General features: G+C 46.1%; 1 pseudogene; it reads left to right on the top strand.

Moving 5' to 3' along the window:
* Window positions 1–5,093: 5,093 nt before the first annotated feature.
* LOC144122259 (U4 spliceosomal RNA) lies at window positions 5,094–5,174 on the top strand (annotated as a pseudogene).
* The last annotated feature ends 139,005 nt before the right edge of the window (window positions 5,175–144,179 follow it).

The raw sequence follows: 144,179 nt of genomic DNA, 5'->3' as shown, positions 1-144,179 counted from the left end.
ATCGAGACCTTATTTCTGGCCATGCATCTCTACGCTCATACGTCATTGCCCCCGCCAATTTTTTTCTATCTTTTCAGATATACGAGATCTGGCCTAGGGCCACTCTTAAATAGGCTTGCTTGCCTTTGTCGCGTTTATTGTTTTGGTTTTTAATGATGTGTCCTTCTTTAATCATATCAGGACATCTGAGGTCTGTTTTACTCTTTCTTTTGGCCTTCAGCATTTAATTTTACACATATTTATAAGAATGGCTATCCCCATTCATTCAACCTATATTCCTAAAGGACTCATTTGTTCGAATTCGCCTAAATGCAAAAGTTGCATAAATAGGCAAAGTGGTCAGTTAAAGAAAGTTACATGTTTACTCACTGCTTCTCAGCCTTCATTATCTTGCCTGCTGCTGGCTTTTGAGGGTTTTGTTCCCGCATTTACTTTTCTCTTTAAGCCTCATAAATTTATCTGCAAAAAAAGGAATCCCTGATGTGTCTTGCAAAACTACGAAATTTCAACTTCGTAATGTTAATAATAATAATTGGTTTTTGGGGGGAAAGGAAATGGCGCAGTATCTGTCTCATATATCGTTGGACACCTGAACCGCGCCGTAAGGGAAGGGATAAAGGAGAGAGTGAAAGAAGAAAGGAAGAAGAGGTGCCGTAGTGGAGGGCTCCGGAAAATTTCGACCACCTGGGGATCATTAACGTGCACTGACATCGCACAGCACACGTAAAGCTTATTTTGCTGATGAAGGACGCGGCGGCTGCGTTTTTATGGAGGAGAAACGTTAAGGCGCCCGTGTGCTGTGCGATGTCAGTGCACGTTAAAGATCCCCAGGTGGTCGAAATTATTCCGGAGCCCTCCACTACGGCACCTCTTCTTCCTTTCTTCTTTCACTCCCTCCTTTATCCCTTCCCGTACGGCGCGGTTCAGGTGTCCAACGATATATGAGACAGGTACTGCGTCATTTCCTTTCCCCCATAACCAATTATTGTTATTATTATTATGAAGGACGAGAAGCTTGAATAAAGGGAAGGACAGGAGGTACAAACTAATATTTCCAAAAACTATTTCTCTCGTTACCTCTGATATATATCTTTCATTGTGCGGGTGAAAGCAAAGGGACGGGGTCCTCCCTTAATTTCTTCTGCAAGCTTGTGTGCTACCTGAGTGCTGCACCAGGCGATGCTCCTCCACGTTCTGCGAGCTTTTGGCTGTGTTCGCGGTGTTTATGTGCACTTGGGATTAGCCCTGCAGGTGGTTAACGGGCAATAGCTCCGCCTGTGCTAGTTAAAAGACTTAAAGATGTTGCAAGACTGAAAAAAAGGGTCTTCGCCCGTAAAACGGATGCCCACTGGAAACTTCAACAGTGATCTTGGCATTGCGCACCGCTCTCCCCTTGAGCCCTCAGGGATGTACAATGCAAGGTATATTGTTTGACGCACATCCCATCTCGGAGGCAGATCAGTGCCTCACACTCGTCAAAAAGTGTGAGAACAGTAGAAGGAAAAGGTGTATTCCCCCAAAACAGTGTAATTCAAGCAGAGATGGCGTGATGCTGTAAATCTCGCGCAGCAATTCCGGCGCTTAGTCTGTGCATGGTACACAAGTTAAGGATGAAGGCAGCTGTCTCTAGCGACAACCTAGTGATAGGCAAAGAAGGTGCATTGGCGAAGAGGGGTGTACCACTAGATGCCGTGTAAACTCTCGTCTTGCCCATGAAACTCGGTCACGTACATCATTGCTCTCAGTGATAATAACAACACTTTGTAATTCAGCAACCAGTGTGACTCTCGCAGGAATTCTGAGTAACTAAGGGCTGTTCATGCGTAAGCAAGGGGGGTCCATGAGCGGCAATTCGGAAGAACAATTCGATTTTCTAAACTTTGGAAGACACCTCCACTGCTGCGATCTCGACTGCTGAAGGCCTAATTGTTTGATACTGAAAAAAAGCTAATCACTTTAATTTTAGATTTCATTCCACATTTTTTTGCACCTAAAGGACAAACTAAACCTGGATCGATACCGTAAGTTTTATGTACGAATCTTTAGTGAAGTTTCTAGAGGAAATAAAACTAGCCCTGCTTCTTGTCCTGGCAGCATTCCATGTCACTTGCTTAAAATTTGTGCCTCAACTAACGAACTTTCATGTCACGCTGTTTAGCATCTCACTAGCCTCACGTATCTTCCCACATAAATGGCAAATAGCCAATCTATCCTGCCACATAAAACTGCTGCTTGGTGCCAAGTTGATAACTATAGGACAATATCTTTAACCAGTGTATGCTGTAAAACATTAGACATTATTTTTCCACTTTTGTATTTAGTCATTCGCAAAAGCACCAATTTTTTCCCAGGTTTTAAATGGCATCAAGTCCATTTGTCCTGCGCTACCTTACCAGTTCAATCTTGACTCAATATTTTTTTTTTCTTTGTGAAAAATACGTTGACTGCCTAATGCTTGAATTGGAAATACCTTTCGACACGAATTTTGTAAAACGCCAGTACCACTTTTGGAAAATTCCGCTCTATTCAATGATTCAAATGTATATAGGCTGCAGGTAAATCATGCCGATTGCTTGTGCGTTACCATTTGAAATAGTGACGTAATCGACGACTAAATTTTAGTCTTCTCACAGAACTAAATCACTGAGGATGAATGGAGGGATGGAAAAACTTAAATGGCATCAAATTCGAAATGTTCGTGACCTTTACGTACACTAGGCGCCGCGGACGATCCTCGGTCTAGGATGCCACACTTGGCAGCTGCCAGCGTGGCTCGGCGTACGAGGAATCGTTGCGCTTCTTCGTCCTGGCTGGCCAGCAATTGCACCACTTGCGTCACACTCGGGTGGTCTATTTTGGCTTTAAGTCTGCCTTAGGGCAGGTCCAGGTGACATGCTCTAGTGCAGGCTTTCCCTGGCACCACGGACAATCGTCTGCATATTGTGTACGGAAAAGCTTGTGTAGTTTGTGCAGGTGCGGGTAGGTACCGGTTTGTAGTCTGCGCCAGTCTACCGCCTCCTCTTTGGATAGCCTTTTGTGTGGAGCTGGGTAGCGTTTCCGCTGGCCCCTGTAATGATCGAGTATGTCTGAGTACGTGGGGGTAACCGTGCCAAAGGTGCCCGTGGTGCAAAGTGTTGAGTCTCCTCGGTTGACGCGCCCTCGAGCTAACTCGTCTGCTGTCACGTTGCCCCTCATCGCCTCATGTCCCGGAACCCATACTATGTTATGTTTACTGTTTGTGTGTCTTTCGTAGTGTGTAGAATATGATTGGCGATGCTGTCGATCAAGCCTCTTGTGTAGTTTCTGCATGCTTGTTTAGTGCCCGTCACTATAGTGAGGTTTTGTGCTATTGCGTTGCCGTGCGATATTGCCAGAGCAATGGCGGCGTCTTCAGCTGCTTCTATGCTTCCGTTGTTTATTGTCGCACTGGTTATTTCTTTCCCTCCTTCGTCTGTTATAACTGCGATCGTTTTGCGTTGGTATCGGAACTTTGCTGCGTCCGTGCAGACTACGCTGGGATTGTCGCTGAATTCCCTGCTGAGTGCTCGGACTCTGGCTTGTCGTCTTTCATGGTGTATATTGGGGTCCATGCGTCTGGGTATCGGTCTTACCCGGATACTGTTTCTGTCTTCATTATTAACCTGCTCCTTGTCTTTTTGTGTGCCCAGGGGTAGCCATAACTTCTCCATTAGGTGTCTTCCTGTTCTGGTTTGAGTGAGTCTGCATAATTGTGCACTGCGCTGCGCTTCTCGTAGTTCGTCGAAGGTGTTCGGTAGTCCCAGTGCCATTAGCATTTCGGATAGTGTTGACATTGGAAGCTTGAGTGCTGTTTTTTATGCTTTGCGTAGTATTGTGTCGATTTGTAGAGTCTCTTGCTTGTTTAGTTCGTGGTAGGGGAGACTGTACGTTACCCTGCTCATGACGAGACTGTCTATGACTCTTAGGGTATCCTGATCTCTCACCCCCTTTTTTTACTGCTGGCTCTTCGCACGATTCTGGCGACTTGCTCTGTTGTATTCTTAAGAGAGGCGATGGTTTTGCTGCATCGTCCTGTGCTTTGCAGCCACATTCCAAGCACTCTGACTTCCGTTTTCTCACGTATTGTCTCGTTTCTGACTTTCAGGGTGATTTGGGAGTCGTATTTTTGTGTGCCTTTTTTATTCTTATGTATTCTGATTTTTCCGTCGCTGAGCACGATAGTCCTCTGACCCTGGCGTATTGTTCAGTAAGGGCGGTCGCTGCTTGTAGCTGCTCTTCCTTTGCTTGCAGAGAGCCTGTGGTTGTCCATATTGTTATATGAGGAGAAGCTCGGTGTGACGTCACGGAAATTGAAATTGGTTGTTGGGGAAAGTAAGCAGCGCAGTATCTCTCTCACATCTCGGCGGACACCTGAACTGCACCTTAAGAGAAGGGATAAAGGAGTGACTGAGAGAAGAATGGAAGAAAGAGGTGCCGTAGTGGAGGGCTTCGGAATAATTTCGACCACCTGGGGATCTTTAACGTGCACTGACAGCGTGCAGCACATGGGCGCATTTGCGTTGCGCCTCCAACAAAACGCTGACTCCGTGGTTTGGTTCGAACTGGGGTACTCCGGCTCAGTAGCCGAGCGTCCTAACCACTCAGCCACTGCGGCGGGTCACGGAAGGTAAGATTTCGATTTTCCGCTGCCGCCAACCACATCCTGCCGCCGCGCCTAGTTGTATGCTGCCAAACAAAGCTCGGGTGTCTTTGCCTGCGGCGGCGTTTGAAAGCAACCGTTTACGCGTTGGAAATGTAATGGTACCATCGATGACGTCATAATGTACCCTCCACTTGGAGTTGTGCGCTTCGGAGAAGCTTGATTGATGGCTGTCCCGATTTCAATCGGCGATTACGTCACCATCTAAATGCTAGTCCGAAAGGTCTTCGCATGTTTTACATGCAAATTTCACACATTCGAACCCTTCAACCTCGTCGATTTATAAACCTGTGAAGTCGCTCTTTAAGTTTCGTCCGGAAGTTTTCCGGGGGAAAAATCAAAATTTGTTTTTTGGTGCGCAATTTGGTTTTTGAGGAAAGGAAACGGCACAGTAAAATCTCACATATATCAGTAAATATTTGCGAAGTTGCAGTGTCGTACTGAATGAAGTGTAAACTGAGGGACGACTATTGCTAGTTGAAAACGTTTCCCGGAAGAGTCCTCCTCTAGACAAAAGGCTACCTTCACTAGCGCGCTAGAAAAGTCGCCATCAACAGCGCACAGTCCGAATACGTTTCAGTCCCATCTGGCGTGTCAGAGCGATACTACTAGGACCACTTCTCATCTTCATCACTAAAAAAATTATGCAATGTGCCCCGTGATCTCAGAAAAGTTCTGCATATCTCAAATTCACGTTCAATTGTGGCATACGACACTGACTTGTGGGATCCGGCCGTTAAAACTTTTATTCAGAAACGTGAAACAACATAAATTCATTGAACCCTTTTGGTTATATGCTTATATGATCGCTGCGTAATTGTCAGTGAGTTGAAGAAGAACTTTGGCAGGGATTGCGCACAGCTCCGTTGTACTTTCAGAACAAGTTATTTAAACGACAATCTACATAAAGAAATTACCATTGGCTAAGACGATCACCTAAAAGTTCACACATACATTTCACGAAAAAGAGAACATACCCGTAAAATGCAAGATATTTTCTGCCGGTCATCTGTATCTGCGTCAGGTATTTTTCCATGCGCAATAAGTTAGTCGAAGATCGTCCGAAACGCAATATTTACATAAAACGACAGCAGCTTTGCGGCCGCTCCTAACTGCATCACCGTACACAAAATTACCTAATTTTATCATATATCAAGACTGTTTCCTTCTTTCTTCCCATAATTTATTACGAGCAGTTTATCGTGTCGACATTGATGACCTTTGCCACAATCGAGTGAAAGAAAACTGCACGATGTTCGAAGACGCCTTTCTAACAGCATGCGATGTTCTCTTTATCTGGGATAGGTCGGCTGGTCGACACTATCTTACGTGCCTGGATCAAATTTCAGGTGCGTCTTTGACCCTGTCCATTCTTGGGCACGCCCATTGACGCAACTCTGCGAGTGGTCATGCCAGGTGATTCTGACCTCTCATCAACTTGGGTGCCCGCAGCTGGTCGCACTCGTGCCTGCGATTCCAACAGGCCAAAGTTCGCCACCAACCCTTCCAACCTCTAAAGCGACGTAGACCTTCTTGTGCCGCTTCCTCCTACTGAGGACGTTCCGTACCAGTTAGCCTGCATCGGCAGGTTCACAAGGTGGCCTGAAGCCATGCTGCTCTTGGAGATCACTGCAGAATCAGCCGCACTGTGGCGAATTCGTCTGTAAATTGGCCGTTGCAGTGTCCCATAAAACATTACAAATGCCCGCAGATGTCCGCTCGACTGGGCCCAGTTAAAAGACCTATAAAGCATCCACGGCGCCAAACACATCAAAACGACCACTTACTATAATAGAGCGCTTTCATCGCTGCTGGGGACTTCTCGAATAAATCAGCTTTTCCCACTAAATGGACGGACTTCATTCAGAAGCTCTTGTTGGAGCTTTACAGTGGTTCACCCTCTTGAGCCGCAGAATTTACGTTCTCCACCGCCCTTCGCGTTCCAGGAAATTATTCAATACTCCCTACGATAGTCATGCTCACACAGTCGACCGCGCCAGCCGTATATATACGCACTGCAAAGAGCGTTGTTTCAAATCCTTAAGGACAGAATATTTGTCGCGTTTGCCTCAACCTGCATCGTTTCATGATAATCTTCATGCAGCCTGATGCTTTGCTCCCTCCCTTGCAATCTTTATACAATGGTCTTCTGTCGAATGCGCTCAAGCTGTTTAACGTCTGCATGAACGGCCGCCAGGAAGGCCTAGGTTGGTGGTCTCAAGCCCGTGCATCTGACGTCATTCGGCGGTACGATCGCATCACTTGCCGACGGGAATTCACGTGCACGCCGCGTACGGACCGCCGCTCTACCTGCGCACATCTGTTTCTTCCCATTTGGCCATCCAGCTTGCCCGTCTTCCTAACAGCTTCCTGCTAAAAAAATGGCGTGTGCGGGTAGGGGGAGAGGAGGAGACATTGGCGTGTTGTTAGCGACAAAAGAAAAGCGCCGCCGTGCGGCATGTGTGGCACGCGCATCCCCTGCACCACAGGCCGGAAATCGGTGTCCGGACTGAGATGCTCTTCCGTCAGCGGCGCCGTTTTTGCTTGAGAGCGACGCCGGTATGTTGCCGATCGTACGTACTTTAAACATATTTCCAAAGCCAGCTCTTACGCGTTCTCCCGGATTTGAGAACAATAGCAACCACACACATGAACGGTTTCTTGCGCCATAAATGTTCTCCAGTTGGGGTATCACTTCACTAAACTGTTCTTTAGGGCAAAACACAGGTTCGGCATTGGGGTAGAACGTATGCGCTTTCCTGAAGCTATGCAGTAAAACCACCAAATCATGTCAGAGTATTCGCGACCATGTTGAGCAACCATCACGTATTGGAGAGTACGAGAATATCAAGCGGATTTCTTCTTTAGCGTGCACAGTAAGACGCGCGTTCATAAATAGCATTGTTGATGTTGATAGTGGTTGATAGTTTTGGTAATGGTTGATAATGCAGTGGTTGATAGTTTTCAGCACGTAGGAAGGACAGAAGATCAAATATACTTCTCTCGGAGCCACGATTTATAAGGTAGAACGTCGGTTGATGTTTATAAGATGAGCAGTTTTTTGGCAGAAGAAATAAGCATTCGACGCCCCGGTGATAACACTTTATGCTCCTTGGACCAATCTAGAAGGAGAGGTAAAAACAAAACATGCCATTCTCGCTACATGTAACAGTGTAAAGGACACTACAATCAACCTTACTGAAGACTTCTCAGCTGCAAAAATAGTCGCTCGTAAAAAGCTTCCTGAATTTGCCAAAAGCAAACGTGGTGCCTCAAAACACAAATTGCGCTTCAATGAGTTGCATATTAGTGACAGCTGCTACATGTATGACTCGGCCACGGACGCTATCGTGAACATTCCGACACGCAGGACAGGCTCTGGTTCTCCCGCAGCCGATTGCGATCCCAGCACATCCCAGGCACACGTAAGGGGTAGTGGTCAGGGATCTAAAGACATTGTAATAGTTATTCTCATAGCTCGTTATCATCAGCTATCGACACGTGTTCAGCAAAAACTATTCATCTAACAGAAACCGGGCTAACAGCGCATGTTCGTGATGCTGATATCTTTCTTACCGCTCATCGTTTTGCATTCTTTCTTTGCGATCGTGGAACACAGAAAGGCGGAGGCGTGCTGCTGGCGATTTCAAGCGATATCACTTCATCTTGTGTATGTTCAGATTGACTTAGAGATAATATGGGTAGCAATAACGCTTAATTACAAAAAAAGCTATAACAGGAGTCAGCTATCGCCCACCATCTTCCTCCCCCACCTTCTGCAATGAACTTCACTATGTCATTAATTCGGTTACTACACGTTTTCCCGCATCTCCGACTTTTCTAGTAGGTGATTTTAATTTTGCTAACATTACACACAGCTCGGATATTGACAATCTGTCGCATTCTCGTCTCTAGCTAGTGAATTTTTGGATGTATGCTCAATTTTCTCACTACAGCAAATGCGCATGCAAGCGACAAGACTAACAGCCAACGTTGCCATTACACTAGACCTAATCTTAAGTAGTCGACCCGCGATAGTTTCTCCTATAACTTATCTGCCTGGCCTTAGCGAGCCGAGACTTGGATCCTGCGCACCGATCTCTCGTTCGGGCTCACGGTAACCAAGGCCTCCACGGAAACGAAGCAGCCGACGCTGCCGCCCGTGAGCTTTCTCTCTGCGGGCATTTCCCACGGGACCCGACGCTGACCAGAACTCTGATTCAAATGCGGTTTACACTATTAGGGAAATAGACGCTCACCAGAGCTCTGTTTTAAATCCGGTTTACGCTATTAGGGAAATATGCGATTATTACAAATTCACGCACCAAACTCTTCCCACCCCGTGCAAAGGGCTTGGGAAGGCCAACGAGCGGGTACTCCTGCGCCTGCTCACTAACACGATGCTGTGGTCGTCACCTCTAAAGCATTTCGATCCTCAATTCGACGGGCGGTGCTCACGCTATGGGGAGGTGCCTGACACCTACCGCATGGTGTGGGCCGGCGGCAGAACCCATCCCTACCCTTTACCCAAAACCCCATTCGAGAGGACTGGGAGGCGATCCTGTCCGGCTGCTGCACCCTCAAGGCCCAAAGGGCCTTAAAGCAGCGGGCCCGGGCTGCGGCAACCGCCAATGAGGTGCCTGACTAGGCATCCCACCTAGTTGTTGTAAGGACGTGACCCTTCAGGTCACGACCCCCAACACCTCTCTTTATAATTAATAAACGTTTCCATTATGTTAAGAAAAATTTTTCAACAATCTTATGACCAATCCGAAAGAGTGGAAAATTGGGAAGGTTATTCCAGTCTACAAGTCGGGTAGCAGAACAACACCCCTAAACTATCGTCTCATCTCTCTAACTAGCACATCATGCTCTCCTAAACTTTTTCATTAAGTTAACTTGTCCAGAATCTAACAAAAAGGTAACAGTAATACGCGATTATAAACAAGCCAATTTTCAGGCAATAAACTTTGAACCCTCTTCTTTTAATTACATTTTTCTTGATGGCTTCGACAATAGTACTGTTGAAACTAACTGGAACATGTTTTTGGCCCAAGTAAACCAGCTCACTGCACGGTTCATTTCTCAACGCACCATCATCAACTCCCTGGTTAGCAAGGATATCAAGCGCTTATCTAATAAAAATAAGCGACTTTATCGCATCGCTAAGCTTTCGCCCACTTGAGAACGCTGGGCTTCGTACTCGGCTGCATCCGTTCGCATTCATGCAGGCAATTAAAGACGCAAAGAAACACTTCCGCTCACAGATTCTCCCATCTATGCTCACAACAAATAGTAGAAAATTTTGGCGCGTGATTAATCCCCCGACTGCTGAAAGTATCGTCCTAACCAACTCCTCTGGTGACCCTATTCCTTCATACTTCATTGCCACAATCTTAACCATTCATTTGCTGAGAACTTTTTTGTCATATCTGCTGCACGCACACTTACAACTCGTAATCACGACTATGTAACTATGTAGCCAATATTATTTGATACTTTTGGTGTCATTAAGCCCCCGCGGTGGCTCACTAGTTATGGCTCTGGGCAGCTGACTCGAAAGAGGCGGATTCGATCCAGACCGCAGTGGTCGAATTTTGATGGAGGCGAAATTCTAGAGGCCCGTGTACTGTGCGATGCCAGTGCACGATAGAGAACCCCAGGTGGTTGACATTTCCGCAGCCCATCACTACGGCGTCCCTCATAGCCAGAGTAGCTTTGGGACGTTAAACCCCTCTAAACCAAATCAATGTTGTGCGTCATTAAACTTAATAATAACAGGAATCTTGATTCCGCTCTAGGTAGTGGTCTTATTATTGCCAAGTTTTTGAAAAACACTTCAGCCCACGTTTCCCTTATGATAACAAAAAATTTTCAACAATCTTATGACCAATTTATCCTACCGAAAGAGTGGAAAATTGGGAAGGTGATTTCAGTCTACAAGTTGGGTAGCAGAACAAATCCCCTCAACTATCGTCCCATCTCTCTAACTAGCACATGTTGCAAAATGTTTGAACATGTAGTAATTAAAATCTTGTTAATTTTCTTGAGTAAAACGCTTTCTTCTCATTGGCGCAACATGGTTTTCGAAAATTTTATTATGTGAAACTGAACTAATATGATTTACACATGCATTACACCGTATCCTTGACCAATCATCACTAGCTAACGGTATATTCCTAGATTTTAGTAAAGCTTTGATAAGGTATGTCACGGACTCCCCTTATTGAAACTAAATACTCTTAATAATGACCCTAATCTACTGAAATGGATTGAGTGTTTTCTCATTAATCGCTCACAGTTTGGTACTGCTAATGGTTTTAATTCTGGTTTTACTGAAGTGCATTCAGGCGTTCCCCCAGGCTCAGTCCTTGGGCCTCTTTTGTTTTTAATCTACATCAGTGATCTTCCGTCTCTTGTTAACTCTCATATTGCGGATGATTGCGTTATATTTTTGCGGATGATTGCGTTATTTTTAGAGAAATAATCGATACTAACGAGAGCTGTCTACTTCAGTGTGACCTTACCACTGTAGCTAACTGGTGCAAGAAATGATCAATGCAACTTAATATAAACAAATGCAAAGTCATGCTTGTTTGAAGAAAATCTACCGCCCGCTTCCGTAATACATTGATAACATTTCTTTAGAGTCTGTAACATCATATAAATTCCTTGGCGTTTACATCACTGACAACCTAAGCTGGTCTCTTCATATCGAGCATGTAATCAACAAAGCTAATCGCATGCTAGGATAATTAAGTCGCAATTTTTTCAACGTCCCATCTTTGAAACTTGTTCTATATAAAATAATTATTCGCTCCAAACTGGAGCATGCAAAATCTGTCTGGGATCCTACTTATGACAGTCATATTACTGCTCTTGAGATGGTTCAAAATAACACTGTGCGTTTCATTCTCACCAATTACAACCGCACTGCAAGCATAACTACAATGGAATCTGGTCTTTCTCCTCTATTGCTGTCACTTCGTTGCGGATTGTCTCGTATCCCTTTGTTTCACAAATTAAACCATAACCCCATACTGAGCCGATTGCCTTTTCCCACAGCCTTTTGATGCATCCCATCGTACTGATCATCTCCATAAAGTTGGATTGGATTGCTGTTATACCAAATTTTTTTCTCATTCATTCTTGCCGCGCAGCTCACGCAACTGGAATCACCTTCGTGCAGATATTGCCGACCGTAATATTTAAGAGATGTTCCGCAAAGCCATAGTTAGCATTGTATACTCAGCTGTAAATAAAATTGCCACTCTGCTGTATTTTTCGAATTTTATCTTTGTTTTTTCCACTCCCCCTCTGTAATGCCGGTGGCCTTGAGGGGTACGATTAATAAATAAATAAGTAAATTCGCACGCTTATAACCATGCGCTCAGTGAGCTCACCATGGTCCTTCTGCCTGCCTGTCTCGCCATTTCCCGGTTTCACCCTCCGCCTTGTTTTTCTGATTCCAATTTTCGCTCCGTGGTCACGTGGTCCAGTGATGTCATCACCCTCGAACTAATTAGCGACTTTGTGACTAACGCAGGAGGCGAAGTCACATGATCTGAAGTCTTATTCTGCCGCTTTAAAAGCAAGATCTTCGACCTATATGCACCCTTTCAGGTCGCTAGACCAGAGCGGGAAATTGGGAATGTCTTGGCAAGGCAGCTCTGTTCTAAGGGCAAAAAGTAGCTGGGTCACCTGGCAGACTTGCTTCACAGAAGAGCAGGCGCTTAAAGCGTTGTCTTACTGGCGGATTATTGGAACTTCTATAAGTGTGTCTTTCAAACCCTCGCCGCTAGTCGCAGCAGCCTTATAGCTTAGAAAATCATCACTCAAAGCCTCCAGGCATCTGCAATTCTACCAGAGTCTCACCAGACAAAAGCTGCCTCAAGATATCATGCAGTAGAGGTAAACAAAAACACCATACAGCGCCTAGTAAAGCACTATACCGTGGTGCTCAAAACTATCGGCAGTACTTGCAAGGCCACCGCGCTCCAGGCAAGGACAAGAGGTAATTAGATTCCACATTATCTTTCAAGAAGCTAATTTAATAGCGATCATCTCGCATGCATATCCTCTAAGAGGATGGTGAGAAAAGAAAACAAAATAACCGGTACACATTTATCGGTACCCTGATTTGAAGAATCGATAATAGCCGCTTCATCTTTGTGTTGTCAGATCATGCCTGCTCGGAGAGTTAAAAGCGGTGTAGTTTGGTTTTAATCTCATTCTATCAGGAACGTGTATAGCGATAAAAAAAAATAAATAATTCAGTGAATTCAGTATGTTCATGCACCTGCATAAGATGCGACATGCTCTGCTGTATTACTGCGGCTTCGTTCGTACTCGAAATGTAACGCAGAAGTTGAGATATTATAGCACTAATATGGCAGTATTATGAAATGTATATTATCTTGCTCGTAGGCCCGATCCATTGTTATATAACACGTGTTCAATGAGCCAGCTACGGCTTCAATCGCCTAGAGCGTGTGCACACTCGCATTCGCAGAGCGCTTTATAGCCATTCCTACGACGTGAACGACCAACAAAAAATATCAGGAAGCGGTAAATATTATTCGCGGGAATTTTGATATCCATTGGAAATCCTTGCTTTCAGATAAGCCGAAAAGCACCTAAGCGCGCTCCATCGATATTCGCGATGTGCGTCTCGCGTCATTAAACGCGCAAGGAATATAACTCTTCTCCTCAGTGCGTGCACTAGTGCTCAGCCAAATCCCGAGCCATATATTCAAGATGGCCGAAACAGCCTGTCACTTTAGCGAGAACTGGCTCGCAGAGCGGCGCCTTGGAGCGTGGGGCGAGCACGCCCATAAATTGCCTGTGTATACTTGCATTCACCACGATGGTGCGCACATTCATTTTCCACGCATTTAGGATACTATGCAAGGAAACAATGAGAGGGAATACAACAGCCCAAAACAAGAAAGATAACACAATATGTAGTGTTCTACGTATCTCATAGCGGGTGAACAGCGCAACAAAGGCGGGACAAAGGCAAGACAAGCGCTGACTGGCAACTGAGTTTATTGAAGTACGAAAAGTGCTAGTATATAGTGAACGTGAACATTCATAATCTTGGAGAGAAGTGCATCAGCAATCCTGTGACATTAAATGACAAGGAAATTCAGCATCTAGACTTGCACATGGCATAGGTTGTTTACCTCCTTTTGTAGTTTTTTCTGCCTTTTATATTTCATTGTTTACGTGCACTACGTATTACCACTTTTCGTTCTGCAATAAACTCAGTTGCTAGTCAGCGCTTGCCTTGCCTTTGTCCCGCCTTTGTTGCGCTGTTCACCCATCATGAATGCTTACCAACTCGCCCAAATCTAAGCTCTACCTTTCTCAGCAGGGTGCATTCAAGCGTGTTATAATATTGTCCTCCTTTATCAATGTTATGCAGGCCAGATAAACATTTTTTTATTGTAAGAGCCAGGCAATAATTATATTCATATAAAAAAAACAGGTTATATCAGAAACGTTTCTTCGGTGCGACAGTTTTTTTAGGCCATAAATAGCTTTTGGGGAATTATTGAAGAAACGAAATACTTAAAACGGACGGACAGAAAACTGGTTATAGAGAGCAATCAGAAGTACCATCATACGTCATAGACTTGAGAACAAACTTTCTCGCTCTTCTAATTAATGACAACGGACAGGAACGCAAAGCCCAGAAGTAGATATTTCGAGGAAATCCATTGGGTTAACGTGCCAGAAAGAGTCCGTTAGGTAGGTGGACTTGGGCCTCTTGCAATTTTTCTAAGCTTGGCTCCCATGCAGCAGAGGGAAATGAACTGTTCACAACTCTTTCAACACCATACATGCATAAAACGCACTCCATAAAATTGGACGCGTCCGCACGTGGAATATATGGTTGCGTAGCACAAAGCGCTTTCCACAATGTACCGCACCATTAATGCAACCTTAAGCAGCACCGGTGCTGCTGAAATTTGTTTTATAAACCAAATTTTTACCTAAACTTTGGACCCGTTTCATTCAGTTTAAGCTTGCTGAGCAAGAAATTTATCAGCGAGCCTAAAACTACTGAGCCACTGCGCCAGGTTTGAGGTTTCTAATGAATCCTGTTGAGGCTTTGTTTTCTTTTCGGCATGACGTCTGTATGCCAATTAAAAATGACAAAATTTATTTTATGCGAGGTTCTTCTAATTAAGCATCTTTAATTTACTGACGGCGGCAAAAAGTATACACATCTAAGGCGAGAGCACCAAACTAAAATCAACTCAAGAATTTTGGTTGCCTTGGCATGCTCTTCGCGCATTTCAAGTTTGACCAAAAATTTTTTGTATACCTGAGTTTGCAAGGTTGCATGCTTTGTTCTACCTTCCCAAAAAAAGGCTTTGCTCAGCTGCGGTTTTTGTTAGAGTCATTAAATGTAATTTTACAGAAAATACGTAAATTGAGCAACTGTGAGATGAAAAAGCGAAATATAGAAAGCGGATTCGGGAATTTCTAGACAACTCGGGGCGGTTTTCGTGTGCTCGAAATTAAAGCCACAATGGCACCGGAGATATACGCACAGATTTCTGTGGATATAAAAGGAGAGGGGCGGTGCGGGTAATCTGCTAGGGAAACTTGCCTTTCTGCATATGCTGTGTCATGTCACCTTAAGAATATTGGAGGCATGAAAATATGTTAACATCGTACTTTTACATCACGTAGAGGGTGTAAAAGACTAAAAAAATTTCTTACCGATTACCTAAATGTCCCTTCCTTGCATGGTTGGGGCTAAGATAATCGCTAAAACAATCAAAGATACCTTCACAATCAGCCTGACCAACAGGCATGTTTAAGAGCATTAGCTTTTACTTATTACGTTTCGAGATTTAGTGGGGTCTGCTACCACCCTTGATAACAGCGCCATCTGTGGCAGCAACTACTCATCCCGTTTCGAGATTTAGGAGGTCTCCTGCGGCAACTGCGACTGCAACCAGAGAACAGCGCATCTCGCATTGACTTGTAACGCCACCTAAAATAGCACTGTAGAACCAACCAACGGCCGCGTGCCAATGATGACGCCACGGTCAAATACGGCGGATAGAGGTGTTACTAAGCGAGTATGACGTCAGGGGACGAAATGTTGGCATAGTTTTGATTTCTCGAATCCAAGATTTCAGTTAATAAAATTGGCTATGGTTTCTCATCTTTTGCAGGCCGTAGAAGTGGGGCATCTAACATTGCTAGAACATGCCTATAGAGACTGCTCAGCACGAACATAGCCCTGCACAGGACAGGCAATGATACGGTTCGTGATATCGGCGCTGCTATTAATCGCGTGTTTACGGTTATGTTGGGAAAATTTATGCATAATATTTAGCGGTGAAAAAACCAAAGTACCTCCCATTTTTTCGTACCACTATACCGTGCGAAAAACCTCAGGTAAAGAATTATAGCATATCATACATTACAACTTGGCGTAGTATAGAAAATCTAGATAAATTGCGAAAAAGAACAAGTGCGTTCTCAACAAAAAACATTAGGGGCAGCCATGCTGGTCACGACCGAGGCAATAACTTTTGACACGTACATCCGAGATTTAGTCCAGAGACTGCAGATTGCCTTGTGTGAGCACCTTGCAAAGTTCAGTATTTCCTCATTCAGCAGGCGCCAGTACATCCACCACATTCCTGAGCCCTGCCACGCTTCCGTCCACCAAATGCTGCCTTTGAGAATGAAAATATTACAGCTTATTCATGAAGGTTTTTTGGCTTAAGCATTACGTATGTCGATATTCAGTGCTTAGGGGGATCCATTTATTGCATATTTAAAGAAAGCTTGCGAGCTACGGTCATTGCTTTTAATAAAACAGTGCCACGGAAGTGTTAGCACTGCCAGTATGGCACTCAGATACATGACACATGTTCTTTTTCTTATGTATTTTGGCCTTCCCTCTTGAGACTTGTTTTGTACAAGTAAAAGGAAAAGAACGGGTATATCGCGGAGCATTGAGTTAGATAAGACACATGGTTCTGATACGTTATGAGACCAGCAGCGCAAAAACACGTGATAAAGCCACAGCACGAGCCCTGAAATATGTCGTATTGCACTAAATGCTCGTACATGCAGAACAGGAGAACAGAATTTGGCCACCTTGGTGCAGTACTGAGGCCAGAACATCCTATATGAATACGCAATAACATTCGTCCCACAGTCCACGGCAGCTGCGGTGCAACTGACCAAGGCGGTGGTCAGGCCTGTGACGAAGCGGAGGGTGCTAAGAATCTCTGGCTCCGGACAGGCCGTCATCGGAATTTGAGCTTATCAACGTTTAACGCTGGAACCTTGCAGTAGTAATTGCTGTAGGCTTAGTTGGTCATGCTATAAATTTGAACGGCGCGAAGGAGACGATCACATGTAATAAAATGAGGACAGAAAGAGCCGCTATTTCTTCCCTTGTAGTCCCTGTGTTCGTGTCTTTCGCGCCGTCCAAATATATGGCTACAACTTTATCCAGTGTCGAGAAAATAGCGGACATTTAATTGGATGCCGAACGCTTGGTGATGTTAGGAGGACAGATGAGGCGAATAAAGTACTAAGGGGCGGGCACGTACTATGCTATCGTTGATCAGCGGACCGACGAGAACTAGGTGTGGGATTTCTCATCACTCAGTACATTGGTGGCAACATAGAGGAATTCTGTAGTTCCAACGAGAGGGTGGATGCTATTGTAATTAAACTTAAGAAGAGGTACAACCGCAATGTGGTGCAGGCCTACGCCTTGATAACTAGATTGTCGAAAGCTTCTATGACAACATCGAATCGGCAATTACCAATATAAAAACGCGCCGACTTGATGCCAAGGTAGGCAAGAAGCAGGCTGGAGACCAGGCGTTGCACGACTATGGCATAGGCTGTAGGAATTAGATTATTATTATTAGTAGTAGAGTAATCATGATAGAGTTCGCAAAGAGAAATAATTCATGAATGATGAATACCTTCTTCCGCAAATGAGAAAACAGGAAGTAGACATGGAAGAGCCTCAGTGGTGAGACTAAAAATGAAACAGACTTTATGGTATCCGCTCACCCTGGTACAGTGAAGAATGCACAGGTCCTAGGAAAGGTGCGCTGTAGCGACCAAAGAATGGTAGGGTCTCGGATTAGCGTACACTTCAAGAAGGACCGGAAGAAACTGGCGAGGCGGAAACCCATCAGAGAGTTGTGGTAAGAGGAAAAGTAGAGGAATTCAGGATTTTGCTTCACAACAGTTATTTGACTTTAACCGAGGACGACGACATTAATGTTCAAACAGTGAACGATAATCTCAAAGCTATCATTACGGAGTGAGAAGTTCAAGTACACGGTAGGATGCTTTGACAGTGTACCAACAACCTATCTGATGAGGCAAAAGCTCTGATTAAGAAACGCCTATGCATGAAAGCTTCTAGCTCCACAGACAGAATATAACTGACAGAGCTATCAAGGGTAGTCAATAAGCGCAAAGGTAACCTACATATAGCAGTAAAATATGGAGAGAATCGAGCATGCCTTAAAGAACGAAGACAGCTAAATGCGGTGAAGTGGAACTTAGACATAGACAAAAACCATATATGTGCGTTCAGAGACAAAGAGGGCAATGCATTAGCAATATTGATGAGAAAGTTAAAGTAGACGAAGACTTCTACACAAATCTATATTGTAGTCAATGTAAACAGAACGTTAATGAGAGAGGCAGTAGAGCACAGGAATGGGAAATACCGCCATTAACGAAAGAGGAAGAAAAGAAAGCCTTAGGAGCACTCCAACAGAGGACAACAACAATGCAAAGGGGAAACCAGATGATGAGGACTCGGTGCCAGCAAATGTCTTGAAGGACAGAATGGAGATTGTGATAGAAAAACTAGCCAACATGTATGCGCAATACCTTATAATTTCAAGCGTACCAGAAGCTTGGAAGAATCCTAACATTATCTTAATTCTTTAAAAAAAGGAGACGAGAAAGACTTCAAAACAACAGACCGATCAGCTTACTGTCCGTTTCCTACAAGATATTTACTAAGGTAATCGCAAATAGAATCAGGACAACCTTGGACTTCGATCAACCAAAAGATCAGGCAGGCTTTCGTAAAAGATATTCGACAATAGATCGTAATCACATTACTATTAAAGTGATAGAGACATGCACAGAATAGAACAAACCCTTATATATAGCATACCTGCCAGCCTGAAGATTTCAAAATTCGTAAAACCTTCGCAAGCTGGGGAGGGGGGGGGGGGGGAGGGGCAACTTTTGTTTTAGTTTCCAAGAATTTACTTTTAGCGACGAGCTTTCTCGCTCACCAAAAAGCCAAATCCGTGTCCTGTAGAATAATGAGCGAAAATTCCATTGGGTCACAATTTAATTTTGCAATGATTTTGCGGTTGCTGACACTGCCTGCTTCAGAAACTTCTCTGTGTAAGCTTTGCTCAAAGCAGGTGCCACTCTGGTGTATTTTGACCATCAGCAGACTTTCTAGACTTTACTCAGAGACAGATGAGCGAAACTCCGTTCGAGTTTTGTTGACAGAGCTGAATATTCTCTCACATTCAGAGTTACTGTGGGGAAGGGCGACTATGCCCAGCATAACCATCGAAACGCTGTGGAATGTGGGTGATGCGTTGACATCTCGAACGCTTCCCAATTGCGTCCACTCTATGTCGCACCTTGGCTCATTCAGTATGTCTGCTGGAATCTGGTAAGCTTGCAAGTTGGAAAACTCCACTTCGAGTGCATAAATTGTTTTTTCTCATGTTTTACAAATCTGTGCGGGCAGAATAGCAGGAAACACCATAATAAAAAGAAGTACACTGCTGAATGAAGCAGATTATAGCGCCTGCACTTGGGCAACTTCAGCCATCTTCAGGTTGACGTCTTCCAGCCGGAACTTGTGGCGAATGTAATCACATGCTGCAGTAAATTAGAGACGTACAGCCGAGAACTGCTTTTTCTCATTTGAGCGCAGCGTCTCAACTACAGAGTAGGTTGTGATGCCAATGACTATGTATTTATCATCTTTTTGATTCTCTGAAGCTCCATAGGCAGGATTAGGGGCATCCCTTGAGAACACCTGGCCGCACAAATCGAGTCAAGAGATCCTCGAGCAGGCGGTTCAAGAGGCTCCTGAGCACATGAATCTGAGGAGCCTGTGACTGCAGAAGGCAGTTTGTCTTCTCAAAAAGAGGTATAAATTTTTGGAGAAAAAGACAGCATGCCCTGCTTAGCTCCGGTGACAAAAAAACAAGCACTCTTCACGGGTCACGTGGCTGGCTTCTCTAGATTCCTTGCTATGAAGTTTCAGTCTCTTTGCTTGTGGCGTAGAATGAACTCCTCTTCTTTTTAGCGAAGGTCCATAGCAGTCGGCGCTTTTTTTCTAACACCTGCAGCAGGCTTTGGAAGGTGTGCAGCAGTCTTCGGGGCCGGTGCAGGGTTCTTGGCGATTTGTAGAGAAGTCTTGGGAAACTGGTACGACTCCAAAAACAAGCTCTGCTTGTTGAACTTTTTTTTTCATCCAAAAAAGCTAAGAAGTGGTTTCCACTGGTCTAGCAGCCTCTTCAAACACTTTCCCTAAGACAACCAACGTGACGGCGAATGCTTCAACATCTTCCTGACATCGACGTCATGCAGTCTTTGAAACCCTTTCAGCAGATCTTCCCGCTTTGAGTTTTTCTCTAAGTAAAAAAAATATCAACCAAGGCCTCATCAAGCTTTAGAGGAAGACATGCAGCTCCTTTTTGGGCGGCCAAGTTGATGAGGTGACATGGGCAACAAACCCAGATCGAAGCTGGTTGGGCGTCTCTCAAAACAGTCGACAAGCTCTTTTTCTTGCCCATCATAACATGAGCATTGTCCGAAGACAATGCCAGCAGGTTTTCAAGAGGCAAACTTCGGGACTTCATTTCGTCCAGAATCAGATTTCCAATCCAATGACCCGTCGCTTCCCCTTCGAGTGTCCCGAGGCAAAGGAGGCGACTTTCAACTCTTCTGGTCTCTTTAACGAAGTATGTCACAACAATAGGCTAAAACTTCGTATCCTTATTGTTACTTCCGTCCACAGAAATCGAAAATACCTGCTTTTTTAGGGCATCCAGCAAAGAAGTCTGTGCTCTCGGCCATTTCACGAACAATTGCCGTCGTCTTCACTCGTCCACAGACGTAACGTTTGGCTTCTTCGCACTTGGGGTGCAGCGTGACCACTGACACTTAGCGGGATGTTGTGTTCAACTAAAACTCCTTGAAATGGCATTCTGCACGAATAACACTGAGGTCGCTGTCACTGCGTACAAAACTTGTCTGGCTTGGCTGGCGGTTCGCGGCTCGCACGTATCCTTGGTGCTTTTTCAAAGCGATGTGGACCTTGATCTCAGACTTGCCACCATGCGAAATCTTAACGTCACAGGCACACATGGTGCAAAATCCGAACTTCTCTCCTTTCTTAGACGGCACGAAGCATGGAAATTCTGAAGTGTACGACTTCAAAAATACTTGGAAGTACTGTCGCGGCTTTGAGCCCGCCATTGCATCGCGAAACCGCTACTGCTAAAACACCAGAATCGAACTGCGTCAGATGCGGCCGCAGGTCACACAAGAACAGAGGTCAACACCCACGTCGTCCAAACACGTGAACGAAGGTTAGCGGAGGCCGCATGGAGGCCTGACCAGCCTGACTACAGCCACTAGCCTGGCGGAGGCGGTTTCGAGTTTTGGATATGGATTCGTGTCCCCCAGAGTAGACGACAGAAGTCACTACAACGTTTGCAGCTCCTGATGATGATATCACGAATCTCGATGATCACGAATATGTGCTTACCTCTCGTGGCCGCGAAAGGTACCATAATAGTGTTAATAGATGTAAGCACTTTTTTTAAGAAAATAAAACATTTTCCGTAAAATTTCACGCAAGATCCGTAAAATCGTAAGACTGGTCAAAATTCGTACACTTTACGGAAAATTCAGAAGAGTTGGCAGGTAAGATCTAGCCTTCATTGATTGCGAGGAAGCTTTTGTCTAAGTGAAAGCCTCAGCAGTGACGCAGGTATTACGGAATCAGGACGTAGATGAGCTACCATATTGCTCGATAAAACCAGCAATAACATTCCAATAAGGCAGGGTGTCAGGCAGGGAGACGCAGTCTCGCCATTGCTATTGACCACCTGTTTACAGGATGTATCCAGTGGCCTGGATTGGGAAGAGTTAGGGATAAGAGTTAATAAGAATACCTTAGTAATCTGAGATTCGCTGATGACATTGCTTGCTATGTCACTAAGAGGATCAATTGCAAAACATGAATAATGAATTAGGCAGCCAGAGCAGAATGGTGCTCTAAAATTATTAAGCAGAAAAAAAATCTTCTACAGCCTCGGAAGAAAAAATTGCTGATGGCCTAGCTCTGCTGGGCAAGTATATATGTAGCGAAAGCACGGAGACTTCGGCATCGGAAGAGTGCATGCACTAGGGGCGCCTTTATTCATGGTTAAAGCTTGAGCCGTCGTGGCGGAGTGGCAGCGTCTCTGTCTCAAACGCCAAAGGCCCTGGTTCGATTCCGAGCCTCGGCACAGGCCTTTTTTATTTTTATTCAGTGAGTGTGCGGGGGCTTTCAGTGGCTCCCATAGATGCCGCCACAAAATACGTTGGTTAGCGAATAAGCGCAGGCTCTGCTAAGGCGCGTTTATACCCCGGCGCAACGCGCGCGCTCCACGGCGATGTCACTTCGGCCAAAGCGAGACCCTCTATACTCCATCTGCGCTTGACCGCCGACGCCTTCGGCGGCTTCGGCGCACTCTGACCGCACTGGCGGAGACTTGGAGCATGTCTATATTTCGCGCCGGGTGCGCCAGCCGCTGCCGGCCCGGGCAGACCGGTTCGGATCCGCGGCGAGGCGCGCGTTGTGACGTCATGCACCTCCTCGGAGCACCACAACGGAGAAATCGCAAGTCTGCGGCCAGTAAAGCTGTCGCTTTAAAACGCATATACGATTGGTAGCGAGGCATTGGAAGACGTAAGGGTCTACTTAGTGCAGGTAGTGAGAGCTGATCCGGATCATGAGAGGGAAATACCTTGAACAATAAGAATGGGCTGGCTTGAGCGAATTTCGCAGGTTCTCTTAGGTCATGAAAGGTAGTTTACCAAAATCCCTGGGGAAAAATTACATAACAGCCTTATCTTACCTGTACTAACCTATATGACAGAGACGTGAAGGCTGACGAAAATTATTCAACTTAAGTTAAGGACAACGCGGCGACCTAAAATGAAATAAATAACGTTAAGAGACAGGAGATGCAAAAGAGTGGGTAAAGGAACAGACGCGGGTTAACGAGATGCTAGTCGTAATCAAAAGGATGAAATGGGCTTGGTCGGGGCAGGAAATACGAAGGCAAGATAACGGATGGCACTTAAGGGTACCAGAAAATTAGGTGGGCAGAGAGAGAGAGAGGGTTTATTGATAGGAAAGGCAGAGAGGTTGGCCTGAAAAATAAATATCTGGCCTTCTACTCTGCTCTGGGGGACGGGAAGAGGAGATAAAAAGAGGTCACGATGAGGGACGATGATGATGGGAGGAGGCAGATGAAAAACTATTTAAAAAAAAACAAGGCACACTTTCTGACATCACAAACGCGAGACAAGGTCCGTGTCGCTCAAAAACAGTGAGAGCGCTCGCGTTGCCTTTACAGTTCTAAAACTATCTGGCCAAGCTCCGAGGATCAAATCCTCAGAGAGGAGCGATGTGTAGGTGGGCAGATCAGCTTAGGAACTTTCGGGGATAGTGTGGCCCCAGCTGGCACAGGACAAGGTCATTTAGAGATTTATGGCAGAGGTCTTTGTTCTTTTTCCTGTAGTGGGCGTAGTCAGGCTGACGATGATGATTAACCATATAATGCTTTCGTCTTAAAATCTGCCCAAAAGCTGTACACCCCGATACAGTGAAAAAAATCAAAGCCGGTGCCTTTTGACGCAGTACCGGCTTGCAGTGGAGATTGCACTGTTGTGCGGTCACAGGTGGCGCGTCGTTCGTATGCTGTCTGTAGCCATGATGAACAGCTGTTTGATTTTCTGCGCCGGTGAAGCCTTCACACTGCAATCGGTTGTGTTTAGTCCAGCGCGCTCACTTCGGATACGCTGGCCATCGTCCAGCTGGTGCATTCATGGGTCATATGATAATTCAGCGCTGGAACCATTAAGCACAACGTTACGTTCGCGTGCAAATCCAAAGCTAGTTCGCGGAACGCGTGCAGATACGGATAGTCTGGTCATTATTACTCTGAAAGTAGAGCCCATTCAGAGCCCTACATGAGGCAGCACCCAATTCAGTCCGGCTCAGTACTTGATTTGGGTACGTGTGAAGGCATCATGGAAGCCAAGTTTCCATGTGGAACGACATGTTGCTGCGCGTAGCCGCTGGTTTGGTCTGGATGACCTCGGCACGCTGACATGGAAATGAAGCCCAAACGTGCAATGGGCCAGGGGCTTACATACTGATTTTTTTCTTTTTACTCTTATCTCCTTCCTTCTGTCCACATGTGCCGCAATTTGCTAACAAATACGAGCTTGCCAGATCATTAAAATACAAAAATGTTCTAGCAGCCGCAGACTTACGCAACGCGTTTCACCGATGTATTATCGACCACGCGACAAATGGACCTTGTAAACAGCCCTACCTTACAAAGCACATAGCATGTCCTGTGCCTAACATCACATCCGATGGGTTGTGCTTGAGGATTTGTTTCCATCTGCCGCTCTAGGATAGGGCAGATCCTTCTTAACTTTTTTCGGTACTGAGTAGACCACGTGTTCCCTCTCTTAGTCCATTTTTTCGCGCTGGTTTATTTGAGTGTAAATCCTTTCCAAGTAGCCCTATTCGCCGTGTTGGTTGACTACAATATTATCTCACTGACAGGTCACTTCTTCAACATTCGCTCGCGTGACTCATCACATGTCATTTTGTGAGCACAGTAGGCTTACGAAGGTGGCGCCAGGCACGTGACGATGCGCCCGTTGTTACCGTTGTGGTAGCTCAGGTTGCACCAAAGTCGGCAGTCCTTACACTGCACTGTAGGCCTTCAGCATTAGCGAGAGCAGACTCACGACAACTTCCGTGTATTTCCGTTAGGTAGCCAGCGCAACATTGGGTACTTTTCCTCTACATCACGAAACTTCTGGAAGCATTGTATGGTATTTGGTTTTGTGCGCATTAACAACTCAGGCTATCATGCGCCAAAATCATGGTATAATTTATTTCAAGAACTGGGTGTCCTCAGTCAAAGTCCTTGTCAGGACAATTACTCCGAGGAGCCCAACTAATCAAATGTAGACCTAAGGCTTCTTCTCAGGCCTGAGAAAATGGATGAGGTGTATCATAAAATGCGTAAAGAATTCGTAAGATTTTTTAGAAATAATTGTTCTGTGATATAATATTTTGTTTAAAATGACTGCGTCTTTCAGAAAACTAGAAACAGATGAAGTTCTTAAAAGCGGATTGTCGCCTAAAAGTAAATTGGGGTGGAAGGGAATGCGTTCATTGTAAAATACAGTAAAATATCTTTTCCTTAGCCGTTCGAGTTGTGTGCACGAGAATAGGATGTGATTTACTGTGAGCTCATCTCCACATTTCTCACATAACGGCGTCCGTCTTGTTTTGTCATTAGAAGGTATGTGTTATGTGTGTGTGTCCAATACGGAGATGGCATAAAATAACTTCGATGAGACGAAGTGTCCCTGCTTAGGTGGCTGCACATGGCTCCATTGAAAAATCTCACCATCCGCATAAATACGTTCCTTATATCAAGACAACTGACTTCGCATCATCTGAGGAAGCTCCCGAGGCCCATGCGGCGTCTGACTGGATAGCAGTAAGCAAATGTCCTTCAGTTATCCCGGCCGCTGGACTGGGCACCGAGGCTAGGCCTAGAGCCACCGGTGACGCGCTGGGCAGAGGTGGCTTCGCCGGTATCGGTCCCTGCTCCCGGTCCATCAGCGGCAGCGCACATTCCGCCTTCTCCAAATGCACGTCAGCCCGTGAGCGATGTGCCCTTTGGGCGGAACTCGGCAATGGCGGCCCAGCCTCCACTGCTGGATGGGGCTTCAACCGTGCAGCGTGAGGAGGAGAGCTCTCTAATTGACCTGTCTTCAGCACCTCCATCTGTGCCACCGGCTTCCCGCAGTTCTCAAAAGCGCCCATAAGACGACACTGCACAGGATTCGTCTTCTGCCAACTGCAGCTCACAAGGCAAGTGTTCCTGCCCAGTGTATGTCAACCAGGTGGCTGTGCCGACATCTGGACAGGTATCGTATAAAGTGACCATTAAAGCTCTGGCAGCCAAAAGCCTGACAGACATTCCGAACAGGATTCTTCAGGCAAACCTGGACGAGTGTCTTGGGACCAAAGGTATTCGTGCCTTCACGTCTAGAATGAAATCTAATACCATCGCTGTGTGGCTCCCGCCTTTGGCTGCTGTCGAGCGTCTGCAAACGCTCAAGTGCCTATCGATTACAAACGAGATCTCGGTGCCGGTCCAGGTGTACCTAGTAGAAGGTTCGGACCTACAACGCTGTGTTGTTTACAACGTCGACGTTGCCAAAGACCAGACGACCCTCCAGCGTGAGCTGTACTATCCAACCCACCGTGCCGCTCGTGCATCGTCACACTACAGAGCCCACCAACTCTTCCAGATCGACTTTACTATTATAGCTGTATTCTGCGAGCTCGCCATTACAGGGTGGTGTCTATTGCTACAGCTGTTTCAGACCTGGCCACATGCGCCGATCATGGCCTTTTGCAACGCAAGATGAGGCTCGGCCACAGGGTACACCATCTTACAGGCGCGGACTTTGCAAGACTGACGACCACGAGATCACCTCTCCAACTTGCCCAACAAAACAAAAAGCAACTGAGAAGGTTCGGCGTGGGATCCGTAAGAAAGTGCCTCCCAATGAAAACAGAGACCCAATAAAGACACCCAACAGGTTTGCGGCTCTTCAGTGGGATGAAGACGACTGGCCGGAACTTTCTGAGCCCAATCCACCTGCATCCCCTGCCCAGCAGTCATACAGCATTAAAGTGCGCAAGGATCGCCGTCGCCTTCAAGCTACACAAAAGCACAGCATACTGGAACCTTTGCGTGAGGACATGGACGTAGTTGGCGACCAAATTGCACGCCTTTTAGCCGAGGTCTCTAAGCTACGGTAACGCCGTGAACTGCTTGCTCGCCGTAGACAATCAGCAGAATCCCACTCCACGCCAATCAATGCTGCAGCGCCTTGGACTACGTCCAGCCTTCATGCGTTTTTCGCAGACTCTACCAGGTCTTCTGCAGCACTGCATGATAACTCAACAACATACCTCCTCCGATTTATGGTAAACCAGTTATCTAACCTGACATCAGCTCTGTTGCAACGCTTGGAAGCCTAATCAAAAATGGCGAGTACACCTTGTTGTGGTGTGCTCCAGTGGAACTGCACAGGCCTATCCACAAAGCTGGGAGAGCTCAAATCTCGGCATCGCATGAACAAGCTCCAGGTGTGGGCCCTGGTACTGCAGGAGACCAATGCCTTGCCATCCATTCCGGCTTTAATGAATGCATCTCTCCTTCAATGAACGACCGTCACGTGCACACGGTTGCCCCTCCGGGAAAGGTGGCGGTGCACGTTGATGCGCGTTTTCCACAAGTTTGTCTGTATCTAGAAAATTGGTGCACCTCATTAAAGAGGTAGTCGCAGTGGCTGTGAAGCTTCTTAAGGAAACTGTTGTGGTCGTGTCATACTCTGTAAGACCTGCCGGTGGAGCTCCCTCCCGCATTAATCTGAGGTGGTTATTAACTCTACGATGACAGCACCCAGGCTGGCCGGTTTCAGTCGGTGGTGACTTTAACGTCCCTCATCCGGACTGGGGGTACTCCACTTCAAGCTCCCGTGGTAGGCGTGTGCGGGACGCATTCGGGGATGCGCTGTTTGTTTTACTCAACCATCCACATTCAGCAACGCAGACTGTGCGCAATGCTCGCAGTCCAACATATGCTCCGGACCTCACGTGGTGGTCAGGATCCGGAACTCCATCGTGGCACTTGGAGCCGGACTGCTTGGTTAGCGACCACCATCCTATCATCATCGGTCTCCATCCATCAAGGGCTCGCCGATTACGCCGTAGGTGTACTGTGGTCAATCGGGACACGTTTCGCACCACCATCGAAGATCTCTCTCTGCAATCATCTACACTACTTGTGGACTAAATACAAACTGCGCTGAATAGGGCTACTGCTGTCAGCTGGACGGACGTGAATTGCCCGGCGCCTGATGTGGGTCTGCTTAACATGTTGGCTGCTCGCCGACAAGTGGAAATGGCAGCTTCCCGAGACCCTACTTCTGCGCAAGCACGGACAAGGATGAATTTCCTTACTGCCAAGGCTCGCAGATAAGAACGGGATCTCTCGCGACGGCAGTGGCAAGCGTGGTGTGAGCAGTTCTCGACAAAGTCATCGAATGCTGCTCTCTGGCAAACGGTTCGTGCAATGGAACATGGTTCCCGTCGTTCTGATGCCGCGGCCACAGCATGCTTCGCAGCTAACTTAGCTCCGGACGATTTGGCGAGAGAGGCAGCGCGGAAGTTTTTCCCCAATTATGATGTGTTGCCTCCAAGGTTCATAGGAGCCCCCTTGGCTGCCATTCCAGCATATGTCGATGAGCTCCCATCTACAGCCGTCGCCGAGGGAATTGCAAGCCCATTTTCAATGCCCGAGTTGCTTGCAGCAATAGACGAGGCCCGCCGGAAGACTGCGCCCCGCCCGGACTCCATTCCGTACGAGGTTTACAAGAACTTCAGTTCCGCTTTAGTGCCTCAACAACTCGCCACCATTAACGAGGTATGGATAGAAAGCGTCGTACCAAAAACCTGGAAGTCGGCTATTATGATCCCCATACCAAAACCAGGGAAGCCGCCGACAGACCTCGGAAATTTCCGGCCTATATCGCTTACACCAATATTATGCATGCTTACCGAAAAAATGCTTGCCACACGACTGTCGTGGTGCCTTGAGCACCATGGTTTCTACCACCCCGCCCAAATTGGCTATCGTATGTCCATAGGTACACAAGATGGGCTGGCTGTATTGGCGCCAACAGTTCTGGCCTCAACTCGCAGCCACAATGTACGTACTGCACTGGCCATGGACGTTCAAAAGGCGTACGATAATATCAGTCATGCTGCCATCCTGGAATCGCTTGACATGCTGCATTTCCCCGTTAGAATGCGCAATTTTGTTAAGTCCTTCCTTGAAGGCCATACGCCTCAGTGGTGAGGCCGTCGGATCATTTGTGCCTCTTCGCGGCGTTCCCCAGGAATCGGTGTTATCGCCAACCTTAATATTGCTTTTATCCCCCTTGCTTGGCGCTTACATGATGTCTCTGAGATTAAGTTCTTATTGTGTGCTGATGACATAACGGTGAGGAGCCCTCACAACGACCTGATGACTCAAGCAGCAGGCCTACAATAAGCTATAGATATTACGTCGACTTTTGCTTCTTCAATTGGTCTGCAGCTTTCAGTGAGCAAAACCACGTTCGTGCCAGTCGCCAACCGCTGGGGGCGCCGTAAACTGGCTGCAACACCCATTCGTCTCCATCTATCCGGAACTCCAATTCAAAGAAGTTCGACCGTAAAAATCTTGGGCTTTACAATACACGAGTCAGGAACAGGTACTGCTTGGCTTTCTCGAGCTAAAAAGCAAGCCAATCAGGCGTAAGGTCTGATTAGACGCATTGCTTCTAAAACAGGCGGAGCCCGCTCTCATGTGGCACGACAGTTGGGGCGGGCGGTTGTGCAACCACGCCTCGTTTACCAAGCTCAATTCCAGCAATTGACGAGGGCTCTATGGGATCGTCTAGAAGCTGTTAATCGAGAAGCAATGAGGGTCATCACTTGCCTTCCCCGCATTCACCCGATCATGGCGCTCCAAGAACATGCACAGCGGAATACACTAGATGAGCTGGTGCAGCAACGATGCAATGCTCGCCGCCTAAGTAAAGCCTTACACACGCAACGTGTGCACTCAGGGCATATGCTTCATCGCACTCCATTCTACAGTCACCCCCACCAGTTCTTCCTCCCTGGCGTTTTGTGCAGCTAAGGGATAACAAGCCAACTGATCTACGTCGGCCATCATCTACGCAAGCGGCATCGTCGTTTCGCGACAGAATTACAGAGCAAGACACCAATCTGCCGCATGGCTCCATCGTTATTTATGTTGACGCAAGCATCCAGGCCTGCAAAATAACAACGGCAGTTTACTGTCTTTAAAATCCTGCTCTGAACAAAACGTCAAGGTGTCGCCTGTCAGAACCTCCTTCCTCTTTCTCTGCAGAGATGCTTGCGGTTCAAGAGGCACTTTGCTCTGTGGCCGCCGTTCCCATGCTAATCACGGCCCGCATTGTCATTCGCATCGACGCCCTTCACGTCACACGCCTACTGCGACAAGCCAGTCGCACCCCAGAAATCTGCCAAGACAGCCATCGTCTAGCGGCAGGCATCCCGCAGCAAATCCGTATTCAATGGGTCCCGCGTGACCTCCTGAGCGCACAAAGCCGCGCAGATTCTGCGACCCGCCTTTCGGCCCCAACCTCGTCTTTGCCTCGAGTCCTCACTCTGGAGTACTACACCACCCTCCTTTTAACAAGAAATGAACACCTCCGGCGCCGCACACGTGCTCTAATCCCCTCCATGTGCGGTAACCCTCTCCCCTGGTCTTACCCGTGCAGGGGGGGGGGGGTTGCGCTTCTGAGAATACGGGTCGGGGATGCCCTAACTCCAGCTGTGAAACGCAAGTGGCCGCATTTCAAAGATGTTTATCCCCGCCCCGGTTGTCCAGTCTGTAAGAACAGAGGCTGGGCTGTGAGGCGGATATCCACCGACTGTTGTGGGACTGCCCGGCACTGAAGCCGACGAGAATTCGGCACCTGGCGGCAGTGGGGCTCTCACCGGACAATCCGGATTCCTGTATCGCCTGGACACAGAATCCACATCATCGTTCACTTCTTGATTTCGTCAAATGAGTTCACCTTTTTTCATTTATTTAAGCATCTTACTCATCGAGATCTCACTTCATAGTATTTATGCTCTGAGGTAATAAACATCGCTCAAGAAAAAAATTTTGATGAAACGTCTTTGGTGTGAGCATGAGTTTTATTCGTCTATTATGGGTTTTACTAAGCGTAGCTTATTATTTCTTTCAGTGTTCTGTTGGGACTGCAATATATATCTAATTTTACACTGTACCAGCTTCATGCGAGCTTTGTATGGAATTTTCACGTTCTTTATTTCTTTCTTCCGAGCTTTTCCAGCACCTGCATCCGCCTTCTCATTGCCTGTGATTGCGATGTGGCTTGGCACCCAGCAAAATTTTATGTCATGTCCCTGTGTTGGGACTCTTCTTATGTCATGAATGATGTCACAGATTAGCGGTTGATCTGTATTTCTATGTTGAAGTGAGGTGAGTACGCTCAGAGAATCAGTGTAAATGATACTATTCACAACGTTCTCATTTATAGTTTTTTCTACAAGCACAGTGACTGCGTAACCCTCTGCCGTGAAAATGAATGCGCACTCAGGCAGCCGTACTGTTTTTTTCCAAAGATTTTGAACCACAGCACTCTCGATGTAGTGGGCAGATTTTCATCCGTCAGTATAAAATGATGCACATTCTCTGTATTTTTTGTTTAACGTTAAAAATTCTTGTAATATATGCTCATGTGGTGTTTTTTTCTGAAACCGTGTTAATGTGAAGCCGACAAAGAGAGCAGGCAGTACCAAGGAGGGAGTGGGTCAGGTTTGTGGGCAATATTAGGCAATGTGTCCATTACATCTATTTCTTGGCATTTCTCTTCAAGCGCAGAAAAAGTGGTCCGATTGCCAGAAGTTTGTTCGTAAACTGTTCTAGATGGGCACTTTGTAACTATTGAATAGCATACGTGTTTTGGCATGTAACAAATTTTAAGAAAGTATGAGCATGTGAGCATAGTTCTTCTGTCTGTGAGTGATGGTTCGTTAGTTTCAACATAAAGACTATTTATGGGCGACGTTCTTTAAGCACCAGTTGAAACACGTAAACCTAAGTTTTGCACTGGGTAGAGTGGTTTCAAGTACGATGGCTTTGCTGAGCCCTACACTATGCAACCACAGTCTAAAATGGAAGGTACTACAGAGCGATAATTCTGTAGAAGGCATACCCGATCAGAACCCCAGTGTTTGCGTGAAAGGACTTTCAGTATGTTCAAATACTGCGATGCTTTCTTTTTCAAAGCGTTTATGTGGGGCAGGAAAGTAAGTTTTTATCGAAAGTTATGCCTAGAAATTTTTGTTCATTCTTAAAAGGCAAATCGGTTTTGTTTATCTGTAGAGTGAGATCTGTGTTTACGCCCCGTTTGAGTGAACAAGTAACGCAACATTTTCTGTGGAGATAACTGGAAACCGTTCTTGTCTGCCCATGTTGCCAGTTTATTTAATGTAAGCTGTTTTTGTCTTTCGCATGTAGATATGTTGGAGGATGTGCATGGTATCTGAAGGTAGTCAACATAGACAGAATACATGCTAGACCTCGGTATTATTTTCCTAACAGAATTCATTTTTACTACAAAGAATGTTGTACATAAAATACATGCTTAAGGTACTCCATTCTCCTGAATAAAATTTTTTGAGAGGGTTAAGCCTAGGCGCACATGGAATGAACTGTTGCATAAGAATTCTTTTAAGCAATTCAAAAATCGGTCCCGGATTCGAATCTTGGCAAGATCTTGAAGTATCCCGAATCTCCAGGTCGTGTCGTAAGCCTTTTCTAAGTGAAAAAAGACTGCAAGACAGTGTTGTTTGTATATAAAAGCTTCTCTGACAGCATTTTCTGCACGAACTAAGTGATCCGTAGTGGAGCATCTCTTATAAAACCACACTGATTGGTATCAAGAAGGTCGCAAGATTGAAGGACAAAAGATAATCTGATGTTCAGGACACAAACGATTTGGCGAAGCAACTGGTAAGAGCTATGGCTCTATAACTGCTGGTGGAGGTTGATTCTTTCCCGGGTTTAAGAAATGGTACAATTTGAGCTATTTTCCAGGTAGCGGGTAGTTTGCCTGATACCCAAATTTTGTTACAGAATCATAGAAGTGCCTCTACGGCAGACTTGAAAAGATGGGCCAGCATTTCATAGTGTATCTGGTCGGGTCCTGGGGGGAAGAGTACTCTATTGACTTCCTGAAGAGTAGTTAAAGTATTGTATTGTTCATTAGCACCTCCACTCGTTGGGAGTTTTTGTTTTTCAGCCATGTTTTGTATTTTAGAAATGACTGGGTGTAATGTGCCGAGCTACAAACTGCAGCGCAGTGCTCACCTAGTACATCTGCCTGTTCCCTTATATTTGTTTGGGTACCAGGTGGTGTAAAAAGTTGAATTGTGTATGGTGAGAAGTTGCCATTTAATTTTTTACCTGCTAGCACATTTTTTATGTGATTTGACTCTTTATGGATGACATATAGCTCTGCCATGACGCTTTCTGGGCATTACGACGGACATACCGAACTTTAGCTCTTGCATATTTAAAATTTGCTAGGTTCTCGTGTGTGCGGTACCGGCGAAAAATAACACACGCTATATTTTGTCGTTTTTTGCATCTTTACAATCTTGTGTCCACCAAATTTTTTATTTCCCCGTACCATTCCTGAAGACATTGGAATAGCCAAATGTGTGACAGCTAAGATACAATCAGTGAACTTCTCATTTATTTCATCGATGTCAATATTTTCTAAAACTATTTTTTCTAACCTGGCTTCTGAACTAAAACGTTCCCAGTCAGCTAAAGAGAGCTTCCAGAGTCGCGGTTTTGTCGAGGTTATTTCAGGTGCAGATGTGAGACTGATTATTACGCGAGGTGATCACTGCCATATGGGTTATCTATGACATCCCATTTAAAATAGTTAAAAACAGACGGTGAACTAAAAGAGAGATCTAAACAGCTCATTTTCTCTGAGGCTGGAGAGCAGTAAGTGATTTTACCGGAGTTCAGCAGACAAATATTATTGCTCAGAATAAAATCCTCTATAATTTGTCCTCGGGCGTCCGTTTTTTCACTCCCCCAGAACGAGGAAGGTGCGTTAAAATCACCAACTGCCAGATACAGTTCTGGTAGCCGCTCTAAAAGATCTTTTAATTCATATATTGTTACTATGAGATGGGGGTCAAGATAAATAGAACACAATGTAAGTGTTTTGTGTGTGAGCAGAGTAGCTGCAACAGCTTCAAATTTAGTCTTTAGTTTAGCTCACGAGCCGGGACATCATTTCTCACTATGATAGCAACGCCACCTGAGAGCCGGCTTGCGTTCTCTTGGCCGTGGCGAAATACTTTGTTTCTTGAGTACATTTGTGTTTTTGGGGCCTAAGTTTGTTTCTTGAATACATAAGACCACGTGTGCGAATGTGGCTAAGATGTCTTTTAGATCGCTTAAGTTATTAAATAATCCCCTACAATTCCAGTGTATTAGGAATGCCATTTTGACTTTCTTGTGGATGTATTTTGAAAATTTAGGTCACTATTTCTTTTGGGCCAGTTATTACGATTTTTGCTTTCTTTCTGTCAAGAGAGCTCCGCCGCCGCTGCAGCAGAGGTGAGCTCGGTGCTACATCCATCACCTCGCTAGAGGTTCTGGCACACCGCGGAGAGCCCACGAGTGTACTGTTTGTAGGCCTCTCCCGACTGGGAGAAGCCTTGCGGGCGGCGGACCCAGAGGCCGGCGGGTCTTTTTTCGAGGCTGGCAGGGCAGCCTTCGCTGTGTCTGCCTGGGGCGCGGATTCCCCTGATTCCGGCTCACTGTGTGTGGCCTGGGCAAAGGCCTAAGCCTGGTGTGGTGCCCCGCCCTGTCGCACTATGTCGGTGAAATTTATTTTTGCCGTGAACAAGAAAGTTCCCTGGGTTTGTGTAATTCTTTTCTGTGCCTCCTGGAATGAAATGTTTTGTTTGCTTTTGATAGTAATAATTTACTTTTCTTTCTTCCAGGATGGGCAAGACATAGAATATGCGAGGTGGTCCCCTTCACAGTTAGCGCACTTTGGTGCCGCATTGCAGACATCAGATTCGTGTTCATTAGATGCCCATTTGGCACAGGTTTGGCGGCCACGACAACTCTGCGATCCATGGCCAGACCTTTGGCACCTAAAACACCGGCGATGATTTGGGATGTATGGTCTGACTGCTATTTTCATGTAACCTACTCCAATGGTATCAGGGAGTTGGCTGGAGGCAAAAATCAAAACTAAGTGCTTTGTTGCAATTTATTTGGCTTTTTCTGATTTTTATACGCTGTACTGCAGTGACATTCAGTCCTTGAGACCGTCTAGCATTTCAGTTTCTGTCAGAGTGAGGAAGTCTTGCTCTTAAATCACCCCTTTGACAGTGTTAAGGGATCTATGTGCACTAATGGAAACAGGTATTTCTCCAAAGGGTGCTATGTTTGAGAGCTTAGAATGCTGTGCTTTGTCTCTGATCTGAAGTAATAGGTCGCCACTGGCAGGGTTTGTCACTTTATAGCCAATGCCTAATGATTCCGTGAGAGTCTTTGAAACTAGAAAAGGGCAGATGATTCTGGCTTGTTTTTCAGGTACCTCACTGTGTAGGGCGCGGTATATGCGAAAGATGTCTTTTTTTTTTGCAGAAACTGCGTAGTGACATAGGTCCAACCTCGTTTATGAGGGCGATCATTTGCTAAGAGAAGGTTAGCTATATAGTATGTGTGTTTTTCGCCTACGATGCCAGCCACCCACCATGGAGCTCAACTTGGGGACGGGACAGGAACTTGCAAGCAAGTCCTGCCCACGACAGCTGTACCCCCGACTATAACCCAATATGACACAACTCAGGGTAGTTAGTACCACAAGGTTAACCCTCGCCGCCAGGAAGAAAGAAAAAGTAATTAAGAGAGGTGAAGACAGGAGAGTTCTCAGAAAGAGATAGGAAAGTGAAAGATGGAGGGGAGGACCGGAAAAAGCGACTGCCGATTTTCCCGGTCGGGTCAGGCCGGAGGTGCCGTCTACAGGAAGCTGGGGCCAAAGTGGCATGTAGCCTCCGCCGAGGGCCCTTAAAGGTCTAAACGCTCGGCATCGGCTCAACCACATGGAACCCTTTTCCGCGGACACGGCGATGCCACGCACGGCAAAGCGCGGGTGCTCGGGTCCGTGGTGATGCACTGTTCACCATCATCCCCCTGCGGGGATGTCCCTGCGGATGCTCGGGAACCCGTGGTGTCGCCACTCACCAACGCCTGCAAGCTGCAGATGCCCCCCCTCCCCCCTGCGGGGAACTTGTGGAAGTATGAAACAGGATGATGCCACGGAAGAGGGAAACATGTGCGGAATCGGTTAGAGGAGTAGAAATCTGAACTGAGAAAATTGTAAACAGGGCTTTCCTTAGCGTCTTGATGCGTAAAAAATTATTTCTTGAAGGGCGATCGTTCGGAACTTGTGTGCTCGTCTTTAGGGACACCATCAGAATCTTCACAGCCACGACATCGGGGGCCAGCGAACTGTGTTTTGCACAGAGTCGGTATTATCGCTTCAGAGCCCTAGGCAGCTGCAACGCGCAGCTAATATCTAACTTCTTATTTCATAGCTGAACCATCATTTGCGATGTCCTCTTACACCGACGTTATCCGTCTGGAGTCACATGTCCACCCCGAGCTCATGCCTCCCGTTTTCTTCGTAGTATTCTGGTAGGGCGCATTCATGAAGCCGCTATTGCGTGGCCTCGCGAAGCTCTTCGCAGCGATTAGTTATAATCACTGCGAACTTATAATTACAGCCTACATTCACATCTAGCGTATGATCATCCCGAACAAAATTGTTAATTCCTTGCTCGTTCATTTTATATATCACCACGCATTGATCATGTTTGCGAAGGTCATACCGTCACTTGTGCCAGCAACACTTTCTTTTTATTCATTCAGCCCAAGAAGATCAGATGACTGAAACCGGCTTCAATAAGACGCTGTGTATATTTCAGGTGATGCGATTTTTCACAACACACCATGTCGTCACTCTTTCAGGTAGGAAGCTCTACTTCACGACTAAGGTTGCAAGATCCGGGCCATCACAAAAGCCTTCACCTCGACTTTTGCCTTGTATAACTGAATAAATATTGCCGCAACTGGGATCCGAATCGATGGAGGTGCGAAAAGATTGCTTCGCTGACCACTGCACAACAGCACTATGGTATCGTCGTGGCTGATCCTGTCTTGTCTTGTATTAAATTGCGACACACTCTCACGCTGTGCATTGCACATCGTCGTCTTCACCAGCTTAAATCTTCGGCGCGAACAGGCCACATCATCTTGTCCTCGGTCATATCTTAACCTCAACCTAATACCTTCACCAGATGTGCCGACTACTCAGGAAAGCAAAACCATGAGCCAATCAGGATAAACATACGCTTTCGCACGTCTACTCGGTTAAAATACGCTAAAATCCTACCATTGTTTTGCAGCGTGCTCCGCTTTAATATTATATTTCGGATTGTATTTCATTCTGTCTTTTCTGCTTTTTATTTGTTTACCTCTTTCAGATTAGCACCATAATTCTTTTTTTATTTTGTATGAGATCGTTCTTTTTGGTCTTAATAAATTTTTTGTCGTCACTCCCGTCTGTAATGCTTTTATATGACTCAGGGTAAGGAAAATCAGTGACGTTTAAATGCCGCAATATATAGATCATTACACCTGACTGCATTCATAACTGAGTATTGCGCTTTGCTCGGCTGGAATTGTGATGCAGCTAAAAGAGCGAAATGCCATTTCACCTTACTTCAGGGTAACTTAAGGAGATGTTGGCTTGGGTCAGAGTTGACTCAACAAATGTGAGCATGCAGTGGACAAAATGAACATCAAGTATTCAAGAGGTATTCAAAGGCATTTACATCACAATTGACTATCTCCCGGCGTGCATTTTGTGCTTAGTAGTTTTCACAAATATTATTTCTTTTTCTGCTTAACTTCAGCATTATATATTGCCACTCGCACCATCAAGTACCCTGACACTCAAAGAGCAAGGACCATAGCCGTGGCCCCTGACACATTATAGCTCTCTCGCAGATGCTTTGACCGTGCCTAAGGCAAGTGCTGTAGCCTAGTTGCTCAAGATAGGATCTGAAGTTGTAGCTATACTAAACTGTAACTACACCAGTATCTTGTAACTATACTAGTCAGTTTGATAATTCCAGTTCGTCATGTTTCGGATAAGAAAGCTGAGCGTACAAAAAGTTATCCGTAGTTAGCAAGGAATACTTTGATGGTTTCAAAAATATCGCCTGAAGTGAAATTGCAGTAGTGCAGAATTTTATTCTCCTGAAGGTCGATTCTATTGTATACAATGGAGTTTGGGTGGAGGGCCCTGAAAAACAAAAGTTCGTGTTTCTTCAAGCGATATTTCGGTACGCTTATTGTATACCCACTCAATGCTGTATTTTTTGTTGTAATGGGTAAGTTATATGAAGTGAATCAAAATTTGGAAACATTAGGCCGATTTCAATTATATTTCCTAGAGTTTCCAATGCTTGTAAAAGCTCATGCCTCTCACCTTAGTGTTTGTGTCCCCCAGAGAATGCACTCCGTCCTTCCATGCCACTGTTGATGACAGAATTAAAAGGCGCAGTACTTCCGCTACCACAATACCTAAATATAGCTACTTTTGACAACGTACATTAAGCTGTATTAATTTAAATTAAAGCCGTACGCGCGCCGTGGCTTCTTCCAAGGAGTAACATACGAAAAAAAGAGCTAAAAAGACGACTTATTTCGTGGGAAAAAAATTCTAAAATCTCCACTAAAACTAGCGAAGCAACGAAACAAACATAGGGCTGCGGGCCCATTAGGGCGACAAACTGCCAACGCCAGTAGCCCTCCTTGCGCCTAATGAGCCCTGTTATGCGATGCGATGCGAATCAGGAAGAGGCCAGTCCAACGAGGCGACGCTAAGCGAGTGAAAGCACATCGTAGCACGGTGACGGGGCTGGACGTCACACATTCCTGGTATCAGAAAGAATGTGTTTCTCAGAAGCCACAAATGAGATGGATTAAACTTGTTCACATTAATAATTAAAGGCTTTCGAAAAATTCGTTGCGGGAACTGTAAAAATTTTGGATTTGCAGACCGACTTCAGTTGTACAGAAAACTAGATTTTCAAGCAAGTAATGCCTGATTTGATGAATAGCTCTGGTTAAACCTGGAGTGACGCGATAGGTACAGCTGGTCGAGCGGAACTCGCTCAGTCGAACTGTAAAGTCAGTCTTTCGCCGCTGCGTTTCGCTGGGCGTTCCTTCTTCATCTTCGTCCCTACACGTGCATTCACTCTCTCCGCTTCTCTACTTCTCCCCCTCTCGGTTTCGCCGGCGCGCCGCGCCGCCGGCAGCTGCCATGGTGGCCACGGGGCCGCCACTCTGAAGGCTCGAAATGCTAGCCTAATGTAGGCGCCCTGCGCACAGCAGCTGCTTGCTCCGAAATCACTCCGCACATGCGCACAACTGATGAGCGGGCAGCGTCTGCTCCAACGTCGGCGGAGCGGCGAGGCACGCGGCGCTCACACCAGCTACGGACTATGACGTCACTCCGCGCATGCACAAAGCTGGCGAAGCGGTCGGGCCAAGGCTCAACGCGCAGCCTCGCTGACCTCGTGAAGTGGTTGGCGTAGTGTAGCTGTGGCTACCAAAATCAATTCACAACCGTGTACAGGTGCGAATAAAAAATATTAAAGCAATGACGTCACCACAGCGGCGAAAATCGCTGCACGCGGCTGTCACGGCGTTTTCCTTTGCCAGTACACCTGGCAGTTTTGTTATCAACGTCCTCGTAACAGCATCGCCTCGCTTTGCTATCTGCCGCTGCGGTGGGACGTGACTAGTGCTAATCATTTTTAACCGGCGACTGTACGACACTGAAACGTAGTCATAGTGGTTCCTCTCCTTATTATGTTTGGTATACCACAGAATGTACAGTAAGACTTCATTTCCGCGGCAATTTCTGGCAGTACCCGCTGACCGGACAGGCGAGAAAGTGATCATTTGTGTCTATAGGCATGTGAGCTTGCTCTTTCTAAATAGCGGTTCTCGAGGAATACGCCGTAAATTGCCGCACGAGCAGAGAACCTGGCTAAAGCGCACTTTTTGCACCCGTTTAGCTGCCGATAGAATCTAACTGTTATTTTATTCCTAAGGTAGAAGGTAAGGTTTACTTAAAATGGCGCGAGTCACTCTGAATGAGAATCGAGTATTTATTATGTCTCCACCTGATAATACAACGAATAAGTTCGAAATTATCAGTGTCACACGGCATTCGCTTCAATGAAGGCAGAATTAAGACAGACTAAATAAGGCCGGTAAGATAATTTTTTTTTACTGTATTACGCCAAGTCCGGAAATAATCCGCAAAAATTACATGCCTTATTTCATGATAAAAATTCTTCTACGACAACCAAAGTAGTGGAAGGCAGAATTAGAGAAGCTCTGGAATATTATATATTTGCCCTTTCGTGATCTGTTTTTTTTACTCTTGAAATAACTATCGTATACCAGGAAGGGCATAAAATACTGGTGCGTTACGTTTACAACGCATGCTGGCTGCCTGTTGCTAGTCTTTTTTTACAGCGCTTGAGTAGCGAGTGCACACTGCCTATATAAATACTGGCGAAGATAAAAGGTTTCATCGAAATTACAACAAAGCCTAACTGGCAGTCGAGGTCTGAGTGTAGAAACGAATATATTTGGCTTCAACTTTAGACGTTTTAATTTCTTTCATTATGCATATGCGGTTTTAGAATGTATACTCAGGAAACATGGTCACATATTAAACTGATAGTATATGTCACAATACTGCTATGTAGTGTTAGCGTCAGATGAAACGCCAACACGATCACAAAGGCGCATACACAAGAACACAATCATAGGACGTGCTGGAGAAGAGATACAGCAGACATCCATTATCCTTTTCCACGCCACATTACTTGCGAAATTGAAGTGGAAATCTTGTGCGTCAGTGTGTCTTTTCAACTAAGAGCCCTGTTTGGTTATTCCAGTTTCGTTTGTCTGGTTCGCGTTTATTATTCCACCCGGACGCAAATAAAGAGAAAAAACATAAAAAAAACGAGTCTTGAATAACACCACATAGTGTAAGAAGTTCACTTTGCCATGATTATATTTATACTTCGCAATCATCTCGTCTTTGCGTGTGCGTGTGCACGCGCGCGCGTGTGTGTGTGTGTGTGTGTGTGCGCGGGCGCGCGTGTGTGCTAAGCACCTGAAATGTGCTCACTAATGACAAGCGTGAGAACAGCGTTTAAAATCGTAAAAAGAAGAAAGACAAGAAAAATTTTACTGGGCCGGACCGTGCGCAGGAAAACAATCATCGCAAAAAATCATTGCTCTGCAGAAACCAATACGTAAGTGCCTCATGTGCTAAACAAAGAAAAAAATTATCAGCCGTGTGTCCTCAATGATTTTGAATCTCCCTAAAGTTGCACGTGCTGGCAACTTTGAATAGCAGAGAACAAGCCCCCAAGTAACAATTGAGCACAAGGCCTTGCATCAGTACAAAAACAAGTGTTCGATGTAAGGGCACGTTGAAGAACCCCAGGTGGTCGAAATTTCCGCAGCCGTCCGCTACGGCGTCCCTCACAGCCAGAGTTGCTTTGGGACGTTAAACTCCCATAAACCCTAAACAAAGCCAGTTCAAAAAGCTAAATCAGGTAAACACCACAATTTAAAAGGGCACGAAGTCATGGCTAGAACCAAACAAAATCACAATAGAAGCCCTACAAATGTAGAAAACAACAAAGTAGGACGCATGTAGCCTAAGTATCCTACGAAAGAATATCTCAAAACCTTATTCAGAACGTGAAGACAATGCCAAACTTCCAAAGTAAGGCAATACCAACGAGAGAATCTTCGAGGGGTTTCATCTGCATTTTGAACACATACTAGACAACTCGCATTGTCGCACTTTCCGTAATTCAGGGGAAGTACACGGTTGGTGAAACACAGAAACTACCAAGCGCCAAGCCAGAGAAATCTAGGAGAGTCAGAGAACTCTATCCAAACGATTGTTTTCATCAAAAAGTGTTTTTAAAGAGAAAGCTTTACTGGTCTTGCGGCGCCGATTTCGCCGTGGGCTGCACTTTGACCTTGAACGTCCTTCCTGCGCCGCTGCCATAGCAATGCATCACGTGACTTCGCCGCGCCGCCGAGTCTGCGTGACGCCGTGATCTAGCCGAACAGACGCGGCTTGGCGTCTACAGCGTTCCGCACACTGGATAGGCAGCGCGCCAACCATGCCACCCTGGCAGGTGGCAGTTAATGGTTGATCGCGAGAGGTTGTTCACCCAATGAACGCCGCTGCCTTTTGCTGCAGTGCCGCCTGTCTGCCACAGCGCTGTCAGTGCTAAAGCATGCAGCTCACATCTCGCCGCAGCCGCAGAGCGTCTCCTACGGGACCATGGGATCTAGCCGAGCAGACGGGGCTTGGCGTCTGCAACGTTGAGTGCGTTCCGCACACTGGGTGAACAGTGCGCCCACCATGCCACCCTGGCAGGTGGCAGTTAATGGTTGATCGCGAGAGGTTGTTCACCCAATGAACGCCGCTGCCTTTTGCTGCAGTGCCGCGTGTCTGCTACAGCGCTGTCAGCGCTAATGCACGCAGCCCAATCTCTCTCTCAATACCACCACATACCTCAAAGCGCGATTGAGGGGTCCGCTGTCCAAGGGAGCCAGTTTTGCGCCCTTCCTTTCATCAGCGTCTAGAACGTTGGCAACGCCAACGCAAATGAACACAATGAACGGCGACAGTTTTCAAATCAAATCAAATCACATTTTATTCTCCAGCAAGTATCACGATGGTCATCTCGGCTAAAAGCTGTACGAACAGCTTGACGAAGGCCAAGCAAACCATTACATGGCAGCAGCAGACAGAACGGAATAACATTTAATGAACAATACAGGAGTGGTCATCAATAAAGAAATAGAAAAGAAATTATACAGCGTATGTATGAGAGCAACACAACCGAAATAAGCTCACAGAATATTTATCAATAATGAATAAATACAAAAAATACAGTAATAACAGAAATTTTCTCATACGACATATGAATAAATACAGATTACATTTTCACAAAGTATATTCGCACTTGTTTTGTACTAAATCAGGCAGTATGTTTATAATTATTAAGAAAAAATGGCAGAGTATGAGCCAAGGATTGAGGCTCAAATTCAACTTTTTCTGTAGGAATTGACTTACGCAGTGCTGCCAACAACCAAACTCGCTTACAATGGTTCTGAAAGGAATGTCTGGCTTATGCGTTTTCGCTGTAAAAAACACCGATAAAGATCTCACTCCACTGCTGTCTACTGTTGTCGCTGTTGTCGCTACTGTTTTAGGTGATTTTAAGCAAAATAGAAATGTGTGGTTTTTACCCACGAGCTACCCCACAGGAATGTTTTGCAGTTTATAGACATCCAGCTTGAAGTCTGTGAACGCCATACATGCTGGGAATACCTACCACGAGCAAAGAAAGAACTCTTTCCTTTTATGTCCGCTCACGCAAAGATCGTGAAAAGGGGCATAGCTACTTCATGTATGAAATTTGCCCTCAGAAAATTGTGTGCGCATAAATTGCAAGCAAGTTTTGATAATCAGCTGCGCCGGCTTTTGGCAGCAGGTTACCCTGTTTCACTTTTGGCAGCTATGGCTGAGGCCCTGATCCAGAAACATAAAACCAGAGCGTCAATAAAGAGGGTGGCCGAATATGAAACTTACAGGCCTGTGGTGATGCCTTACATACATAAGGTCTCCCGCCAACTCACTAGAGTGGATAGCAGGCATGGAATCCCTCAGGCGTTTTCTGCGCCGGACAAGCTTTCTAAGTTCTGCTCCCGCACGTGCGGCGATGGAAGGCATGGCTGCCAAATCAGGCGTGAGACAACCTTTGTCCCTTGCTCCACAGGAGTCGTGTATGCTTTCCCACTCTCGTGTGAAAAGATGTACATCGGGCAAAGAGGGCGCCGCATAAATGAGCGACTCAGGGAGCATGCGCTAAATGTGAGGAACAAAGGAGCACATCTTCTGTCACACAACATTAACTGCAGCAATTGTGCACCGCGATTTCAAGAGACAGCGATTCTGGGCAGGAGCAGAAACGAACGCGCGCGGCTGGCTCTTGAAGCATTCCATATTAAGAAAAAGGCTGAAGGATGTGTTCACGATCCTTTCTTATCACTTTACTCCGCCGAATTGAAGTTTTTTTCACGCATCGTTGCCAGTAATCTCGCATGACTGAAATTTTTTTAGCTTGCGCAAATGTAGAAAAGTGTATATATATATATATATGCGTTGGTGCGAGAAGAATAAAATAGTTGTTAGTGTTGCGCCAGCCCCTGTGTTTCTCCCGTGAATGTAAATCCAGAGTTACGACGTTATCGAGGGCTGCCTCTGTGGGCAGCCTAGGTAGATTCGCGGTCGCTTAAAATTTCACGATAAACTCGCGCTTGTAAGTTAATAGTGTAACCATCATGTTGAACAGTCTGTTGTTTTTGAGTCTATAAAAAAATAAAAGAGCGACAAAGAAAAAATTACTGTTGAGCGTTTCAAAATGGCTGCCGCAAAAACGGAGCTGTTAGCGGTCGACGCCACCATTGGGAAGATTTCAAAGTAGATGACACCGACGGTGACAGACAGACAGAAAAACTTTATTTCTGCAAGTGAGTTTTAGACTGTGAATGCTCTTCAAGAGGGGCCAAAAGAAAAAAAAAAGTCTAAACGCGCATTCTACTGTGTTTATATTTTACACGCGAACACCGACTGAGTGTACTCTATAAAAAATCTATAAATGTAAAAAGATCTATAAATGTTTGCCACTGACTATATAGCTTGAGTTCTAGCTGATCAATCTGTGCTTTTTCGCGTTTTGTGGTGCTCGTAACATTTAGCCACCGCGTAACGCTTGAAATACTAATATCGTTCTATTTGCGAGCACAGGTACACAGCCAGAATAATGACGTCATCCGTTCTCAGCACACTCTTTTCCGGAGAAATTACACACCTTTGTAATTTCATTTATTTTCTTTTATAGCAAACAATGAACAGAATTAAGGCATGTAATCAATAGAAAACCACTGCGATACAACTGTTTTCTGTTGACTCTGTTGATTGCTATCATCCGCCTGTTTGATTTAGGTGATGGCGAGGGCATGGGGAAATAGCTAAGTGCAACATGAATCAGTAAGATTCTAAATGTTAATCAAGACAGGTATCACCCTATCCCCTTTCCGTCTGTAAGGGAACATATTACCAGATACGCATGCTGTGATAGTGCCTTTCATTGCGTCCATCCGTACAGTCAGCAACCAAATTCTTCGCGCCTGAAATGGCTCCATTCTTAATAATTGCTCAGGAATAGTTGGTACAAATTGCACCTCGTTCTTACACAGGCAGTTCTATTCCAGGCAGACCTCCTCTTTAGAAATATAGGCTGGGCTCCCGATATCAACTGCGGTGTCACGATCCCAAAAGCATTTCACTATGAAGAGAGAGCATTTTGTTCCTCTGCTCTCTCTATATTACTGACATCAGCATACTCACTCAATGACACCTAGCTCCTCATTTATAAGAAATAATAATATTATTGCTTGTTTTATGTACAAAAATACAAATGTGGGCATGCTAAAACCTCAAAAGGCTTGAGTGGCACCGGCCGCAGCAGGCCACACAACAGGCATTTACTGCCACAAAAATAGATTCCAAAACAGAAACGATCAAGTAAATAAAAGAAGAAAAAAGAGTACAAAGTTATTTCATAAGAAGGCGGAAAAGAAGAGAAAAATAGAAGCTATCTAATAAAAATTAACAGCGTAGCTTAAAAAGAAACTATTTCATTTTGTTCCAAGTATGAAAAGAAAAAGCTGCTTTAAGCGTTTGGTTAAGAACTACTGCCACATAATGTACGCGAAAAGAAATTTGGCCCTTGGTGTGTCAGTACCCCTTCTTTATCTTTTTTTTGCCTCCGAGTTTAAATTTTTGGTTCAGTTATAAAGTAACTGTTCTTTTTCTTGTGTGGTTTTTGGCTGCCTGCCTGCTGTTGCGATCCCAGATGTTGCCTTGGTTCACCTTCACCCCCGTGTCACCCTTCTTTTCCTTTGAAGCTTCACCTTATATTAGCTGCTTCCTGGCTTCAATAAAATTCAGTTGTGAGTTAGCGCTTGTGTTTCGTCTTTGTTCTTGTTTTGTGGTGTGCATGTTTTAGCGCTAGTTTTTGTCGAATTCAAGTATGCACCAACTAGCCCAAAAAGAGGTGTTAATGCAGTATCTTTCTTATACAGTGGGCCCTTTCTTTTGTGTTCCTCCTTCTTCTCGCCTAATTGACCTTTTATTGACACACATCGTGGACACAACATGCCGGGCAAGACGGTACGATTTCTGCATCCGCAAGGGGCTTGCGCCTGAAGAAGAAAGTGCTCTCTTCGGCCCTGTTAAATCATTGTGGGGACATGTGAAAAGAATTTCCAAATTAATGCGCTCAGAACTTTCGCGACAAGTTCGTCTGTTCTATGATTGGCTGCGAATGGTGCGCTACCATGATCACTCAGACTGGCTCGCCGCGAGAAAGCTTTCTTCTTTGAAGAAAGCAGCTGCTCAACTTGCAGAATTCTATTGGCTGCTATTCTGCCCGCTGCTGTCAGCTGCTATTGTCCTTGGGGGAGAAGTCTAAACAAGACAAAAAGAGAAAAATATACAGTCCTGGGCGACGTCCCTGTGCCTGACAACGTCATGCGGCTTCTTCAAAAAAAAACCAAGATAAAGTTTGGAACCTGGTGTTCAGGCACACGCACACATCGCTGCGAAAAAGAAATTGGCCCTAAAAGTAAGAGATGGAGAGAAGCAGGACCGGTTCCTCCTCTAGGGTGTCGCCTGCTTGAGGAACTGTTCACCAAACAGCAGAGGTGCGCAGAGCCACAGAATACTGAATGGTGTTGTTTCCTTCTTTAGACAGAGCAGCCTGAAGCTTGTTCAACCTGACAAAGAGACTGGGGTTTTTTTTGCGTCAGGATATGTACGATCAGAAAGCGCGTGCGGCAGTCAATACGAACATTGTACAGGTCAAGAAAAGTGCTCTTAGATTTAAGACAAAGTTCATCAACTTTTGCTAAGATATAAATCTTGGAACTATTGCCAAGAATATAAAAAAGAGCATAGGTAATAGTCATGACGCACAAGCCAGAAATACCTTTCCGAACTATTGTCAGTGAAGAAGGTTCTTGGCAATCGTACCTCAGCGGTTTCTTGCGAAAACATCTTGAATTACTTGTTTTAGACGACCCCTTGCTCACAAAAAATTCGACTCTTGTAGCTGAGTACCTACAGAGTACCAACGACGTTGGCTTTGGGTTATCGGTAGATGTGCAAGATTTGTTTTGCTCTGTTCCTCAAGACCAGCTTTTGTTGGCTGTAAAGGAATGCATACAAGCACACGGCGACATGTCTTTCCAGAATTGTTCAGGAATGTCTGTTGATAATTTTATAGCTTTATTTCATCTTTTACATAGGTGCTACTTTTATACATTTTGACAACGTGCCTTTTTTGCAGCGCAACGGTGTGTGCATAGGGTCCTGCGTGGCACCTATCCTTTGCGATATATTCTTAACAAACGTTGATCAATCGTTAGATAAACTTTTTTATGGGGGCGGGGTGGTTTTGAAGTTTTTTAGGCGCGTCGACAATTTTTTAGTGCTATTAAAGAAGCAGACGTCCTTCGACTACCCGTCTACAGTAGGTGAAGTTATAAATGATATTCAGAAACATGGACTTGGGCTTACTTTTCCCCATGAACTACCCGACACTAATGTTTTACAGTTTTAGACTTGAAACTAACCTTCCTTGGAAGACACGTTTGCTGGGGCTATTACCCGCTGGCGAAAAAAAAAGATCTTTTGCCTTAAGGTTCTATGCACTCCAAGACTAAAAAGAGCAGTAGCGTCGAATTGCCAGGAGTCCTATCTCAAGAAATCGTGCCCGCACCAGATGCAAGATAGCTCTCAAAATCAGATGAGCCGACATTCGGTGGATGGGTTACCCGGTTCTGTGTCAGTGGCAGGCTCGACTAAAGTAAAGAAACAAGTGTTCGCTTCGGATAAAGGCGTTATCCACCAGCGCACCGCCATGCCGCGGCACTCGAGTGCGACGCCGACCGCCATGCTTGGGCTGCACGCAGAAGATGAACTCCTGCTCCGCCAACATGTTTTCTTCGCGCGTCACTTTGAAAATGCCGCTTACAATTCTGCGTGCATCGCATATAAGGTCGGTAGCCATTGGGCGCGGCCGCGGCAAGGACCTACGTCGTAAACGAACGTAATTCCAAATGGGCAGCTGGGCTGCTTGGCTCTGATGGAGCTGGCCGAGAAACGGGACCAGCAACAAAGGTTGGTTGCGCGTAAGTTTTGAACGACAGCAGCGCTTCTGTAAAACCGGACAGTCACATATAGCACAAACACGCTGATGGTCCTAGAAGAGATCGGTGACATGGCCCCTCGCTGCAGCATTTGCGGTGCATGATCACATTGTATGCATTTCAGTGAAAAGTCGACGATTCTGTCGTGTGTGGAAGTCCTCTACATAAAACGCATACGCATAACCAGACTTGGGACGTCTTGTTACTACATTGGAACAGTAGTGTTTATGAGCCGAAGGTGGTCATAGACAGCGACAGCGATCAGACATAATAATAAACAAAGTGGGGTACCCAATGCTCATTTTTTCAGTGTAATCCAGGATGACTAAAGTCGACACGAGAGTAGATGGTAGCTGACATATGATAACCCGTGCTTCGTCTGTCTCGTGTCTCTCTTTCGTGTCGGCTTGTGCCTATACAGCGCAAGTTTCAGAAATCAGTCAGCTGTATACGTAGGAGGCCGCGCACGCTAGCGACCTTGCAGAATCGCCCTGATTCAAGCGTAGATTTCATATTGTCCCCGGTAAGACTACGCCTACTGGGTGGCGTTGACTTCACCGAAAAATAAAGCGCATGCACCAAGAACTAATTTAAAACTACAAGACTGGAAGAAATCATATCTGTTCATTCAACATCTATGCAAGCTTTGGTGGCTGTCCAGCGCTTGTTCAGAACGCCTTTCGGCTAAAAGTTCGCAGTTCGCGCTAATATTGAAATCTGAAGCGCAGTATCTAGGTCGCAAATGTAGTACAGCTAGGGAATAAAGCGTTCCGCACAGATACGCCCTCAACAGTAACGCAAAGAGCAACGCAGACTCGCGCATCAATCTAGTGGCTGGGTCAACAATATCGTCCCCATGAAAGTTGTGTTGTTGTGTGGTGTTGTGTTCGGCTTTAAGGTACATAGGCGGCTAAGGCCATAATGCGCCAAACGAAAGGTATAGAAAAGTCTCTAGTGCCGGATTTTGTATGTCAAAAATGAAACGGTGGTGTAAAGGACCTAAAATGTTATTTCATACCATCTAGTGAAGGTAAAAGGCAGAATTTCTTTTGAAATAGCTAACAGAAAAAGCTTTAAAAAGGTCAGGTAACAACCGCGGCCATCCTTTGCAGAGGAAGGATGTCGAGGCCCCCAACCAATTAAATATACATTTCAGCCTTCTTCGCAGTAATGAGAAAGTGGCTGAGGTGTATCAAAGAAACGTGAGGCATTCACAGCTCATTAAGACAATCAACCTCTGGTAAAAAGTTAAAAACATAAGAAATGTTAACAATTGCGTTATCACTCAAGAGTAGTGCTGTGTAAAATGAAATACATTGATTACAAGATTCACTAAAATACTGCTTTCTAAGTTCCTCTAGGTTTAAACATGCAAATAAAATAAGGTTTAGTGTGAGCTCGTCTCCGCATCTATCAGAAACAGGTTTGTCTTCTTTTCTATGTAATTAGTTGTGTGTCAAGTGTGTGTGTCCTATGTGAAAGCGGCATAAGATTACTTCAGTAAAACGTTCCTGGTGTCTGCATGACTACCATTCTTCCAAGGTTGGCTTTATGAACTGTAGTTTGTTGTTCAGTTCATAATCCCACTCTTTCTACCATTTCTTATTTAATTTGGTATGTATCTTCAGATTTTTCATTTCACCATTTTGAGCTCTTACTGCTGCTGAGTCTGCCCTCTCGTTACCCTCTATGCCGACGTGGCTCGGGACCCAGCAGAACCTTCTGTGTTGTGTATGATGTGCCCTACTAAGGGTTCAACTGCATTTCTTGACTGCAGCGCTGTGACTGCAGGCTGAGGGAATACGTGTTTATTATACTGTTTTCGATGTTACCATGTACTATTTTGTCCACAGCCATAGACACTGCAAAATATTTGGCAGTAAAGATTGATACATAACTTGGAAATCTTACTATTTTTTTCCCATTTCCCCTGTACTACGGCACTTCAAACGTGCATCGCTGTTCTAGAGCCATCTGTGTAAAACTCTATGTAGCTTGAATATTTCTCTTTCAAAACCAAGTATTCTTGTAGTAGATCTTCATGTGGTGTTCGTTTTTTACGAAACTGCGTTAGCGTAAAGTCGCAAGCAGCGGGAAGGCAGTACCATGGTGGCAATGCATCGTGCCTCGGAACAAATTTAGGTAAAGCATCTAGTATTCCGAGTTCATGACATGCATCTTCAAAGCGTAATAAAGGTTTGATCGATTGTGGTTTAGTATTGAACAGTCTTCCAGATGTGCCCTTGTTAACTATGGGGTAACAAAAGAGTTTTGGTATGGATCTTATTTTCAGTACATATGCACAGGTAAGCATTGATATTCTGTTTGCAAGAAATGGTTAATTTGTTTCTACATATAGAATGTTTATGGGGGATGTTCTGTATGCACCAGCTGATAGACGAAGACACAGGTTATGAACGGGATCCAGTTTTTTTAGGTATGATGGTCTTGCAGACCCATACACATTGCATCCATAGTCGAAAGTGCACCTTACTACGGAGCGGTAGATCTGTAGAAGGCATAATCTGTCGGACCTCCAGTGTTTCCGTGAGAGTACGATCAGTATATTTAGAGATCGAGAAGGTTTTTCTTTTTGGGTGTTTATGTGGCGTAAGAATAGGAGTTTTCGGTCAAAAGTTATGCCTAGGAATTTATGCTCTTGTTTTACTTGTAGAACACTTTCATTCAAGCGCAGGGTGGGATCAATCTGCATGCCTCTTTTGATTGAGAAAAGGACGGCACCTGTTTTTTGTGGAGAGAACTTAAATTCATTTTGGTCTGCCCAAGTCGCTAGTTTGTTCAGTGTAAGTTGTATCTTTCTTTCGCATGTTGTTAAGCTGGAAGATGTGCATGAAATTTGAAGGTCATCAACATATACGGAATACATGGTGGACTTTGGAATTATGTGCGATATTGAGTTCATTTTTACAATAAAGAGTGTGGTACCTAGAATACTCCCCTGCGGTACGCCATTTTCTTTTACGATTTTTTCGAAAGCGGGCGACTTAGACGTACACGAAAGGAACGGCCAGGAAGAAAGTCTTTTAAACAGTTAAGCATCCTGGCACGGATACCTAGATCCGCGAAGTCACGAAGAATCGCCAACCTCCAGGTGGTATCATAAGCTTTTTCGAAGTCAAAAAATACTTCTAGACATTGCTGTTTGTGTACGAATGCTTCACGGACTGTTTTCAAGACGGACGAGATGGTCATTTGTACAGCATGCTTTTTTAAATCCCCATTGCTGGTTATCAAGAAGTTTTCGCGATTCAAATATGAATATTAACCTAATATTCAACACATTTTCAAAACTTTTAGCAAGACAACTCGTAAGTGCTATTGGCCTGTAACTACCAGGCAAAGTTGGTGGTTTTCCAGATTCAGGAATGGCAGAACCACGTCCGCTTTCCACGCCTCTGGCATTTTTCCAGACTGCCATATTTCATTGAAGAATTTCAGAAGAGCTTCTACAGCATCTTCGGAAAGGTGATCAAGCATTTCATAATGGATTTTGTCTGGGCCTGGTGCTGTCTGTTTGCCTGCCGACATTACTGTACGGATTTCTGTTAGTGTAATTAATTTATTGTAATGTTCATTTGCACTGCCATTGGTCGGCAGTCGTTGTTTTTCAGTTGTCTTCTTGTACTTTAAAAATGATTGGGTGTAGTGTAAGGAGCTAGAAACCGTGGCGAAGTGTTCCCCTAGTTTGTCGACCTATTCGCTAATGCTTGTTTGTGTGTCCGGAGCTGTTACGAAAGAAAATGTAAAATGAGTAAAGCTGCCATTAAGTTTGCGGACTTGTTCCCACATCTTTTTTGCTTAACTGAACAATTTATGGACTACACATAGTTTTTCCAGGATGTTTTTTTAGCATTCCTACGAATGTACCGTGCTTTTGCTCTTTCTTTTTTAAAATTTATGAGGTTGTCATGTATGGGATGTCTTCGGAAAGTTCCCCAGACTATGTTTTGTTTCTTTTTTGCTTCTCTGCATTCTTGTGTGTACCAGAGCTTGTTATTTTTTGCACAACTCCTGACGATTTAGGAATGGATAGATGTGCAGCCGCAATAATACACGTTGTAAAATTTTCATGTAGTTTGTCAACGGTAAGATAATCAGAAAAAATTTTATTCAGACAGGCCTTTTCTTGAAATAGTGGCCACTCCGCTGAGTGCAGCTTCCAACGGCGTGGTTTAGTTGCAATGATTAGTGGTGGTGATGAAAAGTTAATTACTGCTGGAAAGTGATCACTTCCGTACGGGTTATTAAGAACATACCACTTAAAATCAGCAAAAATGGATGGAGAGCTAAAAGACAAGTATATTCAACTTATCTTACCTCAGAATGCAGAGCAATATGTGGGTTTGCCTGTATTGAGCAAGCAGACGTTTTTGCACAGAATTAAATCTAAAACCCGAACCTCCAGTGTCTGTTCACTCCCTCAAAATGAGGAGTGCGCATTAAAGTCACCGACTACAAGATCGGCTATCGTAGCCGCCTAAAAAGTTCCTCTAGATCTTGTTGTGTTACAGTGAGATGTGTTGCGAGATATATAGAGCATACGGTAATTGTTTTAAAGCTAAGGACGGTGACTGCAACGGCTTCATAATTTGTCTGAAGGTTTATTTCATTAATTGCAACACCGCTCTCAACTACAACAGCAACGCCTCCAGAGAGCCTATTTGCCTGCTCACGGCCACTGCGAAAGACTTTGTACTTTTTAAAAATATTTTTATGAAAAGGTCCCAAGTTGGTCTCCTGCAGACACAGTGCTACAAGAGATAGAGAATTTAGGATATCTGTTGCATCGCTGTAGTTATTTAGAATTCCACGAAAGTTCCAGTGGATAAGGAAAGCCATCACGATTTAGGGGGGGGGGGGGGGGGGAGATTGTATTGAGACCTTAGGTCCCTCCTTGTTGAGGGCCTGTTACTAAGACTTTTGTATTTTCTGATCAAGAGAGTTCCGCCTCCACAGCGGCGGAGGCGATCTCTGATTGTGTCCATCGCCTCACTGGAGGCGTTGGAGTTCAACGGGGAATCCGCGGGTAGGGAGGTTGTGGGCTCCTCCCGAACGGGGGAAGCCTTGCGGGCTGCCGACTTGGTGGCCGGTGGGCCGTTATTCGGGGGTGGCATAGCAGCTTTCGCTGCATCTGCCAGGGCGCGGATGACCCTGCCTCTGCCTCACTAGGTGTGAGCTGGGTAGGTGCCGAAGGCTCCCGCACCACATCGGTGAAGTTTGTATGTGCAGTGAAAGAGAATGTGCCCTGAGTCTTAGCGTAACGCTGTCTTGCCTCTTTAAATGTAATATTCTCTTTGGTCTGCATGGTAGTTATTTCCTTTTCTTTTTTTCATGCAGGACACGAGCTTGAATAAGCGGCGTTGTCGCCTTCACAGTTTGCGCAGCGCGGCGTAGCATTGTAGTAGTTTTATTGGTGATCATTGGAGGCATATTAGGCGCAGGTATCGCGGCCGAGGCAGCTTTGGGGGCCGTGGCCAAACCTCTGATATTTTAAGCAGCGTCTAGGGTTAGGTATATACTTAAGGACGGAGATTTTTGCGCATCCCACCTCGATTGACTCGGGAAGGGTGCAGGAGGCGAATGTCAGAACCAAGTGCTTTGTCGGAATTTCTTTGTCTTCTTTAAAGATTTTGATTCTGTGTACATTAGTCACATTCTGATCTGACAATTCTTCGAGCATTTCTTCTTCGGTTAGATGCAAGAAGTTATTGTCAGAGATGAAACCGCGCACTGTGTTTAGAGATCTATGTGACGTCACGGAGACAGGTATGTCATCAAAAGTTTCGATACTTGCCAGCTTTGAAATCTGAATGATATCGAGCAGTTCGAGCAAAAGGTCACCGCTAGCTAGTTTGTCACTTTATACTTAAGGTCCACAGAATCTGTGAGAACTTTGGATACCAGAAACGGGGATATAAGTCTGGCAGGCTTTTCTTTTTGTTCGCTATGAATGCAGTGATACTTTGGGAACGTAGTTTTCTTTTCGCTGAAAAACTGAGAGCTGACATCGGTCCGCCCTCTTTCAGAAGGCGGTCATTTAAAAGGAGAAAGGTAGCCATAAAAGAGTATCTTCTTCGGCCATGGTGCCAGCCACCCACCATTGAGCCCAACAAGGGGACGGGACAAGAACTTGTTATTCCTGCCTCCACCGGCTGTACACCACTTCTATAGCCAAATATGTGCAAGTCAGGGTAGTTACGAAACACAAATTTAACCCTTCCCGCCTATGAAATATGTAAGAAAAAAACGAGAAGAGAGGAAGAGACAGGAGAGTTGTAAGAAAGAAGACAGGAAAGTAAAAGATGGAGGGGAGGATAAGAACAGGCGACTGCCGATTTCCCCCTGTCGGGTCAGGCCGGAGGTGCCGTCTAAAGGAAGCTGGGGCTAAAGTGGTGTGTTGCCTCCGCCGAGGGGCCTTAAACGTCCAAACGCTTGACGTCGGCTGAACCCCCCGGATCCTTTTTCCCCGAACTCGGCGATGTCACGCACGGCGAAGCGCGGGTGCTCGGGTCCGTGGTGACGCACTGTTCACCATCATCCCATTGCGGGGATGTCCCTGCGGATGCTCGGGAACCCGTGTTGTCGCCACTCACCAACGCCTGCAATCTGCAGACGCCTCCCTGCGGGGCATCCTCATGAAAGGGCTTCAACCACATGAGGCTGTCCGGTTACACGGAAGGGCTGCTGTCACTGAGCGCTATCAAAAATTACAGGATTGAACTTAGGTCTGCTCATTACGGAGAAGCGAAAGCCTTTTCCCGTCCTTTCTGTCTCCCTTCATTTATCATTTTTTAACTCTTTATATTTGTTTTTATTGTTTTTCTTTTTCGTTCTGTTTCTTTTTATTGTTATTATCTTAAATTTGTTGTTTTCGTGTATTCCTGTTTTATTTTACCTTCTTATCTTTTGTTATTTCTTCTTTATTCATTTCTTGCATTTATTTTCCCAACACTGTTTCTTTATTTCATCGCACACACAAACACACACACTCTTATATATATATATATATATATATATATATATATATATATATATATATATATATATATATATATACGGCACCTCTTTCTTTCTTCCTTTCTTTCATTCCTCCTTTATCCCTTCTCTTACGGCACGGTTCGGGTGTCAAAAGAGATATGACACAGATAATGCGCCTTTTCCTTCCCCAAAAAAACAATTATTATTATTATTAAGGTAATGGAGGTGGCAATTCCTGTGGGGTCGGTAATGGTAGTGGTGTATGTGCTGTTAGGGTGTTAGGTTGCAACTTCTCCTTTCCCAAATGTTTGGCTGGTCGAGGGAATTGCAGAGTTTGGTTTTCCTTTCCCTACTATCGTTTTGCCAATATTTTTTTCCCTATGTGTGATTATTCGGCGGAAACCTTACTTTCCTTTCACTAACCATTGATTGGCGAGGAAGGTAGCTTGTTACTTTATTGGTTGCTCTCCCCGCTAAGGCCAGAGGAAGAGGGGTTAAAATTAAGCGCTCTGGGTTGAACCGGGACTGAATTCGTCTGATCAACAGTTTAGTCATGTAAATAGTTTTATCCTGTTCATTTCTTCTTGTTTATTTATGTTGTAAAGAAGCAGTTAATCTCTTTTTTCTAGAGTGACCTGAATTTTGCCAGTTAGAACCCCAAGTCATCAAGAAACCCTGATTTCGTCATCAACAAGGTGTTTCCGCTCATCGCCACCTGAAGAGGAAACTCACTGGCTCAGTCGAGACACGATCTAAACTGGCTTAATCGAGACACGATACCAGCTTAAGCTTTCTAACCTTGCGTGCTAAATTGTAGGCTAGTTAATCAATACTTATAAGAATGTCGTAACTGCTGCTGTTAGTCTTTGTGTAATCACAGGCGTCTAGCCAACAGTAAGTGATATCAATATCAGTAATTAGAATTTCGAAAACGCAATTACTGTAGGCGCTGCAGCCCAGCATATTTTGGCTATATCTTTGATTTACGCGCAGCGGAGGATTTGCTTTGTTTGCAAGCTTTCCTGAAGGCATGTATTCTGGCCCGATGTAGGCATAATTTATCGGGCCACAGCCCGACGGTAATCGCGTTTCTTAAATTCCAGCTACTTATATGCCATATTATTTACGGTGGGGTTACATGTCTCTCAATGAATAAAGAGACGGACAGTAATAGTAAAATTAAACATTCAGCATTATTCAAGCAGCCCACTTCTGGTACTGTAATGTGTAACCCCACGACGATTTAATACTGAAAACTAAGCTCTTCAAACTTAAAAAGCCGTTTTGTAATAATTGGAGATCACCACAGGTGAAACCCCAGTTTTGATGAAACACGAAAATTAGTTTTAACGGACCATTACGCTATGCTTTGAAGCAGAAAAGGGATAGCCATCGCCAACCACATGGCTGTCACTTCTCAGAACAAAGAAGCAAAAGAAAGTACATGCTGCCTTACAATAGCGGAGGCAGTTCGAATGGGCATCGCAAGTACTGCAAACACGTCGCCACTGGACGTGGCGTTTGCATTAAGCGTTTTTCGCAGCTCAACCGCCAAGGTTCTGCGCGGAAGCAAGCTCAAGATTTCTTCCCGATATAGTGTTAAAGAACATCATTTTCTTGTTCTGAGTAATAATCTGGCATCGTCATGTCCGTGGCTACGATCTCGCCATTCATCCTAACCACAAGAGTATGCTTATTGAAAAGTTGTATACTGATATATGAAAATGTACACAACTATAATAAGCATATTCTTTCACAGAGGCTCACGACTGATAACTGCCGAATTTTTTTTTACGCCACCTTTGCACCACTAACCACGGGGACTCTTTAATCAGTTATGCATTATAAAACTTACGTATTCCTCCTGAAATTGGCGCTCTATGTAATGACCCTGCCGATTATTATCTGGCTATAAGGCACTTCAGTCCTAACACTAGATCGAGCGTTGCATCAAACTCTGCACAATTTAAACACGAGTACTCCTATTTAGTAATAAAGAAGGAGCAAGCTGTCCTTTAGCGCAGGCCCTTAAAACATTTTACCTCACCGCAAAGTCCTTTGATCACCGATAGTCTCTTAATCGCAGTGCGAAGTTATGAAATCCCCGTAGGGAAAGAGAGTCAACCCCGCAATAATTATCTGTTAATTAAGTACAAAAATTTAAAATTATATCGCTACGTAGCTAAAACAAGTAAAATAAAAGCAATTCGAGGGGAATTGAAGCGCGTTTAGCGATAAAAGCCGGATGAAATGGAATAGTGAACCAATTTCTCTACAGAAAGAATACCGAGCAAGTACCCGTAGCTATACACAACAACTGAGTAATTACTAAATAGCGTCCATCTAAGCGCAGCCCTACAATTAAATGCTACAGCGCAGCTACAATGAAATGCTGTGCAGCTTTCACCAGAAACATCGTAGTAAAAAAAAATGCCTGCTAGTATGGGGTTTAAAAAACGGGACCGCCACTGCGGTGAGGCGGTGGCCCTAATTTTCATTTACTGAAAGATCACATAAAGAAGAAAATTGCCTACGACTAAGATCACTGCGCAAAGCATGTCCGTGTTTTGTTAATTCCTCATTAGGATTGCTGCACGACGCTTTTACCATCTGTCATTTCAGTTTACACCGTAACTTGATTGGGAACACATGGGGCATTCACGTCAAATGTCTGTAAAAGTTGAAAGTCAAGCAATTCAGCGATTAATGGGATAGTTCCTTTAGTGCTTATGGAACGCTGTCAATTCATTCACATAACGTCCTACAATCTCTGACGCTGTTAGCTATCACCTTTGTATTCTGGTTAATAGACTATAGTGTTCAAGCTTCGTTCTCACACTTTTCCCCGTCGTCTGTTTTGAATGCTAGTTACACTAAATGTCTTTCAATAACACCCTTATCTTGCCTGACGCCAGCGCCAACTTTACAAAAATAACTAACTTTTTTATCATTTACACTCTGGTACATATTGCCGTATCAACTGATTAACATTAGATCTGCATGCGAAATTTACTGAAGAATTAAAATTTTTCTTTCTGGGCTAATTGTTTCATGTATGAATATTGCTTCAGGAAGTGAGATAATTTATTGGTTTCGGCGTTTTGGAAACCTGCGTATTTTGCAGTGTGACTTCTTCCTATCTCTTTTTTTCAAGCGATCTTTATCGCCTCAGGGCACAAAAGTTATGAAATGAGATATGAGTAAGATGCTTAAATAAATGAATAAAGGTGGGCTGATCTAATGAAATCAAGAAGTGAACGATGATATGAGCCCTATTCTTTCCTTTGAGAGCTGTTAGGCCTAGTGACCTCTTTTTTTGGTGCTGGTTATTATGAAATTCATTCCCATTTTCCAAAAGTATGGCAAGAAGAGCTGGTAGGTTTTGAATTAATAATATCTGAAGAGCGCATGCACGACGATGACAGAGAAGGAGATGTAGAAATACAAGACGGTGGTATGTGCCATTAAGCCTGAGGACGTCATCACCACCCTCACAAGGCGCTGGTGTAGTAGAGCGGCAAGGTGGGCTAGTTCGTGGATGTTCACCTCGAAAACGTCCTGTCCAATTTGTTTCTGCTGTCTCTTTTCTAGCGCAGTAACTTCATTTTCAAAGTCAGCTATCTGCGTGTAGATTTTGCCTTGTGTGTCTGTTTCAATGTAGTCATCTTCTTCGGGCTGTTTACGCCAGTTGTAGGGTATGACTATAGGAATGTCTTAAGAATAGCCAGCTTCTTACTGTACTAAGCAAGAAATTATAAAAAAAATATCATTGTTCGCCCAATCGATCGACACTCTGGTTGACTGATTGATTTATTTGGTTGATTGACTAATTGATCGATTGCTTGATTGATTCGGCCGCTGATAAGTTTGAGCTCACTGGAGGAGGAAAACAGAATGGCAACAGAAAAAAAATAGGCGCTAAGAGAAGGTCAAGATGAAACGACTGCCTTTTGCAATAGAGAGAGAAGGACGCAGGAGATTTACCAGCGAGCTGGAATGACTGAGAAACCGACCTTACATGTATATATATAGAGGCTAGAGAGAAAAAAAGGAAAAATTTTATCGAACACTTCGACGAGACGATTTGGTTGTGACGATTAGTATTCTGGAAAAAAAAAGATACGCGACCAAGAAGCACGTCACGCCAAAGAGGAACTCTGTTGTTCCTTTGCGAAATGAAGGAAAACGATCAACTGCAAAGGGAAACCCCAGGGTCACATACAGATGAGTGCACTATAATTACGGTAACCGCTTTGCTGTTGAAAGTTGTCAAGATTCAGATAATTCTCCAAATCTAAACCGAAAGTAAATGAATGAATGAAATGAATGAATGAATGAATGAATGAATGAATGAATGAATGATTGAATGAATGAGCTGTTTATTTAGAAAGGGAGGCTCAAGGCCGTTTGTTGGGGAATTTGGTTGTTAAGGAACGGGAAAGTAGGGTCTACTGATACATGAAGGGACGGCATGGGTAGTTTAGTTACGCTTTACACTGCTTTGTAGAGGTCACTTGTCTTAGCATATTTGCCAATATTTTCCCAGATGCCGTTCCCTCGGGCTCTGGCCAATGCACGACATTTCCTCGCTATCGGCGGGAAAACCATACTTGGCGACGAGGTCGTTCGCGTCTATTGCGGAACTGTGAACAATGCCAAACTAGGTTGAACAGGTCAGCACGACACCTACAGCCACAGTACGGACACCCCATAACGTCAATATTGCCCCCTGATGCCAGCGAGGGCCGGGAAGCCATTTAAGGATGATCTTTGGCGTACAAGCGGCATCGGCGATGATCTTATTATTAAAGATCTGTTCATGCGTGTGAGAGCAGCTGAGGTATCAACGTAACCCGGTGGTGTAACGGCCGTACGTCCGTGCGCGGCTCCTCTGTTTGGCACGCTCTAGTTTGCACGTTCGGACAGCCACGTTGTTGGACATATCAGCAGGGTCGTCGGTAACGGCGAGGTATGCCAGCGGAGGGGAAAAGAACGAGACACTCTTCCGAGCCACGCTGTGAGCGGACTGGTTCCCGTCGTCATCGCCAGTGCGTCCAGGGATCCACGCGAGGCGGATGCGCGCGTTGCGTGTTTAGAAGGTTCGGATTATAGAAGTAATCTGCTGTGCAATTGGGTGGATCGAGAATGGCTTGTGGAGCTCGCGTACAGCTTCATGTGAATCAGAGTATTCGGATTTTGTGCGACATGTCAGGTTTGTACGCGACTGATTGCCGAACTGAACGTTTTCCACCTGCAGTTGAGTTCCGAATATAGCGAGGAGCTCCCCTTCCTTTATGCACCCATCGGGTGCACGAATAGTACGGCAGCCGTTGAAAATTGAGATTGTCACGGCCTGCGCCATGCCATTGACATGGGCGCTGTCTTTCAGGCATGCGTCTACATATATGTCCTCCTCATCTTGTTCTCTATCAGCGGCGTTCTGTCGAGCGAGTTGGAGCCGTGCCAACGTTTGTGCTCCTGGGTGGAGCCGTATGCCTGTAGCGGCCGAGGTGTGGACGAAGACAGGGCGGAGCCGGCCGGCCTTCATAACCAAGTGGTGCTGAGAGTTGACGGTCCCCTAGTGTTCCAAAGCGCATCCCTGTTTCGTGCAAGTTCTGCGTGTTTCGTGCCAAGTCACAGCTTTCTCAGTGATTTTGTGTATAGGAGGAAGGGCCGCCGCTTCCTCTAGAGCCGTGATGCGCGTTATGTCGTGGGTAGACCTGTTGTGGTGCGTAACGTGGCCCGTGCAGACGAGCTAGGTCTTCGTGCATTTTTATGGTCAGTTCGTACTAGGAGGCGCCGTAGAGAATCTTGCCAACTGCGATGTGCGCGATACAGTGTCTGACAAGCCTCCTGCGTTGCACCGCCGTACTTGTTTGACATACGAGCGATGAGATGTAGGGAACTCTTCCAGGTGCTCTTGAAGCGTTTGATCGGATGTACGAGGACTGTTACAGCTGCTGACAGGCGCTCCGAGAAGCTTGAGTGATCCGTTATGAGATGTGAGCACCTGGCCTACCATGAGAAGATGCAACTGTTTGGGACGGGTAAGTACGAGTACTGCCATCAATGCTCAGAAATTCTGTCTTGTCAGGTGCCAGTTCAAGGCCCAACTTTCTTAGTGAGGTCTCCAGGCTATGCACCGTGGCCTGCAGCTTGGCTTGCATGTGATCGACGGACTCAAACGTCATTAGCCTCGACCCACACTGTGCCGTCGTCCGCATAAATCGCAAATCTTGCTGCACTGTCTTGTTCCTAGGCGTCCTTGCTGCCTTTGCCATTGCCCAAGTATTGAGCCCTGAGGAAATCCCCTATCGGGGTAGTATGTCCGAGGGGTCGATTCTTGGGTACCACGGCTGAAACGTACGGGTCTGCTCTGGAGAAGTTCCGTATCCTGTTCAAGCGCCCGTTGACTGGCGTAGGCCTGGGCAAGCTCCGCAAGAATGACGTTTTGATCGACGTTGTCAAAAGACTTTCTCATGTATACCGAGATAGGAAGTAATCAGGCACGAGGTGTCGGGAATTTCGATTAGCGACTTGCCGAATCAGCCTTAAGCAATCTTGTATAATCAAACTGGGGCGAAAGCCGGTTTGCGCAGTGTGGTACCAAGTTGTGTCGTTTTTCAGGTAATATTGAATCCTATTGTTGATTAGTCGCGCGATAAATTTGCCGACGGTGGAAGTGAGAGTACTTGGCCAGATGGTGAAAACGATAGAAGGATCTTTTCCAGGTATTTTTTATGGGGTTAATTAGTGTTAGCTTGAGCTGCTCCGGCACATCTCCTGTCTTCCATCAGCGATTTACTGCCTCTAGGAGCTTCGCTTTGGCGGCATCACAAAGATTTCTAAGCATCTTCCAGGCGACGCCGTCGTGCCCTGGGTCTGAGTGGCACTTTTCTTGGGCGAATGCCGCCGACAGCTCCACTATTGTGAACGGATTGTCAAGTTCGGTATCCATTGTAGACACAGTAATGGGAAGAAGGTAATCAAGAAGTTGGTCTGCAGCGTGCGGAAAGAAGCTCCGGATTAGTGGCTCCTCTACCAAGGACCTCGGCTGTTGTAAGGAGAGCTCTGCGAAAATGGAAGTCAACTTTTTCTCTTTCCCATCCATGCTTCTGCAAAGGGCGCATAGTTTATGGAGCCCTTTTTTTGCCCCATCTCAAAACAGACTTGGTGCCAGTTTTCTCCGTCTATGCGAAGTGTATAGTCGCGTATGGTATTTTATTGGCTACGAAGTTTTAGAAGATCCTTGTGGCTCTTGCCGTGCGTACGGTAGCGGTTCGTGAGGACAGAGCCACGTTTCTACAGGCTGACTAAGCGGTTGCCGAGAAGAGTGGTTGTGTCGCTACATTCTATTTCTTCTGTCACCATCGCTTTAGCTGCGGTAACCTCATGGGCAAATTGTTGGAAGGTATGACATTTAAAAGGTTGCAAAAATTCACGAATGCGCTGCCGGTCAAGTGAGGGCAACGTATTCTTGGCTCGAAGCCTTTTGTTGTTGACACTGACGGCAATGTGGAAGTGATCACAGTTCCATGTAGTATCTAAATTTTCCCAGTGTTTTACAGCGCCAGGGGTTGCAAGAGTGGGGTCCGTTGTTGTGTAGGTTTGTCTAGCGTGGAGGCCGACTGCCACGGATCTCTCCGGTGAACACTCCGACCGAAAGAATGGACTAGGCGACGGGTGTACCCACACAAACACACATTTTATGCACCCTACCCGAAACACACACTAGAACACAAAACTTACAATGTTAACACAAAACACAAAGGCTATAAATACACACTACCCGGGCACACTGCTACCAGCGTCTACTACAAGCTTTCTGATATTAGTGATCGGCGTTCGTGCTCGCGGTTGGTTCGGTGTGGCTGCGGCGTTGTATGGATCCAGTATCCGGCGTCGAGGGGCGTTCGCCGTGCTTGGGCTGGCGTCGCTGGCTGCGTCGTACAAGCTCCAGGTCGAAGCGCACGTGGAGGCGATGCCGGTGTTGTTGGAGATAACCCTGGCCGTAGCAGGTGGTAGCGCCCTCCGTCGACTCCACGGAACAGGCTCAGGCACGGCAGGAAGTCCACGATGCGTTGCCGTAGAACGCGAGCTCACCGGAGCAGTAGCCGGCGTCGCTCTCTTCCCTCCGATGTGTCCCTGACCCGCCGGAGCCTCCGCTTCTCTGCTGTTCCCCCCTTAAAATTTAATTTAGGCTCCTTAATATATGTGACAAGGGCCCCCTCTCTGAAAAGTTTTTATGTGAAAAACTGCTCACGTCATCTTGATCGTCAAGCCATCCAGCCAACCTACTATCTTCTGTGGCGATTCCGGACCCAGCATACAACACACCGCAGATATCCAGCACAAACCAAACGCACACCACTAACACAGCACAACAAATTGCGTTTTCAGAACACTAACACAATATTAACACAGCACACCAAATTGGGTTTTCAGAAAAGTAAACACCATTGCCGCTGTACGCACAGAGTCCTTAATAAACTTGTTCGTGTCCACAACACACTCCCTTGTATCATCACATAACACCAACAACAGCAGCAACAACAACAAGATAAATCCCAGATACACATTAAAACAACAACAACAAGATACATGATAGAGATACCTAGAGCTGTTCAGTTAGCTCTATTTGTATACAAGTCTACTTTGTAATATATGACCTCCGTTTTGCCTCGCCCCTCCGAAATCGTCTCCTCCTTGAATTGGAGGAGAGCTGTGATCGTCTCTCTTGATTTACATTGGGCTTCATTAGTACCTCATCCACTTATTCATTTTCCTTCCCACTGCATGTGGGACCTCGGCAACATCATCTGTCTCCTCGGCTGCTACCAAGCATAATACTTTGGGAGCGCACTGTACGGGAACTCTTTCTTCATACTTTTTCACATGTTTGCATGGAACACTTTCTTGGTGTTATTTATCAATAACTCATAATCCATATCATTTTTCTTCTGCTTCACAAGGTAAGTACTCTTCCACTGCATCAGTAACTTATTATTATCAGTGGGTAGCGAGATGAGAACCTTGTCGCCCGGATTCGAATTCCTGTGAGTGGCTTTCTTATCATAGTAGCCCTTATAGCGTTCGCGCGCCCATTCCACCCCTTAATGTGCAAGCCTGTATGTTTATTCCAACTTGTCCCGCAAGTCCAGAACGTGTGTGTATGTTGTCTTGAGATCTGATGCAATTTCCTTATTAGCCCACAGCTCCTTGAGTATTGTAAGTGGACCTCTAACGGTTATCCCATACAACATCTCGAAGGGCGAGAAACCAAGACTCGTTTGCGGTACTTCGCGGTAAGCGAACAATAGAGCTGGGAGATATCTATCCCAATCAGTAGGTCTCTCCTGGCACATTTTCTTGATCATATTTTTGAGGGTGCCGTTGAACCGCTCTACAAGGCCATTACACATGGGATGGTAAGGCGTTGTCAGCAATTGCCTTACTGACAAAAGGCGGTTAACCTCCTTCATTAGTTCCGATGTGAAATTCGAGCCCCGGTCACTCAAAGCTTCCCTCGGGAACCCATAACGCGAAAAGATTTCCACAAGACCCTCCGCCATTTGGATACTGTCAATAGTGCTCAGTGGAATAGCGTCAGGATAACGAGTGGCTACGTCAACCAGAGTAAGCACATATCTATTGCCTTTGGCGGATACTGGAGAGATTGGCCCCACAATGTCAATCACCACTCGCTGCAACGGTAGGTCGATGGCTGGCATCTTGCCCAGAGGTACAGGACCAACTCTTACCTTCGGAACTGTGCGCTGGCACACATCACATGAGCGAACAAAGCGCTTAACATCACTCTGAACACCCGTCCAAAAGAACTGCTCGGTGATCCTAGACGCCTTTTTTTGCACACCCTGGTGTCCGGCCATAATGGCGTCATGTCCTAAGCACAGCACTGTCTCTCGCATATCTCTCGGTAACGCCAGCTGTTGGACCCGCCTTCCTGAACTAAATATGCATCCCCTGTGCAGAAGACCATTTACCAATTGATACTCGAATAACGTCCGACTCTTCTTTCTTTTAACTCTTTCCCCCGACTCTTTCGAAGCAAGCCTTCAAGCTCGGGTCTTCTTTTTGCCTAATTGCAATTTCGCCCGGTGTTACGCTCAGACACATCGTAACAGGAGTAGAGAGCGGACGCTGCGTTGCTCGTGCTGTCGCTTGAGCTCTTGTCTCCACTGCCGACGAGAAACTGACTGCACCCGTTTGAATTGGCGCGGGCCTTTCCTTCTTTGGATGTTCTTCAACGTCGAGCATCCTCCACTGGGAATCGGGGTCTTCGACACTTCTTGTACCCGTAATGTTTCCCAGGATGAGATCGTAGATGGGTTGGTCTACACATTTTGCCACTACCTCCCTCGTATAATATGGCGTGGACACTAGAATCCTGGCTTCAGGAAGGTACCTTACTGTGCTATCTACAAGAGTGACGGCCGACGCTTTCCCTGTAAGATCGTCATCCTTCAACAGGCTTCTACGAACCAAGACTGTGTTAGCTCCGCTGTCTCTAAACACCAATATAGGACGCTCCCCTATTTGCCCAACCACAACTGGCATTGCTGCTTTCGACTTGGGTCTTCCACTCACTGCCTCATTTTCCAGCTGCGTTTGCTCTCCTTTCAGCTGTGGAACTTCGGGTGGCGTGTCAAGTTCTACCCTAGAATCGACAACGCATGCAGCTCGGTCTTGCGTTCTGTATCGGCACTCATCTAGAGTATGGCCCCTCCTCTTACAACCTTGACACACAACCTGTGTTTTTTGGGCATCGCTACTAGTTCGACAGTCAGCTGCACGGTGTCCCACCTTGCCGCCGAGAAAACACTTTACTGGCGCCTTAGATGCACCGCCATAAGCTCTTGGTTTTGCCGCATCTGTCTCTAGGGACTTTTGGGTTTTCTCCTTTGCCTTGACTCAAATTTCTTAGTCCTTGAGCCTCGAGGAATTGGTCTGCAGTGTCTGCGAACTCTTCCAATGAACACAACTTTCTTTCGTTCAGGAATCTGAGCTGCACACGCTAAAAATTGCTCTCTGACCAGCTTGTGACGCACCCCTTCAAAACTCTTTTCTGTGTTTGACATATCAAGCCACCTATCACAATAGTTGGTCAGCCTGCAGGAAAACTGTTTCGCGGTTTCCGAATCCTCGGGTTTCGCGGTGGGAAATCTCTCACGAAAACCCTCTGCCGTAAGCCTTTGGAGGAGCACCTTTTTGACTTTCTCGTAGTCCATAGAATCAGCAGCGGGCATCCTTCCAAACACACTCAGCGCCTCTCCGACTAAACACATGCTCAATGCCGTGGCCGATTCACGGCGCTCCCAGCATTGCCCCAAAGCTATCCGCTCGAATCATTGCAGATATGCATCCAAATCATCTCTCTTGTCATCGAAAGGAGCCATCAGCTTTCTTGGGCAAACTCTGGCCGGACTAGGAGATTCTGTACCGGCTAAGGAACGCTGATCATATTCCGTGATCTCCTCATATCCTCCCGCGACATGCGCCTGTTTCCACAAAATAAACTCCTTCTCCCGTTCTATCTTTCTTTTCTCGTGTTCCTCTGCCTCGCGGGCTCTTCTAGCTTTTCGCTCTTCTGCATCGCGAGCGTCTGCGCGTGCTTGAGCCCTTTTCTCTCTCTGCCTCCTTGCCTCCTCTTCATAGAGACGCATCGCCTCTTCTTTGCTTAACCCCAGCTTGAGCGCCAGTTCTAACGTTTTTGCCAAATCCATACTTTCTGCAGTCGACAGATCGGAAAGATCCGAGACACAGCAAAAAGAAAAAATAGAAATGAATCCTGGCAGGCTCGCCACTTATCTTTGTCACGGATCTCTCCGGAGAACACTCCGACCGAAATAATGGACTAGGCGACGGGTGTACCCACACAAACGCACATTTAAAACACCCTACGCGGTACACACACTAGAACACAAAACTTACAAAGTTAACACAAAACACAAAGGCTATAAATACACACTACCCGGGCACACTGCTACCAGCGTCTACTACAAGCTTTCTGATATTAGTGATCGGCGTTCGTGCTCGCGGTTGGTTCGGTGTGGCTGCGGCGTTGTATCGATCCTGTATCAGGCGTCGCTGGCGGCGTTCGACGCGCTTGGGCTGGCGTCGCTGGCTGCGTCGTACAAGCTCCAGGTCCAAGCGCCCGTGGAGGTGGTGCCGGTGTTGTTGGCGTGGGGGCACCACACGAATGGGTGGCAACAGCGCTGGAGATACCCCTGGCCGTAGCAAGTGGTAGCGCCCTCCGTCGACTCCCCGGAACGGGCTCAGGCACGGCAGGAAGTCCACGATGCGTTGCCGTAGAACGCGAGCTCACCGGAGCAGTAGCCGGCGTCGCTCTCTTCCAGCCGATGTGTCCCTGACCCGCCGGAGCCTCCGCTTCTCTGCTGTTCCCCCCTGTGCCTCGCTCTCACTCACCCTTTTATAGCCTCTGTGTTAGTCCAATTAAGCCTTGTCGTCGTCTTCTTCTCTTCTCCATCAATCATCTCTCTCCACCTCACCGAATGCTTCTCCACCAATCCTCTCCCTCCACCTCAACGAATGCTTCTTCTTCCTCTTCTTTATTCTTCTGTTAATTCGCGTCGTCTTCTTCACACATTTTCATTTAAAATTTAATTTAGGCTCCTTAATATATGTGACACCGACACGCATGGGCACATGTGGCTCGTTGCAAAGGCATAAGTTAGAAAACTCCATGGCTTATTCGATACGACGCGCCCTGCAGTCGGTCGTAGAGTAACCCCAAAGAACATTTTGGCATTGAAGTCACCGCTGACAGTAAATTAACTGTGGTGATCTGCTGCAATCAGTTGAAGCCAATCATATTTGTCTCTTCTGAGCTGTGTGGTAAGAGGCCTGTTGTAAACAGGCACAAAAATAAAGTTTTTCAGCCCAGAGACCTCATCTTTACAGTGAAGATCTCTCGATATTCATTACTGGCTCCAAAAAGACGGATCTGCGCGGCCTCGCAATATGTGCGTATGAGGACTGCAGCCTGACTAGTTAATGTAACTTAACTCGTGTCCTTTGCCACATGTTCTATAGCAGGTCCCAGGGTACATGGCCCTCACGTTTCTTGAAGCAGGATGGCTAACAGTTTGCAAATTATGATCCGAGAGTTGAGGATATGGCTGTTTTGGCGAAAGCTCCGGCAAGCTCACTGCAGAACGGTATTTTCCTCGAGCCCCATTAGGAAGACGGTTGTTGAGCTTCGACCGGTCGTTGAGATTGGGCCTTCTGTTTGCGTGGAGTTTCACACTGTTCTTTGTTGAGGAGAAGTTCAACGTATGATGCCAAAAACTTCTTGATTTGCTCAACTGTGGAAAACTGATACTTGTAGTCTTCTTGGAGGACCTTGATTTCTTTTTGAATGTCACGTTTGGCCTAGTATTTCCTTTGTGCTGCTGTTTGTGAGAGCTGAGTCTTATTATCAAATGGTGCTTTGCTTGCCGCGTTTTTTCTTTTGGTTGACATTTCTACGCGCGCTTCTAGATCGGCTCGGTCTTGCGACAGAGCTGTGTAACGATGAGTGCGATCGACCACTTTTCCTGGTTAGCTGGGATTTTAGAGACTGAATTTCTGCGCGCAGCTGCGCTATCTCCCGTCGAAGAGCGTTGACGAGGTTGCTCGCTTGTACAACATTAACTTGTCTATTACGAGCCAATTTTGAGTGTCTCCCCGCTGCTACGTCAGCCCACCAACCGCCTGCTTTTTGCGATGCCGCTCCGGACGCAGGCGTCTCTGGAGCAGTTGCAGGCGTCTCAGAAGACGTTGGCGGCACTCTGCTGGGGAAGCGCGGCTCACCGCAAAGTGTCTCGATGTTTTACACGAGACGCAAAATGACTCATCATCGCACTCCTCCTTGGGTGTGTGACTGCGGCCGCAGTCTTTGCACACACTGTCCTCGGGGCAGTACTTTGCCATACAAGCAATGTTATGGCAGTTGTAGCAAACCATGCGTTTGCCCCGATATTCCTCTACCCTTCTAATCTCCATGTAGTACTTGACTACTTTTGGCAGTGAAACTGCATTAAAGGTGATAAAAGGTTTATCAGTTTTGCCCATTTTCTGTACTTTGATTATTTCTGCTTGTTCGCAGCGAAGCCATTGAAATATCGTTCCATTGTCTTGCGGGTCGATGCGGATGACACCGCGCACGGCGTTCTTCATAGAGATTACGCGTTGTGCCTCAGTTGGAACTGGGATGATATCGTTTCCATCTTTGTAAGCGAGACGAGTTAGTCCCATCATAAACTGCTGTTGGCTGTTGTCGACGCCATCACAGCGCGCCGTTGCAAGCTCTGCTAACTCATCTTTCGGTGCCATCATTCCTATAGCTTGGGCTTGTGAGTTGCGATGAATATTTCTTGTCTTAAACCTTATGTGGGCCTGGTTATCAGTGGAAAGCGGCACAGACTCACCCTGTCTTCACGAGTGATCTTGTGGCGCGTGTTGGGGCGTCGACGCTCCCAAGTTGTAAATATGCCGTTTTCCTCACCCATGGTGTGGTCGTATTTGGCTGGTTGATTCAACTTGTTCCCCGGGACGCTGCATTGAAGCATAACTTGCGCCTGTAAAATGGCGTTCGCCGTTCTCGAGTAGCTGTATCCAGACTAGGAGTTGACAGAAGCGTCCGACTGTGTCATGCTCAACGCCGAGCACTGGCGTTCCAGGCACTGGCGCGTAGACTGCATTCAAGTGTTGGGCCTAGGTCACCGCCACCACGAATTCCGGTAAAAGTCCACTAAAAATGAAACCGAGGCTCCAAAAAACTGCTCAGAACACACCAGATCCACTAAGAAGAGTATCCAGTCATCTTCAGTGTTTAAGCGCACACTTAACCGTTGAAAAAAAGGACAGTTCGCGGAGCGTACGCTAAGCGTTACCGATGTAAACAATTATAATGTAACGTGAAGATCTGCACACCAAAAGGGAAAAATATATTTACAGGGAAACAGCTTACAGCCACGCAGCCGAACAACCGGGCACGCGAAGCCCAGCAACAGAAACGCACTTCGTCCTCTTCGCGTTCCAAGCGCGAGCGCACCAAGCACGAGCGTTCCAAGCACAAGCACAACCGTAGCATAACTCCCGGCGGCAAAAGCACCGTCCCGGTGCTAAGTGGATGATGTAGCAGGCGTGTGGTAGGGTTTGAGACGGACTACATGAACGACGTCAGTCAAAGGGCTAGTGGACGACGTCGGAGCATGAAGAGGTGTAATCTCGTAGGTCACGTCGGTCACCTGACGGAGAACTCGATAAGGGCCACTGTACTGACGTAGAGGTTTCTCAGAGAGGCCGACATGGCGAGAAGGAGACCAAAGGAGGACGAGTGAGCCCGGCGGATAGTGTACTGGGCGATGCCGGCGGTCGTAAACTGACTTCTGGTAGGTCTGAGATGCGGTGAGCCGGTCTCGGGCGATTTCACGGGCCATAGTTGCTCGGGAGATGGCGTCACGTGCATACTCTGTGGTCGAGGCAGTAGAACTCGGTAGTAATGTATCCAATGGCAGCGCAGGATGCCGACTAAACAGAAGGTAGAAAGGAGAATAGCCGGTGGTATCATGCCGCGACGAATTATAAGCAAATGTTACATAAGGCAAGGCAACGTCCCAATCGCGGTGGTCGGGCGAGACATACATGGATAGCATATCGGTCAGAGTCCTGTTGAGGCGCTCGGTAAGCCCGTTCGTCTGGGGATGGTAAGCTGTAGTGAGCTTATGCTGCGTGCCACAGGACCGGAGGATATCGTCAACTACTCGGGACAAAAAGTAGCGGCCGCGGTCCGTCAGCAATTGGTGTGGAGCGCCGTGGTGAAGGATTACGTTCTGCAATAGGAAGTCGGCGACATCGGTTGCGCAACTTGTTGGTAACGCACGCGTGATAGCGTACCGGGTCGCATAGTCGGTCGCGACAGCAATCCAACGGTTGCCGGAGCAGGACGTCGGGAATGGTCCGAGAAGGTCGAGTCCAACACGGTAGAATGGTTCGAGAGGTACGTCAATAGGCTGTAGAAGGCCAGCAGGCAACGTTGATGGCCTCTTCCTGCGTTGACAGAGGTCGCAGGAGGCAACGTAACGCCGAACAGAGCGGTACAGACCAGGCCAAAAGAAGCGGCGTCGGACGCGATCGTATGTGCGGGAGACGCCGAGGTGGCCTGCGGTCGGTAGGTCGTGTAGTTCCGCTAGGACAGATGAACGGAGACGCTGGGGAACGACTAGCAGGAGCGGAGGTCCGTCAGGACGAAGGTTGCGGCGGTATAGGACGCCATCCTGAATGACGAACAGTTGCAATGAAGGATCTCGGCTGGCACAGTTGAGGCGATCAATGAGAATACGCAAGGAAGAGTCTTTTCGCTGCTCGTCCGCGATGTTAACCAGAGCGGAGATAGCGAAGAGGCACGGGCCGAGGTCGTTGTCTCCAGGATCAGGCGGCTCTACAGGCTGCCGAGACAGGCAGTCGGCGTCTTGATGGAGACGCCCTGACTTGTAATGAACAGTGTAAGAATACTCTTGGAGGCGCAACGTCCAACGTCCGAGCCGGCCTGTGGGGTCTTTCAGTGAAGACAGCCAACAAAGGGCGTGGTGATCGGTCACTACGGAGAATGGACGGCCAAACAGGTACGGTCGGAACTTAGCTACGGCCCAAACAAGAGCTAGACACTCGCGCTCTGTAATTGAGTAATTTCGCTCAGCTGTAGAAAGGAGGCGGCTGGCATATGCAATAACGCGTTCTTGCCCTTGGTGACGTTGGGCTAGCACGGCGCCAATCCCATAACCGCAAGCGTCTGTGCGAACTTCAGTCGGAGCCGACGGATCAAAATGGGCCAGAATAGGTGGGGAGGTGAGTAAGTCGACTAGCGAAGAAAAGGCCTCCTCTTGGGCAGGGCCCCAGGGAAAAGGGGTGTCTTTCTTTAGAAGGTCGGTCAGGGGGCGAGCGGTGCCGGCAAAATTTTTGATGAAACGGCGGAAGTACGAGCAGAGGCCGACGAAGCTGCGCACATCCGTAGACGACTGGGGAATAGGGAAGTCCTTGACGGCTTTAACTTTAACAGGATCCGGGCGGACACCAGAAGCGTCGACTAGATGTCCGAGAATGGTGAGTTGGCGGCGACCGAATTGACATTTCGACGAATTGAGCTGTAGCCCGGCTCGACGGAAGACAGAAAGAATGCTCGCCAGTCTTTCGAGGTGCGTGGTAAACGTGGGCGAAAAAACCACAACATCGTCGAGGTAACATAGACATGTGGACCATTTAAAGCCGCGGAGCAAGGAGTCCATCATTCTTTCGAAGGTAGCTGGCGCATTACAGAGACCGAATGGCATAACTTTAAACTGATATAAGCCGTCCGGTGTGACGAATGCCGTCTTTTCGCGGTCATTGTCATCAACAGAGATTTGCCAATACCCGGACCGAAGGTCAATTGAAGAGAAAAATTTGGCTCCGTGAAGGCAGTCCAACGCATCGTCTATTCTTGGGAGTGGATAGACGTCTTTTTTTGTTATGTTGTTTAGGTGCCGGTAATCAACGCAAAAGCGCCAGCTGCCGTCCTTCTTTTTAACCAGCACAACTGGTGAGGCCCAAGGGCTCGACGAGGGCTCTATGATGTCTTTACTGAGCATCTTGTCCACCTCTTGCTGTATGATGGTGCGTTCTGTACTGGACACTCTGTAGGGTCGTCTGTGAAGAGGAGCTGCGTCACCGGTGTTGATGCGATGCGTGACCACAGATGTTCGAGCCAAAGGGCGGTCATCGAAGTCAAAGATGTCGCGAAAAGACGACAGAAGATACCGAAGGTTGTGAGCTTGCCCTGGTAAGAGGTCAGCAGCAATCATTTTTGCATATTCATCAGGTGGTGGGACGTCAGAGTCGCGGCAGTTCGACGAGGGTGGGACGCTTCTCACCGCCGATACGACGCATTCGGCAGCAGGGCACAGCGTGGCGAGCGACATACCTTGTGGGAGCGGCTGAACGTAAGAGGCAAAGTTGAGAACCGGAAGGGACGCTTGATTTGCCGACATGGTGACAACTGTATGCGCAAGGGCAACACTGCGTGTAAAGGGCACATCAGGAACCGGAGTAATGATGTAGTCACCATCGGGAACTGGCGGGACCGAGGAGAAACGGACATAAGTGGCGGCATCGGGGTACAGGCGGACAAAGTCGGCGGTGCACAGTCGGTGAACAATTGGATCCGGTGGCTCTAAAGGAACAGGTAGAGCGAGTTGAACGATGCTTGTGGCGCAATCTATAAGGGCGGAATGGTCGGTGAGAAAGTCAAGGCCGAGAATGATGTCATGAGGGCAGTGTTCGAGGACAGTGAAGAGCACAGAAGTATGGCGGCCGGCTATTGAAACACGAGCAGTACACATTCCGACGACAATAGACATACCGCCATCTGCAACACGGACCACAGTTGAGGGGGCAGGAGTGAGCACTTTCCTTAGGCGACGGCGAAGACGAGCATTCATGACTGAGACGTGCGCTCCAGTGTCGATCAGAGCGGTAACAGGGACCCCGTCCACGTCGACGTTAAGGATGTTCCGATGAGCATGAAGAGTTAAAGGAGGGTTTTCTGGTCGGGTCGTCAGAGCAGCATCACCCCCAGACGCTGCAGCCATCAGTTTTCCGACCGGGAGCGGGCATATGGGGCCGGCGACGAAGGGCGGCGAGGTCGGGGCGATGGAGATCGACGGCGCTGAGGTGACGACGAACGGTTGGTAAGCGGGGTCTGAGCGTTGTGGCCAGAAGAGGTCATTTCCGAGGGCGAGGGAGAGCGGCGGGAATATGCAGAACCCGGCGGGTAGCGGCTGTAGGTCGAGGACGGACGGCTTCGGCAGTGTCGAGATATGTGGCCAACTCGGGAGCAGTTAAAGCAGATGGGCCTGTCATCAGGTGTTCTCCATTCATCTGGATTGCGGCTGCGTCGAGGGTAGTATGCACGTTCAGAACCGAGCTCCGGGGACATGCGGCGAGCATATGGGGCACTAACTGAGCAAACAGGTTGAATCCCAAGATTGGCAAATTCTTTGCGAACGACAGCCTGTATAAGGGATACTGCTGGAGTACTGTCTGTTGCGGGTGGATGAAACGCAACGGGGGACATTGCCTCTACTTCTTGGCGCACAAGTCGTGTCAGGCTCTCAGATGTCGGCAGACGGCTCGGTGGAGTCGAGTCTACACAGGACGACGTCGCAGTCGTATTCGGCAACCGCGTGAACTGCGGAGAAATTCGGCGGCTCTTCGCTTGTTCGAACCGGCGGCATTCCTTGATGATTGCGTCAACCGTTCCGCAGTCCTTGTATACAAGAAGGTTAAAGGATTCATCTGCGATGCCTTTGAGCACGTGACCTACTTTGTCGCACTCTGACATAGTGGCGTCGACTTTCATGCAGAGAGCTAATATGTCCTGAATGTATGATACATAGGACTCTGTGGACGTTTGTGCACGGCATGCGAGCTCCTTCTTCGCAGCGAGCTGACGCCCGAATGGCTTACCAAACAGGTCACAAAGCTTGCGCTTGCAGAGATCCCAGCTGGTGAGTTCATCCTCGTGGGTCTCGAACCATACCCTGGCAGTGCCCGTCAGGTAGAAGATGACGTTGGCCAACTTTAGGGTCGGGTCCCACCTTTTGTGTGTGCTCACGCGCTCGTACATTGCGAGCCAGTCCTCCACGTCGACGCCGTCCGTTCCGTTGAAGGTCCCAGGATCTCTCGGATGGGCAATGATGAACGCCGGGTTGGCGGACGCCGACGGAGCGGCCCCTTCGCTGGTCATGGTTGAAGAGCCGGCGAGCTGACGACCGCTGCGAAGTTCCGTGCTTGCTGTGGCTGTACCCAGCACCTCACACCAATAATGTAACGTGAAGATGTGCACACCAAAAGGGAAAAATATATTTACAGGGAAACAGCTTACAGCCACGCAGCCGAACAACCGGGCACGCGAAGCCCAGCAACAGAAACGCACTTCGTCCTCTTCGCGTTCCAAGCGCGAGCGCACCAAGCACGAGCGTTCCAAGCACAAGCACAACCGTAGCAATATTTCAGCACACTTTCGTTCTGCTGAAGCTATACTGCTGGAGAAAAACAGTGTAGTGACACCTTGAGCAAGCTTGTTAGCAAACCGAAATTAAAATTTAGTAGGCTTCACCTATGCTGCGTAAGGCACGAAACTCAGCGAGCCCAACAACGAACACAGCGCCTTTTTTATATATCTCTGAGCCTTTTATACCACCATTCCACCGGCACCACAAGTCAGCAGCCCCGGAATCATTGGCACCAGACCTCCAATCCTACTCTGCAGCGCCAGCACCAGAGGCTGAAGACTGCGCACCACTTCCGCGCATCAGATCACTCGGACCACTACCGGCAACGACGTCACAGTGTATAAGACAGGCTACAATCAACACCCACTTCATTTGGCTCGTCAGTACTGCATCGACCGGCTTGCCTAAAACGCCAAAAAATGCCTCACCGTTGCTTTGTGCAGGTAAAACATTCCTACCATCTTTTTACTAGTTATGCTGGTCTGGTTTTCCTGCCGAGCCCACGTTATTGCATTTCTCTTTCAATTTGGGTGCACAAGTATATTTCTTGATCTTTTAGTCCTTTGAGGAGATATCGAGCTAAATCCTTGGCCTACGACTCGCGGTGGCGCCGATAGCAACAATGTCGTGTTGTGGCACTAGAAGATATCAAGGCTAGTCAAGCATCAATTATAAGAGAAATGTAAGCAATTCGTAACCAAACTGGCTGAACACGAGAAAGCGTTTCAAGAAATTAAAGCTAGATTTGCTGAAATTGAAAACGACTGTTCTTTACGCTCCCTTAAACAGCAATTTGATAGCGTCCAGTGGCTCGCTGTGAATACCGCAAGTAAATTAGAGGACCTTGTGAGTAGAATACATCACTTTGAGTGTCAATCTCGTGGTCCTAATCTTTTGTTTTTTTGGTGTAAAGAATAGCGATCGTGAAACTTGGGCGGAATCTGGGAATTTAATTATTGAATTTTGTGTTGTCAAGCCTAAGGTTTCAATGTAGATATAACTAACCAATGTAGATATAACGAGCACACCGATTTGGATGTTTTGACAGTAAGAAAATTAAACCAATAATGGTAAGGTTTGCGCACTTCAAAATTAAAGAACAGGTACTTACTAATGCAAAGGCACTGAAATAAACCAATTTTAGCATTTCCAAAGACTATTGCCGAAACACCCGCCTTGCTCGTCAAACCCTCGTCCAGATTGCAAAAGACCAACGTGACAAATTCATCCTGCGGCACAAAAGGATGATCATGGGCAATACCAGATACCCATTTGATCAGGATTCTCAACAGGTTCTGCCTTGCACCCCATAGCTATCCCCTAGTTCCTCGCACTGCGCGGCTCTTAAATCTGTATCTTTCCTTTACACTAACATAAGTATGCTGTAGGTGTTTGCAGCGCACACGAGACACGGACGGACAGAAAAGGGAACGAAACACAGCGCTGACTTTCAACTGAGCTTTATTGGAAAAATAAGCGACTTTTATACAAAAATTTTTAACATGTGACTCAGAAGATGTCAAAACGTCCTACTACATGTGCCATCTAAAATCACTGATACCCTAGATAAAAAACTCTGAAAAAACATGAATGGAAAACACTGAAAGACACGTGCCGCCTAAACCACCTAAAGGGTGTCATGATCAACAACGGTGAAGGAACAACATTCGAAAAAACTACCAAAAAACTACGATACCAAAATGCAAAAGCAGGGTGAAGCTGTATATGGGCTCCCGTTGTCACAAAGAAACTAAAAGAAAAAAGAAAATACATTGACACAAAACAGCCCGGTTTTTTGTCAATGTATTTTCTTTTTTCTTTTAATTTCTTTGTGACAACGGGAGCCCATATACAGCTTCACCCTGCTTTTGCATTTTGGTATCATAGTTTTTTGGTAGTTTTTTCGAATGTTGTTCCTTCACCATTGTTGATCATGACACCCTTTAGGTGGTTTAGGCGGCACGTGTCTTTCAGTGTTTTCCATTCATGTTTTTTTCAGAGTTTTTTATCTAGGGTATCAGTGATTTTAGATGGCACATGTAGTAAGACGTTTTGACATCTTCTGAGTCACATGTTAAAAATTTTTGTATAAAAGTCGCTTATTTTTCCAATAAAGCTCAGTTGAAAGTCAGCGCTGTTTCGTTCCCTTTTCTGTCCGTCCGTGTTTCGTGTGCGCTGCAAACACCTACAGCATGAAAAACCAACTAGCCCAAGAAAAGACGATTCTAACATAAGTAGTTTTCTTCCTAAACTCGATGCCCGCACCAGTCTCAGTGATACCACTCAATGCAATGTCGTTGCCCTAACTGAAACTTGGCTTAATGAACTAATAGATTCCAAAGAAGTGCAGGTCATGTTACCGAAAATAGATATTTTTCGGCGCAATCGCGAAGGCAAGCGAGGCGGTGGCGTGCTGATATCCACCCACCGTAACCTTCAATGCGTCGATTTAAAATTGACTGACCTCTTGAAATATTATTCGTTTGCTCCACCACCTCTTTCCGCCCATTTTATCTGCCGTGTTTACCGTGCTCCAAGCAGCGGCGCTACGTTCGTTCCACTATTTCATGACGCCATTAACAGTGTAACCTCAAAAATTTCGCATGCTGCTGTCTTTATATTAGGCGATTTTGACTTCCTTGCGATAAAATGGTCTTGCCCTTCTGATATTACATCAAATTTCACAGAATATCGTTTTAAGGCCACATGTCAAACCATTGCTTTAGCCCAACTAGTCTCTTCCCTAACAAGACAAACTGCGCAACCTTCAAGCATACTTGATCTGATACTAACATCATATCCAGAGAACCTGTTATCCCTTTTATATCTTCCAGGACATAGTGGTCATTCGATAATTTTCGCCAAGTTACTCAGCCACGTACCAAAACCAAGAAAAGCGATCAAAAGACTCACTTTACATGATAAAGGCGATTACAGCAGCACTAACCGTGAACTTGACAATTTCTGTGCTTATTGACTTTGAGCAAAGGTCTACCGGTACTAACTAGCTTCTCTAGAAATAAAATGAATAACCTCATCTATCGGTACATTCCTACAATTCCTGTGAGTGAGCGCGTTTCTACCCCTTTGTTAAATAATACATTAAAACGCCTCAATAACAAGAAGAAAGGGTTTTTCGGGCTGCCAGAAGAAATTAAATCTTTAGCGCGTGGAAGGAACATCATGAAGCCGAAAAGGTTTATAATGCCCAATTTTTTGAATCTAAGCAAACATTTTTTAACTCCAGGCTCCCCGGAATGTTGCACACAAACCCTCGTCAATTTCAGAAATGCATTACTCCTAACCATAGCAACAAAGTAACACTTCGCGACGATGATAACGCTGTAGTTGCGGAATAGAATATTGCAGAAGTGCTTAACTGAACCTTTAGTTCTGTATTTACTCGGTAATCAGACGGCGATCTACCTGATTTTCCGTCCTTTGGTTTCCCTTTTATGCGCGATATATCATTCGAACCCCATGGTATTGTTAAAATAATTGATTCTTTGAAACTAACCTCATCAGCTGGTACTGATAAAACTAGTATTAAGGTAATAAAAACACAAAACATGTCACAACTGTCCTGCTCTCTCATATCTTTCAGATATTCCTTTCATCGGGCATTGTACCGCACGACTGGAAACTGGGTAAATTCATTCCAGTATCAAAAAAAGGGCCTTCATCTTCTCGTCACAACTACCGTACGATATCTATCACTAGCGTTCTTCCATCAACGCTTATGGAACACGTAATCGTCTCTCCACTTCATGAAATTTTCGTATCTCTCAATTTCTTTTACGCAAACCAGCATGGACTCATAAAGGCCCTTTCTTGTGATACTCGGTTAGCTCTATTTATTAGCGACCTAAGCGCTAAGCTTGATCTCAACTTTCCATTGGACCCTTCTTTTTAGACTTCCAAAAAAGCTGTGACAAAGTTCCGCAGAAGCGCCTTTTTTTTAAAGTCTCACATCTTAATCTCAGTTCGCTGTTCTTGCCTGGATTCGTAAATTTCTAACTAACCGGCATTTTGTTTTGCTAATAAATGTTCATCCCCACCCTCCTCTGTTATTCCTGGGGTACCCGAAGGCACGGTCCTAGAGCCTCTTCTTTTTCTTATTTATATAAACGATCTACCAACAGAAATACGTTCTGCCATATGCTTGTTCGCTGATGATTGTGTTGTTTACCTTCCTATACTCACTAACAATGATCAACAGCTCCTTAAATCCGACATGTATTGCATATTATCTTGGTGTGATAAATGGCTAATGTCGCTTAAAGTGAAAAAAAAATGCTCTCCTTTCCTTCCACAGGCGTCATTGTAACCCATCTTCAAATTACTTTATTGCTAACTCAGAAATCGCCGCCTGTAACAACTTACAAAAACTTAGGTCTTCATTTAACGCATGACCTTAGGTGGTCATACCATGTCACACAAATCTCAAAGCAAGCTGATCGCGTCCTCGGGTATTTTCGGCGAAGGTTACGTCTAGCACCACCATCTTTGAAATCTCTAGCCTATCTAACATTTGTACGGCCTAAGCTTGAGTATGCATGCGCTATATTTGACCCTAATCAAAATTTTCTAATACTCTAGAAGCAATAAAAAATCGCGCCTCTGGGGTAATCTTCTCTGCTTATTCCTATCATGAAAGTATCACCAAACTACGAACCAATGCTCATCTCTCAAGTTTAACTAGCCGACGTCACATTGCAAGATTATGTCGATATCACAAGTTCTATTATCATGTTCCGCATGAGTCTGTTACCAACCCAGCCTACCGTACTTCAAGCCACACAATCCATGAAAAGACCACCTATCCTCCGCCTACCCGCACATCTGCACATCTGTCCTCATTTTTTGTACGCACCGCGAAAGACTGGAATGACTGACCCGGAACGTCGTGCTTCATACTGATCCATCACTATTGAATTCATCGTTTGAAGCAATATTATGCCCTGTTACCCACTTCCTCATGTAATACCCCTTAAAGGTGGCCTTTGAGGTGTTAATAAATAAATAAATACAAATTGCTTCAGTCACACGTACGGTGCAGTTAACCACGCACTGATAGATGTACCCATATGGGGCCTTACAGAACTGCTTAATTAGCCCTACTTACACGCTCATGACGTCTCCAGGAAATGTTTCACTTAGAACGGCATTTCAGTTCCGACGGCAACTACGGCGGCGGAGACTACAAACACCGTCGGCTTTATACATGCCCAGAAAGAAGGCGTAGGCAAGGAATAAGGTTCTACATTATTCAAAAAACTTATCTTCTCTCAATTAGGGTATTCACGCTTCTTCCCTGTTTAACACGTATTGGAAACTTATCGATTCCGTCGATTTCTGAGAAATTACATCTCCAACCAATGCCAGCGAAAATCGTCAACGAACAGGGTGGCCCCTTCAACGCGACTCTGTGGCTCGTCCGAAAAGCATTTGAAACCAACACTTCCATACCTTTGAGGCATAAAATCGTCCAAGAGTGGTGCCAGGGATTAAAGTCTTAAGTGAGGTCAAAATTTAAAAACGATGCTACCATCAAGAGACACCAGCTAAGAGAAACTCGCGAAAGAGCCCACAATCTGGACGTGAAAAATGCCAGATTGAGGCCAGCAATTAAATTACTCATAAATTTCAAAGAGTTTGTGGAGCAGAATGACAGTTTCGGTTAACCGAAGAGATTAAGAATATCTAGACATCGACAGAGAAAAACCAGACCGGATGTTACACTTAGCGTAAAGCAGACCACCTTTGCCGCCACACTTAAAGGCGATGCTTCAAATTACTTATCACAGAAAAGATCGCATAAAAATGAAAATGAAACGAAAACCAAACATGTATGGTGCACCCCGCATAACACCGTGCGCCGTACTTGACGTAATAAAAAAAGGCCCCGGCATCGGATTTGGGTCGCAAATGCAAACTGTAAGTTTAACGGTGATCAGACAAATCAGAACGGGCTTAAGATCTAAGATTGCGAAGTAGGAGTTCCGACTCACCAGATAATGTTTAGTTTTATGTCCTGAGCACGAGGGATTCTCGAACACGCGACCATTGTGATAAAAATCATCATCTCGATCGGAGGAATATAAACCATTTGTTTAACAGCCTGTTCTTGCTTGCAACGTCCTTTTTTTTGCCCACACAATTTTCTTTTTTGTCAGAGTATATGAATGAACCCTTCAAATAACACACATCAAGTGAACGCCAAATATGAAAAGAATTTGCACACGTAAAAACTTCGCAAATTCGGAATTTTTCCCGTGGTAACCTGATCTTATTTATATTCGACTTGTAAAAGTTAAAAGGAAAGGAGGCAAATGAGTGCACGTGAAAGCATCTAGTTTTTCTTCGTTCGGTTTTCAAAGAACGCCCGCAACGTCGATGGCTGTTTTTTCGTCATCCTCGTCGTGCGCACTGACATAATTATTCGCTCCCCTTTTCTTCGAGTTCTTTCGACTACGACTTATGGGAGGCCCTGAAGTGAAGTCATGCCACGGAATTCTTTGCTTCGGGCATATGAAAGCACTAAAAAGGAAAGGCACTTAGACTCTGCGCAGATATTCTGTGCTATCATTTTACTTTTAGTTATTTGTTTGCGGAGTTCTTCCTTTCCATAGACTTCCCGTGCCTGTCGGGTACGTATTCGCTGAAGGACATTATAGTGGGGACTCGCAAGCGGCGAACGTTTTCCTTGAAAGAAGTTGAGGTTCGGAGAAAAGAAAGGATCCCTGTTGGCGCTTTGCGTTTTTTTGTGTGTTTATTTTACTACGGAAAAGAATCTCGCATGGTTATTAGTTGTCTAGCCTCGTTCGAGGCGGAACAATCACCTTCTATATTATGTAGGTATATTTTGGTTGTTTCTACACCTGCATCAAGGGGCCATGGCAGGAGGAAGTAGGGAGAAAAAACAGTCATGTAGAAAATACAAACGCGTAAAAAAAGAAAGAAGTAAAAATTTCACTAACAATTGATGGCCGCCAGAAACTCGTCAATGGGTAGCGAGCGGATGTTCACAGGCAGGGAATTCCAGAGTTCAATGACCAGAGGAAAGAAGCTGTGTTTGAATGCCTCAGTGCTGCATAAGAAAGTGGTGTTGCAAATGGGTTGCAAGCCCCAAGGGTAGCGTTGGCCTGGCGGCCTGGGGCAAACCTGGAAACATCCGAAGGTCCCGACAAAGGATGAGTCGACTGGCAACAGAACAACTTGTTTATTCTGGCATCGCAAAAGAGCAGCCGGTCAGGGCGACCACGTTACTCGAAGGAAGAAATCGAAGTCCCTCTCGGCGTCCGGGGCAGCGGCTTTTTATACCCTCGGAGTCGAGGGCAAGAAGGAACGGCTTGGGATGAGGCGCCCGATACGGCGACGCTTGGAGATGTTCAGACGTGACGTGAGCGTCCGCCGGGCCGGCGCCGGTCAGACCTCCTCGCCTCCCAGTTGGGGAGCTCCTCTCCCCGGCTGCCGCGCTTTGACAAGCGGGGGCACCAACATGCACACACACACACGCACACACGACGACACGTGGCATTGAAACCTGCCTGGACGCGCTTGGCGGGAGGCGTTACGGCAGCACTGAACGGGCCCAAAATGACCGCCACTTTGAACGAAGCCCCGGCGTCCGTTGCATCCGCGCCGGCTATACCGCGCGTCGTAGGCGAAACGTAACAGACCGCCCCGCCGGGAGAAGGAGATCCCGATGGTCAGGGGACTGCATCCGCTGTCCGGAGGGATGTCGCTCGATGATGCTCGTAATCGAAACCGATCGTCCCTCGACGTTGCTTGAGCGCAGCGCACAGAGAAGGCCTCGTTCTCAGGTTCAGGATCACACAGGACACTGCAAAGTGACTTCGGGAGAGTTGCCATTTTTGTGCTCGTTCCCAGCAAGCGTTAGAACTACGCCGAAACGCAACCGCTCAGTCAGCAAGCACGAGACAACCCTCACTAAGCTCTGCCAGGCTCTTTCCCCTTTTATACTACTGCCTAGTTCCTTACAGTAGTCAAGCAGCACTCAGAACGCGTCCACAAATTGGAAAATTGCACAAGAAAGCACATCATCACTTTGAAACACTAAACAAAAGCAATATGTTAAAAATCCTGCCTCAGGAAGAAAACATCAGTAACAAACCACTTTGAGGCGGATTCCTACGTTAGGGGCTTCGACTTAAGCCATCGGCGTTACCGTTGAGACTCCCCTTTTTGTAACGCACCTGAAAGGAATATTGTTGCAAATCGAGGCTCCAGCGCAGGAGGCGGCCATTTTTGGGAGAGATGGTCTGCAGCCATTGGAGAGGGCAGTGATCCGTCTCAATGATAAACCTCGAGCCGGCTAGGTAGCATGACAATTTCTGAACGGCCCACACGAGACACGCACATTCTTTCTCGGTGGCGCTGTACGCCTGCTCACGACAGGTCAGCTTACGACTAGCATACAGGACGGGGTGTTCCACTTCTCCATTGTCCCTTTGGCACAGTACAACGCCCATGCCTCGCTCACTAGCATCGCACTGAACAACGATCCCTTTTGTGTAGTCTGGCGATCGTAGCACAGGCTGGCTGGTTAGGGCGCTCTTTAGGGCGCTAAAAGCTCTTTCCTTTGTCTCGCCCCAGACGACTGTTTGGGGCTCTGTTTTTCTTAGAGCATCCGTCAGGGGAGCCGCGATATCGGAGTACCTGGGGATGTACCTCTGATAGTAGCCGGCGACACCTAAGAACGACCATATATCGGTCTTCGTGCGCGGTTGCGGGAAGTCTCGCACAGCGGCCACCTTTATTTCAGAGGGGCGGCGACGACCCTGTCCAATCACGTGACCGAGGTAGACAACCTCGGCCTGTGCTAACTGGCACTTGGGAGCCTTGACTGTCAAGCCCGCTTCGCGCAGGCGGGTTAGCACTGCCCGCAAGTGTGCCATATGCTCAGACCAGGATGCGGAGAATATCGCTACGTCGTCTAAATACGGTAAAGCGAATTCTTCCTGTCCCCGCAACACTTTGTCCATGAGGCTTGAAAAGCAGTATGGCGCGTTCTTCAAACCAAAACTCAAAACTTTAGGACGGAATGTTCCCATTGGTGAAATGAACGCCGCATACCTACTAGCCTCTTCTGTAAGTGGAACCTGCCAATAACCCCTGACAAGATCTAGGGTGGAAATAAACTGAGCGCTACTAACTTTCTCAAGGCGCCCCTCGATGTTAGGGATCGGATAAATTTGATCCTTAGTGATGGAATTAAGCCTGCGGTAGTCGACGCAAGGACGAGGTTCCTTGCCCGGTACCTCAACTAAAATCAAAGGGGAGGTATAATCACTCTCACCCGCCTCAATAACACCGAGCTGTAGCATTTTCTTTACCTCAGCCTCCATAATATCGCGCTGGCGGGGTGACACCCGGTACGCCTTGGATCGTACTGGCTCTGGGGAGGTAAGTTCTATATCATGAGTAAGGACAGAAGTCCTACCAGGCCTCTCAGAGAACTGACCTTGAAACTCTTGTAAGAGTTGTTGTAGTTCGGTTTTCTGCTCAGGCGACAGCGGTGCTTTACCGATTAAGTCACTAATGACCTGATCAGTGTCTTCCCTGTTCGTCACTGAGCCTATTCCCGGAAGCTCGACCGGAAGCTCTTCTAACTTGCCCGTGTCGGGCATTTCCTCTCCAGTACCGGGTGCCTTCAACGCTACAGGCTCAATTTTATCCAGTTCGGACGTGCTCTGAATATCAGCTTGCTGCGCCTCCGACCCTTTTTCATTGTTCGACAACGTCGGCCCCGCAACTACCGCCTTTGCAGCGAGCTCCCGAACTCTCGATCTGGTTAAGGCCTGAACGCTAGCCTCACCAAACAAAAGCCCCTTCTCGCGCAGGAGGTGATCGGACCTGTTCGAAAATAGGTACGGGTACTGGGGGGGCAGCATAGATGACACTACGGCCTCCGTCTCAAGTGCTCCGAAAGGTCCTTCAATAAGCACTTTTGCTACGGGCAGACACACGCTATGAGCTTCCACGGCTTGCTTGATCCATGCACACTCGCCCGTGAACATATCGGGTTCTACGTAAGAGGTGTGAACTACATCCATTGTAGCTGCAGAATCACGGAGCACTCGGCACTCTTTCCCGTTCACGAGGAAGTCTCGCATGTAAGGCTCGAGAAGCTTCATGTTCTCGTCAGTGCTACATAATGACAAACACACGACTTTTCTTTTTGTTTCTTGACACTGCGCCGAAAAGTGACCCGGCTTCTGGCACGTATAACACACGCGCGCTTGCCTCGTCTCGAAACGCTTTCTGCGTTCGGCTTCGGCTGCCGCCGTCTCCTTACGTTCGGTCGGACTGCTTTCACTCGCATCCGCACTACGTGTGTCCCCCCTTGCTCTCATGGGTGTGAACTTCGGCCTCTCAGACTTGGAGCCAAATTCACCCTTTTGAACGTCCTTAGCTCCGCGGGCCCGACGCGTCACAAACTCCTCGGCTAGCTCGGCGGCTTTAGCCACTGTACTAACGTCTGGCCTATCCATGACCCAGTACCGCACGTTCTCAGGTAACCGACTATAAAACTGTTCTAGCCCGAAACACTGCAGAATTTTCTCGTGGTCACCAAACGCTTTCTCTTCTTTGAGCCACTCCTGCATGTTTGACATAAGCCTGTAGGCAAACTCTGTATATGACTCACTTCTGCCTTTTTCATTTTCCCGAAACTTCCGACGGAACGCCTCCGCTGACAGCCTGTACTTTTTTAGCAGACTCGATTTCACTTGGCCGAAATCCTCTGCCTCCTCTCTCTTCAAGCGAGCGACTACGTCGGCCGCCTCGGCGAGTAACAAAGTGAGCAAGCGCTGTTGCCACGTTTCCCGAGAGAACCCCTGCTTCTCGCACGTTCGCTCAAAGTTAACCAGGAACAAACCAATGTCCTCTCCAAGCTTAAACGGCCGCATCAGGTCAGTCATTTTGAACGATACCCGTTCTCCTGCACCGTGTGCCTGCCTTCCATTACGAGCGCGTACCATCTCTACCTCGAGACGCTTCGTTTCCAAAGCGTGTTGACGGTCGCGCTCGTCTTGTTGCTCTTTACGTTCGCGCTCCTCTTTTTGCTCCCTCTCCTCAATGGTCTCAAGGCATTCCGACAGCTCGTCATCCTCAGCCTCCAACTCAAGAATAGCCCTTAGCAGTTCTGGTTTTCTGAGTTTGTCGGAGACATCCAGACCCAACTCTCTTGCAAGCTCCAGCAATTTCGGTTTGCGCAACGACTTCAAATCCATGGCTGCTCCGAATACTGCTTTCTCTACTGCCTACTATTGTCTTGCCGCAAACTAACCCGGCAGCAACGACAACACAATTACCAGCTCTGTTTCTGACACTAACAAAAGCCTGGCAAAACTCAGAAGAAGAAAGTCCCGCACTCACCAAACCTCGCAGCCAAGAATTCAGCGCAGTCGTTCCGCTGCAGGCAACCAGTCATCACACAAGGCTCGTTGCACTGCTCCCGGATGGTCGTTGTGCTGCTCAGCATACAGTTGACCGCACATCTTCGCTGCTGGCCTCCGTTGTCGGGATCTCACCGCTGGCAACCAGTTGTTGCAAATGGGTTCCAAGCCCCAAGGGTAGCGTTGACCTGGCGGCCTGGGGCAAAGCTGGAAACATCCGAAGGTCCCGGCAAAGGATGAGTCGACTGGCAACAGAACAACTTGTTTTTTCTGGCATCGCAAAAGAGCAGCCGGTCAGGGCGACCACGTTACTCGAAGGAAGAAATCGAAGTCCCTCTCGGCGTCCGGGGCAGCGGCTTTTTATACCCTCGGAGTCGAGGGCAAGATGGAACGGCTTGGGATGAGGCGCCCGATACGGCGACGCTTGGACATGTTCAGACGTGACGTGCGCGTCCGCCGGGCCGGCGCCGGTCAGACCTCCTCGCCTCCCAGTTGGGGAGCTCCTCTCCCCGGCTGCCGCGCTTTGACAAGCGGGGGCACCAACATGCACACACGACGACACGTGGCATTGAAACCTGCCTGGACGCGCTTGGCGGGAGGCGTTACGGCAGCACTGAACGGGCCCAAAATGACCGCCACTTTGAACGAAGCCCCGGCGTCCGTTGCATCCGCGCCGGCTATACCGCGCGTCATAGGCGAAACGTAACAGTGGTAAGGTTCAGGCAATGGCAAATTCTAGTGGTGGAAGTTTTGTTTAAGTTCAAATAATTGGTTACTGAAGGAAGGCACTGAGAATGAACGAGTGTGGGTAAAAACTTCAAACATTGTAGGCGGCGTCGATATTATAGCGCTGTGAGACACGAGGCTGCATAATGGGAAGTAGGTGATAACTCTCGGCCGTAATTGTGAAAGATGGAGCGCAATGAATGTCTTTTGAACTGATTCTAATTTTTTAATTTTGCATTTGTTATGGCGATTCTATATGATACAGGCGTAAGCAAGAAAGGCACGGATAAGTATTTTATGTGTCAGAAATTCGGTATCCTTTACAGGCTTCTGCAGTGTACGATGGAGATAGATACCCGAGACGTTGTGGAGGGTTCCTATGTGGAGGGTTCCTTGGCTAAGGCAGCAGGGCTATTATGAGTGGCCCCTTCAGTACGAATAAAAGAGACGAGGGATTGGATGAATGAGATCGGAAGAGTCCGCTCAGCAAAGGTAGTTACATCTTCAATGAAATCATTCGATGAAAGTCGTTCAATACCTTTCTGCTGCTTGTTGACAGAATAAAAATTTTTTCTGGGTTAGGTGGCGACACGTAGTTGAATAAAAAGGTAGCGCAAAAAGTACGAGCACAGGAGGAATCAAAACAAACACTAACACTTAAGGCGCAACACTGTAGCTGCTGCTCTGACGCGCTTGTATCCAGACGTCTTCCCGTTCAATGCACTGGCAGTTGCTCTATGACTGACACAAAGGGGGAAGTCCAAGGTCATCGCTGTCTTAGATTAGCATCTTTTTGGGCTACATGGTGCATATTTTAACAAAAGAACTATAGCGGAAGCTAGACGAACACAAGGAAATGCCACGCATGACTAGGGCTAAGACCTGTGTGGTCCTTTCTTGTGTTTGTCTTGGTTGCACTATAGTTCTTTTGTGATCGCTGTCGTCACCGTCAGCAGCAATCAGCTTTGCTACGTTGCCTCCTCCATATAAAAGGCAAGGGAACGGCATTAGCAGCGGGGAAGCCTTGCAGCAAGAGAGGGGCTGAAAGATAATACAATACTAACAAGCGAACAAGCCAAAAGCTGGCGGTATGGTTACTATAAAACGAAGAATTGTCAAAGGTGCAACACGTTATACACGCCGTAAGAATGGCAGAGTGGAAGAATATCTCTATTAAAACAAATTAGTGATATGTTGAGCTCAGCGAGAAACAGTAAACTTTGAGGTCATCCTTTGATGAAGCATATATTTCAGGTATTGCTTTCGGAAAGAAAGGGAATTGCATGTAATTATTACGATGTTTATTTTTCAAAAATTACGGCATTGATCTTTCCCACTTGAGGCTTAGTGCAGTACCTAACATTCTTAGATTTGTCTATACGAGTTATTTTAAATTGTGCGCATCAGTTTTAGCTGCTTTACCTCCTGCGTTTTGCATAGAAGTTTTATTCGACTTTTGGCCTTCATTTGTGTGAACAAATCCTGCTCTGAAAAGAGATTTTGTTGTCCGTGGTCGTTACCAGGATCAGGCCGCACCTAAGACTTGTTACGCAATTCCAGAAAGATGTGGGATTCTTTTCATCCTGATGAGAACTGCACGGCACTAGTATTCGAAAAGCGGTGCTCGGGCGCTTGATGCGAATGTTCTACCTCTACGCCATCGCAGCATTGCTTATATAGTGTTTACATGTGTGCGCATTATGATACAATTAAATAATCCGGACACGGTCATTTCAACAATTCTGGACAAACTCACTCTACAGTGGGGAATCTTTGATGAACCCAGTTTTTTCATATCCTGTAACATGTTACTCTAACAATCAATATACCCTCTGATTACCGGACGGCAGTCGAATTTTTTTCTACTAACGTTTTTGCTATCGTCAAAAGTGTTCCCCATTTCTTTTTTTATGGCAGTTTAACTGCTCGATGCGATCAATGGAAACAGTTTAAAAGAAAAGTTTTGGTGAAGTCGGAAGATTAGACCTTTACCTTCAATATTTACATAACAATAACTCACAATTTTCCAAGTTTAAAAATTTTTGTCCACGAATGTTTGATTTAAGTTGTTTATCTGTGTTACTTTATTTATCTACTACAATTCGATTCAGCTCTATTTTTCAAGGTTTTTGTAGTCTCAATGCGATTTTTGTATTTTATGCTTGTTCTAAGTGCATTTTTTGTCATTTGTATTCGGGAGTTATTTAGCTTTCTATACATTACTGCTGTAATTCTGCAATCACTCTCCCCCCGCCCTCCTCTCAAACGCCTACGGACGCCAAAAAGAAAATAAAGCCTGTGCAAGAAGCCAGCATGACACTTCCTGTGGCGGTAACCAAGACTCTGCGGGGAGGTTTAGCAGGTCTTCAAATGTGAGAGCCGCGTATGACTCCCATCAAGTGCAGTCTGACTTCCAGTGAGAGTTTCTTCGCTTGCTGAAACAAAGTCCAGCGGGCCGCTGGAAGGAGGCAATACGGCAGTTGTCTGAAGAGTTGCACTAACGCTCCTTCAGCGAGCGAGCGGAGGGTCTATACATATTTTGCTGGGAGGGAGCGATAGGGCCACCAAAAAAAGCATCGTATATGATAAATATTGTGCCATTCAAAATGAGTCGCTTCGATGTGCAGTTTTCCTCAATGTGCGGGCCTTAGTCCTTCTGACGAGTGCGAAAAATGGCGACCATATGCTCTTGAATGCAAACAACGAATGCAGAATTGCACACAGGAAACAGCCAGAATATGCGAGCGTCCTACCATTGAGAAGTATGAATAAATGACGTTGACATTTTGCCAGCAAAACATTTTGGGCTTTAGCAGATTTCGTGCATAAAGATAAGTATCTGGCCAGCACAGAGAAGAAATATATTGCTCGAACAGGGACATGCTTCCGGGAAGCGACATGCCCACTGAGCAGGAAGCTCTGCGACGACTACATTGGGCGAAGGGTCGTGGATTTCATCAGAGTTTTCCGGGCGTTTTGTAGCGATAGCTACATTACAGTAGCATTTCGAGCCTTCAGCTTGGCGCCGCCACCCTGTGGCGGCGCTGCCACGCTGTCACGTGGCTGGTCACGTGGTGCAAGCAGCTGCCAGTGGCGCGGTGCCGTGGCTGATCACGTGGTTCCTCACGTGGTTGGTCACGTGACCAGCCACGTGGTGCGGACCAGCTGCTGCTGCCGGTGGCGCGCTGCGGAACCGAGCTGCCACAGCTGTGCGCATGCGCCGTGTTAAGCGGGACGAAGATGAAGGAACGCCCAGCGAACACACTACCTGACAAGTGGCGTGTTTAGGCGTGTAGCATCTGGCGTGTTGGCTGTGGCATGGCTAAACGCCACATGCCACGGCGGGAGCCGTTGATTGGACACCTGGACGGTGCCGAACAAGGGAAGATCCAGGAGGGTGGCTGCCAGCATGACACGCCGCCAGCTAGCGGTGGCAGGAGGCGTGAAAATACATGAAGAGCTGAGCTCATATTTCGTATTACCAGCTATTTTAATCGTCTGCCCATTTTTTCCAGTCTTTCAAATAGGTATGACTAAATGGTCACAAATAAGACCCATTACACATTTATATTGGAAGGATATTGAAATAAGAAGTCGATTTACGTGAGCCCACCCGCCTACTTCGTGAAAGCAGTCGCCACGCGCTGCGGTGTGATTTAACCCGAGGCCAAGCAGCTGTCAATTCTACTCGTAGATGGCTCTACGTAGCCACCGGAGCGACGCTGTCGCACCCTTTCTGATCTACGCGCCAGCCTCGTGAAGGCGGTCGCCGCCGTACCGCCCATATATGCAGAACTAGTCATTCTCTATTTAACGTTCATAGATCACTTGGAATCCCCGCATTAACCATGGCATAGTGATGCAGCGGTTAAGGACAGCGCCACTGCCCTGAGATGGCAGGTGCTGCCGCCACCGGTGGGACTTGTGCGATCCAGGATGTTCCGTGCAACCTCATGCGACCAATCATTAATTTAACCACCACCAGCCAGATTGCATGAGGACGCCTTCTGTGATGGGTACCATCGACTTTTCTTACACGCGCTCACACACACGCACACACAAATACACACACGCGCAGACACACACACACACACACACGCGCCCACACGCGCACGCGCGCACACACACACACACACACTCACACTCACACGCGCGCGCGCTCGCACCAACGGGTTTTCGTTCAATGGGGCAAGCTATTCATTAATGGCGAATCTTTGGGTACATGCCCCAGTTCAAACGCGCCCAATACCATATCTCATTTCTTGGTAAATTTATGGTAGAGTTCTTCCTATCATATTTTATTTCAAGGGAAACGCGGAGCATCCCTGAGAAGCGTAATGGAAGTAATAAATTCACCGTCTAGGTCAATAAACTTGTGTGCAAAAATGTGGTTTGCTGCGTGTGGTAATTCTGGAGCCCCGAAGAAAGCACAGCTGACTGGAAAAACAGAGCAGTTCAGCGCTTAAAACCGAAGAAAATACATTCCCCAGGCGTAATAGCTTTGGCACATTTAACTGTTTTGGCCTCTTTCGAACAGAGGAGCCAGATAAACTGAAGAAGGCAAACCGAAATAATAGCATGGAAGTCCATCGCAACCGACTCCACTCTCAGCAGTCAGCCTCCCCTTTAATCCTTATTTTTGAAGTAACAGTTTTTCAACCCCTTTGAAAGACAAATCGCCTTATCGTTTTCGAAAGCTTTCAACGTCTCGTGTTATACAGCGAGAAGCCTCGTATTGTGCACAAAATCGATTCTTTTATTATTTCTCGTTATTGTTCTAGTTTTATATTGCTGTAAGGGGGAACAATGTCCCAGCTGAAAAGCATTTTGGGAGCCTAATGGAAGGCTTCAATCCTTTTTCTAAAATAATCTGAGCCAGCATGAAAATGAAAGCATAGGACTTCCAAAGCACGTCGTGCTCCTTAAAGATGCATATACTTCTCTGGAGTAGTTGAGGCATTCCTATGTGTTTTACAAAGAAGAAGCCGATTAAATATTGAGCCCAAGGATTTCGCTTGTGAATCAAGGATTTTTTCTCCTTTTTATTATTTATTTATATAAGCTTTTATTTGTATATTTTAAACTAACTACTTGTTCACAGCAACATTGCATAATTAACACTGTTATGCAGAGACAGATACATTATTATCAAGTAAATAAATATGCACTTCACACGCCACCAACAAAATACAATGTATAGTCCACATTGTGCACATATTGAACAATACAGGTATACCACATAACCTATGAGTAAATGCCCTTTGCTTATTGTTTGCATCATAAAAGCTTGGTTAAAAGTCTACTGCCAAAAAAATCTTTTCCCAGTGTTATTGTATTACAACTATAGAATGCAGGAAGAATGCCACACCTGTGTATCTCAGGAGCCCGTGGCCATAGATGTCTGAGAGGGAGGTATCAAATATTTGCCCACGGACGAATCGCGTACATTTCTATGCGGTGGAGAAAATATAGTTGACGGAAAGGGAGTCTTTTTGTTTATCATCCTGTATACCAGTAAAAATGCGAGGTAACAATGCAGTTTAAGTAAGGTCATTATATTGGAATCCAAAAACAGCAGTAGTGCCGGGGTGCTAGGTGCGGCCGAGTTAACAAACCACAAAGCTCTCTTCTGTAACATAAATTATGCAAGGTTTAAGATAAGTACGATATGAAAGTCTTCAAGCCTCAATGTAGTATGTGAAATGTGATTGCAAATGCAAAAATAAACTGTCCTTAATATTGCCATATCAAAATACTTTCGTGCGTTTGACGGAACGAAGCACGAATGTTAGTTTTTTTACGGAGGTTGTCTCAAGGCGGTTTCCAGTTTAATTCGCAGTCCAGTGTAATGCCTAGGTAAAAAACTGTTAAGACTTGTTGCAGTTCTTAGATGCCTATCTGTATATGGCAAGGCACCATATTCCTGCGCCTATATATATAAGCGGATTTCAACATAAAGTATTTAGTTTTGGCGGGATTCAAATATAGCTTATTTGAAGAAAAAAAACACCCTTTAAATACTAAAGCTTTCTGTTTATAAGGTGTTGCACTTGAGTTTAACTTTCAGATTTTAATAAAATAGCTGTATCATCAGCATACATTACTGCAAGAGCGCTAGTTAATAAATCCGCAAGTCATTTATATAAAGAGCAAAAAGCAAAGGTCCCAGAACTGAGCCTTGTGGAAACCCCATATGAATCGGAAGAAGGCTTGATTATCTTTCTAAGGAAATCTTGAACTATACCCCTACTCCCCCTCTTTATTATCTCACACAAATCATTATGTTCTACAGTATCAAATGCTTTTTGAAGTGATAGCTTCACTACACCATGTAAGGTTGATTTCCCCGTGTCTGGCACAGCGCTCTACTGCGCATACAACCGAATATTCGAGGAGTGTGTAAAAATGAGAGGGCACGCACACTCAGTGAATAAAAAAACCAGCGTCCAAGCCGTGAACTGACCCAGGGCCTTTGGCGTTGGAGACGGGGACGCTTCCACTCCGCAACGACAGCTCTTTTTTTTTCTTGATTGCAATGTAAATAGGGCTTGAAAAAAAATAAGCATGCTAACATCACAAAACACCGCGCCACCATACCGCTGCATGACCTCAACTTCCAAACATCAAAAAATCAAGTCTGGGAGGCACACACATGCATCCAGATACGGGAGCCAGCTAGGCGGCTCTTCCAGTGCAGCATACACTCCCGCCACCTAAGCGCATTACTCACGAAACAAAGATTTCGACGACCGTGGGGATTTGGCGTGACGGTCAAACATGCTGCTTTTCCAGAGACTAAATAGTCCGAGCTACATAAAGAGATCATATGGCACAACACAATTTTTCTCCACAGGCAAGAAACTGATACGGTAGGGTGTGATGTCAATGTCCTTCTAATTGTTCGTTGTAATATGTCCAGAAGAACATAGTATCAATGCACAGAATAAAACAATGGTAAATTGTCGCTTTCACCGTCCATGGCGCAAGCATCTTCGCAGCATCATGAAGCCATACCTTTAGAGGCAGCGTGCATGTGTGCAGTTTAAAGAAGAATGTTTTGCGAGAGAAGAAATGCGCATTCGCCTAACCCGTTTTGAAACACTGGTGTCAAGGAACTCAAGAAAAGGTTGCCGATAGAATGGTACAGGGAACAAATACTCTGTAAGTGCCTGAGTCATCTGCCTTCTGGAGAGGCTATACAGGCAGTCTGAGTAAAAGCGCACCGTGAGGAAATTGAAGGTGTCAGCCACTTCCTTAAGGAATCCCCATTGAGGCACCTTATGAGTGCGCCAAGCCGGTGCGTATAGGAAAGGCATTTGAGCACTGAGACGTCTGATAAGCATAGCTACCACAAAAGGGTGGTTTGACGATTTGAAAAGAAAAATCGCGAAAGATGGTCAAGTCCGAATAAGTGAACAAGGCTTATTCCACAAGGCTCTAGAGAAAAAATTATGTTATCTGCAACGACGGCTCGACGTTTGAACGTGAATAAAGGCGCGTCTAGAGAACGCCCGGGCTTTCTTAGAAACGCATCTTCGATATCTGTACTGAATCATACATGAGTATTTATGAGCTTGTAAATTACAGATGTCGGAATAAAGCCAGTACCATGCATTTCCACTACAATTCCTACGAGTTTGGCGTGCAGTTGTAGCGCCACCCTGTATCACCCAATGAACCCCCCTCCCCCCATCCTTCGCCATGCACGGCGCTGGCCCGCCAGATGGCGCACTAACCTTCTGATTTTGCGCCTTCACTGAATGCTGATGTGCCATATAAATCTTCGGGTGCTCGACCTGCTGTCGTACAGATTAGCCGGAAAGTTGCTGAGCAAGGACTATCGGGTTTATTTTATGCGGACGATATTGTACTGTTAGCAGATAGCCAGGAAGATTTGCAAACACTATTTAATTGCAGTCGAGACGAAGGAGACAGTCGAGGTTTCAGATTTAGTGCAACTAAGTCAGTGATGATTTTGAACGATACAAGTGATCAGGAGCTTACAATGAAGAGTCATGAAATACCATGAGTGGCCGAATGAAAACATCTCGGGATACGGGTAAACTAAGGGCAGATGTACACGTAAAAGCACGAACAGTCTCTCATAGCAAAAAGGGCGAAGAGATGGCGGCATAATGAAACATAGGGCATTGGCGAAGGGGGGGGGGAGGTACAACGGGTATGAAGTACGGAGAGGTATTTGGAAAGGAATAATGGTGCCGTGGCTTACTTTCTGGAATGCGGTTCTGTGGTTAAGGGCAGAAGTTCTGTTCAGATGAGAAGTAATTCAGAGAGCTGCTGGAAGTTTAGCACTTAGTGCCCAAGGGAAAACCACAATCGAGGCAGTACAGGGGTATATAGGCTGGGCGTCCTTCTAAGTACGAGAAGCTCAGTGTGAAATACTCTACGAAGGACGCCTGAAGAATTTGGACGATAGCAGGTGGGCAGCTAAGGCATATAAATACCTATACAGGACAAGCGTCGACTCACACTGGCGGAAAAGAACCAGGAAGCTAACCAGTAAGTATGCCGGACACGAGGACGGAGAAACAAAGAACATTAAACGACAGGTTAAAAACGTGGAAAGTAAAAATTTGATAGATTCAATGGAAAAAAAGCATAGTGTAGAACTCTATCGATACTGGAAGAGGCAGACCAGGAAGTAAGTGTTTTATGATAACTCAAGAAGCAGTGCCCTCCTCTTTGGCGCTAAGTCAGGATGTCTTAGAACGCGCACGTACAAAAACAAATTTAACGAAGACATATGTTCTGGGTGTGGCAAATCTGTAGAAACAAGATAACACCTGATAATAAAATGGGATGGTATAACTCCCGATGTCGATGGAGCCACAGTCACTCTTCATGAAGCCGTAGGGTTTAGAGAGCAGAATAGTCATGTAAATAAATCTGCGGTGGAAATTAGCAAAAAGCGATTGGAAGAATCGTGGCTCAAAAGCAGAGTTGACATAATGTTAAGTGAAGGAAGACGTATTTAAAGGAATTCGCGAATTTTAATAACTTACAACACAGTTAAACAAAAATACAGGAAAAAAGCTGACGATGGTGGCAACTGCCATCACCCCGTTTCAAAGGGGACGCTCCATCCATCCATCCATCCGTCCGTCCGTCCGTCCGTCCGTCCGTCCGTCCGTCCGTCCGTCCGTCCGTCCATCCATCCATCCATCGCCGCCGCGGTGGCTGAGTGGTTATGGCGCTCGGCTGCTGGCCCGAAAGACGCGGGTTCGATACCGGCTGCGGCGGTCGAATTTCGATGAAGGCGAAATTCTAGAGGCCCGTGTACTGTGCGATGTCAGTGCACGTTAAAGAACCCCAGGTGGTAGAAATTTCCGGAGTCCTTCACTACGGTGTCCCTCATAGCCGTGTTGATTTGCGACAATAAACACCCATACAGCAAACAAAACCTGACCATCCATCCATCCATCCATCCATCCATCCATCCATCCATCCATCCATCCATCCATCCATCCATCCATTCATCCATCCATCCATTCATCCATCCATCCATCCATCCATCCATCCATCCATCCATCCATCCATCCATCCATCCATCCATCCATCCATCCATCCATCCATCCATCCATCCATCCTGAAGAGCGCTCCCTCCCGCTGGGATCGACGGCGCGAGCGGACGTGTCGCTCGCGAATCCGCTCTTCGCCAGCGGCTTGGAAAGAAGGCGGGGAGGAAGCTCTAGGACCACTGGCCAGTCGATAACTGTTTCCGCAATGCGCAGCTAACCGACATATTTCAAATGACGTGGTTGTCCTCCATCCAAGCCAGTTACAAAGAAACTGGGGTCGGCTGGCTGCAGTGCCTTTCGCAGCTCGTCTCCTTTTTCAGTTTCTTGAGTGCTTGCCTGCCCCGGCACAAGTAGTGGTTGCCAGAGAGTTGGCTAATTAGTAGCTTCCGTCAAGTTGAGGCTTATTGTCGGTATTAGAGCAGTCATTGGTCGGGTTACGATGCCTATGTAAGGCTGCTAGGGAGTCAATCACGATTTCCAGAATTGGGAAGACCGCTCCTGTCTTAAGATGTGTAATAGAAGAAAATAAACTCAGTCAGCCCTGTTCCTGTTAGCGCATCAGCGAAGGGTGTGTTTACTGGTCCTCAGCATTTTTCGACATGCAACATGCAGGCTTAGCTGTGCCACAGTAATGCTTCACTCCGGTGTGACTTAGGTGAGGTGCGCTTGCAATCCTATATTATTTGATAGGCATCCAGGAGCTCGTCGTGGTCACGCAGTGTGACAAATTATATATGATTCTGTCCCTCGTCAACCCAATTTTAACTCCCAACTCGCTGCGATGCGGCGGCCAGGATGCATTTTTCGGGTTTGGCCCATGCAGTGGAGGGGAACAGCGCTATGATTCGGAATACTTGAGCCGTCAGCTGTTCTCTGTGTCACACTAGATCCTGGTTTCCTCCGAGAGTTGGATGTGCCGCTATGCAACGGGATATAGCAAATCTGCATGTCTTATTCGCGGGAGTATGCCAGTTAAAAGGCGCATATCACTCTAATTTGTTGCACTGTTAGCGCAGTAGTAAAAGCAATATCATGGTGCCTTAGTGGTCAAGGGATAAGCAGGAGGCTGGAAGGTTTCGTCTTGATTACTGTTGGCCTGGCTGCAGCTAATGTTGGTGACTGGGTTGTCTTCTCGGTGGCGTTCATGTAGGTCAAGCCGCGAAGCCAGTCCCCCATCAGAATTCCGCAAAGTGTTCGGTAGGAGGCAGGCTGTACAATGATACATGCAGCGTTTCGTCCGAGCGTTCAAGTAATTTCACAAGTTACGCACAGATCCATGCCTGCGGGGGCAGAAACCTGGACCAACTTTTGGTGGTAGCATTAGTGATACAGAATAATTGATCAACTGACTATCGATAGTGTCGGTATTAATAACTTACGATAGTGTAAAAAATATCAATAATACTATTGATACGTTTACGATAGTTGACAGAACTTTGCTAACGATAGTGCTAAGAATAGCTTTCCTATTTCAGCTCGTGCTATTACCAAATATTAACAATGACAGTAAAGATTTGTAGGGGGCTAGTTAGTCGTACATACTAAGCCTGGGGAGCGCTAGATTCCAGAGAAGGAGACAAAACCACGAGACACGAGCGCAAACTTTCAACTAAGTTTATTTCCGACATGGCGCATATTTATACGAATCTAATCATGGGATGAACGGACATAACACCGAGCCATCTGTGGTTATAACAAAAAAATAAAAATTTGTTTTAGCCGGTCAGTTGTAAATTTTATGTCTTGCGAGAATTGTTTGTATCTCTTATGGTTTACGAGTGCTTAGCTACCTCTGCTAGTTTTAGCGGGTTTATGTTTGTGTGTCCCATGATAAGATGCGTATAAATATGTGCCATGTCGAAAGTAAACTTTGTTGAAATTTCGCTCTCATGCCTAGTGGTGTTGTCCCCTAGTCTGGAATCTAGCGTTCCCACTCTCAGTTTACAATGACGATCACAAGCACCGACTCTTGACGTTTCAGAACTATTTTTGGACTGAATAAATGAATTATTAGTCTCCGTGGCCAACGTATCAAATATGGCCATTACATACATTCATACTCATGGGCTCACCAACGCAGCATCGTTGGGCTTCGCCCACATTCCCCATCTTTTTTCCCGTTCAGGCCACCATTGCCCTGGCCTTCTTGTCCACCTATGCCCTGATCGATCCCGACGTGCTGAAAAGTCAGCGCACAAGTCCCCTGGACTCACTCGCAGTCCCACCGTATCCTTCGACAGCATAAAGTTCAGCTGCACTTGTGGAAAGCTGCCCTGTACTGTTGTACTTAGCTTCCAGTCTGCGCACCGATCGAACCGCTTGGTTCACAAGCTGGCAGATCACCAACGACATGAGCCAACAAAGATAAAAAGCGCGGCGCGCTTGTAGTTCTCTTCAGTGGGCTCGGGAACTTCGCAGCGATGGGCTGTGCCCACATTCAGCGCCTTTTTGCCGTGCTGGTAACGAAATGCTTTTTGTTATACGCTCCTCGCACTTGATGCCTTGCGCTCTTAACGTTTCCGAGCCCGTGCTGTTGTCTTTTCATCGCTTATGACTGCGCCGAAGTGTCTGTGTCATTGTTATTTCTATGTGGCGATGTTGAACTGAATCCAGCGACTAATCTTTTTAAGATTTTTTGTGGCGCAAGGGCATCTATGGCCAAAGAGCGCCATGGCAGAAGGTATTTTGGACCCCTCAAGGTCGGGAAAAAGACCCATTTCCCAAGAATTTCACGCTAAATAAGCCGAGCACCAGCCCAGGGGAAAGCTTGTACCCATTGTATCACCAGTGGGTACACGGCGGCACTGGTGATCGAACACCGTACCTCCCGAATGCGAGTCGGATGCTCAACCACTTCGCCACCGCTGTGATAGACCCAAAGAAACTCCCGCTAAGATTATGTCTCCACTCGAAGAAATTAAGTCAGGTCATGTATCTTTGCTCAAAGAAATAAAAACAATTCAAACAAAGTTGTCGAAAAATGACACAGCATTCGAAGAAGTCCGGAACCCCCTGCTAAAAACTGAGCAAGACTACTGCTCCATTCCCGCCCTCAAAGCAAAGTTTGATCATGTTGAATTAGTTACGAACAAAAATGCAGAAACACTCCCACAACTTTCGTCACATTTGGATGCCTGCGAAGATAGAGCTCGCAGATTGTCTTCTATTCCATACAATAAATGATAACTCTGAAGAAACTTGAGATGAAGCCGAGGGTTTGGTGACTGAACTCTATAAAGGCAAGCTTTCTATTGAACTGCAGCCAGTCGACATTGAACGCGCACACGGGATTGACTCAATTGCCAATAACAAAACAGGGCAAATTAATTGAACTTTTTTTAGATTTTAAAGTTAGAGTGTATACTGGCTGATTCAGGTAAACTGAAAGATACCAATTTCAGTGTATCTCTGAATTATTCATAAAACGTTCGGCTCGCACCCAAAAATCTTCAATCATTCATTGGCGGAATCTTCAGTCAAACGTTACAAGGTTTGACATAACAGGTTAACAGTAAATAACTAGCTATGTTTATTGTCATTCTACAGAGAAAGTTATCCAACGTCATTCGTAGCTAACAGTAAAGCCTGAAAATCAGCCGCGGAAACGCCATTTCTTTATCATGTACACTAACGCTAGAAACATTTTTGCCAAACGTTGACTAAGTTTCCAACATTGTTTCCACCGCAGATAGCAACGTTATAATTTTAACTGAGACATAGTTAAATTCTTTCTGTGAATCCGCAGATTGCTTTAAGACTCTGATATAGTACGTTGTGATCGTGATGAAAGGCGCAGTGGGGGGGGGGGGGGTTATAACTACTAACCGCAATCTTCTTTGCTTCAGAATTTATATATCCTGTCCCTTGAAAATAATGTTCGTTTGCACAAAATTTTCCACATACTTTTAGTACTAGGAGCTTGTTGCTACCCTCCCAATACATATTCCCGCTTTGTCGCATGTTTCGGGGAGGCATTTTGCACCTTGACACGTTCCTATAAGAAACCAATGCTATTCTTTGGTGATTTCAGCTGCCCAGCCATAGCATCTTGATATGGCACTAACAATACCGATGAGCAGCGAAGAAAGTGGAATTAACAAGTGTCTCACGTTTGCTTATCACAGCTGATCAGCAACTCAACAAGGCATAATAATCAGTCCTCCAGCCTGTTCGACCTCTTGCTCGTGAACCTGAGCCCTACTTCAATTCCCGAGGGTCTTCAAGTGTTACTATGGCTGGGCTTCAGGTTCGCTGCTCAACCAGTGCTGACGGCTGTCGACAAAGTAGCGGTTACGAGAACTGTGTCTTGCAAGGCTAAGGACGGCTATCTTTCACGCTGTGTGTCAGAATGCATGAACGTGGTTTGCACGCCTGCGAGCGGGAAAGCGAAGCCCTGCTCGGTAGGTCCGTCACAAATTTTTTAGTGGACAACTGTCTCCGGGTTCTAACTGTGAACAAGGAAGGCTATTTTGTCAGTCTTTGCGAAAGCATGTTTTCGGAAACGGCATCACATGCCGTTCAGATCAACGTTGCTCGGTGACCGCAGCGGTGGCCAAGTCGTTGAGCATCCACCTCGCATGCGGGAGGTGAGGGGCTTGATCCCCAGTGCCGCCGGGTACCCAAACGTGGTACAATGGGTACTAGCTTTCCCCTGGTCTGGTGCTCGGCTTATTTAGGATGAAACTCTTGGTAAATGGGTCTTCCACCCTACCTTGAGAAATGAAAAATACCTTGTGCCATGGCGCTGTTTGCCCGTAGATGCCCTTGCCCCATAAAAATTCATCATCATCAAAATTACTCGGGTACGTGTGAAACCGGCCGTGGTTAATTATAAGGCTGTAGCCCTGTTGAGACACCTAAACCTTGACCGCATTGCTTCCGAGGTTTCTAAGGCTGAGCATAAGGAGCTTCACGTGTTTTTCACGGTAAAAACCCACAAATCTCGTTCACCATATCGAACCATATTCTCCAAGAATAGGCCTTGGCAAACCGCTCTGTCAAGTTTTTTGCAGCAACGCCTTTCGCATTTCACATTAGAAATTCGACAAGGTTGGTAGAGGCACTGCGTAATCATCCCTGGCACCTTCTTGGGCCTTTATTATTCCCTGCCCAACCATGAGACTCTGAGATTTGCGAAGGAAACTGTCACGGAGGTGAATAACAAGCTAAAGCTCAAAAGTGCTACGGGGATTTTCGTTGAGGTGTTTTCAGAGCTTTTGACATTTTATTTGAAATCTGTTTTTGTGCGCTGTTGTTGGGACGTTTATTTGCAGAGCTCGGGCGTATGCATAGGCTCATGTGTCGCCCCGATCTTCCGCGGAATTTTTTTTTTCCAAGGTTGACCGTGCTCTTCAACGTAATCTCGATGTTGGTTGCTCATGTATACATATTTGTGGATGACTACTTGGTTCTTGTCAAAGATCTGGATGTGTCCCATACAGCCACAATTGTGCTGAAAGCGTTCAAATGAAGGGCATTTGGCTTAAGCTTGTATAAGGAATTTCCTGAGGCTGGTACGCTCCAGTACCTCGATGTCAGTCTGCGGTTCCAGGACATCCACGCCTGCTGGCGCTACAACCCCAGGTTAGTTAAGCCATAATTAAATTTTGTGTTCGGCCATTCCAAATTGGTTAAAAGGGAAATAGCAACTTCTTGACTTGGGTCGTCCTTCTCGATGTCACGCGCGCATGAAATGAACAGTTTTATCATGCAAGCATTTTGTCTGTGGCGGAAAATCTTCAAGCACCGACTAATCGTTAAGAAAGATGACTTTTCGGCCCCGGCTTACGGGGGCCTTGTTCACAATGAAAGAAAGACAGGAGTGAAGGTAAGTTATATAGGTTTCATGGTATGACGCAAGCAGCGGGAGTATATCGGAGGTAGATTGCCTTCGTTGAGATTAAGCGTGTTTGCCGTCGTCTGCATATAAAAATATTCTAGGTAAAGCCTAGTCGTCTTGCTCTTCTCTTTTCCGATTATCTTCGTGCCGTCCCAGTCGATGTCATGGCCCTCGGAGATAGCATGATCAGCCAGTGCGTTTGTTGCCACGCGCTTGTTCTAGACATCATTGTGGTGGTGCTGCAATATTCCAAAAATCACCTGTTTCACCGATATAGACATGCTAACAATCAGCGCAGGGAACCCTATACACCAACAGGGTGAGTTGTTGGGCTAGTTGGTGTTCGGATTTTACAGGCATATTTACAGGCATAAGCGCCCGTGCTCGTCTTGTCTGTATCTCGTCCCGTCCTTTGCGCTAAAAATATGCCTGTAAAAAAAACCCTATACACGATGCCCGGGAACTTCTCCTTCTTTATCTTGTCTTTCACTGTAACCAACGCGTGTCGCAGCTTCTGCGTGGGTACATGTGCGACGTCGACTTCGTACGACTGGAATATGCGGGATAAACTTTCACTTACTCCGGGAACGTAGGGTATTGGTATCCATTTCTTCTTCTCTCGCGGAGGTTGCTCTGGCGGCGGGTGAGCAAGGCGATTCTCGGATTTTCGTATAAAAGAACTGGGATAGCCCTAAGCCGTCAGGCCGCGGCGAATGGTGTCCAGATCTTTTTCTCTTCCAGCGTAGAGCAGAAGTTCTCCGATCGGCGGACAAGCGAGGCAACAACGGACTTCTTGTGACAGGTCGGGTATACGGAACTGAAGTTGAGGTATATGCCAGTGTGCGTGTCCTTCCGGAATACACTGAATGATATTCCAGGGCCGTCGCGTTTCACCTGAACGTTCAAAAAAGGCACACGGCCATCTACTTCCTCTTACGTGGTAAACTGTGGTAAACTTCCGTGGTAAACGGAAAGAACACCCATTGAAGTTCCAGACCTCAGCAGACTTCTTCAGTTCTGTTTGTCAAACACCTATTTCACGTTCCAGGAGAGCATATATAAACAGGTTCATTGTACGGCTATGGGAGCATCAATTTCTGTCACCGCTGCGAACTTGACAATGGAGTCACTGGAGTGCCGCGCCCTTTCATGCTTCACGCCGCGCCCGAAAGTCTTTCTTCGTTATGTGGACGACTGTTTCTGCATTATCAAGATACCAGCTGTGAGTACATTCTTTTTGCACCTGAACAGCATGGAACCGGCCATACAGTTTACCACGGAAGAGGAAGTAGATGGCCGTCTGCCAATTTTGGACGTTCCGGTGAAACGCGACGGCCCTGGAAGGCCCTGGAATATCATTCAGTGTATTCCGGAAGGACACGCACACTGGCATATAACTCAACTTCAGTTCCGTACATCCGACCTGTCACAAGAAGTCCGTTGTTGCCTCGCTTGTCCGCCGATCGGAGAACCTCTGCTCTGCGCTGAAAGAGAAAGCAACAGATCTGGACATCGTTCGCCGCGACCTGATGGCTTCGGGCTATCCCAGTTCTTTTATACGAAAATCCGAGTATCGCCTCGCTCACCCGCCGCCACAGGAACCTCTGCGAGAGAAAAAGAAAAGGATACCGATACCCTACGTCCACGGAGTAAGTGAAAGTTTATCCCGCATATTACAGTCGTACGAAGTCGACGTCGCACATGTACCCACGAAGAAGCTGCGACACGCGTTGGTTACAGTGAAAGACAATATAAAGAAGGAGAAGTTCCCGGGCATCGTGTATAAGGTTCACTGCGCTGATTGTGAGCATGTCTATATCGGTGAAACAGGTGATTTTTGAAAAAGATTGCAGCAGCACCACAATCGTGTCAAGAACAAGCGCGTGGCAACAAACGCACTGGCTGATCATGCTATCTCCGAGAGCCATGACATCGACTGGGACGGCACGAAGATAATCGGAAAAGAGAAGAGCAAGACGACAAGGCTTTACCTAGAATCTTTTTATATTCAGACGACGGCAAACACGCTTAATCGCAACGAAGGCAATCTACCCCCGATATACTCCCGCTGCTTGCGTCATACCATGAAGCCTATATAACTTACCTTCACTCCTGTCTTTCATTAGACACTTTTAGTTGGCCGTACGTAACGGCGTTACGTACGCAGGAACGTTGCGGGTCGCGAGAGCGCATGCGCAGAACGTTCCGTACGGCTGGGCCGCTTGCGTACGTACGCACGCATCGTGTCGTTGCGTGCGTGCGCTACGGGAACGTTACGGGTTGCGTTGACAAGATGGCGGCGCCCAGGTCGCCCGCTTCGAAATAAATGCATGTCGCCGCTGCATTCTCCGACGGGATAGCTCGCTCAAATGGTAGCGGTTCGCTTTTATTTCGGACACTCTCGCCCACACGCAGAAGTATAAGCGATAACTAGCCCCTGTTTTTCAGATAATTTGGCGATTTTCAAGCTGTAGGCCTAACCGTGTTTACCTCGTAGCAACGACACCTGGCGGAGCACTTCTCTGGCTATTAGTCAATTATTTCATTTTCTTCTGCTTGCATAATTTTTCTTGGAACAAAAAAAAGACTCTCGATGCAGCCAGCTTTGTTACCAGTAATTACGGATGAAAATTTCTGCAATTTCGGCATTTCGAAAGCTGCTGCGGTAGTCGCGGAGCACACGAGAATCACAACGTGATCACAACCACGAGTAAACAAGACAGCGAGAACGGCTGGAGGAGGATTGGCGAGAGGCTTGGCTTGGCTGATGTCAGGAACTTTTCAAACATCAGTTGTCATTTCTTGCGCCAGATGGCGCGGAGAAGCACAGCGGAGCATTTTAGGATGCGCTTGGTACGTCCACTCGGAAGGACGCTAACGTACGGCTAACTAAAAGTGTCATGGACGCGCCATTCGTACCGTACGCAACGTACTGAGCGTTGCGTACGTAAGCCCGTTACGTACGGCCAACTAAAAGTGTCTATTGTGAACAAGGCCCCCGTAAGCCGTGGCCGAAAAGTCATCTTTTTTAACGATTGGTCGGCGCTTGAAGATTTTCCGCCATGAACATACCCGACCAGACGGGTTCCTGGATTTCAAGCATTTTGTTTTCGCCAAGCTGGTTTCACTGATGTGCTGCTCTTTTCTGAGTGACATTCCTGCTAAGCAATGTAAGAAGCCTCGCGGGGGCAGTCAGCAAGATGAGCAGGTTGCTCAGAAATAAAATTGGCTGTTGTTCCGTGCGTACATAGGTTCGCGCATGGGCTTAAAAATATTGGGTGTAGGCTTGATGTTAGGGTCCTTTTCAGCGCTATTAATAAATTGGAACGTGCTTGCTCAAATGTACAAAAAAGCACAAAATGAGGGCTCCAGGAAATCTGGTTGTTCTGCACGGCACAAATAAAAGCTTGTCGAGTGCAACGCTGGCCCTGTGTACATTACTCCGTTGTCTTCCAATATCGAATACGTGGGCCAAACCTGACAGTCCTTGAACGTGCGTTTACGAGAACACGAAGGATTCATGGAAAATGTTTACGGGCAAAAAGTGGTAGAACATTGTCGAGGATGTGAATTGAAGAGGGACTGCTCGCCAAGATTGCAAGACAAGCGTATTGTTTTGAAGCACTGCGATTATGTGTCTCACAAAAGTGTGGAATCCCTTCGCATCGCGAAGTTAGACGGCCAATGTGTAAGCCTTCTATTTTGCTGCATGCAGCCCTACTCTTCTTAATTTGCATTAACGATCTCGTATAATATTTCTTGTAACATAGGACTATATTCTGATAATTGTGTTATTTACCGAGCCATTAACAAGAGCTCAGATGTTTTCACATTAGACCGTGAAATACAAACAGTAAAAAATGGTATAAAACTTGATATCTAAAATGTAAATAAAAATTCACTACTATCGTTTCACCGTTGGCATTTTTACTTTACACCCACTAATTTTTTTTTTGTAACTCTGTAATGTCCTCTGTGCCATCTTTTTGGTACTTGGACTTATTTTGACACAAAATATTTCGTGGTTGTCACACAGCTAAAATAACAAACGAGCATAGCCGCACCCTTTGGTTTCTTCGGTGAAATTTTATATTTAACTCACTATTTTAAAAACAATCGCGTAAAAATCTTTTATAAGGCCCCGGCTCGAATATGCATGCTCAGTTTTTGACCCTCACTACACTAATCTTTTCACACCCTTGAATCTGTCCAAAACCACGCAGCCCGTTTTATTTTTCGTAACTATTCTTCTGATACTAGTGTCACTGCGCTATAATCTGATGCGAACCTTCCCCAACTGGAAACAAGAAGGAAAAGAAGTAAAAGGCCCAATATTTATCATAAGTTCTATATTACTCCAATTGCTAAAAACTTCATATTGCCGGAATCTTTGCAGTGTTTCTTTATTCTTCAAAGCTTCCGGCACGGGACTTTATCGCTTTGTTTGCGCTGCAAGACGCGACCAGATTTATCTCAGTTGATCACATCAGGCCCAGGCTATTTTACGTTATTCCAGAATGTTGTAAGTTTTCACGCCGTATCTCGAAAGTTCGCTGTCAGCTTTAAATTGAGCCCGGCCGAGTCATTAAGCATATTCTCGGCGCAAGTCAGGCCAATAAACAGTTTTCGTTTAGAAGAACTTTTGTCTGTCTTCCTCGCTGCTTTCACTGCTGTCTCCGCTACGTGACAATATCGCACACTCACCTTCATTCATCCCATACTGGTCATTGAAAGTTAGTATACCCCCACTTGCGCGCATATCGTCGCATTTTTTTCTTCTCTTTTCTGCATGGAGCAAAAGACTGGAATGATCTGTCTGAAGAAGCAGTGCACCTTTACAGGACGACAAACTCCAGAACAGCAATCGAACATGTTCTACTTTCAGCTTCCCCACCCCGCACGCAAACCGCTACCCAGGGTTATTTGAGAAATAAATAAATAGTGCTTTACGACACTGACGAAGATAGCTGTTGATGTTAGCATTTTCAAGTCTCAAACCGGAATAAAACTTTCTTCCACCACAGTTACTCGCATCTGTAACGGCTTTCTATCCGCTCTCACTGAGGAGTTAAACGCGTTTCCTAACATGCGTCAGGCTATCTGGACAGAAACAGAAGCACATGTCAGCTTTTTTCCCTTCACCTACTCCTCCTGCCTGAACTATCTGCCCAGCAGTTGAGTATACGCGTTCAGCTGGTGTCGACGTTACTGGAACGCATGCGAACTTGACAGTAATTCAAGTGAGTGGCGTTGAGCAGCTTTGGCCAGTCATCAGGAATTTTGAAAGGGTGCTCGTCCTTGCCTGTAGTAGCAGCTCCAGGTACTGGGAATCATTAGCTCTCTGTCACAGGTTGCGGTTGGGAGCTCCTGACGCCGTACCCAGAAGAAACCCCGAATTCTGCTTCTTGTCGCGCTTGTTTTGAAAGTGCCTTCTTTAAAAAAGATTCTGCTACAGGACAAAGAGGACTTTAGGGCCCTCGCTGATCGAGCTCATCAGCCTAACAAGCACTGGTGCGTCCTGCATTCGCTCTGGGCCGCCGCGGGGGCTCAGTGGTTGTCGTGCTCGGCTGCTGACGCGAAAGACTCGTGTTGGATCCCTTACACACTGGTCGTATTTCGATGTAGGCGAAATCCTAGAGGGCCGTATGCTGTGCGATGTCAGTGCACGTTAAAGAACTCCACGTGGTCGAAATTTCTAGATCCCTTCACTACGGCGTCCCTCATAGTCTGAGTCGCTTTGGGACGCTGAACCCCCTAAACCATAAACCAAACCATTTGTTCCGACCAAAAATTTTCGGTCCTTTACAACTAAGTTCAGCAGTGTTAAATTTGTGTTAACTGTCATTGTTCATAACTTTTCATTGTTTTTTTTTTTGCAAAGATGAAACGCACTTCTGAAGCAATCCTTTCTTAACCGCGTCGTTTAGCGAAGGACCTATGCGCTCTTCCTGCTCTGTTCCGATACTGCAGACACTACACAGAACACAATGCACTACTCGTGTCATCCTACACGAAAGATACGAAAGTACAGAATAAAAGTGATCCTTGAGCTTCAAACAGTTAAAGAAAGTAGTTTAACGCGACCACTAACAAAGTTGCCCGTCTCGGTTATGCGAGAAATAACTAAGATCGTGCAAGGCGACTGCGGGGCAGCCTATCGTGTGAGTATGATTTCTATGGTGCCATCAGAGTGTAGTCTGAGGCTGAAATATGGCAGCCTCATTCGCACCATTAGTCTGTCGAAGGACATGATGCCATCAGTAAAATCAAGGCCAGAATTTTCCTAACACTGTTATTTTCCCTACTCATGCTTGGTCGGAGCAATAAGCGACAGGTCGCCAGCGGCCGCTTCAAGGCTGTTATCAGAAAAATTACTCAATTTGGCATCTCGAAAATCAATTCCTAGTATTTATAGAATTTTGAACGGGCGCAACGCACTAGAAATTGAGGGCGGGTTAAAATCTAAGGAAGAAAAGCGCGTCTTGTTGCCAATGTCTCGCTTACCGGTTCTGAAGTGTTGGAAATTGCGGGGCTGGCGTAATCTACATCGTATTTCACCTGACACTTAGTGTTCACTACATGCTCTCCTTGGAGAACTGAAAATTTCAACTGTCTTCTAAGCAGCCGCTGAACTTCCAACAGCACGGAGGTTGATACACATAACGGCTGTAGAAATAATTCGGTCGTATTTAGGCTCAGAAGCAGCCTAACCTAACGTTGCGCCTGCGGCCGCTTGAAAGCTTCATGGGTAGCACCGGTCGCTGTGGCCAGTCCCTCTAGGATAATCGCAGATCCTTGAACAGTTTATCCAATGAATTTAAAGAAGGAAGACATCTTCAGCGGCCGGTGACACATGGACGGAGACAACGGAGAGCCCTCCTATCGTTACCACCACCTCCTCCACCTCCAGCACCAGCAACACCAAGTTTATGCTGCAGTAATTATGCGGGGTATGTCGCGTCATCTTATACTACCAATGGTTTTCGTTTTATACCATCTATAGTTCAAGTCGCCGTGATGGCTCAGTGGTTCTAGTGCTCGGCTGCAGACCCGAAATGCGCGCTTTCGATCGTGGCCGCGGCGGTTGGATTTCAATAGAGCCGAAATGCCTAAGGCCTGTGTACTGTGAGATGTCAGTGAATGTTAAAAAAACCTAATGTGGTGGAAATTATTCGTAGACCTCCAATACAACGTCCCTGATATCCTGAGTTGATGTGGAACATTACCACTCATTGAACCAAACAATCTATATTTCTCTATATTTCTATAACGACACGACTATCGATAGCATCGATAGTACTACAGGTAGTTTTGCATCACTTAGCAAGGGCAGTTGTTCATTTCATTGCATCGGAGAAAACATACTTCATTGTCGGCAATCTATAAAGGACATCTTTCAGGGTGAGGTTTTGGTGTTCTTCTGTGGTAGAAGCTGAACACAATAGGGGTGTCTAAATAGTTTCGGTCTTTAAGCGTTGTTTACCGACAGCGTCCCAGAGGGCAGAAATTCTCATGCGGAAAAAAGGAAACTGGCAATGGGCAGTCACATATCCGAAGGCGCACTGAGTCGTCGGGAGCTCCAACTCTGGGAGTAGTTGTACGTGCCGTAGGAGAAAGAAGCGGTGGCCAAGCTACACGGGTTTCAATATGGCTCAGGTTGGAACTCTGTGCGCTCTAGTCGACGTCCCATTTCAGAATCAAGATTGACCTATGTGACAACAACCAGCAGATGTTGGCGCCACGAGCGATATTTTCATTCGAAGAACCGCTTGACCGACGATATATTAGAGATCTCTATCGGTTATAGGGCAATTCTGTAGTGTTTGACGCTGCTGCTTACAGCGGGTACCCCATATAGTGAACATTGGTGTCTCTTGTTGTGGTTACGACAACGCAGTCGTAGTCGGTGTTTGCGCGCCAGTCTCCTGTAGTTTCCGCGTGTCAAAGGTTTTGTTGCATAGTGCCTAAGGGCTCTCCAATTTTTCCTTGCCTAGTGATACGGCACAGCCAACAGAGCGGCTTCTTCAGCCTTGAGTAGCGAGGCGTCCGTGTCGACTTCGTGTTCGCAGTACGCAAATAATGTAATAGTGAATATTAGTCTCCATGACTCAATAAACATCCCTATATCCGAAAACATAAATACAGGTGGAGGAAGCGGGGTCCAGGGCGGAAAGGAGACCTGCCGCCTCTTGAACTGGTATCAATATGATGCTACACACTGCTCCTGCACCCACCTCATGTAGTGCCCACGGGCCCTTAATGCCTCAACAAAAGTCCCGGGCGAACTTGGCTTTCAATACTCTTCGTTTTCTGGGTCTCGACCTTCGAGATCGACCTAAGACGTTGAATCCACCTTGGCCCTTTCCGAGCCACGATTGTTCCTTGACAATTCCCCACGTTCGCGCTAAGCGGAATTCTCTTTTAGCGGCAATGCATTCGCTCGTACTGGAACATCTTGAGACCGAATATGCCAGTCATCTTCAAATTTTTATAGAGGGCTCTGTGGACAAGGTCAGAGGATCTAGTGCAGCTGCTTTTCATATTCCGTCTTTGAACTATGATTGGTCTGTTCTTTTTACTAAAGTCGTGTCCTCCACAATGGCCGAAAGCGTTGCCATTGAGGCAGCTCTAAAGAAGCTACGGTGTTGTACGCCTCAACCTACTGTCATAATTACGGATTCAAAATCTGCCCTTCAAAGGTTAGAGTACGGGTTCCCCACTGATGCCTTGAGTCTTAGATCCCTACGTTTGGTGCAGAATCTACATAGCAAAGGCTTCTCTATACGCTTTCAATGGGTGCCCTTGCACATAGGTGTCTTAGGCAACGAGATAGCAGACAACCTCGCCCATACAGCTCTCTCCGGGATTCCAGTACATGGAGTCCCTCATGAAGTCAAGCAAATGTTCAGAGATGTGGTGTTGTGCCACTTCAGTTCTTTGTGGAGCTCTCCTCATCAGCCATGTGTGACCAAGGGTCTCAAAAGGTACCAAGCCACATTGCTTCACCGCGTTCGCACGGATTTTGCTCGTACGCCGGCGTGGATGTATAAGACTGGCCTAGCGTTGTCACCATTGTGTTCAACGTGTGGTGACATAGAACATTACCTCTTGTGCTGTACTTTGTACAACGCGGAACGGGCTGTGTTATTCGGATCCCTCAAGAAGGCAGGAGTTCCTCACAGTTCTCTTCAGGACATTGTTTTCCCGCGCGGGAGCCAGTCGAGTAGAAGGGATGCTTCTCGCCTTCTTCTACTTTACCTGCAGGACACGGATTTGGCCTCCACATGGCGACCTCAGGAGTGTCTATTTGGGTTTTTGCGGACAGTGTTTCTGTGTTTTCTATTTAAGTGTCGCTACGGTGGAGCAATTGCCGGTAGCAACTGCAAGGCTAATCCCACCGGTAGTTTACAACCACACAACTCAACTCAACTCAACAAAATGAATTAAAAAAAAAACGAACTTAGCATGTGCAACCGCGAACATCGAAATAAAAATATAATTCGAAATCCTTCAACAGTATGCTTGCGATGGTCGAAATAAATCTTGCAAAGGCAACCCTAAAACTTGATTCTTTCAATCAAGTAAACGCTGATCGCGTGCGATTAAAATAACATTACCAGAGTACAAGTCAGTTAAAGTCAGTTAAACAATTCATTTTAGAAAAGAACCAAGTGGCGGAGATTGTACTTGACAGAAAAAAAATCTGAGTAATGTCAAGCAAGTGGCGGAGATTGTACTTGACAGAAAAAAAAAATCTGAGTAATGTCTAGCAAATGGCGGAGATTGTACTTGACAGAAAAAATTCTGAGTTATGTCTGGAATCGAAACGGCGATTTGTTACACAATGACACACTAAAATAGTGCAACTTTATTTATTTACCAGTACTATGAACCTTGCACAGGTTGAGAAGAGGAGACGGCAGACGAGAGTGCATGAATAATTTTAGATTGAATTTTTTTTACGGAAAATCTTAATGAATACAGTAACATCAGTATAACCAATACCAAAACGACAGTATGCTATGTAAGCGAGCAGTAGTGATTTCTCAGCCAAAATCAAGTTGGAAAATAGTATTTAGTATCACATTATCATGGTTCTTACCTGTGCATGCAGCTGCGCGCTAAACATCATTCCAGAAAATATTGTATATACACTTCCAACGTGGACGCAAGCGCTTCAGCAGATAATGTTTCAACAAAGGCCACTTGACAAACCATTCCACATTGCTGCGGAAAATAGGAAATATAGGAGTTATGGGCGCTACATCGAAATATATCCGGTTCAACACAATTACTGTGGCAAAGGTTGGGCGGTTTAAGAAATCAGTTTTTGCTGATATTGATACTATCATAATAAAGCCTGAAAAGAAACATGAGAAAAGCCAGCTTTCTCCTTGTTGCCGAAGTTCGCAAACGTGCCTGAGTGTGGAGTGCGTTCCCGCTGTGGTGTCTGAAATATTTGAGGCAGACAAATCTGACCGTAATATAAGGTAGTTTTTCGAATACAGCGCCTAAGTATTTTCTGTCCGGATTACAGATAATGTTTGTGTACTCAAGAATAGGTCTTATTAGGGTTTTGTACTCAGTAAATTTCACATCTGAAGGTACGCCTGCCAGTTTTCTTCTTGAGATGCCGAGATGTTGGAATGCTGTATTGCCAATAGTATTAGTATGACTCTCCTATCTTATTAACTGTGTTACAGCAATACCTAAATATATAGATCGGTCGAGCCAGTTTATGTCACTACAGTATCGCCGGCGGGTGAAATAAGTGGTAGTTTTTATGACTCATTTAGGTACATGTGTTATTAATATTAATTACCTTACCCCATGTATTGAGCCAAGAACAGTGTTCTCAAGAGATCTATTCAGCTTTATCTAGTTGTCTTTTTGATAGGGTGTAAAGCACACAATCATTTTAAAAAGCAGTAATTTGAGCTCTGTATCCGCGCAACGAGAAATGTGATTGAAGTGCGTAGTTATGATTGCGCAGTTTTACTATAATGCGAATGAATGCGCATCAATATTGAGTAATTAAATGTTTTCAGTCTGAATGGTGTCGTAACATTGGTAAATAAAAAATCCAAAACAAATAAATAAAAGAAATGCCTAGTGAACTAAGGTACTGAAACGCCACTTGCGTAATTAAACATGAATGCTAATTAAGTGAATGCTCACTAAAATACTTTCTTTGAAACTCTTGTTCCGAACTTGTTGCAGATATTTACCTGAGTTCACGTATTTATTGTCATTTGACTAAAAAGAAGAAATATTAGGTTATAAGCGTTGTTTATTACTAAAATTAGGCATTGTTAGGGTTAAAACAAACTTTCGTGAAAGTTTTCTTGACGTACTGCAGACTATTCGTAAAGGTGATGTGTGATTGGAAATTCATCTTGTTTGCCTCAATGAACGCTACATACAATGCTGTCAACAAGGGTTGCTATAATAAGATGTGAAGGAAAAAACGTCGCATGAGACACAGCCCTATGGGGTGGGAAAGATATGGTGGTTGATTTAGTAGCATTGCTGCGAAAGACTATTATGGCGCTCGGCTACCACTGTGAAAGCATTATTGTGCAACTACTTCATAGTTGTGAAGTTTCTTATCCGCGAACAGAATAGAAACCGAAGTTATTACGCCTCGGGAGCCCCTGTTATATATATAGATTCACTAAGCTACCAGGTGTTGCTCTTTCGTGAATAACGATAGAGTTTACTTTATATCGTAAAAAAAATAGTGGAACCCTATAATCGGAAAATATTCCTTATGTAAACAACTGATATTAAGTCGGTGAATACATTACCGTCAACAAGATAAAAAGTGTTTTAGATTTTAAAGTATAGCCCAGCATATGATTCATCTATGAATCGATGTTTCAACATCATCTATCGTTACAATTTGCCTCCGCTAACTTTGTAATTGGTGTGGCTGTAGTGTTTATGTGCTAGAAAAGGAAGGTCTGCAGGGCATGGTATCGCACTCGCGTCCGATATAACCATTTTAAAGGCCTCATTGCTTCTGCGCGAAAATATGACCCGGATATTCAAACGCCTAAGTGTGTTCGCCAAGAACATCACTTGGGGATAACCTTTCCAATAACTTCATTAACGATAAAAAATTTACAGGGCTGTTAAGAGCAACGCGAATATCTGATCGTTACGTTTGCAGTGACAGCAAATGTTTGAAAGTCATGTTCGGCTTTCAATGTTTCATTTAAAGTAAAGAATCAATGGCTGCATCATCCTTAGTCAAGTCTATTATTTTATGCAGAATGTCAACTACATGACATGTGTTAATCTTATTGTCATCACAACCTGCAAGTCAAGGATTATGTCACAATGTGTCAGACGCAAGATCTCCATGCTTTGCATGTTGAGTCGCTTTGGGGCTATGCACGAGGAACCAGACAGTCATTCAAGACAGAATTCCGGGCGAAACGTTAGTTCGCTAGAAAACCAGTTGGGAGCGCCCACACACGCCCGCGCTGATCAGACACCAGGAGAGAGGCGCATCCGAGGGCAAAATAAGCAGGCTGCCAAAAGCGCAGAATTCCTGCGGCAGCGTTCTAATGAACAACCCAGTGCTAACATGTGTTTCTCAAGAGGGACACTCATGTCCGTTTTCGCCTTTTCTCCATGCGTTGATGGTACATCATTGAGTCCTTTTTCGTGAGGACCTCCTCATCCAGGAAGCCCTACATCGTCATCACTCCCGCATATGCTTACTTCCTGCACGGGAGGCAACGGGCCCACCGGTGCTTGGAAACGCGCAGATGTGTTACCAGGTTCCACGACACCGCAACCTGCATCATTCTGGGACGGCGGTGCGATCAGGCCAGTTTGACTACTTCTTTTCAGTGCCCTCGAGTAAGTGTCTGTTTTCTTGAGCAGTAGCTAAGCTGGAATTTTTGAAAAGGATACCTTCGCAAATTACGAAGTTCAGGGTGCGTGCAGAGAGGTAAGTAATCTTGAGAGCGTATTGGTTTTCATGTGGCCTCCGAAATGGCGCGTCAACTGCAGATATATTCACATTTCTCATGACCCGTGATCCGTGCGATGCTGTGTAATGATAAAAAATGTTAACCTTGCTTTATTTTACTAAAAAGTGTAGTTAACCTACCCAGCGCACCTTCATCGTCTGATTTGTATTTTCACTATTTACATCAAACAATCTTCTGAAAATGCGTCGAGTTTTGTATTTTAACGCCTAAGATAAGTGCGCTTTCATTTTCGCATTGTTCTCAGGGCATGTAAAGTAACTGAGTGCTTCCAACGCTCGTTTATCTTCACTGAGTACATAAGTGGCACGTATATATATATCTCCAAGTGGAAAAGCACTTTCTGTAAACATCAATCACAATATTTGAGTACAGCACGCTTGAGAAAGACATTAAAAAACTTAGCAGTTGTAAACGAACATTTCAGCAACTCTGGTAATGAGATCTAAGAATGCTAGCAGTTTCATCAGCTGTCCTTCACCTCCTCCTTCCCCACTCGTGGCTTCCAAGAAAAGACGAAATGTAGTAAGATCGTCGGGGTCATTCATGTCTAGATATCATGCAGAACATTAGAAATACGTTGAAATCGAAAGATGGTTACAACACGTGTCATGTTAGGGCAAAATTAACAATACTAAACTTATTTCATGTATTTAAAGTGCTGCGCGCTTGGCTCACGACTATTTTAACAACAAAATTGGCAACATAAGGTTACCAACAGGGGAAAGAGGCAGAGAATAAATTTTTGTTTACTATCTTGATTGTGGGCAGCGGTATCGTAGGTGGCTTGGAAGCTTGTGGAAATAATGTGCCAATCACTTTGTCCTCGAGTACGGCTGGCTCCTCTCGCAAGAACATATCAGCAAGCAGAGCGTGTCTTTCTTCTTCCCCAACAGACTCCGTAGAATTCCCCTCAACTTTTCATTCCGGGCTCACGGTCGACCATCGCACGCGTACTCTGCAGTTCACCCTTTTCAAGCTGTTGTTGTTATTATTTCATCAGTCGACACTGGTCCTTAATACGCATCAGAACATGGTGGCGCATTCTTTTATGTCTGTACTGATGCGTGATGCAGTGTTAGTGCGACGTTCACCTGAAATTTGCAAGATTCTTGTCCTTGAGTACTGTAGTCTCATCGCACGAGGTCGTATCTCTGGCCTCAGGTCGTGCCTCCGCGACCATAGTACTGAATTTCCCGAAATTCACAAAATAGCCACGAGGGGCCGTTCGAAATCTCTTCCATTCCATCACAACTGCTCCCTCTTTTCTTTTGTCTTGTTGCGGTTAAGCCTGATAAAAATGAGTAGATGGTCGATTACCCGTGTAATAAATTCGACGTCCTATTGCTTGATGACAGCTGGTGCGGCAAACAGTCATTCATTTGATGTCATGAGCAGATTCGCATCAACGTAAGACCTCGGTAGACAAGGAAAGACACCAATGCTAGTGTTATTATTCTGTTCCTGGGTTTAACACCAGCATAATGTTTTCACATTCGCACAACTCGCACGTACTTTCCAATGATCAGAAGGAAGAACGTGTATGCAAAAATGCTACCTAGCTAAGGTGTCACTTGTCCTTCCCATAAACAAATATTTATTACTCAAAAACCAACTATTGTGAGTTGATGGGCTGAGTAAAAATCCTGCGCATAAAATATTGCTAATTTATTATATTAAAATTGTGTTAATTTCAGCACACCGCCAAGCACATTATGTTTGCTTACAAGCCATCAACAGCCTATTAACACTGGCACTAACCGCGCATATGTGTTAGCCGATCCTCAACGACGGTCGGTAATGTGACACGGGCTAGGCAGCACCGCTTCACCGCAGGCCGACGTACCGTCTTTGCCAAAAGTAACTGGGCACAGGTGGTTCGTTTCTTAGACGCGTAGTGAAGCACTTGCGGCAGTCCTGAAGCTACGAATCTGTGCAAAGTAATGTGAGCCCTTGACCTCACGTTTTGACACCGTTCTGTCTTTAGGGGTGCCGTAAAGGTTCCGTTATAGGGTTTAGCAAGCATAACCTATTACTCGGTTACTTTGCCAAATAAGGAACATAAATATAGAACACAGTAACTACAACGAAAGTTTCATGCGAGCAAAATTACATGGTGAAACCTATGGTTCAGGCCAGCCAGAAAAAAAATGACCGGACGTTTAATCGTCATCGTAATCAGCCTGACTACTCCATAGGGAGAGGGAATGCCTGTCACATATATCTCCAAGTAACCCTGTCCTGTGCAGGCTGCGCCAACTAACCTTCAAAAGTTACACTTGCGGTAATGCGAAGTTCACCGCCAGCGGCGCTAGTTCATTCGGAGTGTTTAGTAACTCTGGGTGGGGGCGTCGGATGTGTGTGGCGTTTAAGGCGGTGCACTTTGATTAGCAGCACGGGTGAGCAGTAGAAAATCTTTTTTGCTGAGTTCGAGTAGCCAGGTGATGTAATAAGATATGAGAATTTGGTAGTAGAAGTAGTAGTGTAGGGTATGCATGCATCACGCTCGTGTGATGCTAGGCCTCGCCGCAGTAACGGTCCAAGGCGTTTTCAATACTGTAGGGTGGCCCGGAGTGCCATGGAAAGCGCGGAAGAGGCCGCTGCTTACGACTGCTAATGTGGGATTTAGCCATACACGCCATAGACAGGTTTACCTGTAATAAACCCATTGACTGAAGACAGTCCCGCTCATAAAATAGACGTATGGCGAGAGAACCTACCTAGGCTTTACAAACTGCTCCTCTGCGTTCCTAGTCGGGTCAACGCAGGGGTCCCTGCCGACGCGAGAAGGTCAAAAGTTGACACAGGTCACCAAGGAAGCTCAAATTCCCCTCAAAGGAATCCCTCCAGACAATCGTATTGGCCGATTTCCCTCTTAATTGGTTGTTATGTCTATCTTTACCGATCACCTTGAGCCGACCAGCGTGAAATCGCCAAGGCTGGCAGATGAATGGGAAATATGGCTTATGCGTATTCACCCCGGCGTGATGAAAATCGTTCGATGCCCTTTGCTGAGGCGCCTCCTTTGAGGTTTGTCTGCGGCTTTGTCCTTGAGTTGTATCCTATTATAGCACAGCAGCAGTCCAAAAGCTGCGAAAGCCACAGCTCTTCATCCAGCAATGCATCATCCTGAATCACTCTTTCGAGAGCCGGGGCCCATAAACAGTGAGGTGTTCGTCGCTGCTTGCCAGTTATATTGGGTTTTGTTACAGAATATTATACAATTGAGCACTGACAGCTGCTAAGGCCTCAAAGTTTTTCTATCTGCATAATGTTTGTGTTTGCAGCGGTAACCAATGATCTTGCACTCTCAGTTCAAGCAAATCCGTTCAGGCCTGCGTAGTGGCCCCGTATATCATCCTAGTTCTTAAAGAGTGCTTCAAACAAATGTCATTTTGGTGACCAAACACAGCCCTGTGCCTTACAGCAGGAAAACGTCAAGCCGCCATTAGCTATAAGCGACGTGGGCAGTCACTGAAAACAGTGGTCAAAGCTTTGACCACGGGTGCAGAAACGCAACTGGTTTGAGCGCACGCCATGCTTACGGCCGTCGTTTGCCGGGGACAGCAGATGGTTCGGTCTTGTACGCGTCGGTGCTTCTTAATTGGGTTCCGCGCTGAGCCGGCTGTCGGCAAGATGCAGAGAAGTGTGCGGAGCCTAAGGAAGTTGGTCCACACTGTTTTCACTGAGGTGCTTACTGCGAATGCCTGTACTTCAACTGCAATTGTGCGCTGAAGTTCCTAAGGCTGAAACTCATTTCCTGAGTAATAAGTCCAGAGCATGAGCACATTTAGCGTTATGCTCCTGGTCAGGAGGATGATTAAGAAAGTTGCAAACTAATAAAGACAGTGCAATATGAAGTTCATAACATTCGAACCTTGTCACCAGGGCACCGCTATTCATTGATAGAAATGTTACCAACAAGAAGATTACCAGTCATAAAATCTAAAAACGTTAAGTCACAGGTTCTAGCACAGAACTTTGCACAGTTAGACATATAGAACTGTAATGGGCTTTAGCCGGAAGACAGTTAAATTGTGTAGCTAGAGCCCTGTATTAGCTCCGCAAGAATACTGTAGGTCTTTTCCTAGAATAAATTCCTTCCCTAAAACTACTCCCGCTCAAGAGATGCACTGAGAGTTTCTTTTCCACAAATCTAGACTTCTCGGAAAAAAAGGTCTTCTTTGTTTTAACACATTTTCCCACCCCATATAAAATTTAATCGGAATAAAAATGCAGTTCGGACCGGCATGCCTCTCGATGTGCAGAGCCTCGCACAAACCAAAGTTATGGGAAAAAACTAAATCAAGCATAGCTCAACGCAAAGCTAGGAATGCACTACCTTCAATTCAGTTGAATTCGTTTTATTTTACCAGACTTTTGGAAGGATATCTGGGCTAAGAGCTGTGAAATCACTGTCTGACATGGCCCAGACAACCTCTACGAGAGAGATATTTGGTCAGCCTCTCGCCAAAGCAGGTTTAGGTGTCTGCATTAGACGCTCGAGTTACGCGGTATGCTCATTACTTCTGACGTTTAAATTAAATGAAATGCTTTCCATAATCTCTGAAAGCTGTCAGTAGTGGGTCATGCGATATTCTGCCAACTCTGAGATAACCTTTTCCATAGAATAAATGTGTGCGGTCTATTTTCGGTTGCCCCTTAAAAAAACCAGCGTCTTTCCTGCGTTGACTGCATTCGTTTTTCGCTCAATTCGAGCCTGCTGGAAGGGGCGACTTACCAAGGACTGTTCGTTTTTTCATCACTCGCTTTGTGCTACGTTTATTCATTATGGACGAAGGCGCACCAAGAAAAAAGAAAACTATCTGCTCGCTCCAGCAGCGGAGACAAATGACAGCGCACCCATTAGGACGTGGAAAAGGTGCTCCCAAGAGCGCGTCGCTTCATCAAGCCAGAAGCGGTCGGCATGTGGGCCATGCTTACACCTCCCAAAGGAGAGGGTGAGCGCGTGATCGACAATGCGGCCGCGGACAAAGGGCTATACGCTAATGATGTCTGCAGCCAAAGGTTTGGAATCACGGCCGGCGTACAAGGAAGGAAAGAATACGGACGAAATTGGCGGTCCTACCCTTGATGTTCGTAGTAAGGACAACATCCTTAGTGGCCACTCCTGCTTTCCCTTCTAGAGTTCTCCCTTGAGTAGGCACATCAGCACAAAAGATTGCCTTTTTACACTTATATTTTAAGCCATAAAAGCACAGAAGGAAAAAAGATGTTAGATAGCATTTCATGTGGCTTTATTTTAACCGTGGGAATAAACGAACCGCTTTGAAAGCAGACAAGTGTATGTATTGATCGCAGGTATCGTTATTAGGCAACAAGGGTAGAAAAATTAATAAAATGGGCTATGCGCGCTGAAAAGTGCGAGTAAAACTTCTATCTGTAGCAGTGAGTGAGCAAAGAAGTTAAAGTACGGCTGAAAAAGACGAAACTTACGAAGAAGCTGCAAAGAAACCACCAAAGGGGTCAGGTTGTTTATCTGCTCTACTTTTCAGACCTACAGTTTCATGGTTAGCCTCGTTTGTGCGTTTGTGTTTTGCCTTTGTTTCATGTTTCTGCACACGGCTTTTCTTCCATACAGCAGTCAATTCTGAACGCAGAACAGAGTCCACTAGTTTTTGAAATCTGAAGTACCTGTTCTTTGCAATGAAATATTCAATTACCTGCCTGCACATACGCCTTCTGCAGGTTACATAATCTGTAAATAAACTAGATGAACTTTCCAGGGAGGATGGTTTAATAGCATCACCATTTTCTGCTATTGCTGTTTCGGTTGTAGTTCCGCCTTGTAGGATGTGACGCCATAGCGTTTATGTGTTAATGCTCTTATATGCGGATTTTGTGATTCTAGTCTTTAGATCCATAGATCGCTGGGAGTTCTCATACCATCCCTGGTAACATAGTGCAGCGGTTAAGCCATGCATCACTGCCCCGGGGGCTGTCTGTTTCAAACACGGCCACAGGTGAGGCTTGTGATACCCAGGTTTCTCTCACCGAGCATCTTATCTCTACCGATTATTAATTTAACTGCCACGCTGGGCAGTTTCTCACAATCCGTAGGGCAGTTCGCCACCTGGCACGGTGGGAAGTTGTGATTACACCATGAGGGTCGTAGTGAGTCACGAGCCATGCGTAACGCATCGCGACAGTCAGCATTTCCGCCTGCACAGAACCTTCTAATGTTAACGCGCTTATATTAAATATAAACAAGCACAGTTGGGTTGAGACAATAGCCAACCGTCGCAAGCTTTCACGTAATAGTTGGGTCACGAACTCAAAGGGCATAGGTTCGATATGGCTTGACGCCTAACACTCTTGTATATGTTATAACCGGGGGAGTTCTAGTAGTGCAGACGGAAGTATAGACAAGCAGAAATTCGCGGACATGACGAGGCGAGCTTGAGATATCTAGTGCATTCCTGCATTAATAGCGAGCAGCACGTAATTTGTTCGGAATTGCGTTAAGTTGTTGCGTTAAGCACCACATTTCAATTACTAGGTCAACGCTTTATCACGGTCATTGCAAACTTTGTTCAGTCTACTTAATTTTTGCTTTCTGACACGCTACACGGCTTTCGTAAGCACAAATCAAAACGGAATGTTCAGCTCGTTGGTACGTCATATTTGTCAAAAACAGCGCTAAACACTTCAGTTCTAAAAATCCTTTAATTTTTAGTCAGCGGTCATCCCCTCTACTTGCCTGTCCATATCTTTCGCGCTCTGAGGCACAAATATTTCGCAAAGTGTTTTCTTTCAAAACTAGGCACAATTCATTGCTCCTAAAGTTGTGGCTATTCTTGATCGTCGGTAATTTCTCGACACGCTCGGAAGAGTTTCGAAAAGGATTCAAATGCTGCTTCTTGTTTAGCTCAGCAACCAAAATCTTCATGCTTGCTTCTTTTTTGGCTTGAATGCTTGCTTGCAACCAAAATCTTCATGCTTGCTTGTTTTTTGGCTTGAATACTTGGTGGCACGTAGTAGCCAAGATTACCGATTTCTTGTACTGCCCCATGCTCTTTCACGTCGCATGGGGCCACAATGCGCGCATTGTGCTGCATATCTGCATTTACTGCCTACATCGCAACTTCTAATTCAATTTTTAATGCAATATAATTCCTCCAGATGGACTGTTATACCCCTTTATGACGGCTATTGCGCCCTAGAATATAAAACCCAAAGAATACAGCAACATGGGAGGCCATATATCATAGCCTGGGTGCTGATACATCATTCTCTTTTACTTGGTCTCTGCAGCTCAGTATCATAATAAACTCTGAGAGCATGCTTGGCTACCTTCACCCTAATTATTCCATAGATCCTGCCACTACACGAAATACACGAAATACTGTTCCGTGGTATGGTAGAACACTCCGCCGCAATATCATACCTTGCCTCCGGTACCATACTAAATTCGCATGCTCTCGCGGAAGAGAACCCAGCCCCCAATCCTCCGTATCAGCTATCCCGCCGCCAGTAGAAGTGCCGTATTAGCAGTGCTTTATCCTTTATTTTTAGCTTCAGTTACGAAAAGTTTCTCGCCAATATTTATTCCATTAAAACTGTCTCAAACGCCTTCTTTCTCTCTTCGTGTCTCCTTTTTCCCCACTGAAGGTGGTGTAGCTGCCCACGCACACGTTCCTCCTGCAACAGCTTCATTCTTAGTGGCAATAATACTTTATCCTCGTCTGTATACCCCGCCCCCCCACTTCCATCATATGACACTAGCTGGATTACGCATGCATTGTTGACAACGCGTGAGGCACGTAAAAATGTTTTTTCGGAAGCTTTCACACTCTGAAGATCATCGATCAACTGCCTGAGTTAAAGCTTAGCCTTGTGTCAAGCTAGCTACTATCGAAAACAAATGCAGAAAAATGGCAATTCATCCTTTTTACGTTAGTGTGCTTTATTTTATAAAACCTGTTGATTTTTTGTTTTTAATTTTACATTTCATGCCCTGTTTTTTTCATGTAATTTTAATGGTTACCTTCCGCCTTGATTCCTTGAATACATGAACGAATCTGTTTCTGCTTTTCTGAACGTGACGAGAAGACTCTTTTTACCGTTCCACGCTAATAACGGCTTCAGAAATTGCCGTCTACACGAACAAAAAAACTTGCAGCAATTTTTCTTACCTTTCACTACAGTTAATGAAGCAACGCCGATTACGAAGATAAAAGCTACACATGTGAAGGACGCGTTTGCCTTAGAAGCTCGGCAGGCTACAGAAGCTTGATTAATGAAGTGTTCAGCTTTACTGCTCCCTCTCGCAGTTCAAGAAGGGAAGCGAGAACAGAAGCTCCGCTAGAAAGTCAACGCGCCGTAATCCTAAATGTCCTTCGTGAACCAATAACTACAATGTCATTAAAATAGTTGCAAAGAAAGTGGGCCATCATTTGCGATTAAAAGCCAGGAACATTCGGTCTGGCTGCTTTCCGTGCCGTTTGTTTAGATACGGTTTTCTTTGCACGCTTAGTACTTGGAAGCACGAAAAGTTATTTATGGGGCCCCAAGATATGTGGTACTCTTTCCTGTCAGTTTGCCACGCGTAATCCCTAATGATCGATGTTGTTCGAACAACAGCCTGGTAGCTTTTCCGGAAGACGCGGAAGGAAACTGCCTTCTTGGCTCATTTAATTTTTTTTTCATCGGATAAGTATGTTTTGTCCGTTTTGCTCCCGCAGGATGCCGCCTTTTAAGTCAATGTCAAACAAATATTTGTATTCGCTTGCCGCAACACAAAGCAGGAGCTCGCAGCGCGTTCTCAAGCGTATATTTTAACAAAACAGCAACCTTCAGCAGCGAAAATTATGGCAGACAAGCGTATACTTGAATTTAGCGTGCATCTTCAGTCACGCTACAAGTGTTGTAAAAGACTGCCAACATTAGCAAGAAAAAATGCTGTGCTGCCTGAAAAATATTTAACAGCCTCTTCTGGATAGCGGCCACCGTTACTTTACATTGCTTACACCTCCCTCGTGTGTATAGATAATAAAATTAAAACGCAAGATCGACACTAAGAAAACATAAGTAAATAATAAAATCAGCAGTATGTGCCCGCCATATGTAACGTCGCAAGCAGACCGATCTAAAGAAAACTATTTTGAGGCGTACGCTATTGAAGGAATGTTTGCACAAAAGCTCAGTAGGCATGAATACATTTTTTTTTATTTTTTGCAATGTTACCTTGAGCAGAAGGGGAGAGAGTGGGAAGGGAAGAGCAAGAAGGTTAGCCAAAATGGTGTTTCAATTTGCTATAGAGAAGTGCGAGAAAGGGATGAGGGGAGGTAGAAGAGAAAGAGAGAAGGAGTGAGAAGCTCTTTCGCAACCTGTCACCAAAGCACGGCAGCCTGAGGTAACAGAACAGTAGTTTTTTTTTTTTGCGTTCAAGGTATGAAATGCTGCGGCCAACGTTTGAGGAACTCACGCGCCGTCACAGGGCGAGGATCCCTTTCTACTGTTCTGTCTTCTAACCGCTCTCTTCCCACTGGTCTGTCAGTAGGAGATGAGCGCTTTGGGCGCCTCTGATGACTAACTGAAAACCAGAAAAATGCCTCCATAATGTTTCTGCATGCTCGAGAAATGGAAGCACACATGTGTGCAATGCCCCGAAGCTCGAGACCTTGCCTCAGCGCTCGTTTGCTCTAAATGGATTGTCTGATCGCGGCATATTCTTCCCGCGAAGACACTAGCAGCAGCTTTCCCAAACTTTCGCTAACCAAAGCAATTACAATAAAGAAAAAAATTATTGACTTCATATTTCCATCCCTTTCTATAGGCCGCTTTTGACAAAGGCGGCGTGCTTCTCAAGTGGGATTGGACCAAATGTGTCAAGGTTCAACCGCGCCTCATGATAGCACGGAACCATCAATGTAGGGATGACCTTTGCGCAGCCTGCGTCAAATATCGTACGAGCCAGTGGTTTTGCTTCTGGGAAGTGCAATGTGGCTCGCTCTGCATCGTCAGCGGTAAGCACATTTCGAAGTTGAGAGGAGTCCTAGTCATCGCTCCTCTCTACCAAAGGACGTACGTCCAGGGGTGCGAAAAGCCTTACAACATGGCTAAAAAGGAAACACTTTGGGCCGATTATTTTTGGCGTATACTCTGCGCAGTCGCTGAGACCAAAGTGCACTGAGCAGGATGCATTTGCGTTCACTATCTAGCATTGCTCCCCTTCACAGTAGTGACCTTTTGTTGTTCGAGCTTTTAATCCGGCCGAGAAGTGCCAAACACAACGCCGTCGTGACCGCCGCTGCTCCTGCACCTGAAAATTGACTCATGCCACAGCGTGTTAAATCCGCTGCTCAAACCACGCTGACACGGTTTCATACCCTGACCACACAACAGTCGTTGTAACGATTAGCTGACTAGAAATAACGCATGCTCACCAAACCCCACTCAGGTGGTGTGGGTTGTCAAGCGGGCGATGAAGTGGAATTGCTGGGTTACAAGCTGCCACCTGTAATCGCATATTCACCCAGATAGCAGAGGCTTCAAAGGTCGGCTCAAGACGCATTGGATGCTTTAGTGAGTGGATGAACCTTCGGAAAATTCGCAGCAGGTCCGGCGTCGTAACCTGCCTCCGGTTCAGCGTCATGTTCTCGATCCATTTCGAAGCAGGTCTTGGTGTATGTCGAGGAAGGGATTTGAAAGCAATCATGCTTAATAAAGCGCAGTCGCAGACACATGATCCCGTGCTCACGAAACAATGCACTCTCGAAACAGAAATATCCGCTTTCTCACACTGTACAGTATTCTTGAAGAACGGAATGCTGAAATAATAATACAGAACCCTATCGTGCCGAATTCTTGGAGCCTATGATTGTGCATTTCTGACAGCAAGTCGACATTGCATCTGAAAACAATTTACTATTATGCTTTCAAAGCGGAGAAATCTGCCTTCGAACAAGTGCGCAAGAGCATCGGTATGGTGAGGAGAGTTCCGCAGGGATCTATAAAAGATAAATACTCCGTTTCTCTTTGAGTAATAAACCATTTTCGTACTCTCCTTGCTGAATAAATGTTTTAGGAAATCTCGACGTTCTTTTTTACCTAAAAAATTCACTCTCGTACGAGGAGAGCTATAACTTTCTCTGGCTCTAAAAACGGTTGTTATACCTTGCTCCAAAATAGGGAGTCTATATTGAGAGATTCCTGCATTGTCGAAGAGACCTCGGGGCCCTAATTATTTGTTTCGTTCCTTGCTTTTTGGTTTATTGCTTGTTTTTATTCGTTTATCACTACCTAAGGGATGAATTGTTTTTGCCGCCATTTTTTTCTTTACTCAGTAGGAAGCGCCCTAAGACGTAAGGATGTCTCTGCGAAACACAAAAAACTATTCGAAGTCGTGGCAGGTTGTATGGAATTAAAGATTGCACGAAAAGAGCTCACGCATCTTTGAAGGCCCGGACAATATTTTCTCAGCAAAAGAAAAGAACAGATAAAGTATAACTTTCTTACAGGAAAAAAAGAAGTCTTGGTGAGCGCTGAAAAGAACCCATTCGTTTTTCTCCTAAGCAGCTGGCCGACCATCAAAATTGCCGAGCACAGAGTTTTAGAAATTTTTAAAGCAAGCAACGTGTTATTCTTTGCAAAACATACCGACAATCTGCCCACCCTTTGATTTTTCCTCTAGCCAGCTATGCCGATTAAGCTATAATACTAAGCCCATCTGCCTAACGGGGCCTAAGGAAAAGTGAGCTCCCTGTGGTTCACCCATATCTGAATTGCTAATGCGTCAAAGTTCCTAGCTGCCGGCCTCTTCATCCCGACGTGTTGACGCTCTGCCTCAGGTCCCACTTTTCCTTTGTCCCAATGTAGTTGTTTGCGAAGAGAAGAAGGTATGAGAAGGCACCTGGTTAAGTAAAGGCGTGAAACCAAGGAGGTAGAAAAACGTGCAAAGAGGGAACGCAAGAATACTCGGTTAATATCGCATGCAAGAAGCAGAGATTCCTATTTTCAAGCCAGTAGCAGTGGCATCACTCTGTTTTCTGCCCTTTCCTTGTGCATATGAGGTCTCCTTTGTCTTGTACTTTTATTTCTGTTTCGTATTGCGAAAGCGGATGTTTGCCACTACGGGTACTTCATGCTGGTTGCTGTCGCTGTAGCTATTGGTGATCTTTTTAACTAAAAAATCTATAACCAAGTTCACATAAGAAACTCGGTGCAAGCGTATGATCAGAACAAAAATGCAAACTCTTGACCGCTGCTTTTCAACGGATTGATATCAATCAGTCATTCAGTCTTTATTACAGTTTGCCTACATACAAATAGCGGATGGCGAGAGAAAAGCAGCGAATTGTAAGCTGCTTGACGGGCCTAAGCACCCTTACGAGTAAGAAACATCCACAAGGCAAAACAAACAGCTACAAAAATGCCTATGAAACTAGGTGCGCTTTTGAAGAGCAATATTTATCGAAACTGAAGTATTTCACATATTCGGCAGCATACTGTACGAAAAAAAATTTGAGAGCTATAACAGAGAGTGTTAATAAAGGTTAATAATAATAATAATAATAATAATAATAATAATAATAATAATAATAATAATAATAATAATAATAATAATAATTGGTTTTTTTAGGGGGAAAGGAAATGGCGCAGTATCTGTCTCATATATCGTTGGACACCTGAACCGCGCCCTAAGGGAAGGAATAAAGGAGGGGGTGAAAGAAGAAAGGAATAGGCGCCGTAGTGGAGGGCTCCGGAATAATTTCGACCACCTGGGGATCTTTAACGTGCACTGACATCGCACAGCACACGGGCGCCTTAGCGTTTTTCCTCCATAAAAATGCAGCCGCCACGGTCGGGTTCGAACCCGGGAACTCCGGATCAGTAGTCGAGCGCCCTAACCACTGAGCCACCGCGGCGGGTGTAAGGTTAATAATAATAATATTAATTGGTTTTGGGGGAAAGGAAAATGGCGCAGTATCTGTCTTCATATATGTTTGGACACCTGAACCGCGCCGTAAGGGAAGGGATAAAGGAGGGAGTGAAAGAAGAAAGGAAGAATAGGTGGCGTAGTGGAAGGCTCTGGAATAATTTCGACCACCTGGGGATCTTTAACGTGCACTGACAACGCACAGCACACGGGCGCCTTGGCGTTTTTCCTCCATAAAAACGCAGCCGCCGCGGTCGGGTTCGAACCCGGGAACTCCGGATCAGTAGTCGAGCGCCCTGACCACTGAGCCACCGCGGCGGGGCTTATGGTTAATATCCGCACATTTGATATTTCGGTAGCCTATAGTGCAGTAAGTTTTTTTCTGGATGGCAGACAAAGACATATTTTTTTGATGCTTATGCGATGAGGCATTCAGAAACTTTGGCACAATAAAGTTGAAATAGGAAACCCGTAGTTTAATCTACACCTAAGGCAAAACAATTTTTTGACGCTATAATGAGAGGCGACACATAAGGAGAATAATTTCAATTGGGCCTTGCCCCAACCTACCGACCGCCATACTCAACCCGTTCTGCCTCCTTGCGGAGGTTTTTGCTACCTGTGTGCCAGCGCATTCAACATCGCGTGCACCTACATAGAGTGAATGGCCTACCAGCTACAACAGTGATGTAGACTCTCTGCTATCCCATCCTGGCGACCACTGTATTTATTTTATTTATGCATGATCCTACAACTCAGGTAGACACTACAGCTGGGGAGATAAATTACGAAGCACGATAGAATAAAAAATGTAGCAATTATTACAATCCTTCCTGACAATACACGACTGCACGATTGCAGTACACAACTTTCGAACTCAATACTAGGAAAACTCAGGAAAGCCATTGACCTCACAGACTGCTTTAAAATAAATAATTAATAAAGGGGACTGCATGGGAAATAAAGCCACAGGGGTTCAATGCTAAAAAGACAGCGTCTTGGGGCGGTATAGAAGCCTCGGAAACTTGTAAATTTTTCCACTCTTCCACCTTTTTCATAAAAAAAAGAATTTTGAAGTAATGAGTTCTACATCGAAATGGTTTAACCTTACTTGGTTGGTTTGTTCTCTTTGGGGTTACATAGACAGGGGGTTGAAGGTAGTTCACTTCTGTTTCGCCAGTGCAGCCATGAAATACATTGTGTAGTAACTTAAGACGGGGACATTTTCTTCTATGGCTCAGCTCTCGCCATCGCATGATTTGCTTAGTACGAGTAATGCTTAGTTTCCAATTACAATTACTTTATACAAAACGGGCAGGTCGGTTTTGGACAAGTTAAAGTTTCTATCTTAATTTTGTGGCGTCAGGTTTCCATACAGTGCACGCGTACTCCAAAATGGAGCGAAAGTTTGAGAAGTAGAGTCCTTCTTTCAGAGAACGGGGATATGTTTGAAATTGCAATTAAGAAACCCAAGCATTTTGCACTCTTCGATATTGTGTAGTGAACGTGTTTGTTCCAAGATAAATTTGATATAAGTATTTACAGCAAGGTATTTAAACTGAGGGTGCCTCTTCATATGAGACACTTGGCGGTATATCTGACCAGCGGGCAACAATTTCTTCGCTGTCCTTAATTGCCCCAGCATGCGCGAACGATATAACTCAAGTATATGACTAGAAAAATGCTGATGATGTTGGCGTTCTGGATGTCCTTGATCACTTTTATTCAGAGTTTGCTACAATGTAGGCCGATCTGTCTGTATCACGTGACGACGTATGGTTGACGTTTAAGCATAAAATGGAACACTGCATCTCATTTTATGTTTACACACAAGTAAAAACTGTAAACAAGTTTAATCCTTGGATAACTCGGGACATCATGCATATGAACCGCAAGCTTTCACGACTGAGGAAAATTAAACGACGGAAATCATCGACAACACACACTGAACACATTCGCAAACTCTCAAATAATCTAAAGCAAGCAATTAGCACTTCAAAACACAAAGATATAAATGTTACCCTTAGCAACTTTATCAAAACCTCTACCCAAACATTTTGGAGATATCTGAAGACTCGCAAACACAAACAGCCGTGTACCTCCGCATGAGGCTTTAAAGAAGGTCAATGACTTCAATCTGTATTTTCAATCTGTTTTCACGCTTGACGAAAATTAAGTGGCTCACCTAGATTCCCAAATAGGTGACTGTAGCCTAGACCTGCCCGAGCTAACACTAAATGAGTCAGGAATTTTACTCTTTTATTTAAACTTGACGAGAGGAAATATAGGGGCCCAGATAATTTCCCAATACGTTCTTCAAGAGATACGCAGAGTGGGTATTGGAATATTTTCTCCTTGTTTATAAGAAATCCTTAGAAAACGCAGAAGTGCCGACAGACTGGAAAATTGCTAAGGTTGTCCCTGTTCATAAATCACGAGACACTACAAATGTATCTAACTATCGCCCTGTTTCACTCACGTGTGTTGAATCCATGATATTTGAGCATATCATACTTAAGCACATCGTAAGATTCCTTGAAGAAAAATTATCTACTGAGTTCTAACCAACATGGCTTTAGGAAAGGACTATCAACTACAACTCAACTGCTGTAAACGATCCACGATCTCGCATCCGCACTGGTCAAACGCAGCCAGGTTGATGTCTTATTTCCTGATTTCTCGACAGCGTTCCATCGTGTATCACACCCAAAATTGATGTTTAAACTTCAACATTTCCTTGCCTGTAATAAAATTACAAACTGGATACGATATTATTTTTCAGACAACTGCCAGTATGTGCAATATGACGGCCACGCATCGCACCATGCCAAAGTAATGTCTGGCGTAACTCAAGCAGCAGTATTAGCACCCATATTAATCTACTTTGCATCAACGATCTAACATTTAATCTTAACGCAATAGTCCGAAAGTTCGCAAGCGATTGTATTATTTATAAGGAATTTAAGTCACACGACGGGCCCCTCATTTACTTTACCGTGTGTGTGTGTGTGTGTGTGTGTGTGTGTGTGTGTGTGTGTGTGTGTGTGTGTGTGTGTGTGTGTGTGTGTGTGTGTGTGTGTGTGTGTGTGTGTGTGTGTGTGTGTGTGTGTGTGTGTGTGTGCGCGTGCGTGCGCGTGCGTGCGTGCGTGCGTGCGTGTGTGTGCGTGTGTGCGTGCGTGCGTGTGTGCGTGCGTGCGTGTGTGTGTGTGTGTGTGTGTGTGTGTGTGTGTGTGTGTGTGTGTGTGTGTGTGTGTGTGTGTGTGTGTGTGTGTGTGTGTGTGTGTGTGTGTGTGTGTGCGCGCGTGTGTGTGTGTGTGTGTGTGTGTGTGAAGGAAGCCAACAGTCACCGAAACTAAGGTGCATAGGAGAATATTAATTGGTTTTTGGTGGAATGGAAATGGCGCAGTATCTGTCTCATATATCGTTGGACACCTGAACCGCGCCGTAAGGGAAGGGATAAAGGAGGGAGTGAAAGAAGATAGGAACGAATAGGTCCGTAGCGGAGGGCTCCGGAATAATTTCGACCACCTGGGGATCTTTAACGTGCACTGACATCGCACAGCACACGGGCGCCTTGGCGTTTTTCCTCCATAAAAACGCAGCCGCCGCGGTCGGGTTCGAGCCCGGGAACTCCGGATCAGTAGTCGAGCGCCCTAACCACTGAGCCACCGCGGCGGGATGTGCATAGGAGAATGTTTTTATTTTTTGTTTATATGCGGTGCTCAAAGATGGTAGAATAATACTTCATTTAATATGTTCTTTAAAGAAAGTTCATTATAGAGCAGCAGTGAAAACAACCATGCCGCCAGTGGGATCCGAACCCACGACTTCCGAATATCGCGTCCGGTGCTCTACCAACTGAGCTACGGCGACGGCTGTCGAATTTCTGCTTTCGTGGGTATTTATGTTTATTGGGTGTAAGCGAACCTTGACAGTGCTCACCAGCGCCACCTTCGTTCATAGCAGCGGATGTACTATGTCCTATTTCCGAGAGTGTGATGTGAAACGTCGTCTAAGAGAACAAGCGGAAGCTGTGCGAGAACCCTCTTATGCTAACTATGGCATCAAGACTGCCCTAACCGCGACCCTCGGCTCTGGTGGTCTGGCGCTGGTGAGCACTGTCAAGGTTCACTTACGCGCAGAACATAAACACCCGCCCAAAACATAAATAGCTTAACGAGTGTCCCGGTTCTGGCAGTCTTGATGCCACAGGTTGCTTAAGAGGGTTCTCGCAGTTTCCGCCCTTGCCGTTAGATGACGTTCCACGTCACACTCGCGGTAATATAGGCGTGCTACGCCCTCCGCTGGGGACGAGGGTAGCGCTGGTGAACACTCTCATGGTTCGCTTACACGCAAAACATAAATACCCACGAGAGCAGCAGATTGCATAGCCGTTGCCGTAGCTCTCTTGGTAGAGCACCGGACGCGATATTCGGAGGTCGTGGGTTCGGATCCAACCGGCGGCATGGTTTTCTTTTTTTCTGCTGATATATAGTTGTTTGCTTTTAAGCAACAGATTAATTGAAGTCTTATTCTCTCATCGTTTAGCACCACAAATTAAGAAAAATAACAACAAAAACATTACCTATGCACCTTTGTTTCACTGACTGTCGGCTTCCTTCATGAGTTTGTCAAACGAGCCCCTTTTTACCCCTTACCTTTTTTGCTATATAGATATATACGTATATATTCAGCACTAATATATTGTTGCTGAATATCGGAAATTAAAGAAATAAAAAAATGTGCTGGAAACATTCCTTTTTGCACGTTGGTATCGGTGGCTGTTGGTTCCTTCTCACACACGCGCACACACCCAAGCAATGTATCTTTTTTCAGTGTAGCATTAAATACTGAATATGATTCTTTGTGACACTTGCGCTGCGCTTCTGCTGCGATTATGTGGATTACTGGACACACGAGTGCTTATAGGAATCAGTCGCTCTCTTGAATTTCTAACAATATTAGCTAGGCCTCGCGAGTCACCGTGGTTCGTATGTGTGACGTCGGCAATTGCGGAGAGTGCGTTCGCAATTTTTAGAGAATACAATTGGTCATCGAACATACTTTTGACAACAGTGACCCGAAATCGGCAACTTCTTGCATCGTAAGACGCAAATACACCGAGCGAGAAGCACCATTGCTAGGCGCATTGGCACAGTCAGCGGACCATTGATGCAGGCGCCGGCAGTTAGCAGTCGTCGGCGTCGCTTGTGGACCACAAATTAAGCCATTTTAATTAACCCCTATTTGCCTGAACTTGGGGAAATTAAGAAAACTAATTTATTTTCCCGTAATAATTGCTTCTGGGACCTCTGAAAGTAGAATCAACCTTCAATTTAAAAAAAAATTTCGAACTGTGTTTTTGTATCCGTCCTACATATAGGACACTAGGCACATATACTACTCATTTGAATGATACAATTTGAAGCATTTGACATGGACTCCGATGTCGCATTTTTCACAACGTGTGGTGGGCTAACTATGGCAACAACGTGTGGTGGTCTTCCCGTGGCAATGAGCACACCTTCTTTTCTTGTCTTGAGGGATCACAGTATGGTCAATGCGGACAAATCGGCTTTGGGCTTACAGTAAAGACTGCCGACTTTTTCCACGCAATGGATTGGAAGCCATAACTCTTAATGCATGGCATCGCTTTCGTCCTTCGAAATTTGAGGAGCTCTGTTTTGTCCGCTCCCATTCTGTGTAACTGGAATGCATTATTCACACTTGAATCAACCAGATACGTCAGGAGTGAAGAATACCACTTCTTTCCTGTAATGCCTGTGCGGCACTTGGAAATATTTTGGTCTAGTCTATCAATTCCTCCCATGTTGCCATTCTACCGCGAAATCAAGAATGGCTGCTTTACCGCGACCTTGGACCTTTTCTGTCTTTAACATCTTTTTACCATTTGCATTGGTTCGGCCCTGTGAGCATTTGAGACGAAGGCCACTGTGCTGTTGTCCTTCCAGCGACATACGGTAATTTCAGATTCGGCGTCGACTCTGTATTCGGCGTCGACTCTGTATTCACTTTTCATTTGTTTCTGTGTGAGGATGAGACAGTTTTCTATTCGGTTATCCCTCGCAGTGCTTGTGCACTCGACACCCATTGACCAAAGCATTCTAACAAGTTTGAGCCTTGAAAAGAAGTTGTCAAAGAACACATGAAAACAGTAATCAAGCTTTTCTTTCATCCTGGACACCATTTCCGTAACAACAGATCCTCCTAGATCAAGCTTGTTTTTGTCATACCTCCCTTGGTAGGGCTCAACAGAAAGCAAATAGCCCAATGGAGTGCAAACGCACCACAATTTGTTGCCAAACCGGACTGGTTTCCCTTTCATAAACTGCTTGCATCCATGCTTTCAAAAGTACTCACACATCATTTCATCAATGCTGAAGTAGTCCAGTAATGGAGCATACAAAAGAAACCGTTCATTCAAGAGCCAAAACAGTGGTCGCAGTTTTTTTAATTTCTCTTCTTGTACTAGGTTGTTGTTGTCAGCCGCATGTAGGTTTGTGAAATTGGCTTCAAATCAGTCACGCCTCATTGAGTTCGCGACGAGTTCATTATGAGAATCACGTAAGTTTTCCCACAACATGCGACGCCTTGGAACCGGCACATAGCCACTGAGAAGCAGAATACCGAGAAAACATCTCATCTCACCTGCGCTCGTGTTCGACAGCCTGTTCTTCTGTTGTGCATAGGTGTTGGTGTTTTCAACAAGCTGGTTGATGACTTCATCGTCGAAAAATTTTTCAAATGCCTCTACTGGAGTTACCGGTGCTTCTTCAACGGAGTCTAAATCACACGAGTGACGAGTTGGGAAACTCGCGTTCAAGTCGCGCTTATCCCACTTGACGCGTCGTTTCTGTTGCTTAGCTGGTGGCTCCTGATCGTTCTCGTCCTTTCTTGACTCTGAAAAAGTGTCCACAACTTCAACACGAACAGCGCTTCCTGGCAGATGGTTCATGCTGGTGCCTTCTTCATCACCGTTTTCTTCATCTGTCATTGCGGCCACGTGATTTTCGGGCGCAAGAATGGCCACAGTAGACGGTACATCATCCTCAGAGTCAATGTGGTTTAGAATGTCGTTGAGCGTTTGCGGATCTCTTTGCGGTAAAATGAACTGCAGGCAATCTACTGACTGCAAGCCGAAAAAAAATTCTACCGTAAGTCCATTTGTCTTTTATTACGTTACTTCAACGCTACACGCGCGACGCATTGCGCGTTCCCTAGTGACAGACCAACGACCCCCGATCTGCCTAGCGTCCTGCATATAGGACACCACTGTTTGACAGACCGAAATGAAAACCTTTTGCATATATCTCAATAATATTGTTTTCAGAGCATATTCAGTTACTCGGGAGTAACTGACAAAAATCTCGACAACATCAAATATCATTTCAATTTATATTACTTACGTTTTCTTCCGCGGCATGGCGTTTATCAAAGCTCATGCGGAACGACAATTTTGAGACTGCAAGCACGTGGCGAGGTTTGCTCTCACGCCAACCAAGATTTGCACGCGAGAAGGGCAGGGCCTCAGAAACACTCGCAAGGGGTCGCTAGCTTGTTTACAAAAAAAATGTTCGAGTTATTTGGAAAATTTTAAGCGTCCTACATATAGGACACTAGGCATATATGGGTTAATGCATATGGCAGGCGAACGTATTTCTGAGGAAGGTACATATTTTCCATAGTAAGGCTTTTTAACATACTACGGTATTGAAAACATAAAAAGGAGTACTTACAATGAGCGAGAAACGTCTGTCGTGCCCGGTGTCACCGCGTGGCTATGCAGCATCCCCCAATCCCCCAGGCTAGCACTCGCACTCATCGGTGATTCTTGCAAAGTTATCGCACGCGAAAGCAAGTAAACACATAGCAGGCAAAAGATAAGAAATTATTCAACCTAAGCAGAACGCATGCAATTCATGGCGAGCTAATGGGAAATTCCTCTCTGCATACACATGCAGATATGTGAACAAGAGTAGCACAGAGGTACAGTAGTCGTCTTAGGAGCAGTCCTGACGGAGTTGCGTATTCGTACGGTAACTACTTTATCCTCTAAAAATAATTTGAAGCATACATTAAGCTGATGAACTGATTATTTGTTAAACAGGCAGGAAAAAATTGGCGGTGGTTTAGCTCTGGTTAAACCTGGAGTGACGCGATAGCTAGAGCTGGCCGGGTGGAACATGCTGAGTTGAAATGCAAAGGCAGTCTTTCGCCGCTCCGTTTCGCTGGGCGGACCTTCTTCATCTTCGCCCCACTTGACACGGCGCATGCGCACAGCCGTTGTAGCTCGGTTTCGCCAGCACGCCGCGCCGCCAGCAGCAGCTATAGCAGCAACAGCTGCTCCGCACCACCTGGCTGGTCACGTGACCAACCACATGACGAACCACGTGATCAGCCACGGATCCGCGCTGCCGGCAGCTGCTGCGCACCACGTGACGAACCACGTGACAGCATGGCGGCGCCGCCACGCTGAAGGCTCCAAATGCTACAGGTATGTAGCTATCGCTACAAAAAAAAAGCGAGCAAATAATATTGAAATCAGCAGCCATGGGGCCCGGAACATTATCGTGGCGCAGTTGCGAGGGTGGAACCAAGTGAAGACAGCGACATATATTGGCCGGTACGACCCCAAGGATCGGCCAATTGGCGCACTGTCGGTTACGTGCCACCGACACCGACCACCGCCGAGCATCGAAGGTGATGCAGTGCGCCAAACTGTACACAATACAGAAATGGCGCTGGCATACGCGGCATGCCGACTCAGATCCACCTAAGTGAACCGCTTGGTTTCAGAATTAGGCGTCGTCCTTCGCTCGATCGCTTGGCATTGCTGAGCATATCGCAGTACCGACCAAGTCTGCCGCCATTTCGAAAGGTGCTGGTATGCACAGCATCTATACGAGAGAAGACGCAGCGGTGCATGTTTCACAACCAGACATGGGCACCCTCCCCTCATGAGGGATCCAGTCGGTGAAATGAGGGTCAGGTAGGATTGACGCCGAAAAATTTGTGAAGGTTAGAACGTGGGAGGGTAAGATGCACAGGTTTAGGATGAGGGTGTGTTACAAGTAGGTTTCCGGCCAGCTTTTCTTGAAGATTCCCGTGCGAGGTGCAGCGGATTCCAGAACATGCGTAGAGGAGGACCAAAGGAAAATTACTGAACAAGAACAACGCCAGCTAGGGTACGAATGACTTCTTTGGACGACCCTTCTGTTCGACTGTAGCGGTAGGCAGAACTTCTTATGCCTCACGATGTTCTCCAAAGGGCTTTCGATTAGCCTCTCTTCCCGCTCACACCGCTCCCGTACGCGCCTCCTGGCCGCGGATAGTCATGCACATGTAGCCGACAGGGGATACTCACGCAGCTCCATGGCGGCAATCCATTGAAATTACATGATGGTTGGCAGCTTCCGGTCGAACCTCGAGGCCACCTGCAAAGTCGCTGCTCGTTTAGAGGTGGTGGATTTTTATGGCGCAAGGGCATGTGTTGCCAACGAGCGCTATGGCACAAGGTGCTTTAGTCTACACAAGGTGTGGTCAAGGACCCATTTTTTTTTTCAAGCATTTCAACCCTGATAAGCCGAGCACCACCAGGCTGGGGAAAGCTTGTACCCATTGTATCACCGGTGGCTGGCCGCCAGCACTGGGGATCGAACCCCGCACCTGCCACATACGAGGCGGATGCTTTCGCTTTTCTTCACTACAGTGCAGGTTTTCCCATTATCGCTCGGGCCTTCCATTTCTTCACCATTTCTTTTTGTGTTCATAACGCAGAGGATGAAGAAGCTTTGCACGTAGCTTAAGCTCAACTGGCAGGTTGATTTGCTTATGCTTTTAAAATTCTTCGAGCTCTTTTTTTTCACCAAAATGCAGTCTGTTATTTTACTATATGCTTCTGCCGTTTTTAATGATACATTTTTCAAAATTGACGCTTGTTCCTAAAATTTTCTCGTAATCTCCTATGGAAATTTCCTTGTTTATGCCACTGCACCTTGGCCAGTCCCACCCTGTGGCTATGGGCCATGCCTTAAGAGAACGAAGAAGAAGAAGCTTAAGCTCGATCCCCTTGCACATTGCGATAATTTTTTTTGAAGCGATGTTTATTGCTTCAGGGCATAAAAACTATGAAGTGAGAGATTAGTAAGATGATTAAATAAATGAAAAAAGATGAGCTGATCTGATGAAATCAAGAAGTGAACGATGATATGGACCTTGTGTCCATGCAATATATGAATCCGGATTGTCCGCTGAGAGTCCCACTGACGCCATGTGCCGAATTCTCGTTGGCTTCAGCGCCGGGCAGTCCCACAACAGGTGGCGGATATCTGCCTCACAGTCTGTGTTCTTGCAGACTGGACACCAGGGGCGGGGATATAAATCTTTGTAATGCGGCCACTTGCGTGTCACAGCTGGAGTTAAGGCAACCCCGACCCGTATCCTCCTAAGCGCAACCTCTTCTGCACGGGTAAGACCACGGGGGAGGGTTACCGCACACGGAGGGATTGCGATAATAAGAGCGAATAGCCAAGGTTGAGAACAGAAGCCTTTAAAACTAACTGCGCCCTTTCGACCGTCGTCATAGAGGGAATAAAAATGCGGACCTTTGAGCTAACGGCGATGGCGATCGAACAAAGGTTTTTCCTTATTCTGATCCCGTCTTTCGTTCGTTCTTTTTTCTTGCTCACGTTTTGTGTAACATTGGGCGGCCATTCTTGCCTTTCTAGAGATAGGGTTTCTCGAAGTTGTCCTTTTCCGCAGTTATTGTTTCGTTTTTTGTGCAATACATTTTTCCGAGTCAACCAACCCTCATCCCTGCCCTTCGCTGATGGAATTGTAAGAAAACTGGCTTAACCCTGGTTATTCCCCAGTAATTGTTCTTCCTCCGCTCTGCTTGGCGGGCGTTCGTTTCCGGCCTTACTCCGTTGTGCTAACGTCTCACTTTCCGCACCTTTCATTTTTGCTGAGGGTGCTTTGCGTCGTGTTTGAAGCTAGACAACGGAGGCAGCATAGCTCAGACGGGACGGTTTTATTCTGTGACAACGAAAACGAAAGAAATGCGCACCGGTGGCGCCACACTAACACAGTGGGGAAGTGAAAACGGAGGGAGCGTGACCGAGGTGACATGCTCACGCGGCTTTGATGGCGCTTCGCGATATCACATCCTTCCGCACTTATTTAGAGATTTCGGAACAAAGTCCTGGTCACGGCACATAGCGGACGGGTGGTGTCCTCTTCCGAACTGGGTATCGCTGTTCTGCAGGTTCTCTATACGAATGGCGGGCTAGCACCCCGGCCTGTTGACGGGAGACAGGCAGGTCTCCACTTGCTCATCAGGTTGAAGGTATGGCGACAAAGGAGCAGATGTGTCTTCCTCAGGAGCCACATGGACGATATTTTTCTTGTGGAAAAACCCACTGAAACACACCTCTAGGAGTTACGGCGCAAAAGCGATATAACACCGGACCAGTTTGTGCCAGAATTCTCGCTGGAAACTATTTTTGGTCGCGTCTGAAGCTCCTGATCTTTACACTATCAATAACTTTAAAGTGCCGCTCTTGGTGATGGGGTGACGTACGCCTTAAGGTTTGGTCAAACTGCTTAGACGACCCTTGTGATTGGATTGAAGGCTTGAAAGATCCAAACTTGTACGAAGACGTCTTCCAAGTAGGAGTAACGCATTCGCACCGCTGAATGCGCCTGCGAAGTCGACATGAACTCTTTCCCAGGGCCGGCTAGTCCACGGCCATGGATGAAGCGGAGCAGGGCGCGGCATCTTCCGCTGCGACTAGCATGATTGATATGAACTCACTTTTTATTCGATGTCTCTGTCAACCGCTGGCCGACACACATAACTTGTCGCCAACTCCTTCGTTCTGATAATTCCAGGGTGCCCTTGGTGCAGCTCCTCAGGCATGAACGACTGCAAGCGCTCAGGAATGACGGCACGAGTTCCCAGTAGCAGACATCCCTGCTGCAAAGGCAACTCCAAACGCTTGTAGAAAAATGGCTTGAGTTCGTCATTCGGAGCGCTATTCGGCCAGCCGCTCAAAACGTACTGCATGACTGCTTTGAGTGCAGGGTCACGACTGGTCTAGTGCGCTACGTCACGACAGTTTGCTGGAAGAGAGTCGAAACACAGATTTTATCTCCAGTGCTTCGTCATCAGTGCCATGCAACGGCGGTCGCGAAAGGCGATCCGAGTCTGCGTCTTCCACTGATGACTTCAACTTGAGCGTGTAGTTTTATGCCAATAGCAAAATTGGCCGACGCTGCAATCTCGCTGCAGCTATCGTAGGAAGGGTTGTCTTCGGCCTGAGAATAGTGTGCAATTGTTTATGATCACTCACGAGTATGAAGGCACGGCCATAGAGCTAGTAGTGAAACATTTTCACACCGAAAATTAGGGCAAGTGCCTCTTTTTAAATTTTTTTTTCCAAATTGGCTATAGCCAGCCTGTGCCTCATTCAATGTTCTTAATGCGTAAGCAATTGGCTTGCACATACGATTTGGTTGGACGTGAGAGAGCACGGCCCCGACGCCGGATGCCGATGCGCAGCAAGGCAGTTGTAGTGGCGATCCTGGCTCGTAGTGGGTAAGCACGGGTGGCATGGACAGCAGCTTCTCAGCTTCAAGAAATGCGCCAACGCACTCACTGCTTCACACCCAGGGTAGGTCATAGGGTAAAAGCCTGTTAAGCGGGGCAATTACACTGGACAGGTTTGGAATAAATTTTTCATAGTAAACTAGGTCAAGCAGAGACCTCAGTTGATGCTTGTGATTTGGCTTCGGTGCATTTGAAATAGCTGCAAATTTATCATCGGCTGTACGCACGCCATCAGCGCTTACAATGTGACCAAGGTATTGGAGCTGGTCCACAAAGAGCTGACATTTAGGCCTCTTCACCTTAACGCCTCTTTCCGACAAGTGGTTCAGAACAGCTTGGAGGTTAAGCAGGTACTCTTCATTAGTCTTTCCCGTTAAGTGGACTCATCAATGTAACGTTCAAACCCTCCCACTCTTTTCAGCATGTTATCCATTATCCTTTGAAATATTCCAGCAGCGGAAGCTATGCCAAATGGGAGGCGGTTGACGATGTGCAAACTTTTGTGTGTATTTAGCGTCAGGTATTCTTTCGTCCGTCCAACCATTTCTACCTGCTGGTATGCTCGGTTAAGTTCGAGTTTCGAGAACTTTCCTCCCGCAAGCACAGCAAAATGCTCGCCTGCTCTTGGAACTAGATAATGCGCTGTGGCTAGAATTGTATTCATAGTGACTTTGTAGTCACCGCACAGTCTTAGCGAGCCATTTGTTTCAATGACTGGCAAAGCCAGCGTAGCAAATCTGCCGCTCGCCACTGAAGAGATAACGCCAAGCTTTTCTACCTTGGCAAGTTCCCGTTCTACTGCCGGGCATAACGCAACCGGCACTGCCCTCGACTTCATTAATATTATCTCTTGATTCTTTTTGAAATAAATAGTATCTTCCTCACCATTTATCTAGCCCAAGTCTTGGCTGAATAGTTGCGCGTACTTTTGCAGCAGGGCTTGAAGTTTTAACGAACTGGTAACGGCGTTCAGTTTCCAGATGCGGCTCCACTCAAGCTGAATCTTTTGCAGCCATTCCCGCCTCAGAAGCAAGTGCCCGTCTTGTGGCACCACGTAGAGAGCGCTAGAAGCTGCCTTTGGGCATTCGTTCCCACGTTGGCTTCAAGCAATTCAATGAGCTTGATTACTTCGCCCGTGTACGTGCGCAGTCGAAGAATGGTGCGTTGCGAAAGCAGGTCTGGAAAAGCCTCCTGCAGTATTTGCGCGAAATTATCGAGACAGCACCTCCGGTGTCAACTTCCATTTGTAGCGGTAAATTGTTAACTTTGGCTGTTACTATGAAAGGCGCCGCACGCATGGCTAAAGTGCGTTATTCACTCGAAGTTCCTTCGCTTATTGACGGCACTTACTCTGAGCGTTTTCACACGCCGAGGGCGGCATTTGCAAGCCCGTTGACTGTGACATTTTTTTGGCACTTATAACAAGTTGCTTGCAAATGTGGACACGTTGAAGCTCCGTGCTTCGGCGAGGCAAATCGATAGCGCAGCACAGATTTTCCTTGGAAGTTTGACCTTAAGCTGGGTGTTTTATGTATGTCAGCATTCCTTTCGTGCACTGCGTGCCCTTCTGTTGCACTTCACACTCCTGCCTTGAAACACAACGCATTCTCGAAAGCTTTTTGAAAAGTCAGGGAATTGTCTACGGTAAACACGAGGAAAAAGAGGAAGAAAGGCAGGGAGTTTAACCGGAAGAAGAACCGGTTTGCTGTCCTGCACGGCGGAAAGGGGTGAGAGGATAACAAGAGGAAGGAGAAAAGAAAGTAACAGGAATTGAAGTCACTATGCAAAGTCACAGCGTTCGGTCACTGCCTGTCGTGCAGGCCAGAAGTCCTCAAGAAGCGGAGAAGTGCTTTGGAGGCCTTCACCGCCGACGATCGCTGCGGACAGTGGCCGACAAAATCTTCGTTTCGTCAGTGGGCGTGGATCTAAATGCTCCAGTGCATGGCAGAGAGACTTTCGGCGCTGTAAGCAGGGCATTCACAAAGAATGTGGCATACAGTCTCATCACACCCGCAGATGACACATGCAGGGCTGTCAGCCATACTGATGAAGAAAGAGTAATGCTTTGTGAAAGCTACACCAAGCCACAGGCGGCACAGCAAAGTTTCTTCACGTTGTCGTAGGCCGGATGGAAGCCTGAGGTTCGGATCTGGGTCCAAGGTTTTTATACGCGAATCCGAAAATTGACCTGAATTGCACACGACAATGGTGATGTCCCGCACCAGCGGTGTAAGCCTACCCGCCGCGTTGGGTCTCGAGATGGGGATGGACACACAATATCCCTCATGGTGAGCAGTTCGCACAGCGTCGTCCGCGCGGTGGTTGCCTGCGATGCCGCTATGTCCTGGCAGCCATTGGTAAGCATTATCGTGTTCTTTATTGATGGCGGTGTGGTGGAGCTCTCGGGTTTACGCGACCAGTTGTTCATGGGACCCATGACGAAAATCAGATTGTAAGGCTTGGAGTGCTGCCTTTGAATCAGTAAAAATATACCATGCTCAATGGGGACAAGAATAACAGTAAGTTCTGCTCCAGTAGGTGAAGACCAGTGGGTCATTTTCACTTTCTGAACTATGGTCTTTACGTGGATGACCATGGAGCTCGGCGAACTGGAAGGTGTCACTTAGCCATCGATGTATACGTGAAGTCGGTGTCCGTGCTTCTCATGCAAATATTTTACAGTGGCCTGTTTTAATGCGGTAGACGATAAATCAGCCTTCTTTTTGATGCCCGGTATGCAAAGATGCTCGCGAGGTTGGTGCAGACTCCATAATTGAGAAGACGGTCTAGAGGTTGGTGTAAATTGGGCTGGTAGAAAGTCGCGATCGGCATCAATATTTCCGCAAACGA

Source organism: Amblyomma americanum, chromosome 2, assembly GCF_052857255.1.
Source record: "Amblyomma americanum isolate KBUSLIRL-KWMA chromosome 2, ASM5285725v1, whole genome shotgun sequence".
NCBI classification, from domain to species: Eukaryota; Metazoa; Arthropoda; class Arachnida; order Ixodida; family Ixodidae; genus Amblyomma; species Amblyomma americanum.
Note: the sequence above shows the minus strand (reverse complement) of the source record. Positions and strands in the feature narration are given on the sequence as shown.